At 38.3% G+C, this 144,179-nt stretch overlaps 6 protein-coding genes and 5 long non-coding RNA genes across 19 annotated transcripts in view; 4 read left to right on the top strand and 7 right to left on the bottom strand.

Annotated features, from left to right (window-relative positions):
- The window catches only part of LOC136244241 (sialoadhesin-like), an 11,263-nt gene extending 9,795 nt beyond the window's left edge, over positions 1 to 1,468 (bottom strand). The window contains exon 1 of the mRNA XM_066035796.1: positions 1,135 to 1,468. Within this exon, the coding sequence (XP_065891868.1) occupies positions 1,135 to 1,438 (304 nt within the window). The 5' untranslated portion in view covers positions 1,439 to 1,468. The remainder of the gene's footprint in view (positions 1 to 1,134) is intronic.
- A 5,276-nt stretch (positions 1,469 to 6,744) lies between these two features.
- On the top strand, positions 6,745 to 9,335 carry LOC136244243 (uncharacterized). 2 transcript variants are annotated; one of them, XR_010695117.1, is made up of 4 exons: positions 6,745 to 7,197; positions 8,063 to 8,128; positions 8,184 to 8,271; positions 9,193 to 9,335. It is a non-coding gene; the product is annotated as an uncharacterized lncRNA (long non-coding RNA). The 2 variants fall into 2 exon arrangements; XR_010695116.1 differs by having other exon boundaries at positions 8,184 to 9,335.
- Positions 9,336 to 14,099: 4,764 nt separating this feature from the next.
- LOC136244003 (uncharacterized) lies at positions 14,100 to 14,922 on the bottom strand. The gene is made up of 4 exons (XM_066035532.1): positions 14,845 to 14,922; positions 14,719 to 14,797; positions 14,514 to 14,651; positions 14,100 to 14,464 (listed from the first exon to the last, which is right to left on the bottom strand). Exons 1-4 carry the CDS (start codon positions 14,920 to 14,922, stop codon positions 14,100 to 14,102), a joined length of 660 nt encoding a protein of 219 aa, XP_065891604.1.
- Positions 14,923 to 72,739: 57,817 nt separating this feature from the next.
- LOC136244371 (uncharacterized) lies at positions 72,740 to 98,457 on the bottom strand. 5 transcript variants are annotated; one of them, XR_010695186.1, is made up of 9 exons: positions 95,942 to 98,451; positions 94,301 to 95,883; positions 94,160 to 94,256; positions 74,054 to 74,222; positions 73,682 to 74,001; positions 73,542 to 73,632; positions 73,380 to 73,485; positions 73,066 to 73,296; positions 72,740 to 73,013 (listed from the first exon to the last, which is right to left on the bottom strand). It is a non-coding gene; the product is annotated as an uncharacterized lncRNA (long non-coding RNA). The 5 variants fall into 5 exon arrangements; XR_010695185.1 differs by having other exon boundaries at positions 72,740 to 73,296; positions 94,301 to 94,419; positions 95,346 to 95,883; positions 95,942 to 98,444; XR_010695187.1 differs by having other exon boundaries at positions 72,740 to 73,296; positions 73,542 to 73,641; positions 95,942 to 98,457.
- LOC136244730 (uncharacterized) lies at positions 82,384 to 84,349 on the bottom strand. Its single transcript, XM_066036301.1, has 2 exons — positions 84,295 to 84,349; positions 82,384 to 83,678 (listed from the first exon to the last, which is right to left on the bottom strand). Exons 1-2 carry the CDS (start codon positions 84,334 to 84,336, stop codon positions 82,569 to 82,571), a joined length of 1,152 nt encoding a protein of 383 aa, XP_065892373.1. The 5' UTR covers positions 84,337 to 84,349; the 3' UTR covers positions 82,384 to 82,568.
- A 10,318-nt stretch (positions 98,458 to 108,775) lies between the features above and the next one.
- Positions 108,776 to 120,229, bottom strand: LOC136244370 (CD5 antigen-like). Its single transcript, XM_066035939.1, has 3 exons — positions 120,128 to 120,229; positions 119,117 to 119,450; positions 108,776 to 108,953 (listed from the first exon to the last, which is right to left on the bottom strand). The coding sequence occupies exons 1-3, from the start codon at positions 120,192 to 120,194 to the stop codon at positions 108,878 to 108,880; spliced, it is 477 nt and encodes a 158-aa protein (XP_065892011.1). The 5' UTR covers positions 120,195 to 120,229; the 3' UTR covers positions 108,776 to 108,877.
- Positions 120,230 to 124,588: 4,359 nt separating this feature from the next.
- LOC136244522 (uncharacterized) lies at positions 124,589 to 125,807 on the bottom strand. 2 transcript variants are annotated; one of them, XR_010695375.1, is made up of 5 exons: positions 125,771 to 125,807; positions 125,231 to 125,292; positions 125,082 to 125,173; positions 124,832 to 125,024; positions 124,589 to 124,782 (listed from the first exon to the last, which is right to left on the bottom strand). It is a non-coding gene; the product is annotated as an uncharacterized lncRNA (long non-coding RNA). The 2 variants fall into 2 exon arrangements; XR_010695376.1 differs by having other exon boundaries at positions 124,840 to 125,024.
- A 1,020-nt stretch (positions 125,808 to 126,827) lies between these two features.
- LOC136244568 (uncharacterized) lies at positions 126,828 to 131,181 on the bottom strand. Of its 2 annotated transcripts, none has more exons than XR_010695439.1 (4): positions 131,012 to 131,181; positions 127,645 to 127,731; positions 127,006 to 127,174; positions 126,828 to 126,942 (listed from the first exon to the last, which is right to left on the bottom strand). It is a non-coding gene; the product is annotated as an uncharacterized lncRNA (long non-coding RNA). The 2 variants fall into 2 exon arrangements; XR_010695440.1 differs by having other exon boundaries at positions 127,645 to 127,680.
- On the top strand, positions 128,950 to 133,613 carry LOC136244567 (uncharacterized). 2 transcript variants are annotated; one of them, XM_066036133.1, is made up of 3 exons: positions 128,950 to 129,618; positions 132,449 to 132,971; positions 133,067 to 133,613. In XM_066036133.1, exons 2-3 carry the CDS (start codon positions 132,494 to 132,496, stop codon positions 133,537 to 133,539), a joined length of 951 nt encoding a protein of 316 aa, XP_065892205.1. In that variant the 5' UTR covers positions 128,950 to 129,618; positions 132,449 to 132,493; the 3' UTR covers positions 133,540 to 133,613. The 2 variants fall into 2 exon arrangements, with proteins under 2 accessions (XP_065892205.1, XP_065892204.1); XM_066036132.1 differs by lacking the exon at positions 128,950 to 129,618 and adding an exon at positions 130,336 to 131,402.
- Positions 133,614 to 133,887: 274 nt separating this feature from the next.
- Positions 133,888 to 136,429, top strand: LOC136243888 (uncharacterized). The gene is made up of 3 exons (XR_010695009.1): positions 133,888 to 133,992; positions 136,085 to 136,179; positions 136,242 to 136,429. It is a non-coding gene; the product is annotated as an uncharacterized lncRNA (long non-coding RNA).
- A 938-nt stretch (positions 136,430 to 137,367) lies between these two features.
- LOC136244002 (uncharacterized) lies at positions 137,368 to 139,822 on the top strand. Its single transcript, XM_066035531.1, has 6 exons — positions 137,368 to 137,513; positions 138,233 to 138,317; positions 138,374 to 138,699; positions 138,842 to 138,989; positions 139,237 to 139,441; positions 139,500 to 139,822. The coding sequence occupies exons 1-6, from the start codon at positions 137,368 to 137,370 to the stop codon at positions 139,820 to 139,822; spliced, it is 1,233 nt and encodes a 410-aa protein (XP_065891603.1).
- The last annotated feature ends 4,357 nt before the right edge of the window (positions 139,823 to 144,179 follow it).

Raw genomic sequence — 144,179 nt, 5'->3', positions numbered from 1 at the left:
CATGCATGCATGATAGCTATACACAATGCATATTGCAATCAGTCTTAATTTAATTGAAAAGTAAAATTTGAATGATATAAGTATAATAAACTGAAATTCCATTATTTTCCACTGAAAACCTGCTAAAAATACTCTCAGATTCACCTTTAGAGGGCTTAAGTTTCAAAAATTTCCTGGGGGCATGCCCCCAAACCCCCCTAGGTTGGCATACTTCACATGCTAGTGTACTTTGCACACTAATGTAGTCATTATTCCAAATAGCTGATTTGATTGTGGATACTACATGAATCTTACAACTAGGGCTTTGTGAGAAGGCTTGGTATCTTCTAATGTCTGGTTAGTTATCTGTCCAGCTTAGCCCCCCTTTCAAAAAATCCTAGATCCGCCCCTGATCTTGAGCACAGTAGGGATATAACACTTCTTATTGTTTTACTGTGATTTTAATATCGTGCACTACTCCAGCTTGTTTCAGTACTTTTTATCGATGTGCTATGGTCCCTACTCTAGTTGAAAATTCCAAATTTTTCTTTGTACTTGTATATATATATAATATATGCATAGGCGGCGGAAAGGGGGGGGGGCTAGGGGGCTGAAGCCCCTCCTCAGAATGATATCACACCGAAATTATCTTTCTTGGAGTGGGGCTGAAAACCGTGATAAAGATCGAGATACTCTAATAGAGCAGTCACTCTAATAAAGTAGTCAGTGTGTAGCGAGCTATGTAAGGATTTTTATGTAGTTTATCAGCTAAAAATGGTAGCTGGTGAGGTGGAAAGCTCTTGTCTACCTATTTTTTTTTTTTTGGGGTCTCACCTTACCAAACTATAGAAATAAGTCTGGGTCAGCCCAGCCCCCCCTCATATCAACTACTTGCTACGCCGCTGAATATATGTGCACTAATATAGCTACAGGTGTCGGTATCCTCCCTTGTTTCATTATTTCATATTTCTACAACCTCTACTTGAATTAAACTTCTTAATTTTCCTGATGCTTGTCAAATAGTTTTATCTCTTATAGGAATTATCTTCATGACCGCCATTGCTTTCCATAAGTTTGACAGATAGTATGGTAATATTTACCATATTTCTTAATATATGATATTATTTACATGTTTAGCATTAATGAATTAATTACCGTTAACTAGCAATGACAGTATTTCTTCATCTTTTCCAGCCACATTGGCAGCAGTACACATGTAATCTCCACTATCAGCTGTTCTGCTATCTGATATCTGTAGTGTACTGGATGACACACACTGACTAAGAGAACTATCAATGGTGCAATCTTCCATGGCATTGTTAGTTATTATAACTGGAACACCTCCATCACTTAAAGTATAATGACTTATCAACTCCTTATTATGTCTGAACCACTTAATTGTAGTTAGTGGTTTTGCAGTTACATTACAGTTCATCCTGGCATTATCCAGCAGTAACATTTTCCACTTAGCTGTAGCATGAATAGTAGGGATTACTAGATTAGCATGAACAAAAATGATTAAGTGCAGGTATGTTTTGTAAGTACAAGTATCGATTATTTTGATTGGTTTTACAATTACACAAATATTGCATACATGCTGAAGAGTTTTTCTAACATTGTTCAAAAGACAGGACAGATTTGATGGGAATTAACTAGAGTGCTCAGTGAGTATTAATCAGACTCCTCCACACAAGTGCTACAGTCAACAGGTGCATTGGGTGTAAAGAGTAAGGAGACCACTCAGGTGATAAACGATTATGCCTAGAATGAGTAAAGAAAGAACTATAGAAATGCTTGTGCTGTGATGTCTGAATGGCAACTGGCCAACTACTACCAGACCCACAACATGATGACAAGAAGAGCAGGAAGAGGCAAGAATCATTCCACCAGTGCTGGAAAAGAATCACCTCGGACCACCAGATCTTACTATTTCTAAGGTGACTATCAATCTACATTATTCTAATAACTGTAAGCTCTATAGTGACTCACCTTTCAAAACTAAGAAGAACTTAAAGCCAACATCCTAAAGGTTGCCAAAATACTCCAGAAGGTGATGGCTTGAAGGAGGCCAGCTGAGATAACCTCCACCTTTTGAATACTCGTAGTTTTAAATATACATTATAATTTTATGGTGATTGCATGTGTATATTGTATCTGTAGCAAAACATGAAAGAGTGAGAAGGGAAGAGCTAATCTCTTCTAAGAATCAACAAGAGGGGATTAAAGGGGTAAAACTGCTAAAATGCTGCTGAACATTGAAACAAAAGACCAACAGAACATCCATTATTAAAGAACAAAAGACCAATTACCCTGAACTTCAACACTTTATAAACTCAAACCATATTGCAGCATTTATGCTGTGCCCTTTATATTAAAGCTGGTTACCACTGCTAGAAAATAATGATTTCACTTGGCTCACAATGCTTTTTCAATAAGGTTCAGTCAAAAACATTGCCAAATTCAATCTCAGAAGCAAAATATTCCTGTGAGGGAATGCCCCCAGATACTCTAGATAAAGCATACTTCTCATGCTGAGTGTGCTTATCACACTGCACTACTAGTTGTATCAACCAGTTGCCACATTTTTTAGCCCCCACTATAGATGCCCCTAGCTTAGAATCCCCCCTTGTAAATCCTAGATCTGTCTCTGGTAGTAGTACAATGTTGTGGGGATGCAAAATTCACAGTTAGATCATGGTATGCTGTGAAGCCATGTATGCCTACTAGCTTAAGCCACTGTCTAACCATGAGTTAATGTCTATGCTTTAAATTCGTAGCATCTTAAGGGCTAATCAATTATACCTCAACTGTTAGTAACATCTCAGCAAGTCTCATCAAACCTGCATGGTTTCAGCCAATAGTATAAAATAGGGGGAAACAGTGGATCCAGGTCAAAATAAAGATCAATCACCAACACAATTACGTGTTAACAAGTTTTGCGAGTTACTTCCACCTTGTCATACCAACCTAAAATAATTCTCCTTCTGCATTCCAGCTAATCTGGCTCTACTTGATTTTCCTTCACTTCTTGGCTTTAACTATTTCATCAACCTTTATCACTCATTTACCAGCATTATGCCACTTCTTGATTGAGTAATACACTCCACAAATGACATCCATTACTAATGCATGATCATGTTAATATGTTATTGCAAAAGCATTTAATACATTGTCCACTGGATATAGAACTGTGGCTGCGTAAACTCTTCCATAAGGCAAATATCTAACTACTTTTAATTTTGATTTTTCCACTCTATGTATATAATCTATATTACTAGATGAATTAAAAATAGGAAATTTTAAAATGGGAATAGGGATCGCTGAAAAAGCCACAAAACAAGAAGGGATCGCTGGGGTGGTAATGTAAACCACAAATCCCTATTTTGACTGTCATAAATCTTTAGTTACATGCTCTGTCATTTTGAAGTGAGTAGGGATTTGTGGTTTACATTACCACCGACAGAGAGTCAAAATAGGGATTTGTGGTTTACATTACCACCCCAGCGATCCCTTCTTGTTTTGTGGCTTTTTCAGCGATCCCTATTCCCATTTTAAAATTTCCAATTTTTAATTCATCTAGTTTGTGTACTTTTTAATTAATCCAGTAATGGATTATCCACCTCAAAAACACCTTCGCTGTAAAAAAAAAGTGTGTCCAAGAAACTACAAGTACCTGTAATCCAATGTACTTAAAAACAGCTCAGTTGTAAGGAAAGACTTCATAAAAGTAAAAATAACTGGTAACTTAAAGAGCTGATATCTGGAGCAGCCAAGAATCAATCTTTAATTTCTTTAATCCATGCAAGAATACCTTGCATTGGCTGTAAAAAAAGTACACCCATGAAAGTAATGGGCAATTGAAATAGCTGATATCTGAAGCGGCCAAGAATGAATGCTGATATACAACTAATTAGAATTAACAAAAAGTTTAACATTGAACCTTTATCTTTCAGCTGTGTTCTACATTCACTCTTGCTGCATCATAAATTGATTTCTTTTAACTCTAATTGGCTGGTAATTTGGCCAACTTTTTAATATTCAGTGAAAAAAGCAAAAAAAAGGCGGCCAAATTACCAGCCAATTAGAGTTAAACGAAACCAATTTATGATGCAGCAAGAGTGAATGTAGAACACAGCTGAAAGATAAAGGTTCAATGTTAAACTTTTTGTTAATTCCAATTAGTTGTATATCAGCATTCATTCTTGGCCGCTTCAGATATCAGCTATTTCAATTGCCCATTACTTTCATGGGTGTACTTTTTTACAGCCAATGCAAGGTATTCTTGCATGGATTAAAAAATTTAGTATGAGTAAGATTGATTCTTGGCCGCTCCAGATATCAGCTCTTTAAGTTACCAGTTATTTTTACTTTTATGAAGTCTTTCCTTACAACTGAGCTGTTTTTAAGTACATTGGATTACAGGTACTTGTAGTTTCTTGGATGCGCCTTTTTTTACAGCGAAGGTGTTTTTGAGGTGGATATCACTCATTTTTGTTATAGTGATAGTCTCACTGGGGGAACAACAAAACCGTTAAAAATTTAATGGTAACATTTAGATGACCGATATTGGGAAATTAGCAATAATATTATTATCTTGGAGAGTCAAACATGTGCACCTGTCATCTTGTTTGACAAAGGCATGCACATTACAGACTGTTCACACTGTAAATTTGGAAGTATGAATTTACAGTGTAGAATAGACAGACTGTTCTATAGATTTATGCTTACCCTGTGGCATTCATTTACTATTTACAACATCTCACATCTGTGGTAAATGCTTTAGATTATGCTCATAATTAGCAAGTGCCTAATTAGTTCACAATTACTACACAGCTAGCTATTGACTGTTCTATTAGAGTATGTTTATCTTTTTTATAACATTATTTACAAAATATATCTGTGGAATACTTCAGGAATCTTATGCTCAAACTTAGCTAAATGTTAACTGGGTGCGTAATAAATTACTACACAGCTAGCTATGCTTGACTGAATTCATAATACAGACAATTTATTGCATAAGCACTGATTGATGGTAATATGATGCAATGCTTACCAGCAGCTATAGTGATCTTACTTAGTTCACTGCAGCTATATACATGTAAGTCTCAGATTACATTTCAAGTGTTTTTGTGTTGTGGCACTGTAGGGAAACACTATGCATCTCCTCATCTCAATAACTGCATCATCATCATATTTAGATCAACTGTTGTAACTGGATTGACAAGGTGTACTGATTTTCTAGTCATACAAAATCAATAAAGAGGGATCAGTAACGAGGATGGAGGGAAACCGACAAGATATCAGATAATTTAACAAGAATTATAGGAGGAACAGTCAAAATGCACTTAAATAAAACATCTCAATTAATGTTCAAAACTCTTTGCTGATACAATAACTTTGAACTGTGCTCTGACAATTATCTTATCATTGCATTGAACATTATATAATTTGATTCTTAGTGTGGAGCTAGAGCCTTACATTTCCCAGGCCTCATAGTACATGGAATAGCAATTTATACCAGCAGATGAAAGAATATCTTGTATACGCAACCTGAAAGCTAAACCCTAGTGGGATAGCATTTAATAATATTAATAAATAAATACATATAGTCATTATTATCAAGAGTCCATGCAAGCATATAACAAGAGTTCATTTTAATATGGAACTCTAACTATCTTTTGGAAAATGTATATAGGGCATCAGAAGATACAACCAGTGCATTGAGATCTAAGCCTTTTTGACTGGAATTAAACAAACTTTCAAACTTGATGAAGCGAATTTGGTCACTGAAGGACTAGCTAAAAGTTGCAGTATACTTAGCTAAAATTTTCTGAAGGAGTATGTCCCAGAGGCCCAGACTATATAGACCAGTTGACTTAGCCTTAGCTACCACTTTCACCTTACTCTGGTGCCTCTGATGTATCAACAACATAATAATGCACCTATCAATGTATTGTCCCACCCCCCCCCCCCCTCGGGCGTAAGTGGGGCTTTACAGGGGGAATTGACAAGAAACTGCTGCCCCACTATGGGGCATTTGACGATCGTTCAGTAAGCACCCAAATATTTTTTGTTGTAACTTGCTTCGCTATGTCAAATCCCGAGTAAATCCCGCGTTGCAACTGGGGCCAACGGTGGGGATTTGACACGATAGGTTTGCCCTACTATGGGGCATTTGACATTCGGCTATGTCAAATCCCCACTATAGCCCCATATATGCCCGAGGGGGGTAGTGGGGCAATACATTGATAGGTGCATAATAGCTATAGAAAAAGCTAGTTATAGCTAGCTAGGGGCGGGCATTTGCCCTATCATCATGCATGCGTTCTTCTATGCGACCATACACTGTAAAAATTTAGTAGTGAATTGCTCTGCCACAATACTCACTACTTTTAAGTAGTGACGTTCACTACAAAAAGTAGTGAACGTCACTACTTTTTGTAGTGAACGTCACTACTTGGTGGTCAATGTAGTGACGTTCACTACAAAATTAGTAGTGAACGTCACTACACAAAAATAGTGAGTATTGTGGCAGACATTAGTAGTGACGTTCACTACATTTAGTAGTGACGTTCACTAGTTTGTTTTTACTGTGTATGCATCATTACACAAAAAATCCTATAGCTAGGCTATAGTACACACGTACCGCAATGCTGAGCCATGACTAAGGACAAGTACCACACAAGACTGACAATTATCACGTGATCTATTTAAGGGTTAGTCCCTTGGAATGTCCCTGCAACACCCCAAGTGGACACACGTGATACGCGGTTTTAATTAAAATTGAACAAATGTTTAAAATGGCAGTCCAAGAAGGAGAGTGAGAGTAACGAGACTGAGTAATCAACATTAATTCTTGTTGTAACTGGATTTCATTTAATGGTGAGGTGTACTTTAATGCAGAGGCCGTACACCTGTACACCGTTGTTGAAGTACGAATGAACCCGTGAAAGAATAAGAGTCAGGAGTGGAGGTTAACGAAACTGATTAGATCGAGGATTAGATCAACATCGACACACACCGATTAACCGCATTTGCAGTATTTAGAGTCCCACCAGGCGAAAACTCCTAGTAGCTCCACTAGCTCGTATTATCTCATGGCGAGATTGTAGTGACAAGGTGTATGGACCAATTACCAAAAAACCGTGGCTATCTTATCATTTGCCACTTACATCATCATCAGAAGTCTTGGGAACTTTGGCTGCAGATGAAAAGTCAGTAAGTGAATCTGTGTCAGATATCGATGTTTGTATGAAAAGGTATACCCATTCACATGCTCTGGTCTAAATTACTGAATTTATGTACAGTGAAACATATGAAGAAGTTTGCTGCATGGGATGGACATTATTTTATTTAGTTACGGAACACTGTAATTTTCACAAACTAACCTGCAAAACTAATTCACAGTGCTTTTGTTCAGTTGTAACAATAATGTAGTGAAGGTTAATAATGGCTGTCAAGACATCAAAATAGATCAGAGCGTTCCTTTCCAAATATCTGGCATTCAATTTGCCATAGAAAAAGTAAGTGATTTTCAACCTTAAAATGACGAGCTTAAATTTCCTGATTTCCTTCTGCTATAGCTCATTTAATCACTATTCACTGCTATTTCCAAATCTGGTTCGGAATCTGAGGTAGCTATCACGTGTCGTGGGTTATTACGCCTTTTATTGCACGACCTCAAAACGCTCAATACAAAATGTAAAGGGTATTTGCTACACCTGGTCAGTTTAGGCCATTTTGACAAGCCAAAATTTCCGTGAATTGGAGGCATCATTGTACTCGCAGAGAGTTGCTCTACATGTATCAAATTCAGAAAATTACTGAACAGACTTGAGGTAGATGGTACACGATAATTAATTTTTATTGATTTTTCAACTGATATGTATTGGACATGCTGTTCCAGCTGGCATTTTTGCCATGAACAAAAGTATAGCAAATGTCTACAAACTTCTTGATATGCCTGTCTATTCAGGTCTCTGTGTAACAATGTCAACTGTTTAAATGAATAAAATGTTTATTTTGTGTAAAAGTGATAAATTTAAGTGTATTGCATTTAATGCTCACCTATCTGTTTTTACAGGCAATATAGTCATAGTGATTCACCCACTAACAGTGGATGTGGTTGTGATACTTAACTCTGGACCAGGTAGGACCTTTATAAGTATTGTGAATTTCATACGATTAGTCTCTTGTGTTGTCAGATTACCAAGCAAGTTGTGTTTTGTGGTGACCACAAACCCAGCCCTAGTGATAATTGGCCAGTTGTCTGATTAGCAGTTTTGACTTAAGGTATGTACACAAGCTCACAGCATTTGCTTTATAAGTTGTACTTTTATGCACTAGTGTAACTTAATGTTATTTAAGATCAGGTATTGGTTGTAAAATGGGTTAAACAATATTGTCAGGTATTCGCTTAGCTTAAAAGTGGGAATTGGTACAACCCCGAATTTCCTGTTGTATAGCTAAGAAATATATTTACCATGTTGTACATTCTGTTTGGTGACCACTTGTTGTTTGTAGTGCTGTACACCTACAAAAATTTTGTCACTGGTTAATTGCCTACCAATAATTGGCAATAACCAGTTAATTGGTTTGTTTGTATATTGGCAGACATAACGCGAGTCAACAAGCCTGCTGGAAGGTTTAGGGTGTTACCAAAGTGACCATCAACATCCTGTCTAGCAATAACAGTTATTACAATCACATATTTACACATTCTTTGAGGTTATGTTATGATGTTAACACTTGTCAGCAGGGGTAATTTATTGGCTGATCTAGACAACACTGGAACACCGGTTAATTGGACACCAGTGTACAGCACTAGTTGTTTGACAGGTCTCATGTTTATGTACTTAGGCACCAAAACACATTTACGTTACCTCTGGTACACAGTGGCGGATCTAGAAATTTCAGAGGGGGTTTCAGATTCCACTCAACTTCAGCCTAGCAAAAAGTCAAAGACCAAAAAAAAAAGGTCACGACCTGCTGCAGAACGTCGTAATTGTGATTTCAATGGCTAAAGTATGAAGTTTTTCATTTTACACCCATGCGACGACTCGTCAATAAATTTTGGGCGTGCTATTTCCAGAGACGGTTTCAGCTGAAACCATTGCAACTCCCCTGTATCCGCCACTGGTACACCAGATTCACTTATAGTCTTAAATATAATTTTTAAAATGTTTAATTCAGTGCCTGCTTGTTCTTTTACAGGGCTCACTTAATGTTGTGTCATCATGCAGATATCCAAGAAAAATAATCACTTGATGTTTATTAAATTTTTGTTATGTGTTGTAATAGCATTGTTATATGTTTACTCTACCACAAGAAATTTTCATGAATTTTGCAGCCATCTTATCCACAATTAGAATAATTGCCTCATTTGTTCTGTCACGGCAGTTCACACTTCCACAAAACACCATCAGTTTAAGGTGGAGTGTAGTGGCTTTCATTATGTACGTAAGCTAATGTAGGGCAACAAAGTTTTGTCTGGAATGTGGTTCGTGGTTTGTGACTACATGAGTTTTCAGTGGTCATTCCACACAATTTACAAAATATTTCTTGTTAAACCAGGCGCACGCCCACAGCCGGCCGAAGGCCGGCTGTGGGCGTGCGCCTGGTTTACTGAAATTGTTTTCGTAAAAGTGTGTGTGTACCTATCTACCTATGTTTGTCCGTACGCACCCACGTGAGCAAAATCGTTTAATAACGGTAAAAGCAGCTTTTGTGTAAGAAGTAAAAGTGAAATGAAGTCTGTATTAAACTTCTGCACAGGTGAACTTTGCTCTGAGGTGGTTTCTTTTCGGCGGACTGAAATACGGGTGTGGTGACTTTCCTCAGACTACCTTCCCCTTGAGGTTTTCAGGCATTTAGCAACTGAAAAACAACGGTGCAGGCCTCGTACACTGCCAGGAATAGCCTATCGCTTCGAGTTGAAAGGGGGCGTATCCCTTACTTACGCGAACGAAAATGAAGAGCAGCTTTGAGGCTTTGTCGAAAGAATTTGTGGGGAAAAACACGTTAGTCACACTATAAAACAGTTTAAAAGATAGTTTTGTGCGTAATATGTTGGTAAAATCGGTTTATTTAACAAACGCTTCCTTAGCAGTGCATAGCAACGTAATTGAACGAATTACGAATATTTCATGAATTACGAAATACGAGAAATAGCTAATTATATTATTGCACAACCCAAACTACCCTATTGTAAAGTTGTAATACATAGTTGGTTAATTCATAGTAGTATATACTGTCTATAGTTATTCCAGATGAGTTAGCTAGCTGCATGGCGCCTGGTTTTTAGAAGTAGCACAACATCAACTTGTATCATAAGTCGTGCATGGCACTAAATGGAGTATTGACTAATGATTTATGGTGTCTGTACATTCTTCACGTTTTCACACCTTGTTTATAAGACATCTGCCGATTATAAACGCTCGAATGGGGCGTGGCACTAAATGGACTCTAAAAGATTTCTGCTCAAAACGCCTTCCCTAGGAATCTTACGGGTCTGCACGCTTTCACAACTTGTTTGTCAGACATTAGGGCTTGTGTCCACATCGTGTCTTTAAAAGTTATTGTAGGGATTACAGGTTTGAATGGAGAAAATACGCGTAGGGCCAACCAGAATTAGATAATTTTTTTAATTTAATAATCGCACTATGAATTTAAGTATGCACGTACATACCGAAAACTACAACATACTACTACTTATTACCTAACTATACTTATTACTACCTATACGTACTTAACTTAACCAATGTCAAAGTCAGGAAATTCGTCCTCAGCAGTAAGCGAATACTGGCGGAGTATCATTTTTGCATTGTACCTCCACAAAGTCGCAGACAGTCGCTGGAGAAGTTGGCGCCTAGCAAACTTTCGAGGTAAACCGTTTCTAACAGTTGTTCTGTCAGCTATGGATCCTAAAATTGATAGGGCATATGGTGACCAAACACCAAAGGTCTCACATACAAGAGGGATAAACTCTCCATTATCATTTACAATGTCCTGGTATTGGTTGTCCTTAGCTATCTCACCAACAGCAGCGGCCACCCCAGCCTGAGAAGAAGCAGAAGATATGACAGCTGACTGAGTGGTACTCCTGACGGAGAGATCAAAATAGGCAGGATGACCAAGATGAAAGTCAGGGTGGTATATGTCACCAGGACGAGATCGGTCAGATGGAATTCCTTGCTCCCTAAGAACACCAGGATGATCTTGGAGCAAGGCATGATGTACAACAGACACTAAAGCATTATGACGCTGGATCCTCAAGGGACCATGAAAGCACCCCAGCAGATGATCACCAAACTGGTCAATGACAGATAGACAAGTACAGAGTGGTAAAGAAGGGAACAAAGGAATGCCAAGCCACAAACGTAAAGCTATAGTAAAATCATGAGGAGGAATAGCTAGACCCAAAGCAGGCTGTGGAAGTGCTTTAAGCCAACCACTGCTGGTGCCAGAAGAATGTGATAAAGCACGCAGACGTGCTTGATCACGAATGGTGGAACTGCTTACAAGCTGTTTAAAAAGTGAATCATCTAAAATGGCTTGAAGGTCAGTTTGAGAGGAGTTTTGCAATGCAGAAACAGACATACCTTCAAAGAAAGTGAGGGAACAATCCTCTCCGGGAAATGGCATAAAAACATCAAAAGTTTCCACTAAACGTGACACTAAAATATGGGAAGAATTACAGGACCCCACAAATGCAGGAGCAGCAGAACGCTCAGATTCACGTAGGCCCAAGCCTCCTAACCTAAATGGCAAGGTGGCTTGTGTCCAACTACTATCAGAAATTCCACAACACAAGATTCTACTAAGGCATTCTCGCAACCTAAGGTCAAAATGTGAGGGAAAGGAACCCAAAGAGGAAGATGGCACACAACGTGAAAGGTGAGTGACCTTGCAAACGCTAAGACAGCTCCTAAGCAGATGCAACTCTACTTGAGGGTCCTCGAGGTCAACCAATTTATCCTGAATTGCAACTATTTTATCAAATTGAACAGATAAAAAGGCATTGTAAAACTGTGGAGGTCTCCAAATAGGAGATCCAAGAAGCTCCAAACCACTGTTCTTGGGGTTGATACGCTTGATGGCAGGATGAAAGTTAGGAAAAGAACTGTCACCAGAAGGCCAGTATAGTTCACACTTGGATAGATTGATGTAAAGACCAAAACTGGGACCCGACTCAGTAAAATGTGAAAGTAATGCGTGAAGACAAGATCTAGTACCTATAAATGTGCCATCATCTAAATACCACAGGTTAAGAAGACATGTTTCACTAAGAGATGGAACGAAGAAATTGCACCAACACCAAAGAAAAAAGTAAGGGACCAAGAGTATCTCCCTGTTGGACACCTGTGGAAGCAAGAATACGCCTGTGGCCAAACCTCAGCTCAGCAGGTTGACTGTAGCACCAATACACCCAGGGGGAAATCTCTGGAAACTCTTTACACACACCATCAAGAAAAGCTGAGCGATTGCATTCATTAAATGAATTAGATAATGTCAGGCCTAGATGGCCGGTACAAACACGGGTAAGATGACTGGTATAACGTGACGATACATGTAACACAAGGTAGAGAAATAAAGTGAAATATGTCTAAATACGGCTATATTTTTTTATTTTAGCAAGGTCGCAAGAAAACTACGACGACTAAAGATTTTTTTTATTACGTAACGTAATACAAATCCATTGAGAGATGTTGCGTAATCCAGGGCTAATATTGCGAAACCGACCCTACACGTAAATAACCCCCAGTAGGGATTCGCTAAGTTCACTCGATTGGATGCCCCGGTATGTAAGGGAGCTACTGGTAGCTAGCGCATGTGCTAGACTTTAAAGACGTGGAACCTTTCACACGCCCTCATCACGGTTAGATCACGTGATGGTCTAACACAGCGCCGCTCTAGCCTAATAGGCCGTTTATAAAAAGTTAGATGGTCCTTCTCACTCTTATATAAACGGACTTGCGATAATCGATTATGGTGTTTGGTGGACGACCTACTGACGTTCAGGAGTTATGGTTTTGAAGATGATTGTGGTAGCAAGTTTAGTTAACAGCTCTGCTGAATACTTGTGGATTGCACACCAACATATAAAGAGTTTACAGCATATAGCTGCACGCGAAGGATTGGTGAAGAATTTCTCTGACGTACTGTGACTAGTTGGAGCTAAGAAAGTAACAAGCGAGGTAACGAGTTACGAGTAATTGAACTTGATTATTAGACTGGAGCTCGAGATTTGTGAACATCAATGTTTAGTATGTTGAACTTATTATTGCTTTGTACATATGTAAAATATGAACTGTTGACAGAAGTTAATTCAAGTATCACAAACCATTCAATTGAGGTGTAACTAGAGGCACCACACTAGTCTCTGTGGACACAATCACATCACATCGTAAATGGAAAATGCTTGGTTAATTTTTGAACAAGCAAAGTTAGTAGCTGAATGGTTTCAAGGGTAAATAATTTCCCGATCTTCAGTGTCATTTGCATACAATAAAGTACTGGCATCTGAAAGAGTATAGCTTTCCCCTTGATGTAATGTGGGCATCAAATCAAGTGAACCTATTAAACCGCTAGCTGGGAGGGTGTGTGGCATAGTCTTCAGTATAGCTTCTAATGACCTCACTGACAGACTCTGTGGCTGTACTAATAAAGTGCAGCATAGTGCAAAGCAGTGATGCACCATTCGAAAAGTGTAAGTAGTAAATGTAGTAAATGGTGTTGTCTTTAGTTGACAAACAACTGCACCACCGGATCTCAAATGCAGTGTCAAGCATCCAGTCAGCTGGTTGAGCTAGTGCCCCCCTCCCTACATATACATATATATAGTTGTCAGGTAAAATGAGACACACACAATAAAACTATTACATTTTGCATACATTTTACACTAGTCAAGCATTACATACTCCTCAATACCAATTAATTTGTGGCTACAGACACTTAACCAGTTTCGCTGGATATAACTGCATCATAGTGCAAGTTACGAGTATAAAATAGTTCAAAGTGATTAATCTTTGACACAGCTTCAACAAATTCTGATGGAAGCTGAATGCTTCTGAGTTTGAGGGGATAAATTACCTCCCACTGGTAATTCTCTGTAGTGTCATTTAGAATGCAGTAGTACACTGGCACCTGAAATAATGTATAGCTGTTGCCTTTATCTCCAATTCAGTCGCCCATGTGCTAGATTTGGACATGGTCTGTAAGTGATCTTCAATAGTTGCAGCAGTGCCTTGAGGCATATGATAGGCAGTAAATAGTGGTTGGTTGAAAGAAATATGTTTCACAACAATATCACGAATGGTCATGTGTGAATCTTGGGTACCCAGTAATTCAAATGCAATACATCTGAAAAAGCAGTTCCCATCTCTACAAATTGGAAAAACTTCACGTTGAAGACTATTCAAATATTCTACCAGAAGTGTATCATCAATATGAACCTTCTTGGAGTCAGGTGGCACACTGTCTCTTGCTAAATAAACAAAAGAGCATTATGGTACTCACACAAATTAGCTACTTACCAATTGCAAAGCATTTTCTTTGTGAACAACATTGTTTTAATTTTCCTTCACCTCCATACTTCTTCATATCCAGACAGTTCGTGCACTTCTTACAATCTTCAGACAAACAACCACTGCATTCAAAACACCTTTTCCCCCCTATAGAGTGCAACACATGCAAAGCAATGTTTACTACAAAGGACACAAGTTACACTGTCTTACATACCTGATGCACTGGAGGTACATTGCTTGGCTGCTGTATCTGGCTTACTAACTGTACTCTTACGGTCACAACCATTACAACTCTGTGGGAGACATATTAACAAGGCTGTGGCTTTTGTGAAGATATTACCTCTCGAATTCTGTCTGCTTTGATACCAACACGTGACATCACTGATTTAGAAGATCTCTTTGGCTTGGTTTTAGGCATTGCAGAGCATTTTAGTAACACCTTTCTACGATGCTCTCTTCTCCGAATATTTTGCAGTGTGACTTGTAGACGAGGACGTATTACCAAGCCATCTTTGGTTGGTAAATGTTTGTAGAATTTCGTATAGAGCTCTTCTAATTGTTTGGCTAGGTCTTGTGCATCCTTGCGGTTGCATTCTTGGAAGTTGTATGTAAGAGTTTCCAAGTTCTTTATAGCAACTCTTGCTTTTGTAATAGATTTCTTCAGTGTAGGATTCTGTAAGAATAAACGTATAAAATTGCCTAACAATAATTTACATATGTTTTATATATTTTAGTGGAAGGGTCACCAATATTTATCTACCTGCAGGTATATTGTATGCTATCATATTTTGCAAGCCAAGAGAGTTGTCATAATAAATTCATTCTTAAACAATCTAGTATAATTGATATTATATGGACTTAATCACTTTCATTGTAGTTAAAAACTGACTTTTAATCCCCAAATAAATCTTCTCAATCAAGTCTAGCACAATACAGTGGAACCTCATGGACACGATTGGGGGAATTTACTATAGATACAAAGAGGTGTCCTTTGTTCAGGGGCTTATAGAGCGCTAGTACTATAGATTTAGGACTTAGACAGGTATACTATGTATAGAAGCTGTCTTCAATTCAGGGGTCACCTTTAAGAGGGGGTTCAACTATATAGCTACCATAATAACCGTGTCTTTGTGTGAGCACACAGTGTGGTCTGCAACCACAAAATGTTTGATAATTGCTTTTTATTTATAATTTCATACTAGGAAAATGGAAAAAATTTGGTGGGAAATACGAATCTTCATAATCTGTACTGAAATATTATGTGGTTAGACTCAGTGATTGTATAATCAAATACACATGCACTAAATGCAATTTTTGGTTACAAGCAGACACACCTTTTGGAAATGAGCAGACATACAATCTTCTGTAGTTTCATTCACTGGCATAATTTCACTGGATGATGATGGTGTTTCACTTGGCAGGTCATCACTATCTATTAAAGGGCTGGTCTCCACTGAGAGTGACTGCATGCCATCTTGTCCACTGCTACTGCCAAAGTATGACTCTAGTGCACCCTCGTCCCTGGAAAGATATGCACTTTCCAAGTAACATTTAGGAAGTGTAGACCAATCCCAATTATCAGGGTAAAAATTAAACACACAGAAAAAGTGCTTGCAAGGTATATGATGTCGCTTCCAGTCCTTGCAAGTACAGCTTGGTGAACCACTGTCACTACAGAAAGTAACCGTGTGATTTCCACCTTTGGGCTTTGTAACTTGGAAAACACCATCATCGACTTTAGTGACATCTTCTGTAGTGTACTTGTTAGCCTTAGCTTTCCTGTGTAGGCAGTGGGTAATGACGGAGTGTGGGCGTCCATGTAAATATGAAGGTACACTTGGACTGTAAGCTCGATACTCTCCAGACAATTTGTAATTTTGAAAAATATACTTTTGATACATGTCCGGAAGATAATTTTTTACCAACAGTGTTGCTATTCCTGATAAAGTGAGTGAGTTCTTCTTAGGTAGATAACCATATTTCAAAACTTTGTTTAAAGCTTCTACACCATTATTTGTGTCCACAGCTCCATAATACCTGCTGTCACGATATGCATGTTCCCATTTCTGTAAATGCAATAACATAGTAAATTCATCTACAAAGTATTACTAAATAAACCCTGCGTGCATGTGCCACTAAAATGTTAAATTACATTTCAAACATGATACATCAATGACAAATGTGACTGGCTCTGGGAAAACCGGTCTTATCACTCATTTAAAAGTATCAAGAAACGTTGGTTTTAAATATTCAGTGTTGTAGCTGGCCAGTGGTGGTAGCTACGCATACCAAATTTTCACACGTTTCACAGCAATTTCTTACCTCCAGATCATCCACTGATGAAGCAGCTAACAGCCAAGTTTCCCACCATTTTAGATAGTTTTTAAACCAAGGTTGTCTGTATCAGGCAAGCTCCAGAAGGGTGGGAGGTGGGGGCCCTGGAAGGCAGGTAAGATGGTGTTCAAAAACTGAAAAGGAACGTGTTGAGATATATTAGGGCAAATTATGGGCCATTCAGGGCTCAGAACAGGCTAAAATGAAAGGACATTTACAGCACAAGTCATTGTCCAACACCACGGAGCTGTACAGCCACACACAGCCATCTCCTGGTTGACCAGGGCTCCATCAAGACTACAGACCACTCGTACGGCTCGCCGTGCTTGAAAAAAGCGAGACCACTTTACTCTGGTCGACTGCATGTGACAATGAAATTTGAAAGTACATTCATTAAGCTTTGATTGTGTAAAAAAATCTAACTTCTTGTCTTGGGTGATAGGAACGGTTTTCGCAGATTCAGTCACAAATAATTTTTGTTTAATTAGTTGATGAATAACTTCAATATGAAGTGTGTAGATAAATATGTTTGCAGCTGTGTAGCTACTTCACACAGTGTAATGCATCATGTAATACACCGTGTAAAGTAGCTATTTAAACAATTAGAGGCCTTATACAGAACAAGTGATATAATTAATTTTGAGCTGTCACTTACAGTGGTCATGCAAATTTGCATATTGTATGCTATAATGGAAGCAAGAGCACACACTTCTGGCATGTACCATTAAGGCTCAGATTAAACACAGGTTACCTCAATGATTTGCCTTTCAAATATAGTTACAGTGTAACTCCTCTTAAAAGATACCCCTGAATTGTGAACAGCTCCTATACAAAGGGATACATGTCTAGGTCCCAAATCAATAGCACCAGTGCTATACAATATGAATCGAATCGATGTTAATTCTTGTGAATAATTAGAACTGCTAATTTGTTTATTGTTAGTTGTACATGATGATTTATAACCTTGGCCTTAGTGTGGGACTGTATAAATAAGCTGGAGCTGGCTACCAGCTTTCTCTTCTTCAGTTGTTGAGTTATATTGATCATAAGGCTATTACAGTTGATGTTAGTTACACGTGTACAGCTGTATTTTCTGTCGTTTGAATGTAATGAATTAGACAGAAAATAAACTCCCGCATGAATACTATTGGGGTCACGTGAGCCTTTCTCACGTGACAGGGTTTATATAATGTTAAGTGAGGTGTGGTAATTCATTCTATGCCACGTGTTTCGTACAAGTGGGCTACCTACCCACCCACCCTTCTAGTAATATGGTTTACATGATTTTCCTTAATTCTCTGTAGGTAGTGTTGCCAGATCAAGAGAATGACAGGACATAGACAATTTTAATTGTATTTTTAGGCGTTAAGATAAGCACAACATGAGTGGAGCTACTTTACGGTTTTTCCTGATAGGCAAAAAAAGCCTATCAGGTTTTTACCAGGCTGGACAACCCAAATTATGTTTTCCTTTATTATTATTTTGGCAAAGCCCCCACTCACCCATGTTGTAATTATTTGGCTGATTATGTGCAAATTGCTTGTATGTTTGTTGTGTAGTGTATGTTGGAAATCAATAACAATAGCCCACACTTGGTAGCGCACAACACAATGTATTTGTGTTGTGGGTGGTAAAGGTAGTGATAGTATGGTATGGGAGATATAAACTCCTGATATAAAGGACACCTCTATGTCAAGGACAAAAATAAATCTCCCAACAGTATCCTCTTAGAGGGGTCCCACTGTACCACAATACAATAAAAAAGGTGCCTAAAGATATTAAAATTGAAAATTCAAAACATTTTGTATATCTGGAGTGGAAGTGTCAATAGCGGATACTCACACATGTAATGTACACTTAACACTTATGATTACATTAATGTATCTACACATTGTAAACATACTGTACCTCTGGTATCTCAAGCCAATTTGAGCACAACCAAGCACGAACTTTTTGATGCTTTTTGAACACTTTAGAAGCCTTTAACTTGTTTTCTGCTTTCTTATAATTCAGATTGACAGATTGATCTTGATCTTCTATTTCTGGTGCAGATGCCCATGCACAATCTCGAAGAAGTGAAAAAAGTTCTTTGCCTTCTTCGTTGGTTAAGCCATGCTTACGGTCTCGTACCCACCTTGTCCAAGCTTGTTCCCAGTGAAAATCACACAAAAATACTGATGCTAAGGGAAATGCACTTTCAAATGCTGACATTTCAGCTTCAGAATAGTCACACATAAGCAAAGGTGGATTCCAAGATGGATTCCACTGTTTCAAAATTTCTATAGCTTCAAGAATGTGCTCTTTAGTTTCTGTTTGAACTACAAATTCTGCAACAGTTTGGTAGCCAACATTTGTTCTTACACACAAGAAAAACAGTGGCACATCATAACGAGTAGTCTTGTATGTGGCATCCATTAGCGTGATCACATTGCCGTACTTGGCTAATAGGTCTTGCTGCCAACTTTCCTGATGCACCCACAGCAGTGTTTGCTCAGACTCTGCATTATTGTTGAAAGGCCTAAAATGATGTTTAGAATTTTTGCTTCTTGACCATTCTTTAATTTTTAGCTCTAAATTCTCTTGATCAAGCTTGGAGTATTGTAATCCTTGTTTGGCCAGGTATATGTGATTACGTACATCCTCCACAGTTGGAAAGTAGGAACGATTTGACATATCTGGACAATTCTCTTTAAACTCTATTTTGACATATTCACGTAATACTTTCCGTACTTCTTGAGGGTTTGTCAAGCCCTCCTATACAATCTGAAATATCTTCTGTTTAAGCATTAGATGCACTCTTTGTGCCATTCCAGCAACTTCACCAACTGGATGACGACAATGAGCTTCATTGCAAGGTAGTGATACATGGTATACAGTGTCAACTTCAACTATGTGTTTCTCTTGCAGAGCTTTCCTAAGCTCTTGTAAACGGCATTCTTTCAGTTGTCTTAATCCTTTTTGTGACAATTCAATCTTTTCTTCATTCAGGATTTTAAATGATTTGAAGACTTGATATTCTCTGATGACTACTACAGCTGAGCAGTTTAGCTTTCTTGTACTCTGAACCAAGATCTTGTCTGTTTTGTGATCCTTACCCTTGTAGTACTGTGGCCCATGCTGACAATGAAGTTTTCGAATTTTGGATGGACGGAATGGTGTATCACAGAACGACAAGCCATCTTTCGACCAATATAACTTGCAATCCTATAAGTTCATTACTAGGTTAAAAATATTCCAAGTATTCAGCTATAAAATCTCACCATAACTTCCTTGGAGGTTGCTGTCGAAGTTCTAGTGCCCCAACTTGTAACTGTCTGCTGCTGAAACCTGTCTAACAAAGTGTCGACATCTTCCACTATCCCTTCATAACACAGTCCTTTCATCACCAATCCATTCATCCAAGAATCATCTGTAGCCTTCTTGTGCAGTTTAGAATCATCCATGGGCAGTCTACTATACTAACTCGAGCAATGCGACGTGACAAAAAATCTAACCCAACTAGAGCATTGCAACTTGACAAAAAATTCGCGCCAAAATTCAAATCTACATGTGCTTGTATGTATTATAGCACTGGTGCTTTTATCCCAGTACAGTGATGTAATGTGGCATCATAGATAATAGACAGGTGGCATGGAATCGAGTGAACTTAGTAAACCCCCTCACAGTAGTGGCCGCGTCTTTTAATTGGGCGTGCGCTTCGTAGTTTCTTGGCCGCGTGCCTCACTACCGTGAGTCTTGATGAGATTTCTTCTATTGATAATAAAGACTGTTGTGAATAGTGTAGTAACACTGTCAACATTTCAGTAAACACATGAAACTGATCAAATTGCAATGTGCATACAGACTGAGAGTCTCCTAATATGAGCTACAATTTACATTACTGGTGCCTTTAATAGCTGTCAAATTCAGTGCAAGGATTGTAGTTATACACTTGACTGCATTATTAGAGTATTTAAGTGACTGCTCTATTAGAGTATTTAATCTGGATAACCCGCCCACGTACAATAATCACGGAGCGAAAAAACCAACTTGCAACAAAGTCATCAGCCCAGATTAAGTTTCCTGGCCTATACTGAGTTTAATAAAGACGGATTCTATTAGCCACAAGTAGCGCGCACACCAAAAAACTTAATTCTGAGCGTGATCTTGTATGGCTTCTCGAGCGTAATGGCGTTTTGGCAAGAAGAAACGGCCAGGTTTGGGCTGTTTCCATTCGAAAACGAAATGAAAAATAGGTCATGGACACGCACAATGATTCATTCAACAAGCCTTACTACTTTTTATCCCAGGATACTCCTTGTAAACTTCGCTATGCCTGTGAAAGAAGAATAATCAAGACACACGGTAGTGTGTCGTGCGGCCCAAGTAGCCGGCGCGCCACACCGTGAGTATATTTACAGGAAGAAAGTAAACGCGGTTTTCACACCTTTGTAGCTCCGTGATCCCTTATCCTATTAAAACCAAAGTTGCTACAAAAATGCCGGCGAGGTAGGGGAGTCCACATACCAAATTTGAAGAAAATCGCTCCAGCCATTTCCGAGATACGAGCGGCCAAAGTTTGAGTTTTTTTTCTTCTTCTTCTACTTCTTCTTTTCGCACACTTTGCAAAATCCTCAATAAAACACGAATGCGTGCTTGGATCGGGCTGAAATTTGGCACACTTAAAGGGCTCATTAAGGCGAATCTCCGTACCAAGTTTGGTAGGAATCCGATGAACATTCACGGAGTTATGACCGATTATCTGCGTAAAATAAAGTCGAAGGTCTGTCACGCCCACAGGGTAAACCGCTTGAAGGAATGAGCTGAAAATTGCTATGTAGATGGAGTAACTATCGTAGGAGTGCCTTTTTGTGGTTTGAAAGGAATCCAGTTAAAGGCCATCGAGATATGACACAAAACCCAACCTATGTCACAATTACGCGATCGACTTTTATGAATAAAAAACTATTAGTTTTCACGCCTACCAGCCAAACCGCTTAGAACAGTGAGCTGAAAATCGGTGTGTAGCTGGAATAATTATCATAGAAAGTCCTTGCAGTAGTACAGAAGAATAGGATTACAAACCACTGAGTTATGATTCCAAAGCCAACTACGTGTAGCATATGCGAGATCGAGATACTCTAATAGAACAGCCACCCTAATAAAGCATTCAGCTACGTTTATAACTTACTCCATTATAGAATTTCTTTGGCACTGCAAGTTATTCTGTAGGGAGTTCAGCTACAAACAGTTAATCTTATAGACAATTCAGCTACAAGCAAGTCATCCTGTAGAGAGTTCAGCTACAAATATGTTGCTGTAGAGATTCAGAACATTATAAGTCACACTGAAGAGAATTCAACTATAAACAAGTCACCTTGTAGAGAGTTCAGCTACAACAAGTCACTCTGTAGAGAATTCAGCTACAAACAAGTCACTGCGTAAAGGGTTCAGCTACAAAAAAAAGCTACCTAGTAGAGAGTTCATCTAGATCAGCTACAAACAAGTTACTTTATGCAATGTTCAGCTACAAGTAAGTCACTCTGTAGAGAGTTCAGCTACAAACAAGTCACTCTGTAGTACAAACAAGTCACCGTGGAGAGAGAGTTCAGCAACCAATCAAAAAACCACCATGTAAAAGAGTTCAGCTATACAAACAAGATATAACTCTATAGAGAGATCAGGTAGAAACTTAACAGATCACACTGTAGAGAGTTCAGCTAGAAACAAGTCATCCAGACTGAGTAGAGAGATCAACTAGAAAACATCACCATGTAGAGAGTTCAAATCACCCTGCAGATAGTTCAGCTACAAACAAATCACCCTATAGAGAGATCAGCTAGAAGAAGTCACCTTGTAAAGAGTTTAGCTACAAAGAAACTACCATGTAGAGAATTCAGCTATGAACAGATCATCCTGTCGAGAGTTCAGCTAGAAACAAGTCATCCTGTAGAGAGATCAACTAGAAGAAGTTACCTTGTAGAGAGTTCAGCTAAAAAGAAACAACCATGTAGAAAGTTCAACTGCAAACAAATCAAACTGTACAGAGTTCAGCTACAAACAAATCACCCTGTAGAGAGATCAGCTAGAAACAAGTCACCCTGTAGAGAAATCAACTAGAAGAAGTTACCTTGTAGAGAGTTCAGCTGCAAACAAACCATCATGTAGAGACTTCAGCTGCAAACAAATCACCCTGTAGAGAGTTCAGCTAGAAACAAGTCATCCTGTAGAGAGATCAGCTAGAAACAAGTCATCCTGTAGAGAGATCAGCTAGAAGAAGCTACCTTGTAGAGAGTTCAGCTACAAAGAAACCACCATGTAGAGAGTTCAGCTGCAAACAAATCGAATTGTAGAGAGTTTAGCTACCAACAAATCACCATGTAGAGAGTTCAGCTAGAAACAAGTTATCCTGTAAAGAGATAAGCTAGAAGAGGTTACCTTGGAGTGTGTTCAGTTATGAACAAACCATCATGTAGAAAGTTCAGCTGCAAACGAATCACCCTGCAGAGAGTTCAGCTACGAGAAGATCACCCTATAGAGAGTTCAGCTAGAAGAAGTCACCTTGTAGAGAATTCAGCTGCAAAGAAACCACCATGTAGATAGTTCAGCTGTAAACAAATCATCCTGTAGAGAGTTCAGCTATGAACAGATCACCTGGTAGAGTTCAGCTAGAAACAAGTCACCCTGCAGAGAGACCAGCTTGAAACAAGTCATCCTGTAGAGAGACCAGCTAGAACAAGTCACTTTGTATGTAGAAAGTTCAGCTACAAAAAAAAATCACCCTGTAGAGAGTTCAGCTACAAAGAACCATCATGTAGAGAGTTCAGCTGCAAACAAATCACCTGTAGAGAGTTAAGCTACAAACAAATCTCCCTGTAGAGAGATCAGCTAGAAGAAGTTTCGTTCAGCTACAAACAAATCACCCTGTAGAAAGATCAGCTAGAAGATGTTACCTTGTGGAGAGTTCAGCTACAAAGAAACCATCATGTAGAGAGTTCAGCTTCAAACAAATCACCTGTAGAGAGTTCAGCTACAAACAAATCTCTCTGTAGAGAGATCAGCTAGAAGAAATTACCTTGTAGAGAGTTCAGCTACAAAGAAACCATCATGTAGAGAGTTCAGCTGCAAACAAATCACCTGTAGAGAGTTCAGCTACAAACAAATCTCCCTGTAGAAAGGTCAGCTAGAATAAGTCACCTTGTGGAGAGTTCAGCTAAAAAAAACCATCATGTAGAGAGTTCAGCTGCAAACAAATCTCCCTGTAGAGAGATCAGCTAGAAGAAGTTTCCTTGTAGAGAGTTCAGCTACAAACAAATCACCCTGTAGAAAGATCAGCTAGAAGAAGTTACCTTGTGGAGAGTTCAGCTACAAAGAAACCATCATGTAGAGAGTTCAGCTGCAAACAAATCACCTGTAGAGAGTTCAGCTACAAACAAATCTCCCTGTAGAGAGATCAGCTAGAAGAAGTTACCTTGTAGAGAGTTCAGCTACAAAGAAACCATCATGTAAAGAGTTCAGCTGCAAACAAATCACCTGTATAGAGTTCAGCTACAAACAAATCTCCCTGTAGAGAGATCAGCTAGAAGAAGTCACCTTGTAGAGAGTTCAGCTACAAAGAACCATCGTGTAGAGAGTTCAGCTGTAAACAAATCACCTGTAGAGAGTTCAGCTACAAACAAATCTCCCTGTAGAAAGGTCAGCTAGAAGAAGCCACCTTGTAGAGAGTTCAGCTACAAAGAACCATCATGTAGAGAGTTCAGCTGCAAACAAATCACCTGTATAGAGTTCAGCTACAAACAAATCTCCCTGTAGAGAGATCAGTTAGAAGAAGTTTCCTTGTAGAGAGTTCAACTACAAACAAATCACCCTGTAGAAAGATCAGCTAGAAGAAGTTACCTTGTGGAGAGTTCAGCTACAAAGAAACCATCATGTAGAGAGTTAAGGTGCAAACAAATCACCTGCAGAGAGTTCAGCTACAAACAAATCTCACTGTAGAGAGATCAGCTAGAAGAAGTTACCTTGTAGAGAGTTCAGCTACAAAGAAACCATCATGTAGAGAGTTCAGCTGCAAACAAATCACCTGTAGAGAGTTCAGCTACAAACAAATCTCCCTGTAGAAAGGTCAGCTAGAAGAAGTCACCTTGTAGAGAGTTCAGCTACAAAGAACCATCATGTAGAGAGTTCAGCTGCAAACAAATCACCTGTATAGAGTTCAGCTACAAACAAATCTCCCTGTAGAGAGATCAGCTAGAAGAAGTTTCCTTGTAGAGAGTTCAGCTACAACAAATCACCCTGTAGAAAGATCAGCTAGAAGAAGTTACCTTGTGGAGAGTTCAGCTACAAAGAAACCATCATGTAGAGAGTTCAGCTGCAAACAAATCACCTGTAGAGAGTTCAGCTACAAACAAATCTCCCTGTAGAGAGATCAGCTAGAAGAAATTACCTTGTAGAGAGTTCAGTTACAAAGAAACCACCATGTAGAGAGTTCAGCTGCAAAGAATTCACCCTGTAGAAAATTCAGCCACAAACAAATTGCCCTGTAGAAAGATCAGTTAGAAGAAGTTACCTTGTAGAGAGTTCAGCTACAAAGAAACCATTCTGTAAAGAGCTCAGCTGCAAACAAATCACCTGCACAGAATTCAGCTACAAACAAACCACCCTATAGAGAGATCAGCTAGAAGAAGTTACTTGTATATTGTTCAGCTACAAACAATTCACCCTATAGAGAGAGCAGCAAGAAGAAGTCACTTTGTAGAGTGTTCAGTTACAAAGAAACCACCATGGAGAGTTCTGTAATAAATATATGTATTATATATATAATTTGTACATTTACTGATAAAATCAGAAATATTTAAAGTACATCTGCTTCATCTTTTCTTCTTCCTGTGGAAAAGAAAAAAAGACAGGTTAAAAAAGTCCCAAAGCCGGCCTATGGCCGGATAGGCCGGCTTTGGGGTATACAAATACAAAAAGAAGTGAAATCTAATCCAAAACAGCCAGCTGTAAAAAAAAGTGTGCGGCCCTCAAAATGGCTATGGTGAAAAAAGATGTGAAATCCAAGGTGGCGGCCAAGAAATGGCTGTGATGGTAGGTTAATGGTAAAAATTTTAATAACGGCAATTTAGATGAATTTTTTGCCAAGACCAAGCGGCGCAAAAATTCACCTGAATTGTTGTTATTAAAATTTTTACCATTAACCTACCATCACAGCCATTTCTTGGCCGCCACCTTGGATTTCACATCTTTTTTCACCATAGCCATTTTGAGGGCCGCACACTTTTTTTACAGCTGGCTGTTTTGGATTAGATAATAATATTATGAATAACAATAATAATATGAACAAACGGGAATATTTCAGTTTTGTCTGAAATACACATACTGTTTCCTTTTCACTTGATACTTACTAGTGGACCTATACTCAATGCAAAGAACCACCAGAGGGTTGTTTTGAGTTGGAGGATACTTTCCAAGGTGGTTTTTAGGCGTGCGTTCTATTAGAGTTTTTGCAAAACATGGGCGATCCCTATTATGAACCTACTATCGTGGTTCATGATAATCTAGCTATATCTATATTATAAGGCTGAAAAACCGTCCGTATGTCTGCATTTCATTTGATGTCAGGCATGTACTCTTGAACCGCTGCACGTTTCGAAGCGTCTTTGTGTCTAAATAAGCGCTCATTATCCAGCTCTGCAATGACGGTTTCGAAAAGTTCGTGCAAGCTATCGTTTGTCCGTTACCGCTCTTTAAACGCGAAGGTGTAGAAGAAAAATGGCTTAAATTCTTTCTATAAACCGAAAGTACACACCTATCTCAGTCCATTTGTACAGGTCTTTATAAGACAAAAATAAAGGTTTAGCGTCGGGTGTAGGACAGGTAGGTGAATGGGTTAGACAGCCGCCTTACGTGTAGAAGTTGTGGGGGTGTCTATTTTACGGACCGGAAGTTTCTGCTTAGCAAGCTAGGTGTTTAGCAGGTCTATTTTACGGACCAGACCTGAAGAGTTATAATTAAGGCATGCGTGCACGTGTATCGATATTTCCATGATCGTGCGTGTTTTTTAAATTCCGTGTGCAAAGCTCTAAAGGCTGAAAGCTTGTGAGAGCTGATGTTCTCGCGGGTTTTCGGGCCTCATGGAGTTAGTGGAGTTCAGTAGCCATCTCAGCATAATGTAGTGTGTCATTGTTTCGAAGTGGACAAGAGAGAAGATTTAGCCGCACACGAAGTCGTAAGACTGGTTAATTTAAAGCTTTAGTGCAGGCGACTGCAGGTGATTCGGGGACAGAGATTTCAGATTAGCCATGTAGATTTAAGATTAGATAGCTACTGGAAAGTCAGCTCAGCTGGTTTTCCCAGGGGGTGAAAATCCCCAAAAGGTACAATCACATGCATATTGTACATTCTATTAAACTAATAATTAAGATTAATTAAGTAAGTGTGCTAGGCCATGTGTGACTTCTCTGGGGAGGCATGTTTTTTAAGCCTATAAGAGTTTAATCCACGAAAGTAAACTCCCACTGTAGTTATTTGTTGCTAGTTGTTGCCTAGCTATAGCTAGGTGTCACTGAGCTGCTGAGCAGTCTGAGCAAGAAATTTTTCGGAAGGATAGGACAGTTAATTATTGCTGCATGCCGGAGCCAAAACATTGTTTCAGTGTGTAACCAACGGCAGACTGATCCAGCATTGATTAAAACTTTTTTTTCTGATACAGATCAAGGAAAATTGGTCAGTAAAAAATAATAGCTATGGCCTTTTTATAATACTTGCAATTGTGTTTTACGTACGTAGCTATAGTATGTTAGCCTATAAAACACTGCTGTAATATTACACAGTAACCTATACAGTAACATTTTCATGTGACATTGATTTGTATAATTCTACACAGAGGACTGGAAATCTGACCATGCGGCATTGCATACTGGTATATCAAAATGAAACAAAAGAACTTTCTGGCAGAGCTCAAGATGGTTCACAATGTGTGTGTAACACCAAATGGAAAGGACATGTGTGCAAGTCCTTTAAATGTTTGACTTGTTAAATATTACCTAAGTCTGATTCATGCACAATACCACAGTGCAGATACATATAACATCATTAATAAGCATCAGCACGATTTCAGGCCTTCTCATTCCTGTCAAAGTCAGCTACTGCTACTAACTGATGACATTCTTTAAGCTATGGACGAAAAGAAACAAGTAGATCTGATCTTTTTAGATTTTTGCAAAGCCTTTCATAAAGTGCCACATAGACAGCTATTAAACAAACTAAAGTACTATGGAATTACTGGTAACCTTGTTAAATGGATAGAGCAATGGCTGACTAAAAGAAACCAACAAGTAACTCTAGAAAATCATGTGTCAAATAAACTACTCGTAAAGTCTGGAGTTCCACAAAGAACCGTATTGGGACCTCTCATGTTTTTGTTGTACATTAATGACATTGATGAAAATATTTCCTCAACTGTTTGGCTATTTGCTGATGATTGCATTATGTATAGGATAATTGATTCCTTAGAAGATTCACTGTGCCTTCAAAGAGACCTCAGTACCATTCTTAACTGGACTAAAAAGTGGCAGATGCAATTGAACATTGACAAATGTGTAGTATTAAGGTGTACAAGATCAACATCTCCCATTAATTATGACTATAATTTAAATGACGAAACTCTTCAAGTAACAGAACAACATCAATACCTGGGACTTATTTTTCATGAAAGCATGCATGCAATGGTCGCATCATATTCAAGCTATGTGCATTAAAGCAAACAGATCCCTAAATTTTCTTCGGCGCAACTTAAGTAAATGTAGTAGTAATGTCAAGCAAAATGCCTACATTACCATTATAAGACCATTGTTAGAGTATGCAGCTTGTGTCTGGGACCCTTATCATGAATACTTATTATTATAATAATATATGACATAGAAAAAATCCAACGACGTGCTGCAAGATGGGTCCTTTCTGATTTTAGTTGGTACAGTAGTGTGACAGATATGTTGAACTTCCTTGAATGGCCAACCCTACAAGAGAGAAGACATGTTAATAGGTTAAGCCAATTTCACAAAATTGTTCATCAGCTTACTCCTTCCATACAGCTACCATCTTATTTCTTACCAACTCAGTATCCAACTAGACAGCTTCATCAACATCGATTTATCATCCCAGTCAGTTCCACTGTATCGTATCAGAAAAGTTTCTTTCCGAATACTTTAAGAGAATGGAACACTTTACCTAACAACTTTATTGAAGAGCAATCCACAGAAATTTTTACCAATCACCTTGTCATCACACAATAAATAATTTTATGTATGCATGTATGTGTTAAATGTTTTCTTTTGTTTGTAATTGCCTGGGTAAATTATCAGCTATGCTGTCTCGACCCAGTATATAATCATAATCATAATCAGCAAAACCGCGTTTGCTGCTGCCAGGTAGCTAAGGGCATTAGCTAGCAAGATTGCTAAGATAACCGTCGTCTCTGATATGAACGAGCAAGCTTCACCCGTGAACAGCTGCTATCGAGGTTGCTATTTACTGTAAGCTACAGTTACTGTAGTTAAAATGGCTTTTGCAGGACTATAGCTAGCTAGATACGTACACCCAGCACGAGAGTGACCAGACCAATGCGAAGCTACAATCATCCGGGCACGACAGAGCTGGCAAAGTGCTCGTGGGCTGGCACACAGACTATTTCTAGTCTAGATCTGGTCCGTAAAATAGACTTGAACGTATTAAACACTTAGCTTGCTAAACATCCTGGTCTTCACACATATCTACCATAGCAGCCAAGGCGACAAAAACCCTCAACTTTTTGAAACGTAATCTTAATAGTTGCTCACAAAGAGTTAAGAAATCTGCATACATCACGATGGTGAGGCCACAAATGGAATATGCATCAGCTGTGTGGGATCCATACTACAATTTACAAATTCAGCAATTAGAGAAGGTACAACGTCGTGCAGCCAGATGGATTTATGGTGACTATAGTAGATTTAGCTCAGTTTCAGCAATGTTAAACGAATTATCCCTGCCATCTCTTGAGACTCGTCGCAGGATATCTAGATTACAAGTCCTGCACAAGGCACTCCATCACCAGCTTGCCATCTGCATACCATCATATTACTTACCATCAACGAGAGAAACTAGATCATACCATCCATTGCATCTCATAATTCCATCATCATCCACCAGATCATATCAGAGTAGCTACTTCTCAAGAACTGTTAAAGAATGGAACACCTTGCCTGTTAACATCATTGAAACATCTGATTCAGATTCGTTCACATCACTTTTACAATCATATTACCACACTAGTACCAGCTTGTAACTAGTTGAACAATTGGTTTACTGTATGTTAAGTTAGAACTGTTTTTTGTTGTTGTTGTTTTTTCCTGAGCATACCAGCAGGGCTGACTGCTCAGTACAAATAATAAATAAATAAATAACAGGAACTTCCGGTCCGACGGTCCGTAAAAAGACACTCCCAGAAGCTGTGGGTTCAATTCCAGTTGGTGATAACCTTTTTTTCGATTTGGGCACCTTTTCAGTACACTTTTTTTTTCATTCAGGTACCTTTTCAGTGCACCTTTTAGTCACTCTGGGTACCTTTTGAAATTTCAATCTGTACCCTGAGTTCGAATCCTCAGTGTACTGTATATGACTGTAAACACATGATCATACACGTAGATTAGATTAGATTGTCGATTTTTGTCAAAAGACAAGGGTCACACAAAAGGCAAAGCCTACAAACGTGCTCCCCTTACAAAGACATACATACATACATACATACAGTTACAAGTACAAAATAAAACATACAGCAAAAACATGACACACGACAACTACATACCTATACAAAAAGAAAACAAAGAGAAAATTACAAAATCAGGTTAGCTGAGCAGAAATCGACGTTACATTTGCCGAGACTGTAGACCTACACACGTGATATTGCAAATTCAAATTTCATTTGATGTGCTGTGTAAGCATGCCGCCTAAGCGAAAACGATCGTCTACCTTTTGTGCGTCTCAAGCAAAGAGACACAAGTAGAACCAAAGATTAGATCCAGCGAAGAGACAGGAAGAAGCAGAACGACAAAAACTGCGCCGCCAGGAGGCTTCAACTCGAGCTACCACCTCGACCAGTGCCAGGTGCGAGGGGTCCGCAACAAGGGCGAAATCCTGGAGGACTTCATTGAGATCCAAATTGAAATCCGAGATCCGAGATCTCGCTCATCATATTTCTCCGATTATTCCCGTATAACTCCTGAATTTTAGATCACGTGAACCAGCCTTGTGCTGCCACTTCGCGAGTGTAATTAGCTAATGGCTGATGACTCTAGGAAAACGGCGGTTTGCGATAGGCGAGATGACAGTGAAGAAGACCAGCACAACGAGAATCAAGATGACGAGGACGAAGTGGAAAGTCTCGCAGTAGATGAAGTTAAGACCCTGCAAAGAAGCCGAATCGGAGCCTCAATCGGAGCTCATAGTGGAGATAATAGCAGAGACGAAGTGTACGTGTCTATCATATACCATGCCGGTGGGTATGGGAAGGGGTGCGAGGTGTATACCGTTGTCCATAATATCGTGCTAGTTTCCTAGGACTATCATCCCTTGTTGCAAAATATTTTGCCTTCAATACCATGCAGACATACTCGAGTTTATGAGCTACATACAGGAGGTGTATAGGGATAACCAACCGAGAAAACAATTAGCTATATATACTAGCCAGTTAGTATCTTTTTTTATTTATACAATGGGATGTTGAGAATTCTTTGATATTATTCAGCCACAAACTTAACAAACAAATTGCATGGGCTCCAAACAACATTCCAACTACACAACAAATATTATGACATGCATTGCTGGGATTCTTCAGTAGATAGAGCCTCAGGAATGACATCATTCCTAAGGGATTGTTTATCCCACTATTGTAGCACTGCATGTCTTACCTATACTAGTAGTAGTATCTATATACAGCTTTCAGGTTAGCTGGCTCTTGTTTCTATCGGCCACTATACCTTGCTTTCTCAATTTGGGTAGTCGGAACATGATCACCATGTACCACAGCAGTTTACCCAGTTCTGGTATGGTTACCAAATTCCTTGCCATTTACTGTTTTTATTAGTATTGTGTTAGTATAATAATATTGCTACAAAAAAATGGCCAGCATTTTCCACATCATACACTTTGTGGATATACATAAGCAATGCAACAATGAATTGAGATGGTAAAAAAGATGTTGCCTAGTAGACCAGGGAAGTTTTCCTGGCCAAATATGCATGCATGTATGCTTGTATGCTTGAAATTAATGTATTTATGCATTGTATAGCTATGTTGATGAATTGAAGTCGAGTCCGGATACCAACAGTACAATAGGACTAATGAAGAAAATGCTGCCAGAATACGCTGTGAACTGTTTTTTGTCTGCAGGGTATGATGAAATGAGTGTTCTTTGCAACTTTGACATAAGTAATAATCCCAATAATGGAATAGCAAAGGTAGAAGATTTCATTAACAGACGATTTTCAAGCAACCCTAACCATAATCCAAGATTGTTAGTACCATTTGAATTCCCCCCTGGTCACAGAGAAAAGATTTGCAATTTCGTTCAAGAGCTGAAATGTTTAGAGAAACGCACTGGTAAGAAGAGATCCAATCTGTACACTGAATCCTCCACAGCAATCAAAAGATCCAAGGTTAACACCTATGATTGTAGTGGTAGCGTTATACCAAAACCCGATGTGACCATTGAATCTGTCTATAAACAAATTAGACATAGATTAAATGAATGGAAAAAGGAACTGGAAGAAGATGAAAGTCATTTAAAGCTTCTGAAAGAAGAAGAACATTATTCGATACAAGTCATTCCGCAAATGTCGTCAGGTTTTTTCAAAGTATTAATGAGGTGCCACAATTCCATGAAATGCAGCAGTAAAGGCGTCAAGTTGCACCAAAAAAATCCGCAAGTCAGTTCATCACCATTTTCTATTTCTAACTGGACTAAACATGTAAGGTCATGCTTTGATAAGAAGTCAGTTGAACATCACAATGACCAGCCTCAGTTAAAGAAGTGCTTTTCCAGTCGTAATGACAAAGGCCCTACTGTGTCCAGTGACACTGTAATTAACTTGATGGATAGTAGTAACAATAGTAGTGGTAAACCTTTCAATGTTATTCCTGTAAATGTTGAAAATGTATCAAAGGGTGTTGAATAATATATAGAGTCTAGAGAAATGCATTCCAGTCCACAGATAAATGTTGTCAATTATAACCATTCACAGTCCCAGAATTCAATGGACAATAGAACTAAGTTTTTATCATGGTCCAATCGAAAGAAGCGATCACTTGTCAAAGCAGCGTCTGATCCATCACAAACCCGTATAACAGATTACCTTACAATGCTGGACAGTATTGAGAAGTTAACGGCTGAAAACAAACGACTATCCATGTTGCTCAGCCAATTAGAGTTGACAGAAAATGGTTCCAAACATACGTCATCACCAGCATCATTCACTAACATCTTAAGACAAATTTTTAGTAATGCTGAAAAAAATTCTGGTCAATATCCAACACATCGCAGGCATCTACCGATCTTAAAAAAGTTTTCCACAGTTCTGTTTATATTAGCTGGCCCACTGGCATATGAATTAATTCAGCAAAATATGCCAGAAGCTTTGCCCTGTATCAGAACTGTGCAAAGTGCAATTCACTCAGAGTATGAAACAATTGATGAAGGAGTATTTAGATTTAATGAACTGAGACAGCATCTTGATCAGTACGATGTTCCACTGTGCGTTTCCATAGCAGAAGATGCCACAAGAGTTGTTGGACGAGTGGATTATGATGCAGAAACTGATCGCTGTGTGGGCTTTGTTTTACCTTTAAATGAAAAGGGCTTACCTATAGTTGATTCATTTATAGCTATTTCATTTCCAGCAATTCAGAAAATGTTTATTGACAATGTTGTTTCAAAATATGCATATGTGTACATGGCTCAGCCATTGTGTGGCAGTGCACCTCCTATGTTGTTAGCTTGTCTTGGAACAGACAATAAATTTAAAGCTAAAGAAGTAATGCTTAGGTGGAAATATATTATTGAACAGTGTGCTGAACGACACATAAAGGTGTTGAGTTTTGGAAGTGATGGGGACAGTAGATTGATGAAGAGCATGAAAGTGTCTACATCTTTCAAGACTCCTCAGTCTGAACCATTGATTGCCCATCTTCCATCAAATGCCTTGCTACATGCTCCAACTATTCCTCCCAACTGGCTAGATTGGTACCACATTGAAGCTAATGGAATATGCTATGTTCAAGACATTGTACACACTGCAGTTAAATTAAAAGGTAGACTGCTTAAACCACAGATTCTATTACCTATGGGGAAATATTTTGTTAGCAGTAGTCATTTGCATGCAGTGAAGCTCACCTTTCAAAAAGACAAACATGGACTACGCCAAAGAGACATAGATCACAAAGACAAACAAAACTTTCAAGCTGTAATGAACATAACATCTGCAGGACATCTGCTAGCAGAAATACCACAAGCAAATGCTACAAAATGTTACGTTGACCTTATTAGAAATGTTATTGACAGTTACCTGGATAAAAGCTTGGATCCACTGGAGAGACTAGAGAAGCTATGGTATGTGGTCTTTTTCTTGAGATATTGGAGGAAATGGATAACTTTGAACAAAAGTTACACTTTAGGCAACAATTTTATCACTTCAAATGCTTACAATTGTATCGAGCTTAATGCTCATACACTGATCAACTATATTATAGCCATCAGAGATGATGTTAAGGAAATCAAATGCTTTGTTCCCTGGCTTCTAGGCTCACAATGCTGTGAAGTAACATTTAGGGCAGCCCGAAGTATGAGCAGTATTTATTCAACAGTTATCAACTTTGGTATGCTTGGGCTGTTACGAAGATTGCATAGGTTGCAAATTCAACTTGCTATCCAAGCTGAGACCCAAGCAGATATAGTTTACCCAAGATTATTAAAACACCAGCACAAAGTTGGCAAAAATGCAGAGAAAGATAGTATTACTCTCTTAATGGCTTCTAATGAGCAGATACTTGGCACAGTGCAAAGAGGTCAAACCAGAGCAAAAGCAATGATAGAAGAGCTTGGAATGAGTGATCTGTATATTAAACATTCCTTGTGGGATTCAAATATAAGAATAAAAGGTATTGATGGAGGCATAGATAGGGGTAGTGAGAATAATGATGACGATGATAATGATGACAGTGATGAGGATAATGAAGAATGCAGTGTTAAAAAGGAAGTTATACCACTAGGCGAAGAAACACACGATGTACTGCTTGCACAGGAAGAATGCAGTGTTAGTGATGTAGAACAAATTGCCTATGACTTAGATAGTATATCCAAGTGCAATCTTCTTGATCCCAGTGTCAAGGAGCATTTCAAAGAGTGCCACAAGTCGTTCAAGCGTTTACCATCTACTACCATACCAATGTATGAGCGTGCAGAAAATCAGAATAAAAAGGTTAGGAAATCCACAAAGCCATTTTCTACATTTTTAGAAATAAAAGCGCCAAATAATGAAACTGTTTTCATTCGAAAATCAACCGCTGTCTGGCTACTTCAAGAAGGGGAACGTGTTTCCACTGATCGTTTATTCAGAGTTAGGCATAAACAACCTTATAATTCTGAGATTCAACCGAAAGGAACAATCCCTGCTACTGCTGCAGTGTCTTTTACTGCTAAGCTTGATCAGATCAAAATAATAAACAGTCCTTCGCCCAAGAAACAAAACACTTTAGATACTGTAAAAGGCACAACTGATACAGCAGTAATTGATATAACTGATCTACCATCTGAATCTGATGAAGAGATTGATAATGATGTCTGGGTTAAAGTTGAAGGTAAAAAATTAAGGAATGTGGACAAGGAAGTAATATTAAATGGAAAGTGGCTTTGGGGGACACATCTAACAGTAGTGCAGCTGCTGTTGAAGAAGAGATACACTGACATTAATGGATTGATAGATGCTTCAGTATTTGTGCACAAAGATCAAACAATCTCAACTGGTAGTGTGCAAATACTGCATGTGAATGGTAATCACTGGATTACCATATCTACAATGCAGTGCAGTGATTCCAATTTTTGTGATGTGGTTGTGTATGATTCCTTGCACTTTCATTTGAGCCAGGCAACTAAGGTATTATTAGCACGACTAATCAAAACTTCAAGGAAAGAGCTAATAATTAAAATAGCAAACACTCATAAGCAAGCAGGCTCTGATGACTGTGGTTTGTTTTCAGCTGCATATTGCACTTCCTTAGTTAATCACCAGGACCCTTCTTTGCTTGTGTATAATCAAGATGCTATGAGAGCACACTTGGTTCGCTGCTTGGAGAGTAAGGCAATGGAATGTTTTCCTGTAATCAGAAACAGACGAAGTGGCACTGCACGATATGACAAGATAGCCGTATTCTGTTATTGTAGATGTCCTGATGATGGCTCCAAAATGATCCAGTGTGATGGGAAAAAATGTAAAGAATGGTTCCATCAAAGCTGCATTTATACAAACATAAGTAAAGGGAAAAAATGGTATTGTTCGAAATGTTCATAAACATGTATTTGTTTGCATGTTTTATTGTGAGCAATGTATCATTTACAGTATAGATTTTATGTCAATTCCTGTCCTGATTATGCATAATCACTATAATTGTATTATCTTTGTTACTAGTTGCTGCTATCAATGAATGTACAGCTCCAGAGTTTTATTTGAATAAGAAAAAGTAGATATATACTATCATGCGCTTTTTACTGTAACAATGTATAATGTTCTGAAAAAATAATCATACATAACTTTTGATGGTATTTGAAGTCTGGTAACGTGAAATCCTGAAATCCAACCCTAATGATATAATAATTAAGCCTGTCAAAATAGATATCTTGAAAGCACAGTGATCTTTTAAAACCTCACTGATCATCATGACCAGCTGCAGATTTTGAAATTCCATCAAGATCTTGAAATCCCATTGAGATCTTGAAATCCCATTGAGATCTTGAAATCCTATTGAGATCTTGAAATCCCATCGAGATCTTGAAATCACATTGGGATCTCGAAATCCCAATGAAATCTTGAGATCCCAGTGAAATCCGAGATCCTGGAGGGAAATTTGCTCTGTTGCTGACCCTCGGCCAGGTGTGAAGTTTTTTTTTGTTTTGTTTTCCTCCGGCCCTAATGGCACCAGGTGTGAAGTCGACTCACAACATAGACGAAGACAACGTGACGCAGAAGCCCATCGTGTGGCCCGCCAGGACGAAGAAAGAAGATCACAAGAACGGATCCGCGATGCATCTGACCTTCGACTGGCTCGTGAGGACCCAGCTACAAGGAGGGAGGAGCAACAACAAAATACAGCTGCTCATCAAGAATCTCGGGCTGATCCACGTTACAGAGCTCAGGAGCAGCAGGCTAACACCACACGCAGCAACAGGTACGTGCAAGCACACACCCAAGCTTTAGGGGGTTTAACTATCAGCCACACAACTTCTTCAACACTACAGATGTAGGCGCACTTAGTGTAGAATGCACACACTGTGGCGCATTAAAATTTCCCGAGGAGACGGAATCCCTTTGTTGCTTGAAGGGAAATGTCCAGTTAGAGGCATTTCCATAGCCTCAGTCATTCTTAAGACACCTGTGTGAAGGTACGGACTCGGCAGGTAGACATTTTCTACATAACATACGTAAGTACAATAGTGCATTTCAAATGACGAGCTTCGGCTGTAATGAGATAACTATGGCTGGCTTCAATCCTTCTTTTAGAGTACAGGGTCAGGTCTATCATCGTATAGGTAGTTTAGCTCCATCAGCAGGTGAGTCTCCTAAATTTTCCCAAATTTATTTTATTGACAATCAGCAAACTGAATTAGCTACTAGATGTGGAGTAGTTGATGGGTTAAGGCTTGACATAGTTAGGGGCATTAATGAGCTTTTGCATGACAATAATCACTATGTTCAGCTTATTAAAGTAGCTAAAGAAATATTTGAGCAGCATGATGAGCCAGCGAATGTTAGGGTAGTGATTAACGAGAACAAACAGCCCGTAGGAGAGCATGCTAGGAGGTATAATAGCAGAATCATTGTAGTGCAGATTACAGTAATTCATGGTGTCTTTGGATGATAGAATTCGAGCGATGCAATGAATATCTGAAGTCACAAAATATTCCAATACTATAAGTGCATACCTCAAACAATATCATTAACCCCAGCCTCTGTTAATTATGAAATGATTAATAATGCCTCAATCAATTTATATTAGAATATTATGTATCAATCAACTAGCTATTAATCAGTAGCTAAACATGTTAATCAGTCACTTGCGGTGAACATAGTAAATGACACCATTGCTGAACTTCATGTCAAAAGGATCCACCTTGATCAGTGCCTTTTTAGTGATCTTCTCCATTGGCAATTCAGCAATTTTCATTACTATGTCATCAAAAGCACTCAGACAAAGTCTATCATTTTCGCCCTTGATCCTCAGTTGAGCAAAGATGGCTTGCTTGGATTCCACAGCATCCTGCATAGTTCCACTCTTGGAACATTCACCTATCCCATCTTCTTCAACAGCCAGCCTTCCATTGCATTTCACACAGCTGGTGCCTTCCATTGCATTTCACACAGCTGGTGTACATCTCCAATTTTTCAACAGCAAAGACACGAGCATTGTTTACTCGAGATACCTGCAACTGTTGTGTGTTATCAAAAGTAGCACCAATATCATCAACTGCATCAATAGTACAGTTATCCTTGGATGTGGATACACATTTCTTCCATAAAATTCCTTTACCATAAGACCTTTGAATTCATAGCAATGCCCTTCTTCAACTTTACCAACATGTTCTCCCCAAATGTTCAGTGTAACATGTCCAGTACCATCAGCAATGACAACCTCCTGCACTCTTTCACCACTGCGTGTATTGCATATCTGCTCTGTGTGCATAACTTTAGCTCGGACAGTTACACGTTGGTATTGAGGTAGCTCTGACAACTTCTCCAAACAGGTTACTGGTTTGCCCTCCTTTGTTGCATTGAAACACCTTGCTGATTTCGAAATTTCGGTGCTGTTCTTTACAATGATTTCCAGGTGATCATGCCTGGCCTTCTTTACCTCGCAACCATCAAGCTTCACAGCTTCACCACTGTCATACATCTCTTCTAATTTTCGGCGGACACCTGCATTAAACCCACAAAACCTCATACTTGAAACATCATCTGTTATCTCACCATCATAGTAGCTACAGTCAGTTCTACCACGTGCACTCTTCATTGGGGATAAGGCAGTGATCACTCCTTCTACCTTAGCATGAGAGCTTGGCTCAACACAAGCTAAATTTGCATCTAAGGTACTGCTTTTCTTTGCCATTACCAACAATTATGTATAGCTAGCAACAAGTCACCGTTTCACTGCAATTCACCATACAGTCAACTACAACTACTACAGAGCAACCACTTATTTTATGTAATCAATTTATCCAATCAGATTCATCATACAGTCACTAAGGAAGTTGTTGCTAAGTATCTTATGTTGAATTTAACCAATCAAATTCACTGTACAATCACAAAGAAGTTGTTGCTAAGTAGATATTGACCAGGCCCCCTCCAACATAGCATAGTACCTTATATAGGTGTAAAAACTTAATGTGTTGTTTATCATCCTGCTAATGAAATAGCTCAGCTATACATGCCTAACAGCAAAACTATGGGATTATGTAGTCAACAACAATGCCTATCCCATGCAATAGAATGGACATGGCTGTCACCAATGGCAACAGGCATAGCTACCCTCACAGTTCCTTACACTGAGATGCTGGACAAACTGCCATCTATCATGTTGCACTATATACATAGTAGGCTATCTTGCACAATCCCACTGTATAGCTACCAAGTGAATTCATATCTATATGATTCAATAACCCTATCACTTACAGTATATACAAATACAGTAACCAAATCCTTAATTCTATGGTATGCAGTGTCTACAAAACCCTATGCCTGGAATGACATTCTTACAGTGCCTCATTTATCATTACTGAATTATCACCTGTCCATTACTGATGTAAACAAATAAACTAATTTCATTTAATTTCTATATGTATACCACCCTGCACGATAGGACAGGTACTACAGCTAGTATTAAGATAAATGGCTAATAGTGATAAATGGCTAATAGCGACCTAGTGCTCCAAACAGTATTAGAGTATATATGTATTTGAAAGGTAACGAAACACATAATACACATACTTACCATTGACTATGAGGGTTCCTACATTCGTGTCATTTCCAGCCAAATTGGCAGCAACACAAGTGTATTGGCCACCATCGGTTGCTGTGGCATTGGATATCTGTAGTGTACTGGATGACACACACTGACTAGGAGGATCAGTGATGGTACAATTTCCCATTATACTGTTAGTTATTATAACTGGAATACCTCCATCACTTAAACTGTTGTTACTTATCACTTCATTATTATTTCTTAACCAGCTAATGACAGCTCATGGTTTACCAGTAGTAGTACAAGTAAATCTGGAGTTCTCACTTGACTTGACAGTTTTATTTCCTGGTGGCTGCATAATAGTAGGAACCACTATATTGATAGAATTGAATAGAATAAATCCAGTCATGTATAGTGAATCTGCTAGTCTGTGTTGAGCTGTTTATGAATGTACTTGGTTGTAGTTAGGTGGGCAGAGGGTTTGAGATGCTTTATACTACATAATTCCCATTCTTTAATGTCACAAGCAGCAAATAGATCAATTATTGTGTGCCTATTATGGATTCTTCTAAAGATTTGAATGTATAATACGTACAGTTGGTGCAATTTTTCAAACTTATCAACACTGCTGCACTGTACATTACAATGTCATCTGTCACAAGCCAACTTCAGGGGCGTAGGCAGGATTTCCAAAAGGGGGGTTCTGCCCTAAGTATAGAATCTCCACAGCGGGGGTCTGGGGCCGTGTACACGTGCAGGGGCGGATCTAGGATTTATAAAAGGGGGGGGGGCTAACTCAAGGTACTAATCTGTTGGGTAGAGGTGTGCAAAGCATGCTGGAACTAGGGGGGTCTGGGGGCATGCCCCCCCAGGAAATCTTTGAAAAAATAGATGCTAAAATACTGCAATTTGGAAACATTTCCACATAAAATTCATAATATTTTCTGCCTGTAGATATTTCATATACTGCCTTTAGATTATAGGTATGGCTTTCTAAAGCATTTTGCTAATCAAAATGTTTGGGTAGGTACAGACAACCAAGTACATGATGCACCCCTCTCACAATTGCACAACACCGAGTAGGTGCATGTTAGAGTAATATAATGTTGAACGTGGAAAATTTTGAAATTTGAACAATACAAGATTGAATCTGAGCATTTTCAATGAAAATTGTGTACCTGAATTAAGTATTGCCATATATATTAACTACACAAGTGGATGAATGAAGCCCTTTAAACAAACCAATGCACTTCATTGCATATATGTATAGGTGCAGGCAGATTTGGAAAAATTCCTTAACAGAACCAACTACATGTTTCCAGTGAATGTTCTATTAGAGTAGTTAGCTGACTGCTCTATTAGAGTATATCGATCTTGTACACCTCCAATGCTGATCCGGGTCCTTGTTACATAAACTTTAGCATAAATCCACTGATAATACCTTGGAAAGATGTTTATAAGGTGGTTTTATGAGTATTTGTATTATTAGTGATCATATAATTATGCTAAGACAAAATTTCATTATAATACTCAGCATATTGATCACGTAAAGCCTAAATATGAAGGGGGGGCTTCAGCCCCCAAAGCCCCCCCCCGGATCCGCCCCTGACGTGTACACGTGTAAACATGTGTATTCTTATAAATTCATTCGCAATAGCGAGTAGAGGTACTTGAATTCCTCTGCCTGAAGACCTGTAGCTACCCATTTCAGTGGATTTGTGTAAGTTAATTCAGTTCTAGTTAACCAGTATCACGATTTAAAACACTTAACTCTGAAAAGGGGGTTCGTCCGAACCCTTTGAACCCCCCCTGGCTACGCCCCTGAACTTAACATGCAGTCATACAGATAACTTACCATTTATAATTAAGTTTCCTTCATTTGTAACATTTCCAGCTTCATTAGTGGCAAAACAACTATAAACTCCACTATCAACTGCTCTAGTGTTCAATATCTGTAGCCTACTGGATGACACACACTGACTAGGAGGATCAGTGATGGTGCAGTTTCCCATTATACTGTTAGTTATTATAACTGGAACACCTCCATCACTTAAACTGTTGTTACTTATCACTTCATTATTATTTCTTAACCAGCTAATGACAGCTCGCGGTTTACCAGTAGCAGTACAAGTAAAATTGACATCATCACCTGATGTGATATTTCTGTCTACTGGTGGTTGAGTGATAACAGGAACAACTGAATGAGGAAATATTAGCAGAGCAATCTGCACTTATATTATAATGAATACAAATAATTATCATAAAAAGAATACATATACTTGTTATATCATTTTGATAATAATTTACTGTGTGTATATGAAGAAATTATCCCAACGTATATATAGCCCACTCATATATACATGTGTAATTAACACAGTAGCTGTAACAGAGGTAGTGGAGCACACTCAAGAGTGTGGAGTCAATTTTTGCAAAGAATGTTATATGGCATATATAATAGACATGAATGCCATTCTGGGGTCTGAAGGCAATTTGTATTTCAGACTATTTTTATTATAACTATTCAGATAATTCTAACAACTATATTGATATAAGCTATAAAAGTGTGACTGTTCTAATAGATTGGTAGACAGTTCTTTAGAGTATCTTAAATTTTCTTACAAGTAACCGCAATGACCATTAAAGGTGGGGGAAGGGGTGGACAGACCCCCAAGCTTCCCTGTTTTTACTACCTATGAGCTCTGGTAGCCAAAGATTAAAATATTTACGTATATGAACTCTTGCTGGTAAGTAATGTCCATTGTATATATTTTGTTCATAAACCCATGCAGCAGCAGGACTGGCTATTCTATGTTCACATGGGTACACCATGCACTTAAACAATATGTTCTTACCATTAACTATTAAGTTGACAGTGAATGTATCATTTCCAGCCACATTGGCTGCAACACAAGTGTACTCTCCACTATTAATCGGCATTGAGTTGAACAATTGCAATGTACTGTATGATGTACAATGACTGGGAAGATCTGTTATAGTACAATTTCCACTTGTACTGTTAGTTATTATAACTCCATCACTTAAACTGTTGTTACTCAGAATAGTACCATTCCTAATCCACGTAATGACAGCTCGTGGCTTAGCTGCAGCATTGCAGGAGAAATTGACACTTTCACTTGACTGTATGGTTACATCTTCTGGTGACTCAGTGATGATAGGAATAACTAAATATGTAGAACAATAAATAAATAGTGATTAGACATGCATATTACATGCAAAAGTAAGACACAAAGGGCATATTAAAAAAATGGAAGCTCTAAGTTTACATTCACACCTTGCTTTAAAATAAAGATAAGATGCATATTAATAATGTGTAAAACCTCTATCAATGCTCAAGAGTGAAGTGATGCACTTTTGAGGGTGTACATTTACACAGATCTAGTGTATGTACTGTAGCTGCTGCATTTGATTAGGCCTGTAGCATTAACCATATTCAAGATATGCTTGGCTGAAGGCATCAGTTAGATAATTAGTTAGTAGCATTCAGCTAAATTGGTATTTTTAAAATTTCATAAACATTTGTTGGAAGGGTTTAGGTTGTTCTGAAGGCATTTTTAGGCTTGGTTATGCCTAATCAATACTGTCAAGTTGCTATGAAGGGAAAGTGAGGCAGGTTTTGGGGGTTTTGTACAAGTAAGCACATGGAAATTCCTGGACCGTTCTGTACATACATTTGATGGAAGGAGATAATTTATGCATGCTTGTGTAGTAATATATGTATTAATTTTCAGCTAAGTATTTAAAGGCTAGGTACCATATATGTAGAACATCTGTATCATAGCACTAGAGGTTATTCAATCACCATCCCATTTACACTACTAGTGCATAATTATGTAGAGAAGTGCTACTAAAAATTTGGTGATGATACCTGCAACTATACAAGAGTTATAAGGTTATAAAGCAAGGAGTGTAATTGTTTGGTTAAAGGAATTTGGGAAACGAAGGGTTAAAGGCTAGATACCATATATGTTGAACACCTGTATCATAGCATTAGAGGTTTTTAGCACAAGTCTAGTATCTATGGTAGCACAGAACAGTAGGTATTCATTGGAAATGTATGTACAGGAAAATATTGTGTGTAATATGGGCTGCAACAACCATGTGACAGCAGAATAAAAGTCAGTCCCCTCTTAAATTCTGCCTCTAGGAATAGGAGACTACACTAAATGAGCATATACAAACCAATTACGTTGTTATAAGAATGATAATAAAATTAAATAATAAATGAATAAACAATAACAACAACAATAGATAAATTTACAGCATGGGATTATGGGATTAATGCACAGATGGACTCTTGTGTGGCAGACTTGAGTCCAGTTTTTCCCCATTCCAATAGTAACAGCGCTTCCATCCCAAGATTACATTAAGGTGTGATAGTGTGGGATTTCATTAGAATTGCTAGGGTGGCCTTAAAAATACCTGTGGCTTCAAAGTTGAAAACCCCCAGATATTTCATCTCATGCAATTGGGAGCTCGCCGATTATATTTATTGCATAATCATATAGGAGAACCATGAAACACTACACAACAACCTAAACAACCACCATCATTAGACAGCTGTTGACAAGCAAACAATCAGGTAGTTCTATAATTTAATGACTGACATAAATTAGAAGAATACTGGCATTAATTAAGCTTAAACATGTGACTTAATTTTCATAATTTAGGTAGTACAGACACTTAATGTACTAATGGACATTGAGTCCCTAATTCACTATAGACTGAATTAGGGATTAAATGTTCACTAGTATATCTGCAGGTGTATGTGACCTCCCTTGTTTCCCTACTTTTATATGATTCTTTAAAATTCCTACCTTTTCCTTGTATTTGATTGTTAACTTTTAAAAAACATAATAATGACTGATATGACCACACATTATGTAATAATTTAAATGACCATGCACACACATCGCATCAAAATATAGAATGGCTTTTTAAAAAAGAACAGTACAAGAAATATCTCTGCAATCAATCCAGTCACTATGGAAAATACAGAGAATAGCTGGCCATAGTGCGCTAGCATGAGTTGACACCTTGTACTGTTGGTAAAAAGAAATGGGACACAAAGGAGCTTGAGGACAAAGGTAAGTCTATAATGCATGCACTGAGTGTACTGTGTTATTCCAAAAGGCATAGTTAGCAGTGAAAAACATCAAGTCCATGGTCTTAGCTGTTGTGTATTATTAATTAAGCAAGTACGTTAGTCAGTTAGCAGAAATTTTTGCTTTAAAAAGTTTTGTAGCAACTTATTGAAAGTTAAGTGTTTTGGATCACACTGAAGTAACATTGAACTTAGTTATATCTTACCAATACTGCCAAAGGCACTGTGAGGCTGAAATATTTTTGTGAGAAGGTGCAAACCCTCCATGATCCCTATTATACAGTACTACTGTACCCAACAGATTGCAGGAGCCAAAGAATGAAGATCTGAAGAACATGGCACTTAAGTATATGAGTGGTAGTGTAACTAAACATTAACTATTATTGACATAATAGGGACAATAATTGGCTACCACTAAAAATGGTAATAAATTGAACATAATTTCACTGTCATTACCATTCACTACTAAACTAGCTTGCTTTGAGTCATTTCCAAATGCATTGGTAGCTAAACAAGTGTAATTCCCACTATCACCAACTCTTGTATCAAATATATTGTTAGTGTACTGGATGACACACACTGGATAGGAGGATCATTAATGCCGCAATGTTCAGTGCTACTGTTTGTTACTATAACAACTGGAACACCTCCATCACTTAAACTGTTGTTACTCAAAATCTTGCCATTACTTAACCAGTCAATTAAAGGTTGTGGTTTATTAGCAGCTGTACAAGCGAAGCTAACATTATCACTTGATGTAATGTACTTGTACAACTGGAGGCTTGATAATATCAGGTTGTTCTGTAAAAATGCAATGGAGTAGTATATAACGAAGTATGTAATGCAGATGTATTAGTTTCACATAATTAGATCACATATAAGTCATATAAGACCTTACCAACATAGGCGGATCTGAGGGGGCCAGGGAATGCTGTGCCCCCCTCCCTCCCCCCAGGCCCTTCTCCTGCCCCCTTTGGACTTACAGTACTATATTGATACCAGAAACTGGAATCATGCATTCACACTGTACATGTACTCAGAAGTATAGAAAGCCAATGGGTGAATACAAGGAAACAGTTGTAAATGTACTTTAGTTGTACTGTACACTGTAAAGAAATATAAAGTGAGGCAAATAAGTTTGAATTTTTGTGCCAAGATTGAGATAATAGAGCAGCCACTACTCTAATAGAACAGTCGCAATTCTAATGCCATCAATTTATAACTATAACAATACTAGCTACACCTTATTTTGATTTAGTACACTTTACCATCAAGCAGGTTTATCTCAGATATGCTTATGCATTGCAAAGCATGGCTAAATGCTGTTAAAAATGCTCCCAAATTCAAACCTAGGCAGTCTAATTTTTAAAATTTTTCTCCAACTACAGTCAGCTTAAAAACAGTATGTCTTCATTCATCCACCTATACTGAATCAGTGATGGGCAAGTTACTTTTTAAAAGTAACTAGTTACATATTACATATTACTTGCAGCTGAACTATTTAGTTACAGTTACATATTACCCATAAAATAAAGTAACTGTAATAATATTACATATTATATTACTTTGTGTCCACAGCCTTAAGCTGTCACGTGTGAAACTACCACCTTATCACGTGACACGATTGAGTTGTTGGACAATGTGAAAATCTTGATTATAAGTAAGAAGCTGGTGAATAAGCCTCATTCAGTAGGCTTCATTACTGTGTTGTGGCTAGGCGTTACTCAGTGGATTACTAACGCGAGATTTGTAACTTCGTTACTTATAGTAATAATATTATCTAATCCAAAACAGCCAAGCTGTAAAAAAAGTGTGCGGCCCTCAGAAAGGCTATGGTGAAAAAAGATGTGAAATCCAAGGTGGCGGCCAAGAAATGGCTGTGATGGTAGGTTAGTGGTAAAAATTTTAATAATGACAATTCAGGTGAATTTTTGTGCCGCTTCACAAAAATTCACCTGAATTGTCGTTATTAAAATTTTTACCACTAACCTACCATCACAGCCATTTCTTGGCCGCCACCTTGGATTTCACATCTTTTTTCACCATAGCCTTTCTGAGGGCCGCACACTTTTTTTACAGCTTGGCTGTTTTGGATTAGATTTCATTTCTTTTTGTATTTGTATACCCCAAAGCCGGCCTATGGCCAGCTTTGGGACTTTTTTAACCTATGTTTTTTTCTTTACTACAGGAAGAAGAAAAGATGAAGTAGATGTACTTTAAATATTTTATCAGTAAATGTACAAATTATATATACTGTATAATACATATGTGACCGGATTTGCGAAAAGGGGTCCAATTTGCCAACTTTGACAATTGATAACTTCAGATTGGAAAGAGCTATTGCCTTGATATTTGGGCAGTGGTGAGCACCACTATAGCTGAATACATGGTGAAATGTTCAGGTTAATATGTTACTTGAACACTGAGTTATGGTCTCCAACATTTACGGAATTGGATGTGTGTGGAAGACCCCTTTTCGCAAATCCGGTCACATATATTGATTACAGAAATCTCCATGGTGGTTTCTTTGTAACTGAACACTCTACAAGGTGACTTCTTCTAATTGCTCTCTCTACAGGGTGAATTGTTTGTAGCTGAACGATCTACAAGGTAACTTCTTCTAGCTGATCTCTCTACAGGGTGATGTGTTTGTAGCTGAATTTTGTATAGGTGATTTGTTTGCAGCTGAGCTCTTTACAGAATGGTTTCTTTGTAGCTGAACTCTCTAAAAGGTAACTTCTTCTAACTGATCTTTCTACAGGGCAATTTGTTTCTGGCAGAATTTTCTACAGGGTGATTTCTTTGCAGCTGAACTCTCTACATGGTGGTTTCTTTGTAGCTGAACTCTCTACAAGGTAATTTCTTCTAGCTGATCTCTCTACAGGGAGGTTTGTTTGTAGCTGAACTATCTACAAGGTAACTTCTTATAGCTGATCTCTACAGGGTGATTTGTTCGTAGTTGAATTCTGTACAGGTGATTTGTTTGCAGCTGAGCTCTTTACAAAATGGTTTCTTTGTAGCTGAACTTTCTCCAAGGTAACTTCTTCTAACTGATCTTTCTACAGGGTGATTTGTTTGTAGCTGAACTATCTACAAGGTAATTTCTTCTAGCTGATCTCTCTACAGGGCGATTTGTTTGTAGCTGAATTCTGTACAAGTGATTTGTTTGCAGCTGAGCTCTTTACAGAATAGTTTCTTTGTAGCTGAACTCTCTACAGGGTGATTTGTTTGTAGCTGAAATCCCTACAAGGTAACTTCTTCTAGCTGATCTCTCTACAGGGTGATTTGTTTGTAGCTGAACTCTCTACAGGTGATTTGTTTGTAGCTGAACTCTACAAGGCGATACTTCTAGGTGATCTCTCTACAGGATTCCTTGTTTCTAACTGAACTCTCAACAGGGTGATCTGTTCATAGCTGAACTTTCTACTGGGTGATTTGTTTGCAGCTGAACTCTCTAAATGGTGGTTTCTTTGTAGCTGAACTCTCTACAATGTGACTTCTTCTAGCTGAACTCTCTACAGGGTGACTTGTTTCTAGCTGAACTCTCTACAGGTGATTTGTTTGTAGCTGAACTCTCTACATGGTGGTTTCATTGTAGCTGAACTCTCTACAAGGTAACTTCTTCTAGCTGATCTTTTTCACTGCATATTTGTTTGTAGCTGAGTTCTCTACAGGGTGATTTGTTTGCAGCTGAACTCTCTACATGGGAGTTTCATTGTAGCTGAACTCTCTACAATGTGACTTCTTCTAGCTGAACTCTCTACAGGGTGACTTGTTTCTAGCTGAACTCTCTACAGGTGATTTGTTTGCAGCTGAACTCTCTACATGGTGGTTTCTTTGTAGCTGAACTCTCTACAAGGTAACTTCTTCTAGCCGATCTTTCTACAAGGTAATTGAGTTTTTTGCAGTTGAACTCTTTACATGGTGGTTGCTTTGTAGCTGAACTCTCTAAAAGGTGACTTCTTCTAGCTGAACTCTCTACAGGATGATTTGTTTGCAGCTGGATTCTCTACGTGGTAGTTTCTTTGTAGCTGAACTCTCTACAATGTGACTTCTTCTAGCTGAACTCTCTACAGGATGATTTGTTTGCAGCTGGATTCTCTACGTGGTAGTTTCTTTGTAGCTGAACTCTCCACAATGTGACTTCTTCTAGCTGAACTCTCTACAGGGTGACTTGTTTTTAGCTGATCTCTCTACAGGGTGACTTGTTTCTAGCTGAACTCTCTACAGGTGATTTGTTTGCAGCTGAACTCTCTACATGGTGGTTTCTTTGTAGCTGAACTCTCTACAAGGTAACTTCTTCTAGCTGATCTTTCTACAGGGTGATTTGTTTGTAGCTGAATTCTCTACAGGGTGATTTATTTGCAGCTTAACTCTCTACAAGGTGACTTCTTCTAGCTGAACTCTCTACAGAGTGATTGATTTTTTTTGCAGCTGAACTCTCTACATGGTGGTTTCTTTGTAACTTAACTCTCTACAGGGTGATTTGTTTGTAGCTGAACTCTCTACAGGGTGATCTGTTCATAGCTGAACTCCCTATAAGGTAACTTCTTCTAGCTAATCTTTCTACAGGGCGATTTGTTTGTAGCTGAGTTCTCTACAGGGTGATTTGTTTGCAGCTGAACTCTACATGGTAGCTTCTTTGTAGCTCTACAATGTTACTTCTTCTAGCTGAACTCTCTACAAGGTGACTTGTTTCTAGCTGAACTCTCTACAGGTGATTTGTTTGCAGCTGAACTCTCTACATGATTGTTTCTTTGTAGCTGAACTCTCTACAAGGTAATTTCTTCTAGCTGATCTCTCTACAGGCCGATTTGTTTGTAGCTGAACTCTCTACATGATGGTTTCTTTGTAGCTGAACTCTCTACAAGGTGATTTCTTCTATAGCTGATCTTTCTACAGGGTGATTTGTTTGTAGTTAAACTCTCTACACGATAGATTCTTTGTAGCTGAACTCTCTACAAGGTGATTTCTTCTATAGCTGATCTTTCTACAGGGTGATTTGTTTGTACCTGAACTATCTACATGATGGTTTCTTTGTAGCTGAACTCTCTACAAGGTAACTTCTTCTAGCTGATCTCTCTACAGGACAATTTGTTTGTACCTGAACTCTCACATGATTGTTTCTTTGAAGCTGAACTCTCTACGAGGGGATTTCTTCTAGCTGATCTTTCTACAGGGTGATTTGTTTGTAGCAGAACTCTCTACAAGGAAACTTCTTCTAGCTGATCTCTCTACAGGGAGATTTGTTTGTAGCTGAACTCTCTATACATGATTTGTTTGCGGCTGAATTCTCTACATGATGGTTTCTTTGTAGCTGAACTCTCTACAAGGTAACTTCTTCTAGCTGATCTCTTAACAGGGTGAATTGTTTGTAGCAGAACGATCTACAAGGTAACTTCTTCTTACTTATCTCTCTACAGGGTGATTTGTTTGTAGCTGAACTTTTTACAAGGAAACCTCTTTTAACTGAGCTCTGTACAGGGTGAATTGTTTGTAGCTGAACTATCTACAAGGTAACTTCTTCTAGCTGATCTCTCTACAGGATGATTTGTTTGTAGCTGAACTATCTACAAGGTAACTTCTTCTAGCTGATCTCTCTACAGGGTGATTTGTTTGTAGCTGAATTCTGTATAGGTGATTTGTTTGCAGCTGAGCTCTTTACAGAATGGTTTCTTTGTAGCTGAACTCTCTACAAGGTAACTTCTTCTAGCTGATGTATCTACAGGGTCACTAGTTTGTAGCTGAATTCTCTACATGGTGGTTTCTTTGTAACTGAAGTATCTACAAGGTGACATCTTCTAGCTGATCTTTCAACAGGGTGATTTGTTTGTATCTGAACTCTCTACAAGAAATCTTCTTCTAACTGATGTTTTAACAGGGTGAATTGTTTGTAGCTGAACTCTCTACAGGGTGATTTGTTTGTAGCTGATCTCTATACAGGTTACTTATTTCTAACTGATCTCTTGAATTCTGTTCAGGGTGACTGCTCTATTAGGATGACTGCTCTATTAGAGTATCTCGATCTCGCACTTGCTACACCAAGTTGGATTTCGTGTTATAACTCCGTGGCTTTAAGTCTGATTCTTCTACACCATTGAAGAGCCTTTCTAAGATGATAACTCCATCTGTACAGCGATTTTGAAAGCATTACCCCAAGCGGTTTACCTGGTAGGCGTGGCAAGCATAATAATAATAATAATAATAAAATAAAAAAATTAAAAATTAGCTAATCTCGATTGCGTAATTGTTACACACTGTTGATTTTTTCGCTGTATCTTCCTGGTTTTTAGCTCGATTTCTTTCAAACCACAAAAGGTTCGAGGTTCAATAGTTAACCTATTCACCCACCGATTTTCAGCTTCTTCCCATACGCGGTTTACCCTGTAGGCGTGACAACATATTGGTGTTATTTTTCGTGCGTAATTGCTCATAACTCTTTGTCTGTTTATGGTATTCCAGCCAAAGTTGGTACCGAGATGCGCCTTTATACCCCCCTTCTGTGTGCCAAATTTCAAGGCAATCGGATAACGCGTTCGAGTTTTATAGCAGTTTTTGTAAGTGTGCGACAAGAAAAAGAAAAATAAGAAGAAGAAGAAGAAGAAGAAGAAGAAAAAAAAAACGAAGAAACTCAGCCAATTTTTGAAGTCGCATATCTCGGGAACGCGCGAAGCGATTTCGCTCCAATTTGGAATGTAGAGTGCTGCAGTTGGGGGGCATGTCCACAGCAAAACTCGTCTTGTTTCATCAAGGAAGCACAGAGCTACGGAGGTGCGAAAATTGCGTTTTCTTTCTTCCTGTCAATATACTCACGGGTGTTACGCGCCGGCTTCTTGGGCCGCACGACACACTACCGTGTGTCTTGATGTAATATTAGATTCGTTACAGTAACTATGTTACTTAGGTAACGCGTTACATTTGTAAATAAAGTTACTTGAGTTATATTACCTGTTTTTATAGCGTATTTCGTTATATTACTTAGTTACCACAAAAGTAATAACATTACGTAATGCGTTACTCCCAACACCGACTGAATAAAGTTATGCAAATGAATATAATATAGAGTTCCATTCTTATCCTCTTAGTGGAATAAATACTGTACAGTCAAACACTAAAATTTCTTGCCCCCTCTTGGCCCCCTGTCTCCTAGATCCGCCTATGCTTACCGATCTGCACATAATCATAAAATAAAATAATACATAATGATTGTTGTTGTTTGACAATGCATATTTGTTAGGTTTTCTCATAGAAAATTATAATGTGAGGTTAATTCAATTGGCACAATTTAATTACTTGACATATACTGAAGACAGCTTTGTTGAATGGTTTGCTCATGTGTTGTTATATTAAGGATTATTGAATCATGTTTGGTTAATGGTGACTTAAGCTGCATCTGCACATTATTATACCAACACAATAAATACATTACACAAGCAATAATTATTACCACTGACAAATATGAAAGCCGTGTAATTATCAGCTCCAAATTCATTACTGGCAACACAAGTATACCCTCCACCATCACTTATTGCAACATTAAATATCTGCAGTGTACTGGTTGATGCACATTGACTAGGAGGATCAGTGATGGTGCAACTTCCAATTGTGCTGCTGGTTATTATCACTGGAACACCTCCATCACTTTCACTATTGTTACTTAGCAATCTATTATTTCTAATCCAGTAAATGGCACATCTTGGTTTAGCGCCTGCAGTACAGGTAAATTTGACATGCATATGTACTGTGGCCAAGAGGTCTGCAGGTGCCTCAATAATAGCCGGTATAACTGTAAAAAAATGTAGAATGTTAAATACATGGAAATACATCTAGAAACAAGCTTTTATATAAACACCAAATAAACACTATACCATTTATTATCAGTTTGGCAGTCTTTTCATCACTCCCAACTTTGTTGGTAGCAATGCAAGTGTACTCTCCACTATAAACAGCTGCAGCATCAGTTATTTGGAGTGTACTGGATGACAAACACTGACTCAGGGGATCATCAATTGTACAATTTATCACTATACTGTTAATTATAATACCAGGAATATCTTTATTATATATATTGTTAGTAATGGTGGTGGTGTTTCTGGACCAAGTAATGGTAGCTCGTGGTTTGCCAATAGCAATGCAAGTAAAGTTGACATCTCCACTTGATAAAATATTTGTGTCCAGTGGTGTTTTAGTAATTGTAGGAATGACTGTAACACAAGGAAAAATAAATGCAATAGCTTTCACGAAACAATTTATGTGCACTATTGCAGCAGCAAATTGATTTGAACAAAGGAAGCTCCTACAGCCGTTGGCTGTAGGCTGACCTGTATAGCCACATTTCCTGAAATTATTCCAATATAATTATGCATCTATCTATCTGTGTACCAGTACCCATTTGTGTTTCATGATTGTATTCTATGAATAAGCTATTCATGGGCTGTAGTAAACTAGGTGATTTTCTCAAAAATCTTTTATGTGTTAAACATAAAGAAGTGCGACTTTTCTGGAAAACAGGACTTTTCTGCTGCTGCATTAGTATTTTTAAAGCAAACACTTGCTACTGGCTTTGTATAATACCAGAAAAAATGAATAAATTTGGCTTCAATGATGCGCATCACCCATCCTATTGTATATTTGACAACAATAACATGATAGTACTTATGTGTAGGTAAACAGTTTGTAAAACTGCTGCATGTAATATTGAATCAAAGTGTACCCTACCATCTACTGTTAAATTCACAGGTGTTGTTACACTTTCAATTTTGTTTATAGCAACACAAGTATACTCTCCACCATCAGTTGCTGTTGTGTTGAATATCTGTAGTGTACTGGACGAGTTACATACACTAGGTTGATCTTTATCATCACACACACTTCCTACAGTTGAGTATGCCACATTAATCTGTTTCCTTGATAACTGCACTCCATGTCTTAGCCATTGAAAAGTTGCTATTGGTTTTCCAGTTGCATTACAGCAAAACTCAGCTGTGCGGTTTGATATCACTTCTTGATTTGTAGATATTTTTATTATCTGGGGCATTGCTATGTAAAGTTCAAATAATAACATGCTTCATAAAGTACACTACTAAACACAGATGTGTGTATGGCAGTATTGGCGCAGGCTGTTTCACAGTGAAAATCATTATGAAAACTTTAGGGGCAGAGAAATAGGGGTGGGAGGGTGCAGAGGTGGTAACTCCCACTTTGAAGAGTGGAAAAGCAATACATGCTTAAACTTTAGTCAAAGGTAAAAGAAACTAGCTGTAATTCTTTTACTCATTTGCCATCTGATTTAGCAGCAGTGTCATTCAGATTTTGGGGTGGGTCAAGGGAGGCTCTTGACCCCCCTCCAAAAAGTTTTAGTATATACATATGTCAATTGTGCTCTATATGCTATGAAAATCTCATCTAGTGATGTTTTATATTTGTGGTGTAAATAGTTGTCACCAGTCTCTATCATACTTGCAAGACTCTCATTGGCCAGCTTACATGCCAATTAAATTACACAATTAAATATATTTCATGTTGTATAAAAGCAGATACACAGTTAGCTGTGCATACATGAATGGCATTTATAATCAAATTAAATTTCTGTAACACAAACAGTACCTTTCTTTTGATTTTTGTCTAAATACCTATAGCTGTATACACTAAAATGTGTTAATATATGAACCTTTCAATATTCAGCATTTTCAAGGGAGCTGATTTGAGTGCATTCTCCAATCTTCCCTGTCTAGCAACTACACCATTGTATTTGAGTGCATATAGGTGTGTACTGTGCAGAGCTGCTGTACAGGCTGTTATAAAATAGTTCAGCAGGAAGGTAGCTGGAAACCCTGGCTCATATTGTACACTATATAAACATCAAAATCAAAGTATTATGCTAATAGAGCAGTCACCTCTAATACAACAGTCAAATAAGAAGCCATGCTGAAATTGTTCTCAGATTCAATCTCAAAGGGAAATTTCATGGGGAGAGAGCCCCAGACCCCCCTAGGTTGGTTAAGGTGTCCTTTTTACTTTTACCCTCCTTTCTAAAAGTCTAGATCCACCCTTGTTTAACACGATTGTGCTATGTACAGGTCATACAACAATGGAATAATTACCTGAATTAGTGTTGGGAGTATACACTCTAAAATACATGCTTTGCAAATTTGTCTGCATTTAAAAAATGTTTTTATACATTACATATACATGATCAAGTGTATTCAAAAGCCTTTATTTGTTGATGGTGCATCTATATTAGTGCATAAACAGGTGATTGAGAAATTGAATGTTTGAATTTTAAAAAATCACAATTAGTTCAGACAATTAAAACCCAAACGTACATTGGAAGTTTTAAATTTATGGCATCTAAGGAATACAGACATAATTTCATGAGACTTCTATGCACTAAACTATTTGTTGAAATGCATATACAGTAAAGTGAGTGTAAACAATAGCAAGTAGCCATATCACATCCTGTAGTGCTTCTAACTGCACTTGCATAAACATTGAGTGCCTGCTAACAGAACTCAAATGCTTTAATTCAGAATTCCTGTTCTATATTAAGCCCTGTTTTATTGCAAGTGAAGGTTCACTAGTTTAGTTCACTAGTTTAAAGACTGATTTTAATAAATAAGCAGCTACCTACTGATGATAGGTACTAAGAATACATACCACAGGATGTGCTTCCATGCACAGGCAACAACTTCAGATGAATTTCCAACACAAGGTTCTCCATTGTTCTGAGGAGTTGGGTTATCACAAATTCTTGTTCTCACTTGTTTTCGACCAAAGCAAGTATGGCTGTATTGTGAATAGCTCCATTTTGACCATCCTCCTTGTACAGGAATTGCATTGCAAAATAATTAAAAGCAGTGGTAAACAACTATCCATTTGCTTTGTTATGGATAATTTACTAATTATGCTACGCACACACACACATACACACAAAGTAAAAATGACAAAGCCTACGGCAGTTGTGCAAACACAGTTATTGTCACCCAGTACTTCAGCACTGGGATGACTGTACACTGTTCAGGTGCTTGAGCCTTGTGCAGGAAAATCCTCCTGAGGCAGGGTTAGTAACCTGCAGGAGGACTATCCAGGTCTCAATGAGAGAGACCGTAAAAACCAAAGTTCTACAATGACTCCAACAGATAACATCAGTTGGGCATTTTCTTCCCCTGCAAACACCAGGTACCCATTTATGTTACAGATGGGTGGACTGCTTCCCCAGATGACACCAGGTCACAGGTTTCCAATATACATCTGAATAAAGTTTCTTGCTCAAGGAAACAACAGCACCAAATTGGCATATGTGGGCATTGAACATGGAACTTTTCAATTACCAGGCCAATACTCTAGCCGCTTGGCTCTGCTGCCTCACCCCCCCCCCCCCCCCCCCACACACACACACACATGCACATGCACACACACATACTAAAGCAAGTCCTTCGGCTGCTGCGCTAGATATGTTTCAGGTGTTAAAAGTCAGTGCAGAGGTTAATCCTCCTGGGACAAGACTATACTTTGTCACAAGTGGAGGTGTAGACACCCACCTGGACTTTCACCCACTGTGTATAATTAGTGAAAGTTACAACTGGGTGGTGATGTTACAGCTGCGTGGTATGCTGTTCCGGTCCAGTTGAAATCAAGCCACCATGTCCCCATTTAAACAGCTGGGTAGAGTACCTGAGCATAACTGGGCATCAAACCTGGAATCTCTTGTTTACTGCTTTAGCCACTTGATTATGCTGCCTCCAAAAACACACACATGCACCACATCACACCCACACACACAAACATACAATGTCTCAAAGCAAAGCAAAGTCTCTGGCACCCATTCAAAATGCAACTATTGCTACCTGATAAGCCAGCACTGAGATGCCTGTGCACCACTCAGGCACTTGAATCTTGTGCAGACAAATCCTCCTGGAGCAAGACTAGTAACCCACAGGAGGACTGTCCAGGTCTCCCAGGTCTCATGGAGAGAAGTTGTGGAATCCAAAGTTCAAAGTACGACACCAACATTGTTAAGCAAGACAAAAACTCCTGGGAATTTACACCTGGTACCCATTGATGTTAGAACTGGGTAGGCTGCTTTCCCAGGTGACACCAGGCTACCAGGTTCCTAATATACAGTTGGGCAGACTGGAGCAATGTGAGTAAAGTTTCTTACTCAAGGAAACAACAACACAGAATTGGCATAACTGGGTATCGAACATGGAATCATTAAATTACCAGGCCACACACACACACACACACACACACACACACACACACACACACACACACACACACACACACACACACACACACACACACACACACACACACACACACACACACACACACACACACACACACACACACACACACACACACACACACACACACACGCACGCATACACACACACACACACACACACACATACACACACACACACACACTACATACATACACGGAATACTACTGTACACACTCACACTACTTGGTCGCACTACAGTGTCAAGATATGGTGCTTCAGCAGTTGTCTTCACTGATAGGAATAACCAGCTAGTTCTATTTATAGCTGGTGGCTTCAAGGGAGAGAAAGACCCTTGTAGTGTAATAGAAAAGCTGTCCATAGTTATTGCAGATGATGAGATGAGGGGAAAGAAGAGAAGTATAGGAGGGATAATACTACCATCCCTTTCCCACAAAGCAAACAAAAAAGCAAAGCAGTGAAGTTTACATTTTGTGCTTCGTGCAGATACACTTTTATATATCAGTATCTTTGTAAAAATAACGCCTTTTATTTCTTTTTGTACAGTGATGTTATTTTGCAAGGTCTTAAAGATGACAAGTGGCATCTCCAGTTTGTATAATTAACTTTGCCAACCAGACTGGTGGTGTGCAATATGTTATTGTGAAGTTAAGGATCCATGTCAATGTATTTATCAGCATTGAAAGTCATCCATTTATCAGTCCATTCTATATATTTGTGATAAATCCTACAAAATATAGTGGTCATCTATAGTTTGAATTGGTCTATACATGTTCTGTAGTCTTGTTAATTTACAATTTAACCAACTACTTGGTACATTTCAGTAACGTAACTTCAACTATCACTAAAATTCAGTTATACGTGACACATCAAAATACAGCTTTTTCTAGAAAAGTACCCCCTCAAAAACAGCAAAGAAGTACCTAAATTAACTATTTTAGTATTAGTATATGTAATAGGACAGATGGTTAGGATTAATAGTGCAAGCATTGTAAACAGGAAGAAGTAAAATAGCTAGTGCAAGGCTAATATCTCCTTTCTGTGAGAACTATTAATCCTGAATACCACAGCCATATAATTACAAATTAATCTGAGAACCATAACCATAGGAACTGTTACTAAGCAACAATAAAAGACTAATGGTCCCAAAGTGATAGTTACCTAGCAACCATTGCTAAGCAACATTGCTATGCTATGGGGCATCTATCACTATACCAGTTGTCAAATCAGACACATGCTTTCAATAGAAGACACCACACTACTTTAAGCAATTAGATTAGTATTGCAGATTTTGATTGAGAGAACTTAACAAGTTAATTGTAATGGTTAATCTCTCGATGTATTTCTAATTAACAATGTCAAGGTGCTATTGATCATGAGAGTATTACATTGTTATTATGCGGTGTACATCATTACTGTGTGTTGTGCTCTGTCAGTAAAAAATCTGTCCTAGTAATCATCATTACCATAATCACCATCATCATCATCATCATCATGATACATATGAAAATCAACATCATCGTCATCATCATAAAAATTATGGATCATTGTTTTCATAATCACCATAATATCTTGTCTTTGATGCTGCACATGATTTCTTTCAGCCTGAATTAAAAGACATATGTAACAACACACGTATACAAACAGTATCACTCCATTATGCTTTAAAAGATTTTTCTGGCATGACATTATAATTATGTGTTTGATGAGTGTATCGTATGGAACAGACAGACAGACAGACAGACAGACAGACAGACAGACACACACACACACACACACACACACACACACACACACATGCACATACACATACACACACACATACACACAACACACACAGAGGTCCCATTCTGGGATAACTAAATCTTTCATGTATTATTACAGGTTTATGACATAACCAAGTAAAAGTTTTCTTATTATAATATATAATAGGGCTGTTTGTTTAAATGATAGTCATGTGCTGAATACAGATAGTTTGGATAAACTAAGATGGCCAAAGATGACAGATAGTGGTTTCTATAGAAGTACTGTTTTAATAGTGTGTGTATACATCTGCATGAAACTAATAAACCAGCCATAAAGACAATTGCTTGTAGTAAGTACCAATCTAAAAGTACTGGTATACACTTTACTTTTGATACTTTATTTTATACATGTACCTCTTGTTTTTGTTATTTTATTTCTGGTCGACTACTTTTAAAACCATATTTTGTGATTTTGTTCATGTTTTCCCTTGTTGTGTCATTTACATTAGCTAACATAAACAACCTAGTTAAGATATGCCATGGCATTTATAAAAGCATAGGAAAGTAGCAACCAAGTCTATGTGGTTCGGCATACGTTATTCCACGGACTGGACTGGACTGGACTCGCGGACTGAGCTGGAAACAGCTTTTAAACAATAATCCAGTCTCTTGCAACACTGGAGACACCACTATCGAGCTACAACTGTGCTGCTGCTGGCTCTTCCTTGCAAGTTGTGACACTAGCGCATGCACTAATTAATTAGAATACACTTATGATACATGTGTACTAGCAGTGATACAGCATGATCTAGGCTATTCTTGTAATGTAGATGTTTTCCTTTGTTGCTTTAGCACTAGTGTTACAGCTGTAGAGATGAGCCAGTAATTATTCTTAGCAGGTAGCCAGGTGGCACCACCAGGCAAGGTGATGGGGCTATGCAAATAATCTGGCTCATCACTACAACCCTAACGCTAGTATTAAGTACTCTGAAACGGAAACAACAAAGGAAAACATGTACGCTACAACAATAGCTTCTTGTCACTGCGAGTGCACGTGTATCGTAAGTGTATTCTAATTGATTAGTGCATTCGCTAGTGTCATCTGACTTGTAAGGAAGAGCAGTACCAGCAGTTATAGCTCGATAGTGGTGTCTCCAGTGATACAAGAGATGGATAATGCCTGGATTATTGTTTAAAGCTGTTTCCAGCTCAGTCCACGAGTCCAGTCCGTGTATGCGCTAGTGTCATGACTTAATAGTAAGGAAGAGCCAGCAGCAGCAGCACAGTTGTAGCTCGATAGTGGTGTCTCCAGTGTTGCAAGAGATGAATAATTCCTGGATTATTGTTTAAAAGCTTTTTCCAGCTCAGTCCGCGAGTCCAGTCCAGTCCAGTCCGTGGAATAAAGTAGGCCATATTGAAGCCTGCAGCTTACCATTGCTGAAACTGCCCTTACAAGTTATCGGCGGACCTCCAGCGGGTGATCAAACCATACACTGATAGAAACAATTAAAAGAACTGATTGTGGGTTCTTGTTAATTAGTTGTCTAGCAACGAAGTACTTATTGTGGGATTAGCTGTCCGTGATTGTTCTCCTCCAGGGGCGTACGGAGGAGGTTCCAAGGGGTTCAGGAACCTTTAGACTTCTGCAAGCAGGACCCTAACCATAGATGGCTATGCCTATAATCTATGCCTTAACACACCATTTAGTGTAGCAGGACAAAATGTGTGAGTAATATAGTGTAATGGCACAGCACAACAATTGATAAGCTTGCATTCATCTCTCAGGGGAGGATTTACAGAGGTAACACGATTCCTCTTCAAAACTTCAAGTGTTAAAAAGATCGATATACTCTAATAGAACAGTCAGGTATATATTCTAATAGAACAGTCACAGGTATATACTCTAATAGAGCAGTCAGGCATACTCTAATAGAACATGTATGTAAATATCCATATCCATATGAAGCTTTTCAGACATTATAGCATTAATGCAAAACTGAGCATGACGTTATATCAAGACACACGGTAGTGTGTCGTGCGGCCCAAGAAGCTGGCGCGCAACCCCGTGAGTATATTGACAGGAAGAAAGAAAACGCAATTTTCGCACCTCCGTAGCTCTGTGCTGCCTTGATGAAACAAGACAAATTTTGCTGTGTACATTCCCTCCAACTTCAGTACTCCACATTCCAAATTTGAGCGAAATCGCTTCAGGCATTCCTGAGATATGCGACTTCAAAAATTGGCTTAGTTTCTTCGTTTTTTTTCTTCTTATTTTTCTTCCTCTTTTCGCACACTTACAAAAACTGCTATAAAACGCGAACGCGTTATCCGATTGCCTTGAAATTTGGCACACAGAAGGGGGTATAAAGGCGCATCTCGGTACCAACTTTGGCTGGAATACCATAAACAGGCAAAGAGTTATGAGCGATTATGCACGAAAAATAACACCAATATGTTGTCACGCCTACAGGGTAAACCGCGTATGGGAAGAAGCTGAAAATCGGAGGGTGAATAGGTTAACTATTGAACCTCAAACCTTTTGTGGTTTGAAAGAAATCGAGCTAAAAACCAGGAAGATACAACAACAAAACCAACAGTGTGTAACAATTACGCAACCGAGATTAGCTAATAAAAAACGAATACTTGCCACGCCTACCAGATAAACCGCTTGGGGTAATGCTTTGAAATTCACTGTACAGATGGAGTAATCATCTTAGAAAGGCTCTTCAATGGTGTAGAAGAATCAGACTTAAAGCCACGGAGTTATAACACGAAATCCAACTTGGTGTAGCAAGTGCGAGATCAAGATACTCTAATAGAGCAGTCATCCTAATAGAGCAGTCACCCTGAACAGAATTCAAGAGATCAGTTAGAAATAAGTAACCTGTATAGAGATCAGCTACAAACAAGTTACCCTGTAGAGAGTTCAGCTACAAACAATTCACCCTGTTCAGACATCAGTTAGAAGAAGTTTTCTTGTAGAGAGTTCAGTTACAAACAAATCACCCTGTTGAAAGATCAGCTAGAAGATGTCACCTTGTAGATAGTTCAGTTACAAAGAAACCACCATGTAGAGAATTCAGCTACAAACTAGTGACCCTGTAGATACATCAGCTAGAAGAAGTTACCTTGTAGAGAGTTCAGCTACAAAGAAACCATTCAGTAAAGAGCTCAGCTGCAAACAAATCACCTATACAGAATTCAGCTACAAACAAATCACCCTGTAGAGAGATCAGCTAGAAGAAGTTACCTTGTAGATAGTTCAGCTACAAACAAATCATCCTGTAGAGAGATCAGCTAGAAGAAGTTACCTTGTAGATAGTTCAGCTACAAACAATTCACCCTGTACAGAGCTCAGTTAAAAGAGGTTTCCTTGTAGAAAGTTCAGCTACAAACAAATCACCCTGTAGAGAGATCAGTTAGAAGAAGTTACCTTGTAGATCGTTCAGCTACAAACAATTCACCCTGTAAAGAGATCAGCTAGAAGAAGTTACCTTGTAGAGAGTTCAGCTACAAAGAAACCATCATGTAGAGAATTCATCCGCAAACAAATCACATGTACAGAGTTCAGCTACAAACAAATCTCCCTGTAGAGAGATCAGCTAGAAGAAGTTACCTTGTAGAGAGTTCAGCTACAAACAAATCACCCTGTAGAAAGATCAGCTATAGAAGAAATCACCTTGTAGAGAGTTCAGCTACAAAGAAACCATCATGTAGAGAGTTCAGCTACAAACAAATCGTCCTGTAGAGAGATCAGCTAGAAGAAGTCACCTTGCAGGGAGTTCAGTTACAAAGAAACCACCATGTAGAGAGTTCAGCTGCAAACAAATCACCTGTAGAGAGTTCAGCTAGAAACAAGTCACTCTATAGAGAGATCAGCTAGAAACAAGTCACCTTGTAGAGAGTTCAGCTAGAAGAAGTCACATTGTAGAGAGTTCACAGCTACAAAGAAACTACCATGTAGAGAGTTCAGCTGCAAACAAATCACCCTGTAGAGAACTGAACTACAAACAAATCGCCTTGTAGAAAGATTAGCTAGAAGAAGTTACCTTATAGGGAGTTCAGCTACGAACAGATCACCCTGTAGAGAGTTCAGTTACAAAGAAACCACCATGTAGAGAGTTCAGCTGCAAAAAAATCACCCTGTAGAGAATTCAGCTACAAACAAATCATCCTGTAGAAAGATCAGCTAGAAGAAGTTACCTTGTAGAGAGTTCAGCTACAAAGAAACCACCATGTAGAGAGTTCAGCTGCAAACAATCACCTGTAGAGAGTTCAGCTAGAAACAAGTCACCCTGTAGAGAGATCAGCTAAAAACAAGTCACCCTGTAGAGAATTCAGCTAGAAGAAGTCACATTGTAGAGAGTTCAGCTACAAAGAAACTACCACGTAGAGAGTTCAGCTGCAAACAAATCACCCTGTAGAGAACTCAGCTACAAACAAATCGCCCTGTAGAAAGATCAGCTAGAAGAAGTTACCTTGTAGGGATTTCAGCTACAAACAAATCACCCTGTAGAGAGTTCAGCTACAAAGAAATCATCATGTAGAGAGTTCAGCTGCAAACAAATCGTCCTGTAGAGAGTTCAGCTAGAGGAAGTCACCTTTTAGAGAGTTCAGCTACAAAGCAACCACCATGTAAAGAGTTCAGCTGCAAAAAAATCAATCACCCTGTAGAAAGATCAGCTAGAAGAAGTTACCTTGTAGAGAGTTCAGCTACAAAGAAACCACCATGTAGAGAGTTCAGCTGCAAACAAATCACCTGTAGAGAGTTCAGCTAGAAACAAATCACCCTGTAGAGAGTTCAGCTAGAAGAAGTCACATTGTAGAGAGTTCAGCTACAATGAAACCCCATGTAGAGAGTTCAGCTTCAAACAAATCACCCTGTAGAGAACTCAGCTACAAACAAATATGCAGTGTAAAAAGATCAGCTAGAAGAAGTTACCTTGTAGAGAGTTCAGCTACAACGAAACCACCATGTAGAGAGTTCAGCTACAAACAAATCACCTGTAGAGAGTTCAGCTACAAACAAGTCACCCTGTAGAGAGATCAGCTAGAAACAAGTCACCTTGTAGAGAGTTCAGCTAGAAGAAGTCACATTGTAGAGAGTTCAGCTACAAAGAAACTACCATGTAGAGAGTTCAGCTGCAAACAAATCACCCTGTAGAAAGTTCAGCTATGAACAGATCACCCTGTAGAGAGATCAGCTAGAAACAAGTCACCCTGTAGAGAGTTCAGCTAGAAGAAATTACCTTGTAGAGAGTTCAGCTCCAAAGAAACCACCATTTAGAGAGTGCAGCTGCAAACTAATCACCCAGTAGAAAGTTCAGCTATGAACAGATCACCCTGTTGAGAGTTCAGTTAGAAACAAGGAATCCTGTAGAGAGATCACCTAGAAGTATCGCCTTGTAGAGAGTTCAGTTACAAACAAATCACCTGTAGAGAGTTCAGCTACAAACAAATCACCCTGTAGAGAGATCAGCTAGAAGAAGTCACCTTGTAGAGCTATAAAGAAACCACCATGTAGAGAATTCAGCTGCAAACAAGCACCCTGTAGAGAACTCAGTTACAAACAAATCACCCTGTAGAAAGATCAGCTAGAAGAAGTTACCTTGTAGGGATTTCAGCTACAAACAAATCACCCTGCAGAAAGATCAGTTAGAAGAAGTTACCTTGGAGAGAGTTCAGCTACAAAGAAACCATTTTGTAAAGAGTCAGCTGCAAACAAATCACCAGTACAGAATTCAGCTACGAACAAATCACCATGTAGAGAGATCATCTATAAGAAGTTACCTTGTAGATAGTTCAGCTACAAACAAATCTCCCTGTAGAGAGATCAGCTAGAAGAAATTACCTTGTAGAGAGTTCAGCTACAAAGAAACCACCATGTAGAGAGTTCAGCTGCAAAGAAATCACCCTGTAGAAACTTCTGCCAGAAACAAATAGCCCTGTAGAAAGATCAGTTAGAAGAAATTACCTTTTAGAGAGTTCAGCTACAAAGAAACCATTCTGTAAAGAGCTCAGCTGCAAACAAATCACCTGTACAGAATTCAACTACAAACACATCACCCTGTAGAGAGATCAGCTAGAAGAAGTTACTTTGTAGATTGTTCAGCTACAAACAATTCACCCTGTAGAGAGAGCATCTAGAAGAAGTCACCTTGTAGAGTGTTCAGTTACAAAGAAACCACGATGGAGATTTCTGTAATCAATATATGTGACCGAATTTGCGAAAAGGGGTCTTCCACACACATCCAATTCCATAAACATTGGAGACCATAACTCAGTGTTCAAGTAACATATTAACCTGAAACGTTCACCATGTATTCAGCTATAGTGGTGCTCACCACTGTCCAAATTTCAAGGCAATAGCTCTTTCCAATCTGAAGTTATCAATTGTCAAAGTTGGCAAATTGGATGTGAGTGGAAGACCCCTTTTCGCAAATCCGGTCACATATGTATGATATATATATAATTTGTACATTTACTGATAAAATATTTAAAGTACATCTACTTCATCTTTTCTTCTTCCTGTAGTAAAGAAAAAAAAACATAGGTTATAAAAAAGTCCCAAAGCTGGCCATAGGCCGGCTTTGGGGTATACAAATACAAAAAGAAATGAAATCTAATCCAAAACAGCCAAGCTGTAAAAAAAGTGTGCGGCCCTCAGAAAGGCTATGGTAAAAAAAGATGTGAAATCCAAGGTGGCGACCAAGAAATGGCTGTGATGGTAGGTTAATGGTAAAAATTTTAATAATGACAATTTAGGTAAATTTTGTGAAGCACAAAAATTCACCTGAATTGTCGTTATTAAAATTTTTACCATTAACCTACCATCACAGCCATTTCTTGGCCGCCACCTTGGATTTCACATCTTTTTTCACCATAGCCTTTCTGAGGGCCGCACACTTTTTTTACAGCTTGGCTGTTTTGGATTAGATACTATTATGATTAAAGTACCTGGTAAAGGCAGAGCCTGTATACCAGAAGGCCTTGTAAAGGCCTAAGATGTTTATATTAACTGCACTAAGTATGTTTGAAAAGTAAGAGAAAGAAGAAAAAATCCACGACTGGACCTGGGCAGCCTCGAACCTGTAGCCATCCGATTAATGCTCGAACGCTTACAGGAGTCTGCCAGGTGGTCAGGATATTTTCTCTTACTATTTTCATGTATTTGTATCCATAGGAACCCTAGAGAGTGACTTATTATCTTTAAGTACCCCAAGTGGAACCAAATGGACTGCTGTAGCTTTGGTGTGCAGTGTTTAAAGATATAGAACTCCAGTAAGTTATCACTTGTGTTATGCAAAATGAATTCATGCTATGCATATTTGTATAGTTATAATGTTTTGATAGTAGGTCATGACATTTGTATCTGGATTTATGGTTCCTATACCAGTGAGATAACTATCACAGATTGTTATATGTGTCTGTATGTGTTATGCTGTCTGTTTCCACTAGGTAGCTTTATCTAGTACTAGCTTCATCCCAGGGTACTTATATGCATTATTATTAACATAATTTTTGCATAAAATATAGCAATTTGCTGAGTTTTGATTTATTAAAATATTGAAAGTCTCTCAGTGGCTGGGGGCTGTACAGACCCCTGCTTTGTAACTCAATACTGCTGTTTGAGTCCCCCTTCAAAACAATCCTGGCTACACCCCTGTCCTCCCTGATATACCAAGCAGTGCTCTTCAATTCATTTATTACATGACCAAGGTGAGTTTGTACTGTAATATACAACTGTTTCTGCTGATATTGACAAGCTATTAAGATATTTAGAAGGCCAATCAATTTCATCAGTTTCAGAGCACAATCACAGTAAAATGTCCACAAAGAAGTTATCTCCAAGAAACCAGAAAGACACTAATGACAGGAAAAGGCTAGTTGATCACAACTTTATTAAGTAGCATAATAGCTACGTGGTTGAATGAGTGAGGTATCACTTTTAGAATGTTCAGACCACCAATGTGAAGATTGATGAGATGCATGGATTCATTGAATTTTAGTTGCAATGCACTAGAATTTTAATGGTGAGCTGGATTTTTCTCTCAGTACAAGGAAAATCTTACTGAGTTTTTAACCACAAAAATTCTAGCCTTAGGCCACTCCAAATAAATTCTCTATTTCTCGTCCACCGCCTGCATCTGGTTACTGCCAGCTCTAAATATTTCATTATTCTGCAATCTTCCATTATTTTCTGGTTATTCTTGCATACTGACAGGCTCACTATAAAAGGAACAAGCTTAAGCATACTTTTATGTAGCTATTTATGGTTGTGTCAGACAAATAATGGCTTCAAAAGATAATTAAATAAAGGAAATGGACCCCCACTACATGTGAATATGCCTGAGTCCAGGACAGGAAACAGAGAATTTATTTGGAGTGGCCTTATGTACGTAATTATAATTATGTACTAATTAATATATGTGCTACCTATTTATCATAAAGTATGTACTAACATACACTTGAGTTTGATAATCTTGTTGGTTTTTCAATATTCTCTTTCCTAGTATAACCAGGAATCTTTTAAACAGCACTGTCAAAGATGATTTTTTTAATGTGTGAGCCTGGGTTGCGAGACATTATCCAAAAGCAAACTGACTGTACATGTCATAATTTCTTAATTCACTCTTTTTATTTTCTCAAATTTTGAGCCTGTATATATAGAACCGATTAATTTTTCTCAGTCAATGGAAATCCTAGATGGGAGTCTTACAAGAGTAAATTATATTTCTATTTACAGTACCGATATTACAACTTTACAAATGAAGAAAAACATAGACAAATTAATAAAATACTACAATTACAAAACAAATTGAGAGTCTTTGGCTAGGTATGTAGTTAGAAAGCGAAATCGTAGATGGAAAAAATGAAGGACTGACATGAGCCGGGTCTTGGATGATGGTAGAAATTGGAGATTAAAAGGGTGGTGATTTCTTGTGCTTGAATATGATGCAAAGTGGATGTACAAATCAAATATGATATCAATTTCATCATGTTGTGTATACAACATAGATAATCTAATTGTTGTGTACAACATACACAATCTTAAATTTATATTTGAGTAATTCCCAGACAGGCTGGTCCAGTGGGATCACAAGTTTATATATTTGGTATATACAAAGTGTGCTACTTTGCGTTGGATCTGCTGTAATTGAGATTTCAAGGTAGACTGCTAGGGTACCCACACAGGCCACACTGTTGTAGCATATTCAAGTTGGGGACAAATGAATACAGTACATGCTATACTCTTATGTATTGTATGAAGAGAAGCATGCACGTGAAATGTTACGCTAAAGAAATCCTAGGGTGCTGTTGGCTGTAGATATGTAATTAATCCAAGCATTCCATTTCAGGTCTGACTGGATAAATTTACATCATGCATATACATCTTGGTCCAAATCAGGGTATGGTGGCTATGAGCATGTTACATGCATGGGAGGCTTAGGAGATCTGGTTGATCTTGTGGTCTGAAGTATTGATTAAAGGCTAGCAGTCAAAAGACTCAGCAAGCTCTTTAATTTGTACAACAAAAAAATTCAACTCATTTCTGGCATTAGTCCACTGCATTGTTAATGAATCTATGCACTTTATTGATGTTCTCAGAATATAGCCTCCTTGTGGTGCAAGGCCCAGCCTGCCAGGATGTTTGCTCCTCACATACTGCACAAAATTCCTTAAATTTTTGACTGAGTTAATTCGCCTGGCTCTTTCTTGTCACCATTGTCTTCCTACTTGCTTTCTTTGTAGTATAGCTACATTCAGTGTACTGATTTATGATTGAAACACCAACCACTGTATTCAAAAGTCAAAGTAAGCATAAACAACTCACATAGACTACTATTAGCTTCAGTGAAAATAAGCATTAAGTACCTTTCTTGATAAATCCAGAGATAAACATCACTGAGACAGCTAATCCCACAATAAATACTTTGTTACTAATGACAACCAACAAGAATCCACAATCATTCCTTTAGTTGTTTCTATCTTTCTTGAGGGTATGCTTAATCACCTGATGGAGGAACTTGTATAACAGTTTCAGCAATGGCTTCAATTTGAGAAAGCATTCCATTCCGTAGTTTAGTCCGTAGTTTACCCTCCTTATTTGACATACTCTGAAAGACTCCAAGAACTTAATCTACCCAACTTACTCTACCGTTGAACCAGAATGGATCTGATTATGTCTTACAAAATCCTAGTATCTGTGGACAAAGACTATTTTTTTTTACTTTTAATACCAACCCCACCCAATCAAATGGACTCAAATTTTACAAAATCACTTCAACACTGCTATTAGAGGTCATAGTTTTTCACAGAGAATCGTCAATGATTGGAACACCTTACCCCACGAAATTGTATCTGCACCTAATGTACTGATCTTTAAGACTAAATTAGATGTATTTTTGTATGACCGCCAATTTGATTTTATTTAGATGTATTTGAGATTGGTTTTATAAGACTTTGTCTTTCCTTGTAATTTCCTTTCTTTGTCTTCCCAATAATAACTCCGTAGAATAGACCCCACCAAATAATTTTTTTTCGAATAGATTTTTGATATTAATACAGGGTGTATATAAAGTAAGCAATCAAAATAACTCAAATTACAAGTAAAATGGTGACTATATATGTACAAAACTCTACTACTACAATTACAGTACCACCACTACAACTACCACTACTACTAACTAAGGGTAAAGGGGATTGTCATCATCAGATCCCTATCTAAGGATCATTCTTGCATTGTAAGTCCATAATACAACAGACAGTTGTTGGAGGAGATTCTTTCTTGCCAACTTGGGAGGAACGACACTACGGGTGTGGTTCGTTCAGCAATGATGTTTAAGGATTGCAAAGCAAACGGGGTCCAGACTCCAAAAGTTTCCACTACTAAGGGAATAAAATCAGCTTCCACCTTCATTACAGCTGCCAGGTGTTTCTCATCCTTGGCCAACTCTCCAGCTGTAGCAGCCACCCCAGCACAAGAAGTAGATGAGGAAATATAAGCAGGCTGAGTAGTACTGCATATGGAGACATCAAAATAGGCAGAGCAACCATGCTGGAAGTCAGGGTGGAAGATATCACCTGGGCGTAAGCCATCATCATAAGAAGCACGCTGCTCCCTCCTTAAGAATACCAAGGTGATCTTGTGATAGAGCATTATAAAGGATGTCGACCAGGGCATCATGATGATGGATTCTCATTGGACCATGAGAACATTCTAACAGAAATGATCACTAAAGCAATCTATAGGAGAGAGGCAAGTACACATGTAGTGGAGAATGAGGAAATAGAGCAACTCCTAGCCACAGACGTAGGCCCACACAAATTCAGGTCCAGGGATGACTAATCCAAGATAGGCTCGAGGAATAGCCTTAAGCTAACCCCTACTGGTACCAGAGGAATGTGCCAGCTAGGCAGTCAAACGAGTCTGATCCCTAATACTGAAAGATGCATACAAATCACCAAAATTAATGTTTACCCAAAAATGCTTGCAAATCTTGCTGAGATGTTGATGAGATGGAACAATCACTTGGAAAGTCAATAAAAACAGTGGCAGCAGCCCCTTCATCAGGAAAACTAAGCTGGTCTGCATCAATGGAAAGAAGGGTTCAGTAACTGACTAGGCAAACCTAACCTGGAAAACAGTGTTCTCAAAACATTTATGGTGTGTTCGGCAGTTGTATTGCTGTTCATCTTGATCACTTCTGGCCATTTACTTGTTGCATCTATCACTATAAACCACATAGAACCCTCAAAAGGACCAGCAAAGTCAATGTGGAGTCAACTCCATGGCTTCCTAACCTTCCTTGGGATTTCCCATGTATGTATTGGAGCTTTCACTGGTTCCCTGGGGTTCTGCTGACATGGAATACATTGGTAAGCATGATCTTGTATATGTTTGTCAATACATGGCCACCAGATGTGCATTCTTGCCAGAGCCATCATTTGCACAACACCCATGTGACCATCATGGATTTCTGTCAAAACCTGTGGTTGTAAACTAGTAGGTATAACAACTCTATGACCACACCTAATACAACCATTATAAACAGTTAATTGAAACTTACGATCAAAGTATGGGTGGAGGTCTTTGTTGAGACTCGACGTTTCTTGGTATTTGACCATCCAAACTTTATCTTGTGTAACACTTGTGAGAGGATTGAGTCCTTCTCTGTTTCAGTTTTGACACTGTTAGCTGACAGTGGCAAGTAATTTATCTGCTCTTCTTGAATCAGATTTACAACAGGTTCAATTGCTTGAAAGTGTTCAAATTCAGAGTCAGTTCCTAATGGTAGTCGTGACAGACAGTCAGCATTTCTATGTTCTTTTGTTGGCTTATAAGAGATAGGTAAGGGTAAGCTGATAAGATGATAGCCCATCGTTGGAGTCTACTGGCAACCATTGTAGGAATTCCCTTTTTGTGTCCAAAAATGGTCAGTAGAGGCTTGTGGTTGGTAAGCAGTGAAAAATTTCTTCCATATAGAAACTTATGAAACTTTTTGACGCTGAATATGATACTGAGGGCTTCTCGTTCAATTTGTGAATAGTGCTGTTCAGTTGAGGTAAGACTTTTTGAAGTGTAAGCAATGGGACGCTCTGAGCCATCTGGGTAAGAGTGAAGCAAAACTGCACCAATTCTTATTGAACTAGCATCACAGGCAAGGCCCAAAGGTAACTTCGGATCAAAATGAGCTAAAACATCTGCTGAGGTAAGGACTTCTTTTATTTTGTCAAAGTTTCTCTGGCATTCATCAGTCCAATCCCATGTTATACCCTTTCTCAGCAATTTGTTCAGAGGGGCACAAAGGTCAGTTAAATTCTTGATAAACTTTCCATAATGGTTTACCATCCCCAGAAAGGAACGCAACTTTGAAACATCTGTAGGGGATGTACATTAGCAATGGCAGAAACCTTTCGTGGAGAAGTACTAATACCTTTGCTTACTGACAATGTGACCCAGATATTCGACAGATTCTTGAAAACATTTACACTTGGATTGTTTGATTCTAAGGCCATTCTGTTTGATGCTTTCGAACACAGCTGTAAGATTCTGTAAATGTCCTTCCTCTGTAGCGGCAGTTATTAGAATGTCATCCATGTAGCATACAACTTTAGGCAACTTTGGAAGAATCTGTTCCATGATCTGTTGGAATATTGCTGGAGCTGAGGCAACTCCGTATGGCAATCTGTTGAAACGAAGAAGTCCCTTGTGAGTGTTTATCACCAGGTACTTCTGTGACTCAGCATCTAATTCAACTTGTAAATATTCCTCGGACAAATCTAGTTTAGTAAAATGTTGACCATTGTTGAGAGTGGAAAAGAGTTCTTCTGATTGTGGGAGAGGATACTGATTTACATTACGATAAGAGTTAATAGTCACCTTGCAGTGTACAATATAAGGGAAAATTATTGCTCAGACAGAATGGCCAATCAAAAGTAAATTTGATTGGCCATTTCTGAAATTGCATGGCCATAAGATAGAGGTGTACTATCCTAGTGTGCGAAGCACACCCCACAGTGCGAAGCACAAGCCTTCTAGGGGGTGTGGGGGCATTCTCCCCAGGAAATTTTTGAAAAAGGATCACTCTGAGATTGAATCTGAGACCACTTTCAGCTACTTATCACTGAACTTTATGCACATGCATTTTACAGAGAATTAATTGTTTATTAGTAATACATGTACAAAATTTGTGTTGCTGCATACATATTTTACAAAAAAAAACTATGAATCAATGTATTGTACAGCCAGTTTGTAGACTTAGCTAGGCTAAATGCTTTGTTACAAGTGGTGTTGAGTCAGCACAGATTGAATTATCAACTAGCTATTGTTAAAGTTTCTCTTGTGAACAGCAATAGATCAAAACTTATACTCTCGAACTTTCCGTGTGCAGAACACTTTTATCACGTGACTTTCATTCCACTTTCTCCAGCCACTGCATCTCTACAGATTATAACCACGTAATGGCCATCTTATACTTAATATATGTCCAGTATTCAAGAAAGGTAACCACAGTAGTGTTAGTAATTATCACCCCATATCTTTGACCTCCATTTGTGCAAAGGTTATGGAACACATTATATATCATTCCATCATCAACCATCTAAACGAAAACAGCATATTAATTGAAAATCAACATGGGTTCAGATCTAATCATTCATGCATAACTCAACTAATTACTCTTACAGAAGACATATCCTTTGCTCTAGACCATCAGAAACAAATAGATATCATCCTATTGGATTTTTCTAAAGCATTCGATGCAGTACCACACCAACGCTTAATGACCAAACTAAGATATTATGGAATTAATGGCAGTACTTATAACTGGATCCAAACTTGGCTTACCCAACGTACTCAGTGTGTTGTTTTAAATAGTGAATCCTCTAGTCCAGTGTTGGTAATGTCTGGGGTACCACAAGGCACAGTTCTTGGACCTCTAATGTTCCTATTGTATATAAATGACATAACTAAAGACATCAACTCACCACTCCGCCTGTTCGCTGATGATTGCTTGCTTTATAGAGTTATCAATAGTGTAGAAGACATCAACAGACTTCAAGAAGATTTAAATAAACTGTCAGAATGGGCCGATACTTGGCAACTTAAGTTCAATATTAGTAAATGTACAGTTATACGTTGCACGAGATCCTTATCACCACTCACTTACGACTACACACTTCACAGTCACATACTAGATATATCTGATCAACATAATTATGTACCTAGGAGTCTTAATTCAAAAATCACTGTCTTGGTCACCTCACATATCAAATGTTGTCAATAAAGCATCTAGAACACTCAATTTCTTAAAATGCAATCTAAACAAATGTTCAAAACAAGTTAAAGAATCAACTTACCTAACAATGGTGAGACCACAACTAGAGTATGCATCTGCTGTCTGGGATCCCTACCACGTTGGAGATATTTCAGAGTTAGAGAAAGTACAACGAAGAGCAGCGCACTGGGTGTTGAATGACTATGGCAGATTCAGTTCAGTTTCTCTAATGTTGGATCAGCTGAAATGGCCTACATTACAAATTCGTCGGAAATTATCTAGGTTACAAATATTGCATAAGATACACTACCAACAGTTATCACTCCAAATTTCTCATTATTACTTACCAAAAACATGACCAACAAGACAATACCACCATCTTCACTATATTTTACCTACCTCATCCACCACGGCATACCAAAACAGCTATTTCTCAAGAACAATAAACGAGTGGAACATACTAACAACTGATACAATTGAAATTGCAGATACTGATCTATTTACAGCTAGACTCCAGTCATATTATTGTACCTAATGTATTTGTTTATGTGATTCCTGAGTACACCAGCAGGGCTGACTGCTCAGTAAACAATAATAATAATAATAATAATATCGTACCTCCACTTCGCAAATATTACTTTCTTTTATTCTCTTGGAAGGTGCCACTCGTGTAGTCAGTGTAGTGATCGCTTCTTCACAACATCGACAGTAACCCACAATCGATAATTTGGGTAAATACGAGGTGCAGTGCTCTAGCTTACGCATGCGCATCGAGTCGATGCTTCGACGGGATCGAGACTTCACGTAGTGATTAAATAGCTTCGGTAAGGAAAGTTAACGATACGACAATAATAATAACTATAATATTACATGTTATAAAGACTAATAATAAAGAATTATAGTTGTAAAAAATTTGATCGGCACAAATGGCCGACAAAAGGCTACATTGATCGGTCAACAGCATCACTTGGACGGAAAATGGCCGAGGGCCGACCGTCACGGTTATATTGTACTCTGAAGTTAGTATCTGATAATTATTATTATTATTATTTGTTAATTGGTTTAAGGAAGACAAAGTCTTATAAAAACCAATCTCAAGTACATCTAAATAAAATCAAACCGGCGGTCATATAAAAATACATCTAATTTAGTCTTAAAGATCAGTACTTTACTCATTAGGTGCAGATACAATTTCATGGGGTAAGGTGTTCCAATCATTGACGATTCTCTGTGAAAAACTATGACCTCTAATAGCAGTGTTGAAGCGATTTTTTGTAAAGTTTGAGTCCATTAGATCGGGTGGGGTTGGTATTAACAGTAAAAAAATAGTCTTTGTCCACAGATACTAAATTGTTCAGGATTTTGTAAGTCATAATCAGATCCATTCTGGTTCGACGGTAAAGTAAGCTGGGTAGATTAAGTTCTTGGAGTCTTTCAGAGTATGTCAAATTATAGAAGGAGGGTATAAGTTTTGTGGCTCTTCTTTGAACTGCTTCTAATTTACGGATGTTTTTCATAAGATGAGGGTTCCAGATGATGATAAGATGATAATGGACCTCAATTCACCAGTGAGGCTCCACAGCTCCATACCATCCGAGATCAAATGGTGAGGCAGAACGTTTTGTTCAAACCTTCAAGAACGCTATAAGACAGGGAAAGCATGGTGGTTTGTGGGGTCCCATTTTCTGCGGATCATGCTATGATTTGCAGACATGGAGGCCTCATATTTGTTCGCCACAATGCTTTGCGAAACATCACTGCAGAGTGGCTTTCCAAGACATGTCATGGTGTGGCCCTTGAACCGGTGGGGTCTATTCTACGGAACGGAACGGAACGGAATGATGGACTAAACTGCGGAACGGAATACTTTCTCAGATTGAAGCTTGCAGCTTACTATTGCTGTACAAGTTATCAGTGGCACTTCCAGCAGGTAATCAAACGTACCCCAAGAAAGATAAAACGAATTTAAGGATCGATTGTGGGTTCTTGTTGGTTGTCATTAGTAACGAAGTACTAATTGTGGGAATAGCTGACTCAGTGTGTTTATCTTCGGATATATCAAGTAGGGAACTTAATGCATGACTTGTTTTTACTAGTATGTGAGTTATTTTTACTTACTTGACTTTAGAATGTACAGTCTGAGGCCCAGCCTTTCTAATCGGCATAAATCAGTATGTGTTTAGCTACACTACAAAGGAAACAAGTATGGTGACAAGCTGAATCAACTCAGTCTAAGCAGAATCTAAAGGAATTTTGTGCAGTGTGTGAGGAGCAAACATTCAGATACCTCAAGGAGGCTATATTGTGTGAACTAACATCAATGATTCATTAACAGAGTAGTGGACTATTGTCAGATATCTCAGCCTGAGTACTGAGTTGAATTCTGGATGGGGTCTATTTTACAGAATGGAATGCTTTCTGAATCAACTTGCAGCTTAGATAGCTGCTATCATTGCTGAAATGGCATTTTATCAGTGGAACCTCCAGGAAAATGGAATAGGATAATTATAAAACATTAATTAAGTGATTGTTTAGGTAATCATGACTATTCAGTCTAATAAACAGAATATGTGGTTGATTGAGTGAGGTATCACTTTCAGAATGTTCAGACGACCAGTGATGAGATGCATGGATTCATCAAATTTTTGTTGTGGTTGGAGACATTAAATATCCAAAAGCAAACTGACTGTATAATATTAATTCACTTTCTTTATATTTTCTCAATTTTGAGCCTGTATACAAATAATTGAATTTTCCTTGTCAATAGAAATCTTAGAATAAGATGGGAGAGAAACTTATCTTTGTTTACCTATACTGTACAACCAAGAGTTCGTAATACTGACTTGTAAGGGGGAGAGTGTCTAACTCTCAGTATGGCCTGTACAAACACCCTGCGTAAAGTTCACCTTTCATCAAATCAACACCTTTACTGGGGGATAGAAAACTGTTGATTAGTGTTGCTGAAGAAGGTAAAGCCTTTGTTCTGAAATAAGGCCGAGGTGTTACTTTAAGCAGGGTGTTTGGTGAATGCATTCAAGTTAGACACTCTCCACCTTACTATGAACTCTTGATACAACTTCAAAGGAAAATGAAGAAAACATACAGATGAATCAATAAAATCACTACAGTAAGGTGAATTACAGACTAGTGAGATCTTGGTTAATTAATGACAGTGGTTGGAGATTAAGTGTGGTAGCTTCTTGTTCTTGAATATGTTGCAAAGTGGAAGTACAAATCAAAATGGGATATCAATTTCATTATGAAAAATTTGTATACATAAATAATCTAGCAGTACTATTTCATTTGTCCTCCACTTAAACATGCTACAACAGTACTAGTGTCAGTACATTGGCAGTGAGTCTACCTTGAAATTTCAACTCTAGAGTAGATCCAACACAGGATAGCCCGCACTGTAACAAATACATGTGATCCCATTGTAATTTCATGGACCAGCTGGACTGGGAATCACTTGAAAATAGACGAATGAATTTAATCTGTTTTGTTTGAAGTGAAGCATGTGAAATGTTACACTTAAGAAATCCTAGGATTCTTTGGTGGTATGTAATTACTGTGAGTGTTCCATTTCAGGTCTGACTAGATACATTGAAATTACACACACATCCTGGCCCAAATCACGTTTGCCTGGTGGCTACGGGCATGGTTTCACATGCGGCTTATAATAGAGATTTGGCTGATCTTGGAGTTTTGGCATTTAGCCTGATTCAAGGCTAGCAGTCAGACACATCCTTGAATTGTGCAACAGATAAAATCAGCTCACTATTGAATATGGCATTAGTCCACTGCACCAGCTGTTAATATATCCATGCATACACTTCAGTGATGTTTGCAGAATATACCCTCCTTGCGGTCTGCCAAAATATTTGCTCCTCACACACTGCACAAAATTCTTCAAGTTTTAATTCAGCTGGCTCTTTCCTGTTACCAGTATCTTCCTGCTTGCTTTATTTATACACTGACTTATGACTTGAAAGACCGGCCCAGACTGTTTTCTAAAGTCTAAATAAGAAAAACAGCTCACATAAAGTTCCCTTCCGTATGGATGAACATCACTGATACAGCTCATCCCACAATAATACTTCGTTACTAATGACAACCAACAAAAACCCACAATCGATCCATTAATTCTTTTTATCTTATGTTTAATCACCCACTGGAGATGCCACTGCTAACTTATAAGGGAAGTTTCAGCAATGGTAAGTTGCAAGCTTCAATTTGAGAAAGCGTTCCGTTCCGTGGTTTAGTCCATCATTCCGTTCCGTTCCGTTCCGTAGAATAGTCCCCACCCCTTGAACCACCTTTATAGCCACTTACTGGGGAGATCATTGAACCTAAGACTGCCAACCGTCAGGATGAGGCTAGGGAGACATACATGCTAGGGGATTCTGGGGGCAACGGCAAAGTGCCTTTTTTGACGTAAGGGTGTTTCATCCTAATGCACCGAGCTACTGCAACACCAGTGTCCCCTCTTTGTATCGACGTCACGAGGCACAGAAGAAACGTGAGTATGGTGACCGTGTCAGAGAGATTGAGCAGGCCTCCTTCACTCCCCTTGTGTTTGCGACCACTGGAGGTATGCGGGGAATAGTCTCGCGTGGCCAGACCGCTTTTTTCCGTATATTGGGTGGGGGAAAAAGGGTCTGGTGCAACTCCAATAGCTGTTTACTTCTATATAATAATAATAATAATAAACTTTACAGTGTACATATACCTACATACATACAAGTTGCAGATGTTGGTATGATACAATTGGGACATATGGCAGCACACTGATGGTCCACTGACATCCTGTGTCAGTGGCCGGAAGCTAAATTGTAGCAGTGATTAGCTACAAAGTTTACTTACTAGTCTAAGATTACTTAAAAGGGGGGGAAGTTAACAGTTAAAGGGAGTTGAAGTTAGGTTGGTGAGGGATCTTTGAACACTGAGCATGGACATAGAAATGAAAAAGAGCAGGTGTTGTTGGAGGTGAAATTGGCAGTGAAATGATTCCACAGATAATCTAAAAGTTTGGCCTTTATCTTGAGTGGATTGTCCTGGTAGTTGATAATGGGAAGGGCATTCCAGATGCGAGGAAGCCGGTTAAAATAAAAGATACTAGTGGAATTGTCAGGTGATCTTGTTTGGAGTAGCTTGTTTCCAGAAGCTAGACGTGTGTGACCAGTTGCAAATTTAATGAAATTATTGATGTCAAATCCATTGTGGGGGTTGTGGAGATTTTTAAGAAAGAACATCACATCATTTACATCAAGAATGTACATCAGGGGTAGCATATGGAGATTAATAAGACGAGACTTGTAGTCAGTAGAGTAATCATTTAGAATGTATTTAGTTGCACGCCTCTGAACACGTTCGAGTTGCTGAATGTGCTTAATTAGGTGGGGTTTCCAGATGACCGAGCAGTAGAAAAATTGGGATCTAACAAGAGAGGTATATAGTCGAGATTTGGCTTGGACATAATTTTGTAGGGAGAAAGATCTTCTTAGAAGTCCAAGTACCTGATAGGATTTGGAGATAATGTGGTTATAGTGAGCATCCCATGACAGGTCGCTTGATAACATAATTCCTAGATCTTTGTATGTATCAACACAAGAAATCTTCTGAGCCGTCCCCACATTCCGGGGACGCTAATTGAATAACATTGGTCACAAAGGAGGTGCCATGACGTCAGTAAGTTAACTAGAGATCTGTTTATCCTTTAAACGAATCTTAATTTGCTCCGATGTCTCTTTTATAGCGTCTTGAAAGTTAATCCTCATCGTGTAACAAGACTCACAACCGGAGCAGTAGTGTAGGAATACTTCATAGTTTTACTGACGTCATGGCACCTCCTTTGTGACCAATGTTATTCAATTAGCGTCCCCGGAATGTGGGGACGGCTCAGAAGTAAACAGCTATTGGAGTTGCACCAGACCCTTTTTTCCCCACCCAATATACGGAAAAAAGCGGTCTGGCCACGCGAGACTATGCGGGGAAGGGAGGCAATAGTTTTCTACCGTCGTTTGGCTGACCATCTATCTCGCCGCGGCTCTACTAGTTACAGTCAGACTCTGGCTTTTATCCGATGCGCATTGTCTTCTTCTTTACTTCGGTCAGCTACAATGTGCATACGTGGCCATCTCGCATCGCTCCTCTGATGCCTCTCCTGAGATGGGCCGCATTGATGAGCACAGGGACTTTTAAACTTTCAGCAATCTGGTCCTTTTTATTCAGTTGTCCAGCACGTGCTTTCTTTGTGCTGGGGGTGGTAGGCAAGGGCAGTCCATCCAGCCCGGGGAAAAAAATTGATAAAGCTTGTGTCAATTTTTACTGAGATACAGAACAACCCCTCATCCTAGCACAGGACAAACGCCATCAAGATTAATGTTTGGAAGAGAACTACAGACACGGTTAACATTGCTTCAACCTGATGAATTGGAAAGGCTAGAAAACTCAACAAAAGGCAAAGATGGCACTAGAAGTTTTGAACCTGATGATCCAGTGTGGTTGAGAAATTACTCAGGAAATCCTAAATGAATAGCTGGAACTATTGTTACAAAAACTGGACCAGTCAGTTACAGGGTCAAGTCAAGTGATCAGGTTTACAAGCGACATGTCGATCAGATTAAGAAGAGATCAGTGAATGTTGATGAGAAAGATTCCTCAAAGTCAGTTGACGAATTCCTTTCAATTCCCTCACCACCAATGAACATTGATGTTTCAGTAACTGAACAGAGACGTTATCCTCAGAGAGAAAACAGACAACTCCCACAACAGTATTGAACTTAAGACAGGGGGAGTGTTATGTATGCTATGTAATATATAATGATGTAAGAAACGTACACGTGACACTCTCTTGATTAGGCCTGTATGAGTTGTACTTGTTTTGTGTGCTGCTAGCAAAATTGTAACAAATGTTGTATTGATCTATGTGATTAAACAATAAAGTGATTACAATAGAAAATATAACAGTGCCCATCAGTTCAATGAACATTTTAAATGTGTCGCTATCAATGACAATCTTTTCATTTTCAATGTAAACAAAATGGGCAAGATAGAAACTGTTACCAGTTGAAATTGAGCAAATCATTTGTTCCTTGCCATCATTACATGTGATCAGAAATTCTTGTAAAAATAAACACTGTAACATCAATAATGTTGGGTGTTTAGCAGAGTTGCAGGCTGAAGCATCTAGTAGTGAAAAAATTAAGCTAGCTGTTTATTATGCTTGTATGAAGTAGTCAGCAGAAATTCTACTATAATAATAATAATAATAATAATACTAGTAATGATAAAGATTAGCAACTTAGATATTGGAAGGATTTTGGGTCCACTGAAGACACATTTTGGCTTGGTTATACCCAGTGAGGCTGCAATTGGGTTCTGGTCAATATATAACCATATTGTACGATAACATGTCTGGCTGGGACCATTCTTTCCTTTGATCATGATGTATTGGTTTACCTGTCATAATCAAATTATGCAATAAAAAACAAGTGTGTATGGAAAAATTACGTGCGTAGATAGAAATGAAACAAGGTCATCTAGTTACATCCATGACTATACTACTGGACAATCTCTACTTTGTTCACGTCTATGACTGGAATGTCCACTTATGGTATAGATGACCTCCTTTGTTTCATGACCTGTACTCATGGCCCAGTGAGAATTCATTGCCATGATGTCTATTTAACATCACATTATATACAATGCTCTTTCACAAGATCATCCAGGTGTACTTGAACTTCATGATAATTATGATGATGGGCTATGTCCTGGTGATGTTTTTATCCTGACTTCCATCTTGCTTATTTTGATATCTCCATATGTAGCACCACTCAGCCTGTATTTTTTCCTCCTCTGCTTCCTGTGCTGGGATCTGCATTTCATTCCCATAGTGATGTAATGTTTTGGAATCTGGACCTCTTTTGCTTTAAAAATTTACACACAATTTCTGACTGTATAGTAGTATTCCTCCTAAACTTACAAGAAAGAACCTTCTCCAGTAACTTCCTGTTGCATTAAGGATGAACAATGCCAGAATGATCCTGAGGTATTAGGTATTCAGGGAGTACTGATGTTGATGACAATCCCCTCTTCTCTTAATTATAGTGGTATTCCCCTGTTAGTAGCAGTAGTTATGTAGTAATTTATAGTGCAAGTAGATCATGTTTTTGTCTGTTTTATTATTTGTGATATCTTGCATGTTTAAGGTTGCTGCTGAAGTGCATGTACTTCTTACTGCTTAGCTACCCTTCTAAATGCTAAACATGCCAAAAGGTACAACATTATGAAAACTAAATAATTGCATAAGTTTGTTATTTGCTTTCCAAATAACCAAATGCAAACCAACCAGAAAGATTAGAGTAACAAGTAAGACCGTACGCTGGAGGCACTTGACCATACCTTGTAAATTTCAAATGCAATCGTACATGTAGACCTGAAAGTCTTTTAACAGAGACAAATAAGTGAATAACAATATACAGCATAATTATAGCTACACAAAAGAAAAGCTAATGTGTAATGTGATATTAATACTATATGCAAAGCAAAATCATATTACAGGTCAAGTAATCAGTTTATGACTTTCATAAAGTACATTAATCAAGTGCTGCCTCTGTAACATTCCTTTTCTTTCCTCTAATTTTGCTGTCTTCAGTAATTATAGGTACCTGTTCTATAACACTACATGGCATGTCTTCACCTTTAAAGCCACCAGCTATAAATACAGCTTGTTGATTATTCTTGTCAGTGACAACAACTGCTGATGCACCGTATCGTGATACAGTGGAGCGGCCAACAAATTTCCATTCTTGTCTCTCAGGTACAAATTGGTATATCTCAGAAAATGGTTCACTGTCTTCATCGCAACCACCCACAATAAACAAGGTTTCCTTAATAACAAATGGTGTACTGTTAATACGAGGAACGTCTATATGAAAATCAATAATCATGGTTGGCTTTGTTGGTGGGTCAGTTGGAGAAAGTAGTGGCTTAACATTTTGAATTTTAGCCATTTTGTTTCCATTGACAATGAAGATATCGTCGTTGATGATAACACATTTCACGTGTTTGCTAAACTTATTAACTAAAAATGAGCATGACATGGACTCATCATTGTTATCAATAATGAGTAGGATGTTCTCGTAGCAATAGACATCATATTTGCAACAATGTTGGATAGCTATCAAAGGGGCATGACGGTAGGCAGATTTATGTGACTTGTCTTCTGACCAATGGGTGCACTGGGAAGGGCCTGCAGTCAAAGTTATAGTCCAACATTTTTCATTAGTGCAGAGCCTGCGTGTATATAGATTCTTTACAGATCTCAATTTAACAGACTTATCTAGTTCACCAAACATCTTAATCTTCTCTTTACTGGCATACCCACCGTAAATGTGTAAATCTGCATCATGTGGTTTTTGTGGAAATTGCCAAATGTCCGGCACTTCACAAAGTTGAGGTATGGTGGACCAAATGTAAGAATGCTCTGAAGCCACACCATCAACAAAGGTAGCAGAACAGCCATGACCATGCATTGAGTACCTGCTCTCATCTTTGTTCTGAATAACCGTGGTTGTGCCTTCGGTCGTGCCACTGCTTGCAGCTGCGCCAAAATATACGAAACTTTGTTTGTACTGGGTGGCAAAGAAGCAATCACATTTAACGGAAGTGTTCCATCGTTTGACATCGTTCAATTTCAGTTCAACCTGCAAAACAAAATTGGTAACTAATTAAATTTTGGCAGGTTATATAGAGCCGGCACTGGTTACACTATTTTGCCGGCAGTAGAGGGTATACTTAGAATGTTAAAAAAACTTGCACAATAAACCTAAGAAAGCGAAAAAAAAGTTGTCTAAGCGAGGGCTCGAACCCGGGCATCCGTACTCATAAGCAATGTTTGTAACGATTATACCACCGGTGCTGCAGCTACTCATCTCCTTTAGTTTCTACCTTATAAACATCCGACTGAAGTGACTTCTATATAGACTATAACAAGAGTGAAGAAGAAACCAAAGCTGAACCCTAGCCTACCCATAACGCTAAGGAACTACTTTTCGCGTCCCCTAAAGTTGAATGCTCGGGGCAACCTACTAGACGCGTGCCCTAAAGTTGAATGCTCGGGGAAACCTACTAGACGCGTGCCCTAAAGTCGAATGCTCGGGGAATATTGGACGCGTACCAACTCTAGCTCGCCTAGACACAACTGGTTTGTTTGATAATCCAGCAAATGATGGACTTGTGCCGGTAAAATAGCCGTTCACGTTCGTAACCGGTGCCGGTACTATATCCACTTTGTTAAATTTATATGAATTTTATGCAAACCTTTATTCGCTCTAGATCTGTTTCAGACGACTCCTCCGCCATTCTAGAATTGTCATTTCCGGGTACATCAAATATTCGGAAAAGTTAATTCTGTTAATTACCGTATACGTAAAAAGTTTCGAGGTAAAAAACTCAGTTTCGTAGACAGGGGCGTAGCTACCCTATAAATCCCCTGGCCCTGATGCTATCTCTGGACATTTAGTAAAACAAACTGCTGCTGAAATTACTCCGATGCTGACCCATCTCTTTCAACAATCTTTGTCCGCTGGTGTGGTCCCTAGATAATGGAAACTAGCACATGTCACTCCCATTTTCAAATCTGGCAAAAGATCTGTCCCACAAAACTACCGACCAGTATCTCTGACATCAATCATTTGCAAAGCAATTGAACATATACTCACAAGTCAAATTATGAAACACTTGGAAGCTCATGATATCTTAGTCCCCTGTCAATTCGGCTTTAGATCAAGGCATTCCTGTGAATCGCAGTTGCTTACTGTTACTGATGACTTTGCAAAAGCGTTGAATAATAAACTCCAAGTAGATGTTGGTATACTAGACCTGTCCAAAGCATTTGATAAAGTTCCACATAAAAGACTGCTAAGCAAAATTGAATTCTATGGTATTAGAGGCAAGATTTTACAATGGCTAGAGTCTTTCTTGAGCAATCGCTACCAACAAGTTGTCGTAGATGGTTCCTTTTCTAATTATTGTAAAGTCACATCGGGAGTACCACAAGGCTCAGTTTTGGGTCCTACCTTGTTCTTACTGTACATAAATGATATAACTGAGGGTATTAGTAGCCAAATGAAACTCTTTGCAGATGATTGCTTAATATACAACAGTTCAACAGACCATCAAACACTCCAACAAGACTTGACAATACTTTCAAAGTAGGCTGATAAATGGCAAATGGCTTTTAACATCAGCAAATGTAAGATAATGCAAATTTCTAATCACCATAACAAAAGTTTATTTTCGTATGTAATGAATGGCACCTCACTGGCAGTTACAGAACAACATTTGTATCTTGGAGTAAAGTTACATCACAGACTTTCATGGAAGCCACATATAGATTACATCTGCAATAAGGCAAACAGAGCTGTTGGTTTTTTGCGACGAAATCTTCAGCATTGTCCTAGCCATCTACGTGAGCTAGCATATAAACAATTTGTCTTGCCTATTTTAGAGTATTGTTCCCCAATATGGGATCCATATCACCAAACCAACATACATCAAGTAGAGATGGTCCAACATAGAGCTGCTCGTTTTGTCACAGGTCAACCATGGAGACGAAATAATAGAGACAGCATCACTAACATCCTTGAAAACTTGCAATGGCCTACACTACAAGAACGTCGCAAATCAGCTAGACTACTTTTACTATATAAAGTACTACATGATTTATTAATTATACCGAACTGTTATCTCCCATTTAAATCTACTGTATTACGGACCCGACACTCACACAACTTTAAACTAGTACCTTACCAACCAAGAATTGATGTATATAAATATTCCTTCCTCCCAAGAACTGTACCAGAATGGAATAGATTAGATGATGAGATTATTGAGACTGACTGTGTTGAAGAATTTAAGCAAAAATTAGCCCCTTCTATGTATATAGTTAACAGGGCCGCCCACAGGGGGGGGGGGCAACTGGGGCATTTTGCCCCGGGCCCCAGCCTGAAAGGGGCCCCAGGAGGCCCCATGAAGGCCCCCTGAATACCTGTATAAAAGATCGATATACTCTAATAGAGCAGTCAGATCTAAATACTCTAATAGAGCAGTCACAGTATTCTTCAGAGGAGCAGTGTAGCAAGCTTATAGATAAGGAGATATGGTTGGTGATGGGTAGTTATTGTCATTGCCAGCAGGTTGTGACCTTTTTTTTTTTTTTTTTTTTTGGTCTTCACCTTACAACTTGGGTCAAGGGCCCCACTTTAACTCTTTGCCCTGGGCCCCTTAATTTCTCTGGGCGGCCCTGATAGTTAAGTAACTTATCGTAATTGTATATATTTTTATAGTTTATTATTGTAATTGTACATATGTATATAATTAAGTAACTTGTCGTAATTGTACATACTTATATAGTTAAGTAACTATAAATGGAAATTGTACACATGTAATTGCACATCAGCATTATACCCCTGGAGGGTCCTGCTGATTAACAATAAATAAATAAATAATAGCCAGACGATGGTGGGGGGCTATGGGGTGCCATTTGTCTCAAAACCCCAAAATTTGAGATCTAAACTAAATATCGACGACATTTAGCTAAACATCGACGACATTTGCTAAACATCGATGATATTTACTAAACATCGACTATATTTACTAAACATCGACGATATTTACTAAACATTGATGACATTTGCTAAACATCGACGATATTTAACAATTCACCTGCTTTTGCGTTTTAATTTTCTGCGAATCCTTCAGTATAATAATATTATAGGCGCTTATACTTGTAAATACTAATTGCTGATTGGCTGCTTGTGACTGTAGATGAGCGGGGAGATGAACGGGTAGATGAACCATCTGTGGTGCTATGCGTGACTCATTAGGCTTGTTTTCATTCGGATGAGTCCATGACCTTCAATGGAAATAATTGCTGCGCGTTTATTAAGATCAATGTTGCTGTCATCGGTGATGAGAGGAACTGATCTCATCTGTAACTAAGGATGTGAGGTATGGAGTTAGCTTTTCAGTTCTAAATGTGACAACTTGTAAACTGCACGTGTTTCACTTTTCATCCCTGGGTGCCAATACTCTCAGTGACAGCATATATTATTGAATATAATGCTGTCCGCTGTCACTGGGAGTATAATTCGGCTGAGTATAATTATTTAGTTGCATGAATCAAGTTTTGTTTCATTTAGTTATTTATTAATACTTTACAGGACTGTAATGCTAGTCTCGCGTGGCCAGACCGCTTTTTTCTCTTTGTCATTGGGGTAGGGAGAAAAAAGGGTCTGGAACAGTTCGAATCCCACACTCATCTTGGCACTCCCCGGTTAATTTGGAGGTGTTAACCAAAGAAACGTGATGCGTTTTCAAATAGTAGCCGCTTGCGTCAATCAATTACAAGCGCGTATTTATAAACCTATCAGCATCTAAAGCTGTCTTTGAGGCGATAATATATTGAATTGATTGTTAGTTGTTTAGGTAAGCTAAGTCTTTGTTTATTGTTATGCTGTGGCATTCTTGTTACAATGGAGTTTAAGTGCATGGGTTGCATTCCTGTGACGTAGCCTCGTGACATGTCAAGACGATTGTGGGATTCGAACTGTTCCAGACTCTTTTTTCTCCCTACCCAATGACAAAGATAAAAAAGCGGTCTGGCCATGCAAGACTACTGTAATGTACCTATCAATGTAATGCCCAACTACCACTGATACGGGCTGAGGGTAGGGGATGGTGGGGGAATTGATCGCTAAATTTCTCCGACATAGTGGGGATCTGTCTTCACTAAAGAAATTCACTCAGACAGCAAAGGTGTGTGCTTTCAGTTTAATTAGGAAGGAGTGTCTCGGGTGCTAGCTACTACGTTCGTACTAGAATCCACTCGAACTAACTCATTTCTAGACTAATGCCACACAACCGTACAAATCCCCACCTAGCCCCAGTATTCCCGGGGGTTACAAGTCGAGACTTGGTCATGGTTTGCATTGCCATGCAGTTCGTCCCCAATAGGTGGGGAATTGTAATTTTCAGTGATGCAAATCCCCACCTTCCCCCACCTCAGCCCGTATTAGTGGTAGTCGGGATTACATTGATAGATGCATAACAGATCAATACACAAAATTAAACTAATAAAATAGCTTGTTGTAATATTCATATGAATCTCAGCAGGCCACAATTTGAGTACTCTTGCCAGACCAGTACTTTTTATTTAGTCAAATTTCCCAACCAAACTATATAATATGGACTTGCCTGCAAAGACGAAATTCTGAGATCATTTCAACTTGTCAACTAGCTACACACAAGGGTAGTTCTAGAAATTTGCTGCCTGGACTCCCAACTCAAAGGTAGAGCAACTCGTTAAGCTTGATTGTCAGTTTGGAATTATTGGTTGCATCCTTTTAATTCACCCTCAAGGAATTTTAATATTGGTAACTTAGATCAAGATACTCTAGTAGAGCAGTCAATATTAAATTACTCTGATAGAATCATCAACATTATAAATAGGCAACAGGGATAATTGAAGAATTTTATTTGCTATAGAGTCATCCATGTAATTTATTTTATAGCAGGTACAGTGGAACCTCTCTTATCCAGGTAGTCTGTTATACTGTCCTTGTCTCAGAAATATCCGTAACTAGCTAATATAGTAAAGCTAACTGTTCTGCAATGTTACTATTGCTACTATACATTTTAGTGGGCAGAAGGGGAAGTCACTACAGAGCATTCGTGGTCACTCCCCTGGGTTGTAATTTTTTTTTATCACCTAGCAACCAAGTGGTAGTTAGAATCAACAAGCCAACTAACACGTAAACATCTTATTGTCAATAGACTACAGGCCACATGCATGTGACTAATTTGGACTGTCTGGGCCTGGATAAAAGAGGTCCAGATAAGGGAGATTTCAAAGTTATTTCACAGGTCCTTTAGTCCTGTAGAGCAATGTGTAAGTCAGAGGCTGTACAGTTGAATTACAAAGTGCAAAATGATTCCAGTTTGTGTCAATGAACGCCTATCTACTGTATCAGTGTGAAAAGTTTAAAGTAAATGAGAAATTTTGTAGCTATATACAGTAGTTTGAGGCAGGAAAGTTGTAGTAGCAACACTGGTAAGTCAGTTGTACCTCGCTCTCACAGAGGCTCCAACTCTCATGCCTTATATTTAGGTGTGATTCTCACAATTTGGCCTTCAATCATGCCCAACATTCTCATGCTTAAAATTGATGCTCACTCCCAGAATTTTCTATTGCTGATTATGTTTCACTGAAGGCTCCCTGAGGCTAAAAAAGGTTGCGGCATGTGCAAGGATTTCAGCAGTCACGTGGTGATCTCTTGTTAAAACTTTAGTTTGGTGGTCATGCAGAGTTCTCAATGGCGGTTGACTGGTTCCACAACTGAGGAGAGTTGTATAAGGACAGCAAACAGTATACTGGAACTTTGAAAGGTCACTGAGAACCCAGGTGGTTTGTTGCTACAAGATAGCTACAACCTGTGTGGACATGGTTAGAAGCTAGATAGTTGAGCTGGCAAGACATCTTGTAGAAGTGTGTACTCCAGTGGATCACATGATCGTCATGGTTGTCATAGAAATTGTAATGAATTGCCACAGTTGTAATGTACAGTAGCACACACACGCGCGCACACACACACGCACACACACCAGCTATTAATATTTTACACTTTTAGCTAGTAATACAAAGCTTCTCAATGATGTAACTATGTGCAAACACTTTCAAATATAACTAGTACAAGGAGGCCATGCTATTATGTCATGAAATCCTGAAGTGCTGGTTATAATATAACTTTGTTCAATTGCATGCTTGGACTACATCTCCATTGTTCACCTTTATGAAAAATCTCACTCCCAAGAAAGATCCAAGGTTGGAGCCTCTGCTCTCATTCAGCTATCATGTTATTCTGCTGCATGATACTGCAAAAAAATGTAGACTCTACATTTCTGGGGCATATTGATACTGTGTGTTAAATTTTATTTTGGCCTGTGGAAGCATTTTTGGCATGTTTTTCCCAGTAATGAAGATACAAGCCTTCATATAGCTTGTTTCACTCAAAGAAAGTAATAATGGTCCAATAAAACATCTTCACAAATATTAACTTTAAAAAGAAGACTTATTTTCATTCTGTAGTTACTTGTGTTGAAATTATAAGAATTCAGCTTCAGTAATTTGTGAGTCTGGCTGAGGAGTATTTTGGGAAATCATCACTATTGTGGACCACAGTACCACACTCCCAAGAACAGATGTTGTTTTGCAGTGTTGTATTACTACCACGACATAGTTGTTGAAACTCTACAACACATTTTGTAATTTTTTACTCCCATACATTACAAATATACACCATAACCTTAACTGGTATACGGAAAATAGCTGTGTGTGGTTACTAAGCACAGCTATGTATAATTTCAGTCTTGGAATATGGTGGTGGACCTGGACCATGTTGTCCAAGTGGACCAACTAGCTATGCAAATACAAATTGCTTAACTTTTGCAACAACAAAAATTAATGTGACCTTAGTCATCTATCATTTGCACATTTACAAGGTTTTATATAGGGGGGTAGTGCATCAGCAAGAGTAATAATCTGAGATTATGTCTAATCATTTTCGGGTACCTGAGAATGCACCAGAAGCAGTTTGTCAAACATTTTCTTGAGACGTATACCCACACAGATCTGCAGAGGAGGTATGACACTCTTTAAGTGTCTTCAATAAGAATTTGTATTAATTGCATAATTATTTTTGACTTTTAAACTGCTGCTGCTTAGCTTAGGTTTACTGGATTGTGGAGACCTTGAATACAATTGCTTTCTTCACCTTTTCAAACATACTTTCTTTAAACAGGTTGGTAGGATCAGGAATCCTATAGACCTTCAGTACTTGTATTGTAAAGCTTTAGTAAATAAAATTGACAGTGCTGATCTCTTCCATTTGTTGCCATTTCATGCAGTAAGCTCTTTATCACTTGATGACGTCTCCAATTTCCTAGGGTTCAGCGAGGTCAACCAGTTTTTATTGAAACCCTTCTAAAGTAGCTTTATTACTCTGTACAAATCCTATGAGCTCACATGAGTGTGTTGTACCTCCTCTGGTTCACTTATATGTCAATGAAAGTATGTGAAATTTTTATAAACAGTTCATATTTAATTAATACTTGGAAAGTACTGCTTTTACCTTTTGCTACCCTGTCAGTACTCACTGCTGCTACAGTTTTCAAAGTCAATGGCAATAAATCATCACAGTTTTTTCCCAGTTTTAAGAGTCAACAATTTGCAAACACCTCAGAACATGAGACATATTGTGTGTAAATCAACAGCTGTAATTTCAAACAGCTATAGTGCAGTTTTTTACATCTGTACAGCAATCTGAAAAACACACATGTGCATTGTGTGATGTCACTAAAGTCTAACCTCACTACATTATGTTTTTTGTTTTCTTTCCTTTTTAGTTGTCTCCTGGTATACACTCACAAACTTGATGTGGACATTCTGACAAATCACAAAAGAAACCCAAAACAGTACATTTCTGAGCTCTGACTGTGGATCATCCATAGCGAGTTGATGAGCAACTGCATACTAGGTAGACCTACATACGAAGCAAATACAGTGGAGTAGAATCTTACACTGACACTGCACCATTTAGTAATATGCTTAATTCTTTGTTCCACTACTTGAGAAACTTTGGCAATGGTGAAATTGATTGTCACCAAAGATCTGCTGTAGTGATTTCAATGGTTGCATACTTCATGCTATTTAATTAATAAAAGGTTAAACATGTTAATGTTTAATGTCAGTACAAAATACATAAGTACTGTACCATGTGTAACTCAGTAGTTGCCAAGCACAGATAAGATGTGCTTTATTACAAAAGGCCATCTAAGAATAGATGTAGGGGTGCTCGAACACTTTCTTTTTATTGTGTAGTAACTACAATAGGAAGGTACTGCTATAGAAGCTACAGGTGCACTTGTATTTTATGTCTTTTAAAAATTAATGTGCTTGTGCCAATTATGTTGGCATGATTGTATAATAACAGGCTAGCGAAAGCATCAAGTATTATGCCAGCAAATAATACAAGATTTTAAAGCAATGTGAATGTAAGAAATACGTGCAGCAAAACATGAACACACTATGCATAATGCTGCATTTGATATCAAATGCACAGTACTCTTATTTTTGCAGTTTTTGGCTGATTTGATATACTCTAATAGAGCAGTCGCTTACTCTAATACAACAGTCACAAAATATATTCTAATAAAACAGTCAGCTCTTAAGCACATTACTTAATTGCATGTGATGGGGTATTTAGAATGTAACAATATCCTCTCAACCAATCAGTTTGGTTTCCACCAAAAACATTCTGCTGATCTTCAACTACTATTAACTGTCCATGACTTAGCATCCAGTTTAAATGACAAAGCACAAACTGATTGCATACTGCTGGATTTCAGCAAGGCATTCAACAAGGTTTCCCATAAACTCTTACTGTTAAGGTACTATGGAATTACCAGAGAGACAATTAACTATACTTGGTCTTTTTTAACCAACCGTAAATAGTAAGTTTTTTGTGATGGTTCTATTCAGAAGCTGTCAACGTTACCGGTGGAGTACCTCAGTGCTCTGTATTGGGCCCCTTACTGTTCTTGTTTTTATAAATGACTTTCCCAGCTGTATTAAATCTACTTGTTGCCTAATTTGCAGATGACTGTCTGTTGTATCATATTAAGACACGTACAGATAGGTATCTTTGGAATAAGAAGGCCAATAGCTAGCTAGCACTCACGGTACATTAGTCACCTTGCATACCGTACGCAAGGAAATTTTGACAATAGAAAAATTTAACAAAATTGACAAATCAATTAAATTCATCAAACTTAAGTTCGTCAAATGTCTTTAAAAATACAGGTTTTGTATACAATTTTTTGATTTCATCAACATTATATTCATCAAATCTGCTGAAATGTGAATTCATCAAATTTTTCTTGCGTCAAAATTTCCTTGCGCATGGTACAGCAGTGTAGGTAAAGTATACGAAGTAATGCATACACATTTTTAAAAGTCGGCATATAAAAGTGTAAAAACAAAATACAAGAATGGGGTATGGTATCAATGAGACAGCAACTCATTTGCAGCCATATACATATAGTGCATTTTTGAGCTAGGTTTTGAAAATATGTTAGGTGGTTATTCACCTGGGACAGTCAAGCCTATACTTAAATTGCCATGTAATAACAGTACATGTAAATGGGTAGTGTCAAGACCAGTATAAACCAAGATTTGAACTGTACTAGATCCCTTCTTCTCCCTACCCAATTGGTCTGGCCACACAAGGAAACCTAACATACACCACGCATGCACAAATTAAAGTATGTAGCTAGCTGTCATTGTACAGAGTTCACGTGAGAGTCTGTCTCTGCCAGACTGAGTTCTGTCACTGGAACATTGAAAAGCGAAAAACGTGCAGTGTACATGCTGTCACATTTTACAGCTTTAGAGACTAACCCCATACCTCGTATTCTCACAGATGAGTTCCTTCCTCTCAATCCACCTCGTCGCCAATACAGCAACATTAACCTTAATAGATGCGCAGCATTAAAGGAGGTCCGAATTCCTAATGAGTCACGTAGTACCACAAATGATTCATCTACAGTCGCAAGCAGTTAATCAGCAATTATTAGTATTGTACGCGCCTATAATATTATAGTAAAGGATCCGCAGAAAAATTAAAACGCGAAAGCAGCTGAGTTGCTGAATATCGTCGATGTTTAGCAAATGTCATCAATGTTTAGCAAATGTCGTCGATGTTTAGTACATTTCGTCGATGTTTAGTAAATGTCATCGATGTTTAGCAAATGTCGTCGATGTTTAGTAAATGTCGTCGATATTTAGCTAAATGTCGTCGATGTTTAGTCAATGTCATCGATGTTTAGCAAATGTCGTCGATGTTTAGTAAATGTCGTCGATGTTTAGTAAATATCGACGATATTTAGTTTAGATCTCAATTTTTGGGTTTTTGAGACAAATGGCACCCCATAGGGGGCAGGTATCCCCCACAAAACACTCGACATTGTTCATAATTGCACAAAAGGCTAATGACCCAATGATGGACCAGCCAACATACGGTGTTGTATTATTACAGCTTATGTAACTAGCTACATAACTACTTCATACCAGTTATCACTTATCAATGGAAATATCTTCGTCAAGCATCGTCGCACGTGCCACAACTGTACTCCAACAAATTCGCCCGCAGTCCAGTAGAACTATACTGTGAATATTTTAGTACAAATACAATGTGTCACAGTTACTTACGTCAGCCACAGTCTGTATTGCAGTCCTAGCACACTGGCATAGTATGACGAGCTCACTCACTTCAGCCGGGGAAATTGAAATGCCATGTATTGGCACGGAATCCCAACTCTATACCGTTCCTGTTAGCAGAATTTGTAAGCTTGTGACAGATCATCTGACTGACTGACTGACAAAGTGAAAAAACATTTAACTGGCATGCTGGGCCACTACACTGTACGAAAATCCAGTGTGATTAAGTCACAGCATTTCAGTAAGTAATATTGACAACCTATGTATCAAATCTGATCACTATCATGCTATCACTTTTGAATTATCATTTGTTCAACCTCAGCCAACTGAAAATATTTCTCAACATGTTTATGATTTCTACATATCCAAATCTATGATCGTCAACTGTTTGTTCCTATCTGATGTTGAAGCTACATGGGATATGATTAGGTCTATTATTCACGAAGCCATGATGTTATTTATTCCCAAAATACAAATCCGTTCTAAACAATACCCCAAGTGGTTTAGCAGAGATCTACAACATCAATTGAAGTGTTTGCATACCCTGAGAAGAAAGCACAAGTGTTCACCTTCTGAACACAATGCAAGTCGACTAAATCATGCTGAAGAAATGTTCCAACAAAGTGCAGCTGCTGCTAAGTCCAACTACGAAACTACACTCGTTACCAACTATGCCAACACTGTTAAAAATAGGGTGTAATCCAATCACCTTTGGGGGAGTTCTAACTGCTGTGTAAATTAAACTCCTTTGAAGGGAGTTGTAGTACTCCCCAGGGGTGCTCTAGGAGCAACTAAAAGGTGTTACAAGGGCATTGCAACACTCCCTAAGGGTGTTCTAGGAATAGCTATAAAGGTGTCACGGTACACTTTAAAGATGTTCTAGTGCTCTCCATGGTGGCATTTTGTTGAAAAGAAATGTAGGCTTGCTATAGCATTCCAGTAACCTTCATGTTGATTTCAATTTATACTCAATGACTACCAACAACAAAGCACATTAGCAGTACGCAATAATATATTTGCAACACCTTATACTTACCACATAGTTGTTTCCAAGTCACTCTTGTAGAAGTTAGCAAACTGTACTTATAACCTAATTTTCAATAGAAGCATCCAATTGTTGGTTTCAATATACCTAGGTGTAGGCAAACACCCTTACAGTGGCTTAGCTATTATTGGGGAGTAAAATGACATTTGTGGTGTTCAACAACATCCCAAGTGCTACAATACTCCCCTAGGGTGTTGTAAATACCATGGGTGTACATGAACACCTTTACAATGGGTGTACCTGTAACACCTCGTTTTAACAGTGAATTCTTCTAATCCTGCAATATACCATTACATAAGAAGTTTTACAAAGTCAGCCACAATCCCACCCACCATCCACCTTGATGCTACCTCAGCTAACAGCAACATCTCTAGAGTAAATCTTTTAAATCAATATTTCTATTCGGTTTTTACTCCACCTTCTACAACTCCACATTATGCGAATGCAACTTCACATTCTAATGAAATGAACTCACTGGCCTTTACTGAAGAAGTGTATTCAGTTTTAAGTCAGCTTGATCCCAACAAAGCTACAGGAATTGACTCTATTAGCCCCAAAATTCTCAAATATTGTGCTCCATCACTCACCCATCCATTATGCCACCTGTTCAACTTAAGTTTGGCATTTGGTGTTATCCCCCAAGAATGGAAAGTTCATCTAGTGGTACCAGTCTACAAATCAGCTGATCGATCATCCGTAAAGAATTACAGACCTATTTCCCTTCTATGTAACACATCAAAAGTTTTAGAAACTCTTATCTACAACAAAATCATTGATCATGTACTTAATAATGTTACTACCTGTCAGTTTGGATTCTTGCCTGGTAGGTCCACCACCCAACAACTTTTGCTATATTTGAACAATATTTTCAAAGCTACTTCCCAAGGTCACCAAATTGACTCTATTTATCTAGATTTTTGTAAGGCTTTTGATAGTGTATCCCACAGCAAGCTCTTAGTTAAACTATCAAATTATGGAATAACTGGAAACCTCTGGAACTGGTTTAATAACTACCTACGTAATCGCTTTCAACATGTTAAAGTCTGCAATGTTATTTCTGATCCATTGCCAGTATTATCTGGTGTTCCCCAGGGCAGCATTCTTGGCCCCCTGCTGTTTCTAATGTATATAAATGATCTAACACTAGCTACACAGTTTTCTAATCTATTTTTGTTTGCTGATGACACCAAGCTTTATAAAATAATTCTTCACCCCCCTGATCATACTGATTTACAACAGGATCTAGACCAGCTATATATCTGGAGCATCGACTCTGACTTATTTTTTGGCATCAGTAAATGTATCTACTTGAGTTTTAACAACAAGACACCTACTTCCTATTCACTTGATGGTAACACACTTCCTCGGCTGCACAGTCATCGTGATTTGGGTATACAAATTTCTGACAACCTCTCCTGGGAGACATATAACTTCCAAGGCTTATAGATATCTCGGCCTCCTAAGGCGTGCTTTTAGTAACTGTCACTCTGTTAAAGCCAAACACTCTATACATAACTCTTGTTCGATCTCAGTTAACTTATTGCTCTCAGCTGTGGAATCCATACTTGATCAAGGACACTATTACCCTAGAAAAGATTCAGCGACACGCAACTAAATTCATCCTTAAAGACTATGAATCTAACTATCAGACTCGTCTCCTCAAACTAGATCTATTGCCTTTAATGTATACACTGGATTTCTATGACATCATGTTTCTCATCAAAGCTCTAAAGCAGCCTTCCAACCATTTTAATATATATGATCATGTTTCTTTTAGCACTGCAAACACCAGATCATCCTCTAATAATAAACTCAACCATGTCTACACTTCTAACAATTACTCCAGGAACTTCTATTTCAACAGAATATCAAGACTGTGGAATAAATTACCATACATCGATCTAAGCCAGCCACTATCAGTCATTAAAGTCAACATCTACAAGTATCTACATCAACACTTCACACTTCATTTTTCAGCTGACAATCCTTGTACGTATCATTTTTGTTGCAGATGTAGTAATTGTTATAACGTAGGTTTATCTAGCAATTTCTCGGTACTTTAGTTTTGTAATTAAGTAAATTAAGTTTTAACTTTTTAGGGCTGCCAACACGGGTTGTTGGTTGACCCTCAATACGTTTACTGTATTGTAAAGAATTAATAAAAGTCGGGAAAATAAAGTTGGTCCATTTAACACTTTATCACCTCGTAGGTTTGTAGCATCATTGCATATCACTTGTCACTTCTGAGTTGCGACTCTTGCGAAGTCACTTTTAGCGGGTCATCTGTATTCAGATTTGAAAAATGCAATATCACATGAGTAGTGTAGGCTAAATATAGAATTGGATCTAATATTTTCGTTCGGTGAAGGCCTAGTGCCTATACGGGGGAACCCCTGTGGATTCGGGCATACCTTATTTTAGCGCATCGTTTTATTAATTGCTTGTAACGCGCAAGAAATCATAGTATTATTGTTCTATACTAGGGTCCGCAACGTGAAATTTCGACCTCCGAGAATCAACTACCAAACCACCCACAAATGCTAGGCTAGGTACCACTTAGAAAACGCCAGATTGGTGTTATTTTTCATTAACGTCTTGTCGTGCAAATCGGCGAATATGCTTACAAATTACGAGATTTTTTGCTATATCTTCAAGTAAATGTCTTTTAAAGCTATAATATGCACTCTCAACCTTTCTTACTAACTGTACTCTAAACTAAAACCATCAGTGGCTGCATTGTCTGGAGCGATTTCCAGCCGCAGCATCGCAAAAATGAAATTTCGGACTCGAAAAAAGTTTCGATGCCACTGAAGCACACAGTAGCGATGCCAAAGTAACCCTCCCAGGTCAAACTGGTCTGGCATGGGTCCAACTACTACCACACCAAATATCATGGAATTCCAAAATTGTTTGCCATCTGGCTGAGCTCGACGGATGTCAAAAATTCGTCAAAAATGCCGATTTTATTCACTGACGGGAACCTTTGCTAGCCAGATGTGCTAGTTTACTTCTCAAAAGCTTACTAGACCCATAGCCAGTAGCTTTCACTCATAGGGTTGGTCTGGCAGCTCTTCTAGCGACCTCAAAAACCAACAAATGCCGATATCCACGAATTTTGCCGATATCGACCAATTTACAATGCGTTAAAGAAATCTTGCACATCAAACGTGATGCTTTGCCTCTCTAAAGTCATACTGCATCCTTGTTTAGTTATATTCGTCCATAGGGTGGCACTGGCGGCTCTCTTATCAAGGCCAAAATCCATCAAAATGCCCATCTCACCATTTGTCATCAGTTTTAGGAAGTTTTAGCTACAAATCAAACATGCTGGTTTGCCTCTCTAAATCTTTACTGGACATTTCAATCACCTTCTTCTGTGTAGGCACCTTTCTTCAGTTTCTTGAAAACGTCAGAGCACGCCAATTGGGCGCAACCATCAACACCACTTACTGCTTATTTTGTTTCAGTGATTTCACGAAAATCCAGCAGAAATATTACATAACCAAACTGGAATTAGCCTAGTTTAAAATATCCACCCTTCGGAACTCTACACGAATGGAAATTTCGAGTGTGCTTTTTTGATAATCGGAATTTTCATTTCGGTAATCATTTGTATAAACCTGTAGAGTACAATATTTAGAGCTAGACTAACTCCATTTTCGCTCTATTACATTTCTGCTGGTTTTCCTGTCATTTTTGCGTGGAACCAATGAAACAAAATAAGCATTAACTGGTATTGGTGGTTGCGCCAAATTGGTGTGCTCTGACGTTTTCAAGAGGCTGAAGAAAGGTGCCTACACAGACGAAGGTGATTGAATGGTCCAGTAAAGATTTAGAGAGGCAAACCAGCATGTTTGACTTGTAGCTAAAACTTCCTAAAACTGATGACAAATGGTGAGATGGGCATTTTGATGGATTTTGGCCTTGATAAGAGAGCTGCCAGTGCCACCCTATGGACGAATATAACTAAACAAGGATGCAGCATGACTTTAGAGAGGCAAAGCATCACGTTTGATGTGCAAGATTTCTTTAACGCATTGTAAATTGGTCGATATCGGCAAAATTCGTGGATATCGGCATTTGTTGGTTTTTGAGGTCGCTAGAAGAGCTGCCAGACCAACCCTATGAGTGAAAGCTACTGGCTATGGGTCTAGTAAGCTTTTGAGAAGTAAACTAGCACATCTGGCTAGCAAAGGTTCCCGTCAGTGAATAAAATCGGCATTTTTGACGAATTTTTGACATCCGTCGAGCTCAGCCAGATGGCAAACAATTTTGGAATTCCATGATATTTGGTGTGGTAGTAGTTGGACCCATGCCAGACCAGTTTGACCTGGGAGGGTTACTTTGGCATCGCTACTGTGTGCTTCAGTGGCATCGAAACTTTTTTCGAGTCCGAAATTTCATTTTTGCGATGCTGCGGCTGGAAATCGCTCCAGACAATGCAGCCACTGATGGTTTTAGTTTAGAGTACAGTTAGTAAGAAAGGTTGAGAGTGCATATTATAGCTTTAAAAGACATTTACTTGAAGATATAGCAAAAAATCTCGTAATTTGTAAGCATATTCGCCGATTTGCACGACAAGACGTTAATGAAAAATAACACCAATCTGGCGTTTTCTAAGTGGTACCTAGCCTAGCATTTGTGGGTGGTTTGGTAGTTGATTCTCGGAGGTCGAAATTTCACGTTGCGGACCCTATCTATACCATATGCGTATTTTGTACCATACGCGTATGGTACATACCATATGCGTATACGCGTATGGTACAACCATACGCGTATGGTACGGAAAATCGTACCATCTGAGTATAGCTAACCTGGTATGCGTATAATATCAAGCAGAAGGTTTTTGCACTGCCGTACCTATTGACTACGCCTGATGGCACTCTGTTTTCATTTCTGTTCGGGGAAGAGGGAGGGGGGAGGAACTAGTCTTTCTGTTCAGTGAAGATCGAGATACAGCAAGGTTTGTGATGAATAACTATAATAGAACAGCTAGTGTGACAGAAATGTTGAACAGTTTACAATGGCACACATTGGAGAAGCGAAGAAATAATTTGAGAGCCGCACTTATGTATAAAATAATTAATGACATGGTAGATATTAATGTGCACCAACAGTTTAGACCAAGCAACACCACAACTAGAGTTCACCATCAAAGATTTCTGCAGTTGCCAACAAGGGTAGATGCTTATATGAACTCCTTCTTTCCTTTTACAATAAAATTATGGAACCAACTAGATTATCATATTATCCAAGCTCCATCTCTTGATTTATTTAACAATTATATAAATTTGTAAATAAGTAGCTAACTACATATGTACGAATATACTCATGATTGAGTTTGTACATTAACAAATAATGTATGTATATACTCTAATAGAGCAATCATTATTATTATATAATTGCAAGACCTCGCACAGCGAGTATAAATGCAATATACAAATCAAAATATATAGCTACAGCTAACTAATTACAATTTTACAGTTCATTTATAAGAAGGTTGTTAAACACGGTGATATAGATGAAGCTTCAAAAGTCTCTGGTTGCAAGTTGTTCCATATAGCAGTGGAAGGAAAGAAGCTGAATTTATATGTGTCAATTCTAGTGAATGGCAGGGTAAGTTGATCTGATTATAGCTATTCTATTCTCTAGAGCTAAGATCAATTTAGCTTTACTGCGATTAAGATATAATTTACTTTACTGCATGATGCAAACCTATTTAAAATAAAGCATTCCTTAAAAGAATAACATGATATCTCGCATGACTATATATAAGTGGTGAAACTGACATCTTGATTTAGGACAATATATGATAAAAACAATCATGAATTCATCACACTGTTGGCAGATCCAGTCTTGAATTGTGTTAAGTCCTGCTGATCTGGTAGGATCTGATGAAATTCTACATTGTCAAAACTAATAAAGTTCAATCATCTGGGTTGGAAGCTTTACGAAAAACATGATAACACCTAGCTGCATACAGTATAAGTCTGAAAAGTATAAATCAAAGGAAGGGGATTAAATATAATATGTCTTGATTTATACGTAGTCATTGGTGTATATCTAGCTATAACAATGTATCTCGTTGTCTGTTTAACATTTCATTTCATCAAAGCATCTGACAGTTCCACAAAATACATGCAATAGAGCCATCACCCATATAATTATGATGGTTTATGTAGGCACCTGTGGATTATTTTCTTGATGTCTTCTGACTTTTGTACATATTGATTTATTGCCTTGTCCTGCTGTCTACTGCCTTATTTGTCATGGATTTCCATCTTGCATTTTTACAATAAATGACTTCATTTATCCACAGTGTAATTGATTTGAAAGTACACAAGCTGGTATACTGTATACGTTCTTTAGAATAGTTGAGGTAAAATGACCAGATTTGTGAAAAGGTACCTTTTCCACACATTTTACATACCAGCAAACAAAATGGTGTAACACTTGACTCCTTACACTGATAAACTTGCTCTTAGTATCAAAATGCAGATAGATACTAGTAGCTACTGTACACTCATGGATAATTGCATGCAGGCAATTATAAGGTATATGTTCAAAAACTTACGAAACCTCGAATTTCAAAATATGCATGGGTCAAATTTTGTCTGTTAAAAAGGTACCTTTTTGCAAATCTGGTCACAAATTATCTAGTTGTTGCATAGCAACTGCACACACTGACAACGTATGGTAAATTTTAATTTTTGTTTCTTCTTCCACACAGTACATTGTGGCTGCAATTGCTACACATATATTGCTTCTTATTGGATTCATGATCCATTGTTGATACAATGAAAATTCAAAAACTATAGGCCATTATTACAAATGCTACTCCTCCTTCATTAGGCATATATATATTATTTCATTAAATATTTTATTCTATTGTTGCTATACGCATAATCTATTGTTTACCTTTAATTTGTTAGTACACTAGCTTCCACTTAAAATGGATATTTATGCCTGGTGGCACTGAAGGTGTGTCACAGTTGAGCAGACAATTTCAATCAGATGAGCTCGAGAAGTACAATGTATAATGATTGCTCAAACAGAGGAAGACCTGGAGAATGCTGATACAATAACATTGAGGGAGGTAGCAAAGAGATATAACTGTAGAGAAAGTAATGTTTTTAGGTTGCAAATTAATGTAAATGTGCATGGCTGTAGCTTATAGCAATATTAGACATGCTATACTCTAAGACTGATGTGCATAGTAATTAATTGTGCAATAATTTTTTTTAAAACTGTAGTTCTGTTCGCTGAATCTTTGCTATTGAATGAGGCATGTGCATTGCCTGCTGAGATGAAGTAGGAAAACATAACATGGCAGAGATTTTATGGTGAGTTTATGAGTTCTAATGTATAGTTCAGTAATGAATGTATATTAAGTAGCATTGTTTTATTATTGTTAAGTGCGTTGTATAGCTACTCGCTACTTACTGTCATGCTTGTGGATGGGAAGACAATGTGTTTAGCTACTCTTACCTGAATGTATACTCCTTAAAGTTAACAACATCCACATTAATTTTTGCTGTAGGTCCAGTGTGATGAATATACTATTTACAGTATGTTTAAACAAGAAAAGTACGTAAACAAGAAATTGGATCTTCAAAAGAAGAAGAGTGTACATAGTATATAAAAATGCAAATACAGTGAGGAACCATGTTGCACAACTGATGACACTTACGAAGTTCATTTTTCCAGTTATTAGCTTTGCACAAGCAGTATAATTATGTATAATTCAGTTAGAACTTACTAGCTACCATGCATGTTGTAATTGCTCTCCTTGCTTATTTACCCAATTCTGTTGTAAATTGTCACACTTATAATTGAGTATATTATAAGACCATCTGCATGCTTCTGATAGCTACTGTATAAAGTAGCATACATGCACAGTACCATTTATGTAAAGTTCTGCGGACAAAGTGAGATCATGTACATAAGATTTAGGTACATTAGTATAGGACTATAGTGGGTATTGCATGGGCATGGCAAGGATAAAATGCATGTGTGTGCTGATGAATAAATTTAGTTACAGCTCAGTAGTAAACAGATTATTGTGTTGTGTTCTAAGGCCACTACAATGAGATAACTTGTTTCTCATCAACCGCCCGCACCAAAATTTTCTTTTGCCCATGCAAACTCATTATTGCACGAGATTGCAGCATGGCTTTTTTTGAGTGTAGTGTTAGTGGATTTAATTATCACATAGAAAAGCACTATTTCTATGGAAAACTGCAATCCCATTGAGATACAGACACTATTTTTGAGGCTTTTTTTTACTTCTGTGTTGATTAGAGTGCTTTCTGGAGCATCAACAACCACCAAGGAATCAACAGTGAGTGCTACAGTGTATATACACTAGCATTGGTACTGTGACCTGCATGTCCTATGTGTAGGAGGGCCATCATATCTTACTGAAGAGTCATAGTAGCTTTAGTGTTGCTACTTCTGCCACAAGCTTGCACAGCCCCTCCCCCTAATAAAACTGACTAGCCTACACGTGCTAACACCGCTGCTGTACTGGGGTATGATACATGACCCCAAGACTGGTGGAAGTCTCGTAAAGGACATGAAAGCTTTGTTACTGAAGTTGAAGTTTATGTGAACTCAGTCGGAGTTTTACCCTTAGTGTGCACCAGTGCTTGGTGTGCACCCAGCCAATAACCTAAAATAAAGGATTATTATACTGGTTTTGTACAAATATATACATCCTGCAATTTATAGCTATGGCTTGTGCAATAATGAGATAACCCGCCCGCCCGCATGTGTTACTCTATGAGAAGTTGATGAGAAACAAGTTATCTCATTGTAGTGGCCTAAGTTTGCTCAGCTAGAAATGCTTGTAAAGACAGCCCATTGTAGCTAGGTGATGGCAAGGCTAGAAGATACTGAGAAAATGCATAATACGCATATGGTACGTACCATACGCGTATGTCTATACCGTACGCGTATGGTACGGAAAATCGTACCGTACGCGTATGGTACATACCATACGCGTACGGTACAAAATACGCATATGGTATAGAACATTATTATCACCATTCACAAACGAGTTGAATGTTGTGTGCACTCGCGTAGTAGCGCACAAACAATAATTTGGGATGCGTGTCAGTTACTGGAAAGCTTGTGACGGAAGTTTAAAAAAACATCACTTAGTGACGGGGGGGGCAAATGCCTCCCCTTGCCCCCCTTGGCTACACCACTGTTCGTAGATGGGGGAATTTTCGTACGTAGCTGAGCTAATTATTTGGTGGTAGACTACTTGTCTTAGTCGTATCATGCAGTGTAGTCATTCCGATCACTCTCGGAGTCTCGGTGCCAAGCCACTCTGCCTTTTCGCTTAGGTGGGTTAGGTTTATGCGAATCTGTTCTTTCTGCTTCGGCTGCTTTTGTAGGCTCTTGTGACAGCATAGGCGGCGGAAAGGGGGGGCTAGGGGGTTGAAGCCCCCTCTGGGTCCTTAGCCCCCCCTAAGAATGATATCATGCCGAAATTATCCTTGGAGTAGGGCTGAAAATCGTGGTAAAAGATCGAGATACTCTAATAGAGCAGTCACTCTAACAAAGCAGTCACAGTCTTAGAGCAGTGTGTAGCGAACTATGTAAGGATTTTATGTGTTTATCAGCTATAGTCAGCTGGTTGTGACCTTTTTCTTTTTTTGGTCTCACCTTACCAAACCAAAGACAATGTAGATCATTTCATTAAGTCTGGGTCAGCCCAGCCCCTCCTCATATCAACTACTTCCTCCACCCTTGTGTGACAGTACCCGTGATTTAGCTTCAACGTAATCTCCACAAAGTCGTACTGAACCATTTGGCTTTTTCACTGAAACTGTAGGTGTAGCCCATTCTGAGGTCTCTACTTGGGTAATGACTCCAGAATTTGTCAATCTACTGAGTTCTTCTTCTATCTTTTCTTTCATTGCCAGTGGTATAGGCCTTGGTCAATAAAATTTTGGAGATGCTTCAGGTTTGACATGGAGCTTTGTCTGGAGCTTGCAGTGACCCAACTCTTCGCGAAGTATTTCTTCATATTCATCAAGTAATTTGTCAAGTTTTATCTGATAGGTAGGTTTTGAGATGTTGTTAATTATGATTATGATTATGATGTGATTTGGGTTGAGGCTTAGAAGCCTGTACACTCATTCAATTACATACATATACATACATAAATTAGATGCAATGAACAAAAATTAACTATGAATATAATTATTACATTAACATAAATCTATATAATGTTTGCTACTTCTGTCCAATCCAATCTGATTGATTCTAACCAGTTCCGTCCTAGAAGTGAAATTCCATCACCTTCAACCACTACTAATGGCAACTGTCTAGTCTGTCCATGTATGGAGACTTCAACCATGCAGGAATCCAGTACTGTCAGGGATCTATTTGGGTAACTCTGTAATGCCAGTTCACAGTTTTGGAGTTCTGGTTTATTTAGTTTATCAGCCCATGTTTTCTCACTAACAATGGTAATTCCTGCCCCTGTGTCTAGTTCCATGGTAACTGGAATGTTGTTAATTGTTGTCAAAACTTTGTAACTCTTTGGAATGTGAGGTGATGCTGTGTCAACATGTACTATGTCAGCAGGTTCAGACTGGGATGAAGGACTTTCTTTGACAGTTTGTTGGAGCTTTTGTCTTCTGACTATGACTTTTCTGACTTAATGGTTTTGGTGGCTGCTTGATTTGTTTGGTGGATTCTCGTCTGACATGCTTTAGCGATATGGCCTGTCTTATCAGTGACATTTATTCGAGGGGTCACCAACTGCTTCGAAATCTCGTACACCTTCAGTGAAATCCTGCCTGAAATACGAAATCTTATGTTGTTATCGTGATTCTGATTCTATACTCGTTCTGGTACCGTAGCTTACACTTAACTGCTCCTGAACAAAAAGTAAGAATGAAATCCGATGTTCCGCTCCGCTTCAGATTTGTATAATCAAAGTTGTGGAATCCGCACAAAACCAGGAGCTGTGGGAAAGAAGCCGCACAAACCAGGAGAGAATCCATGCAAACTGTTCAAAAGTAAGGCCCCTATTTGGTGATTATTAGTTTCTCATCCACCGCCCGCATCCTTCTTAAGCTCCCGCATGGTAAGCCATTATTTACTCTGCGCATGCTCAGAAGAACACGTGATACCAAACTGTTATAATTTTTGTTGATGAACATTACAATGCGCTATATATCACCAGGAGAACTGTTGTTTTCCTTAGCAAATTGCTGCAGTGCCAGTTGCAATCGTGCTCTATCGACTTCATCAAAGCAGGCTTTCAGTTGACTGTCGAGAAACAGTTGGCGATCACGAAAAGTAGAATCAGCTGGTGAAGGAAATGTTTGTAGTAAGAAAGACAATTTGGACAAGGTCTGTACATCAGTGTGTTAATATTATAAAATAATGGTAGGGTCCGCAACGTGAAATTTCGACCTCCGAAAATCAACTACAAAACCACCCACAAATGCTAGGCTAGGTACCACTTAGAAAATGCCAGATTGGAGTTATTTTTCATTAACGTCTTGTCGTGCAAATCGGCGAATATGCTTACAAATTACGAGATTTTTTGCTATATCTTCAAGGAAATATCTTTTAAAGCTACGATACGCACTCTCAACCTTTCTTATTAACTGTACTCTAAACTAAAACCATCAGTGGCCGCATTGTCAGGAGCAATTTCCAGCCGCAACATCGCGAAAATGAAATTTCGGACTCGAAAAAAGTTTCGATGCCACTGGAGCACACAGTAGCGATGCCAAAGTAATCCTCCCAAGTCAAACTGGTCTGGCATGGGTCCAACTACTACCACACCAAATATCATCGAATTCCAAAATTGTTTGCCATCTGGCTGAGCTCGACGGCAGTCAAAAATTCATCAAAAATGTCGATTTTATTCACTGACGGGAACTTTTACTAGCCAGATGTGCTAGTTTACTTCTCAAAAGCTTGCTATACCCACAGCCAGTAGCTTTCATTCATAGGGTTGGTCTGGCAGCTCTTCTAGCGGCCTCAAATTCCGCCAAATGTCCATATCCATAATTTCTTCCGATATCGACCACTTTACAACCCGTTAAAGAAATCTTGCACAGCAAACGTGATGCTTTTTCTCTCTAAAGTCATGCTGCATCCTTGTTTAGTTATATTCGTCCATAGGGTGGCACTGGCAGCTCTCTTATTGAGGCCAAAATCCATCGAAATGCCCATCTCACCATTTGTCATCAGCTTTCGGAAGTTTTACAAGTCAAACATGCTGGTTTACCTCTCTACATCCTTGCTGGACCATTCAATATCACCTTCGTCTGTCTAGGCAGCTTTCTTCAGTCCCTTGAAAACGTCAGAGCACGCCAATTGAGCGCAACCATCAATACCAGTTAATGCTTATTTTGTTTCATTGGCTCCACGCAAGAATGACAGGAAAACCAGCAGAAATGTAATAGAGCGCAAATAGAGTTAGTCTAACTCTAAATATTGTACTCTAAAAAAACTCTACATGTTCGTTATACAAATGATTACCGAAATGCAAATGCCGATTATCAAAAACCACAATCGAATTTCCATTCGTGTAGAGTTCCGAAGGTGGATATTTAGAACTAGACTAACTCCATGCAGTTGGGTTATGTAATATTTCTGCTGGATTTTCGTGGAATCAATGAAACAAAATAAGCAGTAAGTGATGTAGATGGTTGCGCCCAATTGGCGTGCTCTGACATTTTCAAGAGACTGAAGAAAGGTGTCTACACAGACGAAGGTGATTGAAACGTCCAGTAAAGATGTAGAGAGGAAAACAAGCATGTTTGACTAATGTAAAACGTCCTAAAACTGATGACAAATGGTGAGATGGGAATTTCGATGGATTTATGCCTCGATAAGAGAGCCGCTGTCACAGTGATATATGTTTCCCCGGGGAACGTGTTTCCCGCACACATATCCCTAGGGATCCGTGTTTCCCCGCACACATATCACTAACTCGCTAGCGACCTACAAGTCACAGTGATATGTGTTTCCCCGGGTAATATGTTTCCCCTTTATAAAGTCATGTGCAACGCACGTAGTGTTAGCATAGGCGCGCATGCACTTTTAATAATCATAGCTAGCCATACCTATACAACTAGATAAATACTATAAGTATACTTGTTGATGGAGGAAATCAAGCCATTCACTGGTATTCAACTATAACTGCTAAACTGTGTTGTGATTTGGCTATGTAGCTATAGCATCAGTTTAATAAAACAGTAGCTACAAGTACATGTATACAATAAAATACTATCTCTAGCTATATAGAGTAAATCATGTGGTTGCAGCTATGTATAACTAATCAATGTAGCTACAGCTTTGGCATGCAGTCAGTCATTATCTACCCCCTTGCCGGTTCTATCTGGGGTTCCCCAAGGGAGTATTTTGGGACCCCTATACACTTCATTATTTACATGAATGATTTACCATCTTGTGTTACCATCAGTAAAACTTTACTATTCATTGACAACACCAAGATTTATAATACTGTTAGATATTTCACTGTTTCAAAATGATTTAGACTCAGCAACTTTGTGGAGTACGAGATATAATATGTTCTTTAATCCAAAAAAGAGTGTCCACCTATATTAATGCAAAAGTCATCACTATAATTACAAAATAGCTGACACACAGGTTTTAACAAATAGTTCACATAAAAATCTCGGTATTATAATATCATCAGACCTATCTTGGGATCAACACTACAAAAACATAATCCCTAAGACCTACAGAATGCTAGGACTGCTCCATCGCAGCTTTAGCAAGCATCAAACAGTGACAGCCAAGAGAACTTGGTATATTTCCTTAGCCCCCCCTTCATATTTAGGCTTTACTTGATCAATATGCTGAAAATTATAATGAAATTTTGTCTTAGCATAATTATATGATCACTAATAATACAAATACTCATAAAACCACCTTATAATCATCTTTCCAAGGTATTATCAGTGGATTTATACTAAACTTTATGCGACAAGGACCTGGATCAGCATTGGAAGTGTACAAGATCGAGATACTCTAATAGAGCAGTCAGCTAACTACTCTAATAGAACATTCACTGGAAACATGTAGTTGGTTCTGTTATGAAATTTTTCCAAATCTTCCTGCACCTATATACATACAATGAAGTGCATTTGTCTGTTTAAAGGGCTTCCGATTCATCCACTTGTGTAGTTAATATGTGAGGCAATACTTAATTCAGGTACACAATTTCCATTGAAAATGCTGCAGATTCAATCTTGTATTGTTCAAATTTCAAAATTTTCCACTTTCAACATTATTCTAACATGCACCTATTCAGTGTTGTGCAATTGTGGGAGGGGTGCATCATGTACTTGGTTGTCTGTACCTACCCAAACTTTTCCATTAGCAAAATACTTCAGAGAGCCATAGCTATAATCTAAAGGCAGTATATATAATCTACAGGCAGAAAATATTATGAATTTTATGTGGGAATGTCTCCAAATTGCAGTATTTTAGCATCTATTTTTCATTTCCTGGGGGGGCATGCCCCCAGACCCCCTAGTTCCAGCATGCTTTGCACACCTCTACCCAAGAGATTAGTACCTTGAGTTAGTCCCCCCTTTTATAAATCCTATATCCGCCCCTGTCAAGGACATCACACTTATTGAGCAGGTCCAGACAAGAGCAACAAAGTTTATACTATAGTTCTGATTATTAGTATAGCTAGCTAGTATAATTATTGTATTAGCTTATATAGTAGCTATATAGCTAGTTAGCTAACTATAGCTAAATACATGCAATATGCATGGGTGTCTATTAACTAGATAGCAATATATCTACTGAATGGTTGGATCGCGTACTGTTTGCAACTAGCCATATAGACCTTGGAGTTACTGCACGATGGTTATATCTGAGTGGGAAACACGCATCCCTGGCGATATATGTGCGGGGAAACACGAATCCCTAGGGATATGTGTGTGCGGTGAAATATAACAAAAAATCGCTACGGGAAACACATATCACTGACAGCTTTTGGTGGGAAACACGGATCCCTAGTGATATGTGTGCGGGGAAACACGAATCCCTAGGGATATGTGTGCGGGAAACACGTTACCCGGGGAAACATATATCACTGTGACACCGCCATTGCCACTCTAAGGACGAATATAACTAAACAAGGATGCAGCATGACTTTATAGAGGCAAAGCATCACGTTTGCTGTACAAGATTTCTTGAACGGGTTGTAAATTAATCGATATCGGAAAAATTCGTGGATATCGGCATTTGGCGAATTTTGAGGTCGCTAGAAGAGCTGCCAGACCAATCCTATGAATGAAAGCTACTAGCTATGGGTCTTGCTAGCTTTTGAGAAGTAAACTAGTACATCTGGCTAGTAAAAGTTCCTGTCAGTGAATAAAATTGGCATTTTTGACGAATTTTTGACAGCCGTCGAGCTCAGCCAGATGGCAAACAATTTTGGAATTCGATGATATTTGGTGTGGTAGTAGTTGGACCCATGCCAGACCAGTTTTACCTGGGAGGGTTACTTTGGCATCGCTACTGTGTGCTCCAGTGGCATCAAAACTTTTTTCGAGTCCGAAATTTCATTTTCGCAATGCTGCGGCTGGAAATTGCTCCAGACAATGCGGCCACTGATGGCTTTAGTTTAGAGTACAGTTAATAAGAAAGGTTGAGAGTGCGTATTGTAGCTTGAAAATACATTTTCTTAAAGATATAGCAAAAAATCTCGTAATTTGTAAGCATATTCGCCGATTTGCACGACAAGACGTTAATGAAAAATAACGCCAATCTGGCATTTTCTAAGTGGTACCAAGCCTAGCATTTGTGGGTGGTTTGGTAGTTGATTCTCGGAGGTCGAAATTTCACGTTGCGGACCCTAAATTAATGGCATAATGGTAATACCCTCCCGCCCGCATCATAATAATTAGAAAGGCTGGATGAGAAACTAATAATCACCGAATAGGGGCCTAAGAATGAAATCCGATGTTCCGCTCCGTTTCGGATTGTATTAAGCGAGTTGTGGAAGCCAAACAAAACCAGAAGTTGTGGGAAAGAAGCCACACAAACCAGGGGAATCCATGCAAACTGTTCAAAAGTAAGAATAAAATCTGATGTTCCGCTCCGTTTCGGATTTGTATTACGCGAGTTGTGGAAGCCAAACAAAACCAGAAGCTGTGGGAGAGAAGCCATACAAAACCAGGAGAATCCATGCAAACTGCTGCATAAACGTAAGAATGAAATCCGATGTTCCACTCCGCTTCGAGTTTGTATTAAGCGAGTTGTGGAAGCCAAACAAAACCTGGATCTGTGGGAAAGAAGCCATACAAAACCAGGAGAATCCATGCAAACTGCTCCTGCACAAGCGTAAGAATGAAATCCGATGTTCCACTCCGCTTCGGATTTACTTAGCAAACTACAAACTTAGCAGCACAAACTTTCATAAACTTAGCAACACACCAACTACAAAAGCAACTTAAGTATACAGATGCTCCTGGTTTTGATGGGTTTCACACCAGATAGAGCTTTGACAGTTGCTCCTGGGTTTTGTAGGGTTTCATTTAATAGTTATGCCTAGACTTTACTCCTGGATTTATATGGCTTCGCAATTGCTCTCAATTTCGTGAGGCTTAGCTCCTGCATGCCTGCTAAACTTCTGTTTCTTTCTCCCACTATTTTTTGGTGATTTCAGAACTTATCACTCTACACAAACCTGTAATTTAAAATCAGATTTTGCAGCTCTCGTTCAATTTTGTAAAATCTTTTGAAATCCGTAAAATCTTGAGAAATTTGTTCAAGATTTTGAAATCCGTAGCTCTTTTTCGTGAGTTGGTGACCCCTCGCATTTATTACATTTTGCTGATTTGAAATGGCAATCTGTAGGTGCATGACCTGTTCCCAAACATCTGTAGCATTGCTTCTTTGGTACCACAGAGTAGGTGCCTTCTCTTGGAAGTGTGACATTGTTACCACATGGGGACTGAATGTCTCTGGAGTCCTTCTGTGCTCTCTCCATAGACTGTGCCAGGATCTTTGTGAAGTTCAGGTCAGCTTCGGCTAGAAGTCTGTGCTGAGTGGCTTCATCACGGATGCCACACACAAGCAGTCACAGAGGGCTTCATCAAGGAAGTTCCCAAATTCACAATTGACTGCCAATCTTCTCAGCTCTGCCACATAATCTGTGACATGTTCACCTTGTTGTTGGTTTCTCTTGTAAAAACGAAAATGTTCAGCTATTTTCAATAGTTTTGGCTTGAGAGAGAAGACCATCATGATTATGATGAATGTGTACAACAGAAAAGAGACAATTATGTGAATCCTCAGACTAACATGCGACCACAGATCTGATCTACACAGTAGTCAGTTGTGGGCATGGCAAGGAAAGAAAAGTGTAACTACATGCATACATACATATACATACATACATACAACAAGAAAAAGCCCTATAAGGCAACTGCAAAATCTAGTTCAATCAGTCTGGGTCGATAGTCCATTCTTTACAGTTCCTCCCAAAAAAGATCCTCTATAAGATGCAGAAATTGATGCCCCAGCCATTTCATTCATAACAGCTCAAACACTGGCTTTTGAAAATAATAAATCTTGATCCATGAAAAAACTACATCTTTAAGTGCATTGACTGAATCAGGAAGGTAGTGACCCAAGACACTAACTTCCACAGTACTGTAATAATTAGCGATATTCAAATGGTCCAACTCTGCAAGCAGCTGCAAACATTCAGGCTTTTGTTGCTTTCGACAGTGAGCAGACTCAAGGTGCTGTCATGAGTCAAGAGGGCAGGCGTTAATTCAATAATACCCATCAAAGAAGAATGGGAATTATAGAGAATGAGGATAAATTGTGATCAATACTGTTGAAGGAATGATTTCCTGTGGCGATTCATTAAAGCGAAATCCGTTTAAGTCAGCATACACCCTGACATCCTGGTGATCAGCAAAAAGGGTTGTCAACTCGGAGACTAAAATATGCAAAACTTGATTGTGACGATAAGTGTACCTCTGTTGAGATAGTGCCACTGGGCAGCCACCTAGATTATGGGCTGTAGTTGGCCGGATCGAGTCATACAAGGTACATTTGGAATTACTCTGTATTAGGGGTGGGCGGTATCTAGGTTATATCGTGAAACCGCGATATTCTGATGAAACGATACCAGTATCGTTAAAAATTCTTCAGTGGAAACGATATTATCGCGTTATCCTGATTACCTCGATGTTCTTCAATAATATCCGTATTAGCTAACCACTGTAAACATGGCAGGACGTCACACTGCTACTGTTTTAGCTCCAGGACTGAAGGGAAGGATCCAGGAAAGGTCCAGATTGTAGATCCTGGGTATTAAAGATCGAGATACTCTAATAGAGCAGTCACCTATATACTCTAATAGAGCAGTCAAGTAACTCTAATAGAGCATTCATGCGAATATGAAAGTAGCTATTAAGGCCACATAAACTTAATTATTAGTTTCTCATCCTCGCCCGCATCGCCGTTTTTCTTACCTCATCAAGGATTTTTGCATCACTACTGAGTGGCTAAGGGAAGCCAATTAGCACCTCTTATAGTTGGTACTTTATTAGAGCTGTCTAAGAAAATTGCATTTTTAGTCATTTTAGCTAGCTAATTCAGCTATCTAGTTATTATTATTATTGCTTTATGGTGTAAACACACCAAAGGTCTGTTGGTAACATGTACCAACAGTTAGTAAAAATAAAATAGAAATCCGCCCTCCCGCACTGCTATTTTGAGTACAGGAGGATGAGAAACTAATAATTAAGTTTATGCGCCCTAAAGGAATTTTTATTATTTGGAGTTTTATTGAGGAAATAATAATTCTACATGGATATAAATGTGCATGGGTGATTCAAAACTCAGTATGAGCTTCTATTGCTATAGTTAGTAGGCTTTTTAGTCATGCATGGGAATCTACAGAACTCCTGAATTTATGTGAAGCACTTAGGTGTACAAGACACATCCTCACTACACTTAATTGTAGGTCTACACCTGATGTCTATATCTCCATATGTGACTGAATTTGACAAAACAAGGCTTCGACGCACAAAGCTTTGTTAGGAGATATGGCGATTTTAAGGAATCATTGTGTAATAACTTCCCAGTGCCTACAGCTGTGCAAACAAAATTTGCACCAATTGTTCATCTGTTCACTAGCTATCACTGAGTGGGTGTATACATTTCTGATACCCAAAATTTGCCCTGTTTTGAGCAGCTTTTTTCGAGCGGGTAATAATATCACAGATGGTAGTAATAGGGTGGGAGAGTGGGGGTAGTAATAGGGTGGGAGGGTGGGGGTGGACGGTGGTCTTAATATACGGGTATAAAATGGAGTAAGAAGACGATTGGAATCCAAAGGCCAAATTTGGGCTCTCCATGGCCCTCCATGGCCCTCAAATTACTCCAAATTGACTGAGAACACTATTGGCGAGCTCTCTGTGAAGTCCCAGCTCACTACACACCATTATCACAAAGCCATGGCCGTTTAATGGTGCCAATCTCACACTCGTGGCTTTGATAGGGTCGGAAGAAAGCTGCTACAGAAACCAGACTTGTCAGTGCTGAAGGAAGTACAGTGTGAAATATGATAGTGTATTAGACCAGCAATCCATTTCTGGTAAAATTGTAAGTTTGATTTTGTGTGTGTGGAAGCCTGGTTTTGTGAAATCCGGTCACATATATAGCTCAATATTTGAATGGTATGTACATGCCATGCATATGTAATTTTGCACAACGATATCCATTCATGTTGCTGCAGGTTATGTCACTTGTGTAGGCAGATGTGGTTTCATAGTAGAGCATCTGTCAAAATAAAATTATGAAAAATATCGTGATAATTAGTAATATCGTGATATTTCTCCCATGATATATCGTGATAGTAAAATTATACCTCCCAGCCCTACTCTGTATGTGCCAACGACGTAAGTTGACTGCAGTGGGCAGTGTGTCAAAGGAAGCCCTCAACAAAAAGGAAAGCTGTCCAGGGTGAAACCCACTTAAGAACTTGTTCCATGTTCTGCAAGAAGTCTCCAATCTAGAAATTTACATTGTACACTGAGATGATTAAGGTGAGTTTCACAATCTGAAGTAACTGTCTTGGCTAACTGAGCTTTGGCTGTTTTATATAAGGACCGAGCCAATGGCATGGAAGAGAGATGACTTCGTACAGCAGACAGGATGGAATAGTCTTGTGACTGGAACTGTAGAAGAACATTGCCAAGATGGAGATGCAAGCCCAGTTCCTGCAGTCTGGAATCAGAAACAGATGAAAGCAAACTAAGCTTTGCTTCCCTAGATACATGGGAAACACTAGGGCAGCAAATACCAGGGTAATACAAAATCACCCTAGTGGCATTCCTTGGGAGCTGTAACCACTTCTTAAGGTAACGTGTAACTGTAGATTCAAGTTTTTTGATTGTGTGATTGGTGATGGCGTCCACACATAAGCGAAATCTCAATAATGAAATGATGTAATTCCTATAGATCCACAATTTGTATTCTCCACGAATTGGGAGAGAGTCTGTAGCAGATAATAATTCAGTTAAGAAGGAAAAAACCTTTCTATTTGCAACTGTCTTAGTTGCTGACAAGGACGCATCCACAAGTTTCCCCAGAATTTTGTCTTACCTTCTGATATTAATCTAGTTGTTCCTTTGGACAAATAGTCAGGTTCACTATGTACTTTTGTTCAAATTTTATGGGGATTAGCAAACCTATACATTTTTGGAAAGCTTAGAACATGAGGAATCTGAAAATCAATGTTTACATTTGCACATATTTCTGCAAGGTCAGCATTTTAAAATTTCAAAACGGTAGTAATAAAGTAAAATTCCTGGTATATCAATTTTAATTTAAAATAAAAGTTCATTAATGAACTCAACAGATTCTCTGGTGACATTTTTCACATCCCTATTCATTAGAGGTGATAGTTAATCATGAATAATTAGAATTTTTTACAAACAGAATAGAAGAGCATGCAATATGCTGCAATAACTCAGGAATAATTTTTAGCAAAAAGAATTGAGGAATATTCCAGATTAAATGGATGAGATCTATGTATAACTGGTGCAAAGTATGAGTTTGTATTTCACTGAAACAGTTCAAGCCTAAAAACAGCACAAAATATTGAGTTACTCTAATAGAGCAGTCACATATTCCAATAAAGCAGTCAACTTTGAGTCCGTATTTCTAATGTAGCAGTCACTTTTGTGAAAATCCTAGCTAGTGTGCTTATGTTAGGCATAAATTTCAGGAGATTAGCTAATACTAGGTTTGAAAGAAAAATTGTAGTTTGCATAAAACATGCTCCTTTAAAAGGTAACTTTGAAAATTAGCAATTGGCAACTATGATTTCACCCTGACTAGATCCAAGAGTACTTTTGCACCAGTTGGTGGCATGCATGACACAGTTAATTATGTCAAAGATAACTTTGCTCAAAATTTATCGGTCTACATAACTATTATTAGAAAGCTGAGAGCATGGAGATCAGTGAAAATCAATGCTTACATTTATACAGATACCTACATGTTAGTCAATTAGCAGTTTGCATATGTCAGCCTCTTATTAGCAACAAACACTATTTCTATGTTCTCACACCCATATAGAATGCATTGATAGCCTCTAAAGTGATAAGAAACCTAATTTGGCAGATAGTTATTGCATGAAACAAAGTGAATTATTAACATTGATATGTAGGGTGTAGCTACATATAAAAACATCACTGCTATGTATCTACATACATATACGTATATGTATTAAAATATAATACAGTTAATTCAAAGATATGAGCCTAACAATCATCAGCACTATTCACTGCTTGAAGTTTCTTGGTTTACTAGGGTGGTATATCCCCAGTATATGGAACAGTTAATTGTTTGGTATTTTAGTAGTTTTTCAGTAAAACTGCATTCACTGATGTTTTACTGAGAGTTTAAAACTTAGTAAAACAATTATGTTCCATATACTTTCAGTTACTGACATTTTACTATCAGCACAACTACAGTAAAGCAGCTTAACAAATTAGTAAACTAAGAACCTTCAAGCAGTGATTACTGTTGTCATTTTCGATGTATTATACAGTGCGATAGTACTATATATATATTAGGGATCGTGCAGGAGCTTTCCAGTTCAAAGTATCACCCTAAAACCAGTCTCAATGTTCCTTCATCAGAGCTTAGCAGCATTGGTTAGGCACAGTCAAGGTCAAAAATGTTTTCAGACTAACCCCAAACTCGTTCTATAGCATTTTAAAAATTTTCTATTCAATAGAATTTTATGCTGACTGACTGACTGACTGACTGACTGACTGACTGACTGACTGACTGACTGACTGACTGACTGACTGACTGACAGCCAAGTATAACTTGACATACGCACTTGATTTTGCCATCTGCAGACATACAATACATGCATCATGGGCTTGCCTTTGTCTTTGTGGTCCAGTTTTCTTTGCTGACAATTCAAGGTGTCAATTCACACTATATAGCATGATACGGCTTAACTGTGCCTGTGTAAGCTTATCGCCAGTATTTCCATAGCAATATGATTGATAGTTGAGATGCTTCTCATGCTGTTCTTTGTTTACAACACTGTGTAATGGAAAAGCATATCTGAACATGAAGTGTAATGGCTACCTCCATTTTTGCTTCATAATTGATAGTTGGGGCACGTGACCAGACATATATGTGACCCAGTCTGAGAAGGGAATTAGTAAAACGCGAAATATGGAATAACGGAATTGCGGAATAACAAAATATATCTTTTGCAGATTGTACAAATAGTTACATGCTCTATAGCAATCATACTTTATTTACACCTTGCAACAGCTCTGCATGGCACGCCACAGCGATGGATAGCTAAACAACAGCTGGGCGAGCATAAAATGGTACGAGTGAGCACACAACCAATCACCCTAGAATGATCTACCTTCGCTAAACTTACTTATCTGTACTCCTTAGTTGATATATAGCTACAAAATGCCAAGACCTAGTTCTATTCTTAGTAGCGATTTCCAACCTACCAATTTTTCACACATATTTTTGCTACTTAAATTATACACTTTCAATAAACGTTTCACAAACTGCCGTTCCAGTAAATGGTAGCCAATGCTTCGTACTTTGTAATGCACTTTACTGGATTAAAATCCATGTGGTATTTATTGAAATACAGCAAATCAAAGTTTGATAAATAAAAATTCCCATAGGGAGCACATACAAATAATTGCGTACGTAATTCTAATTGGAAGAATGTGGCACCTGTGATAGCCGAAGTTTCCGAGCGTTTCCGCGTGAATCTGCTGTTGATGAGGACGAAGAAAGTGGTTCTGGGCAAACCGTATATGCTGATTTCGATTTTTCCATGTGTTTTTTGATTGGAGGACGATTGATGTTAGATTACGATGAAAATATGGCCCTTTTAAAGGTAAATCGCCATCTAGCACTGCTCAGAATTCAGCATTACAATCACCCTGGGCTTTAAGGCATCCCCCTGCATCGATGCAAGTATAGTTTGAAGGTGAGCAGTTTGTTATCTTTCGCGGAATTGCAAAATAAGGTTCAAGGCGTTGAGCATAATCTTTTCAAAAGTGCATGGAGACTGGCATGTGATACCAACCTTACATGGCTTCACACTTACCTGTTGTTATATTACATGTTACAGTGGTGCATTTGTAATCTCTGCTAACATGTGTACTTTCTGTTCTTGTTATATATAAAAGGTTTATATTTACAAAATTAATCACCTGTACAAATAATCCCCATGCACATCATCATCATGATGGGTGCAACTGGTATTTCCCCATCCATCATGTTTACAGTCCATTATTGATGCCTCATTTCCATTACACTGAACATTTTCTAGCCAGATAACACCACCAGCTGGACCACTTTTAAATGACTGCACACGATATGCTCCTGTATACCCCAACTGACGACACACAACACTTGCTGCAGCATTATTGAAATTATTATTACAAACAGTCCTCCATTCTGGTCCTCCTTCTCCAGTGTGTCTGATCTCTAGTCTACCTCTGTATGAACCATCACCATCCACCAAACGAATATCTGGTGTTGATTCTATAAAAACAACAAATGTATGATTCTTGCAACACATAAATTGAAATCAGTATAATTCACATATCACTTTCGTATAACACCAATAATATACCAAATACTGAAATTATTCATTGTATTAAGTAGCTGCTTTGCCAGTTAAAGAAATTATTTTTATGCCTATGTTAAAAAATTGTTGAGCAATGCAAATAGTTCACCATAGATATGGGGATGCTTACATTCTCTGTAGCCACGTGTACTTTTAGCTGATAAGTTTCTTGCTAATTTGTAGCTTCATCAAGAATCTGATATTAGTTTCGGACAATACCAGTGCATGTAGCCATATTGATCCAAATATCTTTTGGACCAGCAGATATATACACACACTGCAGAGCTTAACTTGAAGAGTAAGATTTGCCATAGTCAATCAATTTCTCTAGCACATGCAATGTCAAGTGGATGCAGAGTGGTAATGAAACATTCCTGCTCTCCCAAAACACTGAAACATGTGACACTTTGGGACTAGCATGTGTTCTACAGCTGATCCTCTATGTGTACACTGAATATTGTAAGGCTTATACTGCTAAAGAAAATTTTTTCAACCAAGTATTACTCTATAAATATCAGTCTAATAGTGATATCTTTCTCAAATATTTTCTTTCTATGCATGCATACATCACAATTTAATAGCTACCAGATACCTTGACAACAGGATAAACAACAACACAGTATGACAATAATAACAGTTGAGGTTCCACTGGCAGGCATCTCTACAAAACTAGGCGATACCACTCAGTTTTAATAAATCACGTAAATGAGCATTACCAACAGAAATGAATCATATATATTTGTTAAAAGGATTCATAATCAGAAGCCTCATAATTACCAAATACTTTTCAGCAACGCAAATATTTATTTGTAGAAGCCTTTAAAATGAATAAAGTGCATGACTGACTGCAGTAAATACCCTGACATCAAGAGGATTATACAACTTAGTGTGGCCAAAATAGAGAATGCATTGAATTATCTGACAAAACAGATTAGCGTCACATATTTATTATCATGATGTTTATCGTATGTAATCACAAATCATTTCAATTGTATCAAGTGTGTATGTTCAGTTGTTGATGTGTAATCATGCAGGTACTATAACATAATTATTTTACATATTATAGATAAAATGTCAATTTCCTTCAACTTATATATAGCTATCACATTTTATTTATTATTTGCTTTACAGCATACATACAAGATATGTACAGTGTTATAATCATTAGTAGTCGTTAAATTTAGTGTATGCTGAAGGTCCACTGGCATCCAGTGCCAGTGGCCAGGAGTAAGTAGTTTCCACGGCTTATAATATCTGCCATATTAGTAAAAAAAGGTAGTGAAAACTGTGGTAAATAGCGAATGTCACTGGAAATTCTTAGTGACAGTCACTATAATGTACAGTGACATTTACCATTTTCCACAGTATTCACACATATATTTTACTGCGTTGACTTCACTCTTAAGTAGTGATGGATATAGTTGTAGTTGCTTCTGTTGCTAACTAATAATCACAACTAATAGTAAGGTATCAAGTGGTAATATATTCACTGGACTCAACACTGAACTTAATTGTTTGTCTTTAAAACACTGTAACTACTACATGTTTGGTTGGTTATGAAAGATTAAGATTGTAAAATGATTGTTTATGTTTACATACTGTGCTTGTCATGCTGCCAACAACAATATCATCTTGGGTTTTCCCAGCTGTAGAAAATAAAGGCCACTCTAGTGCAAAACAAAATACAGTTATAACCTATGGCACTGTAGCCATGAAGAGATACACTGCGTACATGGTCTGCTCTGGCATGATTATATACGGTGCAAATATTAGTGCATGATTCCTATAGGCCTGCATGGTGTTGATATCAATCTTTCGTCATGCTATGTAAGTGCTACAAGACATTGATGAAAAACTGCATGTGGCTGTTGCTGCTGCAATAAAAACAAAGAAATAATGGCTATACATTACCTAAAGTGCATAAAGCTCAGCAATACTCATGATGCTATATGGTGCTGGATATTGCATGAATTTATCTGTATGCACTGATGCAGCAGTCCACTACATACTTTAAGTATAACCAACATAATTATTGCATGATGCTCCTATTAGATTTCTTTTTGCCCAATGGAACAATTAGGTATTTTTTGAAATATACTCTGAGACCATTATGACTTATACATTCTCTGGTCACCACCCAGAAATTTAAATTACATTGCAACAAAGATGGGCATTTTTTACTTAGCTAGTTGCACTGTCAGATTTAATCATTTGAAATATAACCAGCTCCATACCATTAACCACATAGAGATAGAGTCTAATGTCAACTTTTATTGTTGACATTTAGTGAGTCAATTAGCTGTATCGGTTGCCAGTACAGTAAGTAGGCATGCCAAGTTTGTGGCATGCAGTACTTACTTCATAACTAGAAAGTATCTCAACAAGCCGGGTGCATGAACATGGTGACTCTGAATTGTTTAGTAGCAGATTCATATCAGTCTAGTGCTAAGGGCGGTGGCAAGGGATGCTGGATACCCCGGGGAAAAAAAAAGATCCATTTCAGTCAATATAGCTCCTCAGTGACATCACTGAGGTAGCTAATCACTTGTGTTGTTAGCTGCTAAACTCAAGTCATCATGATTAACTAGTAGTTAGCTGATACTTTATGGTTTGGGATTCTGTATTTCTTGTTCTAACTTCATGCTGCAAAAGCTTTTCTTAAAAGGTACCTAGTGAGAGGTGTTTTCAAGGCACACTTGTGTGCTAATTTCTCGACTAATTCCACAAGATTGCTATGCCAAAAGCTGAGTCAGTGCGGTATCAATATTCTAATATTTTCATACAAGCGCAAGTGCAACCACAACTGCAACATGAGCTCTGAACTGAGACATCCTAGTGTAGCAAAAACTGGTACACATTTCTCTTCAGTTTCATTGATCTTACTAGAGGTATAACAGTCTCTATGCATGATTGATGTCTGTTTATGCATGATTGATGTCTGTTTATGCATAGAACGTATTGCTAGCTATGTGGTCAGAATGTGTATCTTTTGGATTCTGCACATTAATGGTACTTCTCTCTGATGAAAACTCGACATTTTACAGACTAGCTATAACACTGACTATCACTGAAACATAATAATATATATTATATATGTGACCTAATTTTAGAAAACCGTTGATATCCGCACAATTTTCAAAATGCATTTTGTGTTCTTTGTTTTCTACAGGGACAGAGGAATGGACTAGCCAAGTTTCAGCTTCCTAAGTTAAGCAGCGTTGGAAATACAGCACTAGACAGCCGGATGAGTAAATAATTTGATATGTCACAGTACAGACAATCATTCATTTCTCCCACATTCAATTCGACTTTGGAACTCACTACCTATATACTAACTTAACTACTGCACCTGACTTAAACACATTTTGTCACGCACTTCATCTTTATAGAGAACAGTTATTTTAAGTTCACATCTTTTCACATGCACACAACACTCAATTATGAGGTATGTGCATTAAACAAATTAAATTAAATTAAATTACAGAAGCTATATCGAGAAAAGAATCTACAGGCGCTTACATAAACCATCATAACTTACTGATACAACGACGTACGGAATTGAATCGTGGCTCATTGTGTTCGCCATGAATTTGTGCATCCACCAAGGTATAGTTTATCCCCCAGGCATGCTTCTTCGTTCAAGAAGGAAGGAAAGTTCACTGAAAAGCGATCGTCGGTAAATTCTTTCGTAACCGCAACGTAAACAAACGTCTGTAACTTTGGAATATTTTCGTGTATGGAACGATTATTGTACTCCCTATGGACAGGCGAACACGATGATGCCTAGGAGTTATCCATTGGCGGCTTAATTTGCCCACCAGCGAGGCGATAAAATCTTGCGTAATTTTTTTCTGGAGCTTGCGTTTTTACCCATAGTTTTTAAAAATTTTTATTACAAACGTACTGTTGTGCGTAGCTATATCGACGGTTTTCCAAAATTCGGTCACATAATTTATAATAGATGCAGGGATCACTCCGCCATCCAAATACTATATCTATGCAAAGCATAAAACTTTAGCGCTTGGCGCGCGCAGCGCGCCAAGCGCTAAAGTTTTATGCTTTGCATAGATATAGTATTTGGAAGTTGGAATTAATGAATTCCAATTTGCAAAGTTTATATTTTTAAGTGCTTCCAGCTTTTAATGCGATGGTTACGGTGGTTGCTGTGGCTTATAGGCGATAATTGAAGCCATTGTATACAGACCTTACTGTAAGATTTTCTAGGTTTTCTGTGTGGGTATTGTTTAAAGGAAGCATGCTAAATGCATTATCTACATTACACAGCTACAAAATACAGGCTTTGAGCTGCAGCACTAGCTCCTGCTAAACGTCGAACTATCCTAATAGAACAGTCAGTACAATTATTCATAAAAATGAAGTCATTGTGATTAATGATTTGGCTATAGCTATAACCACAAAATAATATGTTTGGAAGCATGATCATGAAGGCTTGCAATTGCAAGATGTGAAGACAGAGACTAGTCATCTAATCAGCGCTACATTGCTTGCAGTAGCCCAACACTTGCAGCTTCCTGTCAGGATAACTATGCAATTTAAGCGAGGTGGTTTTCAGTGTACATGTAGGACTGTTCAATTTATTGGACCATGTCTTCTCACTGACCAAAGATATATACTGCTGCTCCTGTGTCAAGTTCCATCACTAGGTGATTGCCATTCAGTTATTAAACAGGCACTTTGTAGCTTTCAGGAACTGTTGATGAGACTGAATGTACGTGGATTATGTCGGCAGTGGAATCTTCATCTGAAGGCTCAGTGTTCAGCTGTCGGAGGTCATCATTGTTAATGTGATCCACTCCATCCATTGCATTTGCCAGACTTTGTTTCTGAGGACTCTTTCTTATGACTGTTGTGACTCTGCTGTGTCCTCCTCTTTCCAGGAGCTTTGCTTCTGCCAGCTTTAGCAATGTGGTCTGTGCGAAAGCGCTTGCAATTGTTGCAAACCAACTAAACTACTCCTCGCCATTTGTTACATTTTAAGTTAACGAACAAGATGTATGAATAGATAGTTAACACAGAGCCATAACATGTACAAATTCTAAATATTATAATTATTACAAGCACACATACAGAATATATTGTAAATCAGTTACACACACTTACATCAATAGAAGATTACATCATATGCAATTACAACATTTAAATGTATACAATCACATTGACTATCCTAATGTGTGTGTTACTTTAATTTTAGTTGTCAGTGAAAATCTGGTTTTCCATCTTTTAAACCTAAACGTTAAGATCAGAATACACATAAAACTTGTTTTATGTTGCTTACCCACATACCAGTTGGTCAGATGTAAGGCATAACTACTTGTGGTGTCTCTTCTTCATTGACCTCTCCTTCTCTTATTGACCCCTGCCTCGCACTTGCCTTTTATTTGTCACTTGACATACTAGCAGAGAGTTGATGACGAATAGCGGGCATGTCATCCTACAAATGTTTCAGCAGAGTGACTTTGACTGTTCGTCTAGAGTATTTATGATAGCAAGTGTTTCACAAAATTAATAGTCACTGTATGTGTTACCTCCTTTTTATCCATACTGCTGTCCTGAGATCGACACCATAACCATGAAAATCTTGTTTGAACTTTCTTTGGGAATAAGGTTCTTGTACAAACTAAATGCAGGAAAGACATTACCACAAAGTGCATACTGACACACTGCTATAACATACCGATGGAAGTGGTTGTTGAAATAGTAAAATAGATTGGTGTAGCCAAATGCCAACTGTAATACCTAACACGAAACAGAATTTTTCATACTGTATGTGGCAAGATGTTATACAGACATAATATAAAGAACTTCGTGTGGGAGGATCATGCTCATGCACATTACGGGATACTAAGTATTGCAAGATCTAGAGGCTCCCTGCTATCAGACATCCAGAATGTACCCAGGTATCTTGGGATACTAAGTATTATAGGATCTAGAAGCTTTCCACTATCAGACATCCTGGGATGTACTCAGGTATCTCGGCATACTTAGTATTGTAGGATCTAGTGGATCCATGCTATGAGACGTCCTGGGATATACTCAGGTATCTCGGGATACTAAGTATAATGACTTCAGACACACTGATATGAATATTTAAAGTATCCTTTTAGAACTTCATGAGGTGACAAAGTTGCACTAGTTCAAAAGCAGCTCTCAAGATGCATGCTCAACCTCCTCTGGTCCCAGGTCATTGACCATCCCTTCATATTCCCATGCTCACCTGAGCGGTGACCTTCAACTCCTTCACTTTAGTTTAAAAGTATTAGTGTAACTCCTTCACAAAAGTGCACTCTTGTAAGATAGGGTATAGCTACTGTAGATAATGTATATAGGTTTCATCACTTTTGCAGGATTTTATCACTAAAAGCTTGATATATCGGTCATTATGTGATGTATAAGGGTCATTTGTCAATTTAAATATAATGTACCTTGAATAACACCTTCTATGAAATTTTTGAGCCTGGTGGGTGGGTCCTCGCGAAAATAGGTTTTACGTCAATTTTTACAGTAATTCCCCTTTGAAGCATTGTTTTCATGTTTAAATGGTGTGAGATGTCGTAAATGTCACAAAGGAGCTTTAAAATGTGTAACAGAACATGTGGGTGTGTCTTGTGGTCAGAATATGGACTTGAAATTGGGAGCAGATTTCACAGCTATTATTTCCGACTGGATATCAGTTCTGATGTTTGAAACTTATTTAATGGGTAAAGGTACTGTGTGTCTACGTATGCGTGAAAAATTGTGGTCAAGGAGGAGTTTCATTTTGAGATATCGATTTCCGTAAAAATTGCTAGATCTTCCATTCTATCAAGTTACCTTTCAATAGAACACTCCCACAACACATCAAATATGTACACCATACACCGACCAACTACCTGACAACATGTTACTATGTGGTTCTGGTCACAAAACGTAACCATCGGCATTTCCAAGTACTGCAAGTAGTGATGTTCTATTTGGTTATGAGCAGAGCAGAACTTGGTCTCCTGTCCACCTTATTTGGATGCTATGGGAAGCCATATGAGGCAACTACACAATTTTTTTACAACTTTCACATATATATACAGAAACGAATGTTGTGTGGTGCACTTAATGATAGCTTAATTTACCCAAGCATATTGTATGTTACAAAGGTATGTTTCTTATGTGAAGCCATATAGTTTCATTTGATTAACCATCGTGATTATTATATATACAAGTAGATCGATCACTATTAAGTATTATAATGCACATCATACTGTTTTTTTTAAATCACTTAATATTATAAGAAGTATGTACGAATGTATTATGCATCACTACACTATTATGTCACAATATTGATAATGAACAGATCTGGTGATGACAAACTTGGCACGACCACTGCATCAATACACCTCCATCGAAGAGACACTACTTCAAAGTTATTTAGTGTGCAATGGATTAGGTAAAACAAGTAAGTGTAAAAGAGGGACTCACTATGTACGATAGCACATCCACTCAATAGCACACTCAATCATTGTGTCATGGAGAAGTGGTAGATACAAAAAAGGCTTGGTTGATACCAACATTTCGTTGCTACGTATATGGAATACGTTCAGAAGCAACGACATGCTTGTAACAAGCAACCCTAAGTGATGAATCTCATCTGTAAGTAAAAGAGATATAAATAATATAGTCCACTGGAGTGTATGCATGTGTGTGTTGTGTGTGTGTAGATATGTGTGCGCATGTGTGTAGTGTGTGTGTGCATGCATGAATGTAGTGTGGTATGTGTAGTGCATGTGTGTGTGTGTGTGTATGTGTGTGTATGTGTGTGTGTGTATGTGTGTGTGTGTGTGTGTGTAGTGTGTATGTGTACATGTACATGTATAGTGTGCGTGTGTGTAATATGTGTGTCTTTCTAGTTGGGTGTGTGTTATGTGCGTGTGATGTGGTGTGGTGTGGTGTGTGTTGGGTCATGTAAGTGTGTATACAGTATGTATGCATGAATTTGTGTCTGTAGTATGTGTACATGCAAGTGTCTCTAGATATTAATGTGTACCAAAAATTAAATTTTACAATAGCTCATACACTGTATTCTAACATGTATGTTATATGTTACAATAATATATGTACCTTTCAATATAGTTGCTGCTTGAAATCATTGTAGCACTGTCAGACATACACATATTTATCAGATAATTTTTTTTTACAGCAATGAATCTGTAATAAGGAGTGACAAAGCCACGTGAAATCCTGACACACAATAACACAATAGTGTGATATAGTGAGGGGAAGGGCATCACGACACACAATAACATAGTGAGGGTAGGGGCATCACAACACACAATATTACAATAGTGTAACATAGTAAGGGGAGGGGCATCACAACACACAGTAATACAGTAGTGTAACATAGTGAGGGTAGGGGCATCACAACACATAATAATACAATATTGTAACATAGTGAGGGTAGGGGCATCACGACACACAATAATACAATAGTGTAACATAGTGAGGGTAGGGGCATCACGACAGACAATAATACAATAGAGTAACATAGTGAGGGTAGGGGCATCACAACAGACAATAATACAATAGAGTAACATAGTGAGGGTAGGGGCATCACAAAACACAATAATACAATAGTGTAACATAGTGAGGGTAGGGGCATCATGACACACAATAATATAATAGTGTAACATAGTGAGGGTAGGGGCATCACGACACACAGTAATACAATAGACAATAATACAATAGTGTATCACAACACACAATAATACAATAGTGTAACATAGTGAGGGCAAGGGCATCACAACACAAAATAATACAATAGTGTAACATAGTGAGGGTAGGGGCATTACGACAGACAATAATACAATAGTGTAACATAGTGAGGGGAGGGGCATCACAACACACAAAAATACAATAGCGTAACATAGTGAGGGGAGGGGCATCACGACGCACAATAATACAATAGCGTAACATAGTGAGGGGAGGGGCATCACGACGCACAATAATACAATAGCGTAACATAGTGAGGGGAGGGGTATCATAGCTTCACAACTTAGGGGTGGGAGACATATACACAAAATCATATGGTACTACTGTGTTTTATTGAGTACTTTATGGTTGCATGCATGTCCACTAGGCCAAGCCGTAGAAAATTTCTATGATGTATTATGTGGCCATTGCAAAGTGGCATTAATTTAGTGCAGTGTGAAACGTGTCTATTTTAACTAGTAGTGTTACATAAAAAATCTGACTGGTTATTGGCAAACCATATATCGTCCGCATTTTTGCATATCGCTATCAGATCGTCACCAAAACAGACATGTTTAAGTGCAACAAATAATGTTTGCAAATGCATTTTCTGCAATGCAATTATCTTTGGCTGATTGCAAAATTCTAGCTTCACTTTGATTTTTGCCTTGACCAAGGATGAACACTAGAGTACAGGATATATTGGAGTGCCACCTTGATATAGGCCTGTCAAGGCTAAAATTAATTTATTGCTAAAGCTATAGAACTTTGTTACGATCAAGGGTGTAGGCAGTGGGGGGTTCGGATGAACCCCCCTTTCAGAAGCAGAATTTCTTAAAAATTAAAAATCACACCAAATCTTACAGCCCTGTAGCTCTCCGGTAGCTATTTGCCCACTGGTGCTCCTTTGTACTACTCTTGAGGGTCACATCACATTAATGCTGAACCATATCTATTGCATCACATGATCAATTGTGTACGTGATGCATGGTTGAAATGGCGTTAGTGAAATGGCGAAGGACTGTTCTATGGTTTATTACAAGGCAGAACTTGAGTGGTCGTGTTATACATGTGTCAGGTTAGCACAAACTGTGAATTGTTGATGTATATTTACCTGATGAATGATTTGTTTATTTGGTAAATGTTGTGGGCACATGATGTCTCCAACATACTGGAGTACAAGCCATGTCTGAAGTTATTGACCATCAACAGCTGGATCAGCTGAGAGCTGAGAATAATGTTTAGCTGGAAAAAAGTATTGCCAACTAAGGGACTCGAGTGTGGAGGGCTTCCGTGCACTAGGAAATTGAAGTTGGCTGTCAGTATGCTGTCTGGAAGTAAAGATAAGTTAGTTTTACAATAGGCTTATAGTTTCTATAGCTGCATAAACAGCAGTGTGTAGGTTTTAGCTAGTTAGATGCACAAACAGCACCTTTTAATCTTACTGCCTAAGGGCATATTTTGTGTATGCACTATTTTAGTAACATGGTCTAGGGGAAGCACCCAGGCCTTCCTCTTAAGACATTCCACTTTAAATCCGAACCTCCTTCAAAAAAATCCTGGCTACGCCCCTGATGATGCTTACAATAAAACCTAACAGTACACATTTAAACAGTATGCTTAGTAAGGACAAGCTCTCAGCTCAAAAGTTATATACAATTATTGATACATTTAGAACAATTTAAATGTACTTTACAAAAATGTACTAAATTCAAGAGTCAAGTGCAACTTTTAGTGAAAGTCAGAAGTCAAAGCATATTTTTTGAGGTTGACCACTTTGACTGAGGATGAACATAGGAGTACAGGATATGTTGGTGTGGCACCCCCTCACTGTTTATATATATATAACTAGGCACTAAGGTGTTTTAGTATTACGAAAACACTCTCCAACAAATCTGTGTGACACTATCTTTCAAGTTAAGCGCAAGAGTGCTGTCTTAAAACATCATATTGCATCTTAGCTACCTGTCACTTGATGCAGTGGTTATTCAAACATTTATAAGTATTCTCCACTAATTTGCAGTGGTGTTTTAGTAGATCAAAATATCAAGGTAGTATTACTTGTAATATTGTAGAATGAATAGACCGTATTCCAAATGATGTCACACGGATTTTCTATTTGGGGGATTCTTATATTTTCGAGTATTATCACCAATGGCGATCGAGATTTCAAAGATTGATATAGAAGCTAACAAACTAGATATCGAGGCGAAATTACCAGGTTTGGTTATTACAGCAAAGAAACAATAGTTTTTCTTCTAAACTTTGAAAACCAGCTGAAAATTTTTAACCTGGCATTAGAGAATAGATTTTATACCCTTATAATTGTACCTGTTAGTTTTAGGTCAATATCTTCTTCCAGGGTTGAATAGCGATTTGAATATTATTAAGCCCCATTGGAACTCTCACTCGAAATTGTTAGAATACCCCAAATAGCCACAGCCATTTTATTTTGTGACGTCATTTGGAATACGGTCTATTGTGGCACTGTTCAAGTGTGATGGTACAGCATTTAATCAAGAAAAAATTTCCTGACCTTATACTTTATGTATAATTGACACATTTAATTCAGCAGGTGGCTACATTAGGCAGGTCACAATTGACATTCTTCATAAGAATGGTCAGCTAGACATATTCTGGGACCATCACATAGTGTTATGTGCCATCCCTCCCCATTGTTAAATAGACTACCGACTACCCAGCTTGCCAGTGCTAGGACAGCCGTGTATCATCCCCATACCTTTCGCGTTCCAGTCAAAATGTAGCACGCGCTTCTTTTCTCCCGTTAGCGTACGCAAATACATGTCTTATCACCATTCGCCACTATATACTCCTCTGACAGCAACCTCTCGTCCACTGTTGTCACAAAGTACACCCCAATGTAAGCGCCTGGCATGAAAAAAGGGCGGATTGTCGTTTGATAAAACATTTTAAATCGATCGATGGAACAAAAATAAGATGGCGTTGAGAGAATGCTGAAACTTTACTAAGGGAAAGCCAGTCGTGTTTCATTGTCAGCTGAAAGTAAATCACCGATAAACACCTCTGCTGTGATAATGATTTGTTTAAACCCAGACTCGAATAGATTTGACGTCACCAGGTGGATCTACCAGCAACTTCAAGCCAAAATGGTATGTTTTTTTTAAAATTCATAGCCAGGTGTTAACCCCTCGTAATCGCTACACTTTATGCAGAAGTATGGTATATACGGTGTGCTTTAGGTCCTACACCCGGACCCAAAGGTGTAACCCTCGCGTATGGAAAGTTCCCCAATGGGTGCCTATACTTTGGCCATCGATTTTTTTAAATAGCTCATGACCTAGGATTTCCGGTAACGCCCTCTGCAGGGTAATTCGATCGGATTCAGTAGCCCTATCAGCCATATGGTTAAGCAAATGCAGTTTATCTGATGCCTGTCACAGCACGTAGGCTATTTATACCTTGTGTGCAGTAGCTAATAGACCTCTACTAGACCTCAAACCATACTTTCAAATACAATACACATTATGCTCCTTCTTTGTTCAACCTGTAACATTCTTTGTTAGTTACTGGATTTGACACTTAAGTATGCTTAGCTATATATTCCGGCACAGTATAGAAACTTGTGGTTAGTGGGTACTAGAAGAAAGAACTAAACTGGCAAGCAGCCATATAGTTCTTAATTACCTAGCTAAACCTCTATGTCAGAGTAGCTAGCTAACTACGTGTCAAATCTAGTATCTAATAAAGAATGCTACAGGTCGAACAAAGAAGGAGCATAATGTGTATTGTATTTGAAAGTATGGTTTGAGGTCTAGTAGAGGTAGCTAGTAGCTACTGCACACAAGGTATAAATAGCCTACGTGCTGTGACAGGCATCAGATAAACTGCATTTGCGTAACCATATGGCTGATAGGGCTACTCAATCCGATCGAATTACCCTGCAGAAGGGAGAACAGCAAGCTGATGTGTTCATGCATCAAGTGACTACTGAAAATCTCCGCCGCTTGTTTCAGGTTAGCTATAGCTAGCTAACAGAGGGACGTGGATCTACCTTGCAGGATTGCTATGGCTAGCTATATCATAGCTATACGTACAGTGTATAATGGTGTTTTTTATTTTTTATATATATTTTTTTGTTTTAAACTAGCTATAGCTAAGTACTTCATAGATTGCATTTTTTTCCTTTCACATACAGGTTGACCCTTCAGTCGTCTTCTTGAAGGACAGTATTGATGAATCGATGTATTTTCCAAGTGAGAATGGGACCTTTAACCTGTCTCAAGAAGGTGTGATGCCCTTTTCAACTCTACTGGTGGAAGGCAGGAACTTGACAGAGGGCCGTACCAGGACCCCAACTGGGACCCCATCTTCCCATGTCCAGTCTTTAAACAGCAGCAACAGCAGTATACCCGGGACCAATCCACCTGTACATGTACTTGCATCGTCCACTCCCTACCAGGGGTCATCTAACTCTATGTTCAGATCAGTGGTGGCAAGGCGTCCTCCACCATCTTCCACTGTGAAACTGGTGCAAGCCAAGCTAACAAAGAACGGCAGGACAATAAGGTTTCATGATAAAGCCCAGATATTTGTGAATATCACAGAATCTACAGCTCACACTGAGTTTATATTGGCTGCGATACAACAAAAGTGGGGATCGGATCACGTTATTGTGACAAATAATGGCCTAAAATTTGAAAATTCATCTGCCACTCAAGGTAGCTAGCTGTATGTAAAAGCAATGTGCATATACTGTACACAGTAACAATACAGGACTTGTGGTTTACCGTATGTATAACTTTATCATTTTCAGGGTTAGCTTTCTGGAAGGCACCCAGAAGGAAATTATATGCCATGACACAGAGGGATCTCAATATGATTCAAGATGATGCTGACGATGACATTGACGAAGAGCTGGCACCTCGTGCTGCCAAAAGGATCAAAAATGAACTGAGGGATATGAGGGATGAGTTTAGAGGCTTAAGATCAATCATTGAAAGGACATTGCCAATCTCATTAAGGGACAAATTGAAAGATATATTAAAATGTTGTATATGTCAGGTGGTCCCGATAAGGCCACCGATGGTTGTATCAATGTGCTGCAAGTCAATCGTAGGATGTGAACAATGTGTTCAGCAGTTGCTGGCAACCAGTCATTCAGCAAATTGCCCGCTGTGCAGGGACACGGACTTTGAGACTGTCAAAGTTCTCGGTCTTGATGGCTTGATTACTGCTGTAAGCAGTTACTTAGAAGATGAGACTGACACTGCTGGAGATGAGAGTTGACCAAAGTTAAACTGTATAGCTAGCTAGTAGTTTGTTGTAACCTTCTTCATTATTATAATTACAGGTATATTTCACTTGAATTAATATTTGTTATTGTAGTCATTGTAGCTATCTAGCTACATTGCTCATATTATTTATTATTGTATTGTAAGTGATCACATGCAATCTTTAAATTGACATTAAATTTAAAACAAACAAGTTGAAAGTCAAGGAGAGGATGGGGATGGGGTTTAGAGAAACTAAAATAAAACTAGATGATATCTGGCTGTATATGACTGTTGACATGAAAGTGCTTATAATACAGGTTACGTAGCAACGCGCATGATCAACCAAGTCTCACGATCACGTGACAAATTCAAAATTATAGCGGTTTTCACGAGTGATCCGGCATGACTGGAGAAGAAGCAGTGAAGATTTGCAACAGACATGGACCATGGGCTATGAAATACACTAGTAAGTGTTCCGTATTCTACAGTATATGCATATACATGCACGCATGTTCCCAAGCTACGTAACTAGCTAACCAACCAGGACTGAAGGCTGCAGAGCTCAGTTGCCGTGTCATGTGTATCTATAGCTAGCTAGCTAAGTACAAATGTGAATTTATTTGTCAAATCCCCTAGTGTCAAGGGAGAAAGGCTACGTAAAGTAAAAAACAAGTGGAAAAAAAATTTTAGATGGAAGACATTCAAAACAATTAGACCAGACCTCAAACAATGGAAGTGACCAGTGCTAATTATAACCAGTGCTACCACATTGGCTTCTAAAATAAATTGCCAGAACAACAACAACAACAACAAAAAACCACTCCTTTTTCTATTATGCAATCCATGTGGTACATAAATATAACTTCTATTGTTCAACCAACCATTGTACCATTTAACCAGTGTGGTTTTGTTTCATTTGGGATTACCATATGTGTGCATCGAACCACTGGACTGAACTATACTATGACCACCCTTCTATTTCCATTCTGCAATCCATGTGGTACATATATATTTTATTTAATTTCGATTGTTTAACAATTGCAGTGTGATTGTGCCATGTATCATGTGTGTGTGTGTGTGTGTGTGTGTGTGTGTGTGTGTGTGTGTGTGTGTGTGTGTGTGTGTGTGTGTGTGTGTGTGTGTGTGTGTGTGTGTGTGTGTGTGTGTGTGTGTGTGTGTGTGTGTGTGTGTGTGTGTGTGCAAGTACGGCAAACATGTGGAGAGTGTGTGAAAAAGGGGGGGGGAATCATAACTAGCACAAGTAAAGTACCGGTGGAGGAGAGGATATATAGTTTGTGCAGTACATCAAAAGGTGCATACAACCACTTTATGGCTATAATTATATGATCGTTTTACAATCATATCGCTTCATACGTCCAAACAATTTCAAATCTAGCCAGGCTTGTAGTCAGTGTAGCTATACGGCCAGACCATATGACAATTATATGATATTTTTATTAATTAATTTAAAAATAATTTTCCTTTGTCTTCCCCAGCATATCATCTGCTATATAGTTATTAGCCAGTTGATTTATTTTTGTTTATTCATTTTTTTGTTTAAAAAAAATTATCGATTTGACAGTTATGGTACAGCTACAAGCTAACAATACATGCAGTTGATATATAGATGGCTAGATTGTGGTGTAGATGAAATGTACAAGTCGTGCATGTTGTCTCAGTCGAAATTAAAGCAGGCAGGATACTTTTTTTTTTTTAGATGGAAGACATGCAAAACAATTAGACCAAGCCTCAAACAATGGAAGTGACCAGTGCTAATTATAACCATTGCTACCACATTGGCTTCTAAATTAAACAGCCAGACACACACACAAAAAAAAACCACTCCTTTTTCTATTATGCAATCCATGTGGTACATAAATATAACTTCTATTGTTCAACCAACCATTGTACCATTTAACCAGTGTGGTTTTGTTTCATTTGGGATTACCATATGTGTGCATCGAACCACTGGACTGAACTATACTATGACCACCCTTCTATTTTCATTCTGCAATCCATGTGGTACATATATATTTTATTTAATTTCGATTGTTTAACAATTGCAGTGTGATTGTGCCATGTATCATGTGTGTGTGTGTGTGTGTGTGTGCGTGCGTGCGTGTGTGTGTATGTGTGTGTGTGTGTGTGTGTGTGTGTGTGTGTGTGTGTGTGTGTGTGCATGTGTGTGTGTGTGTGTGTGCATGTGTGTGTGTGTGTGTGTGTGTGTGTGTGTGTGTGTGTGTGTGTGTGTGCGCGTGTGTGTGTGTGTGTGTGTGTGTGTGTGTGTGTGTGTGTGTGATGATCATGTAGCTGCTAGACAAATAATAGGGGCACATGACACCTCATTAGCCAATATGACTATAACCCTGGGCATTGGGGAGGAGGCATTGGTAGTTTATGTAACATGACCCAGGCACTCAGTATTCCCAGAGTGCCTTTGCACTGATACTCTATAGCACCATGTAACTATAGATTCCCTGTAGACATAATTAAACATTACATTATATTTGTTTTATTCTTCTAGATGAATTAACAATATTACTTTATTTTTTTTATAGATAGCTAATTAACCATAAGATTACAACCTGCTCATGGATTGCTTTACATTGTATCAAGAGAAAATTAAAGTGTAGCTGTACAGAAGGAGACCAAAGTGAGTAGTAGTGATTAGCATACGGGCTGTGTTTTATTTGCTTATGCTTGCTGTTGTTACAGGCTACTGGCCTAAAACACATGGATACAATTAACTCACATGGATGCAATTAACTGTAGTTATAATTATATATAGCTAATGATGTTAAAAATATTACCATTTTTTTGTTGTGTGTGTATGTGTGTGTATGTGTACATATGTGTGTGTACAGATGTATACAGTTTCACTGTAGCTACATAAGAAGCTAATTGAAGTGTATTTTTTGTTGCACCTATAAATGTCAAGCCCCACCCCCAGTAGGGTGGATATAGTGGGGATTTGATGAAGTGGAAAGTCAAATTCCCCTACCTAGCTGGGACGAATTATATAATTATTAGGTCAAATCCCACATATAGTCCCATGCACCATGTGACGAAGGGGATTTGACACAAAAAAGTACTTGTGCTGCCCAACCCCCACATATCCCGTACTGGCTTGGTGGGAGTGGGGTTGACATTGATAGGTCAGTGCATGATTACGTGATTCAGTACTGATGTAGCAAGTATTGAAATGCTCAGTGCAGGCCTCCAGTAGCAATATAATTATACTAACTGCAATTAGCTACTTAGCTCTATTGTTATGTGAAGATTAGATCTTATCTAGCTAGCTATCATTGCTTGTTAATTAATCTCAACTAGAGGGGATGCGCTAATTATAATGTACAGATAGTTAGGCCAATGAAACTTGATTACTAGTTTCTCGCTCAGATTTTTGAAATTTTGATGCGGGCGGGCGGTTTTTATTCATTATTCATTATTGCCTACTCAGGGTGTGCTGAGATCAGAAACCTTCATATTGTCACTAAAGTGTTGTAAAATTGCATGGATAACACTTCTCATTTGAATAAAAAGAATATTAGTACTCCTGGCATGCCTATAATAAAGTGACTTCTTTATTAGAGTAAAAGTGACTGCTCTATTAGAGTATTTCGATCTAAATTGCCAATAATGAAATTCCATGCGGGTGCTATAGTGAAGGGATGTGGGCGGTGACGCGAAACTGCTAATCAAGTTTCATTGGCCTTAGTTAGCCTCAGGGCCAGCCGCTTACACTCATTGTATAGACGCGAGAGGCGCAGTTCAACAATAGCTAATTGGTTGGCACCATGCAAATAAGTAGCTACAGGTATATAGCCTCGAATATATAGCCATGGCTGGGATACGCTTGCTGGATGAGTTGGAAGAGTTCATAAGGGAGAAAATAGAGAAGGAGCGATGGACCCACAAACGTATGAGTCTTCACCTGCAATACAAATATCCTAGCAGGAAAGGACTGAGTGTTCGCTCATTGGAGAGGTTTGTATACATATAGCTAGCTAAGTAGCTTGGTACATGAACCTACTGTATATAGCTACAAACAGCTGCAAGCCCGTTGCAGAGTCAGAACTGTATTATATATATAGTTACTTACAGTTGCAAAAAGAGCTCACTAGTGCTGCATACGTAGGTAATAGCTATGGGTATATAACTATAGATAATATAACTAGCTATATAAAGGGTCCGTGCATTCAGTTTTCAACAATAATTAATTGCATCATGTTTGATTGAGACGGGCTAACAAGCTAGATTACCGCGTAAGTAGCTAGTACTTTTTTTTTTACCTACTTGTCCACATGTGTTTGTGTAGCTTGTATGTATACATGCATGCATGCTCTACAGTGAATATCACCAGTCTAGTCCCACATTGAAGCGCAAACATTAGGTACTATATTGTATACCAGACCAGACGATCACCATTATTATGATCATGAATAGTCTAACTAATACATGCACTGATTCCAATTATTACTGGCTAAGTAATTTAAGACTGAGAATCATATATGTGTAGTAATTCACTACCAGTTTATTTAATAGTATAGCTACATTGCTATATAATGCATGGCAAAATTTTAGAGACCCAAATGTAGGCTTCATTCAATGTACACTGTAGCTATATATAGGGTTTGCATATATGTTTATGAATAATCAGCATACAAAAGTAATATAGTCCTTAGATTGGTTCATCCTATATATAGGTTCTGCCGTGAAAGGAACATTCACAAAACAAGCCGGCTGACAAAACCTGAGTTAGATGAGGTCGTAGCCGCTGCTGTCAGTGAGGTACAACATGATATAACCATTTATTTAAAACCATACTATGTGTTATATACATATAGGTGGGTCCTGTGTATGGACGCAGAACATTTACAGGGGTATTGGCATCAAGGGGAATCAGAACAGGAGAAAAGAGAGTTGGCGAATCATTGAGATATGTCTCACCTGTGTACTGCCGTGCCCGTACAAACTCCACTGCCAGGATGACAAATCCTACAACATACAGGGCAGATTATTTTGGTCACAAACTACACATCGACCAAAATGAAAAAAATGTTATGTTTGGTGTGACCCACATATGTGCAGTGGATGGCTTTAACCGGAAAATTGTGGCATTTAGCACTATGCCTATTAAAAACAACAGTGTGATTTATGATACAGTGTACAGGTACTTCATTACTTGTAGCAACTACACTAGCACTGCATTACTACCCACACATTCATCCATAACGTTAACAGTGATTATTAAAATTCTATGAAGTATTGTTAGAATCACATTTCTTTTAATTATTAGCATTTGAATTGTTTAGGCAAACCATATGCCAGTATGGTATGTGGGATCAGATCAGGGTTGACCATGGAAGGGAGTGGTATCTTATGTTGTACATCCAAGAACACCTGGCAGGATATAGACGAAACCCTTCTGGACCACCTCACCTGCAGACATCCTCTACTCAAGTGAGATTGTATTTGTCACATTATCATGATGTAACAAGAATAACCTATAGTGGACTACTGATGTTTAGCAGCAGCTATTGTAGTTGGATAAGCAGGGTAAACCCCCAAATTAAAAAAAAACAACAATATATTAATGCTGACTAGATGACATTCTAAAACAATGATATAAGAGTGGGACACACATACAACAACTGTTGTTTCATTTCATGTGATGTTCATACTGATTTGCTTTGGTGTCTTGTAATAGAATCATGTGATCAAAAGGATATGGGTAGAGGTCAACGGAAGGGTCAACTACCCCATAAAGGCCGCTCTAATAGAAATGCAAGAAAATGGTGATTTCAAACTGGAAGACGATCACATTAAACATTGCGTCTCCTGGTACACTTTACACGTCAGCCAAGTTGGGACTACAATGTTTGTGACAGCCTGGAACGAGCATCGCATATCAGGTATATTTCACTATAGATAGCTAGCTACTTTATGAAATTTTTATCACCGTTACTTTAGGTACAAACAAAGGCATCCCGAATGTGATGATGGCACGAAATAATCAGACCAAGCAAATTGATAACACTCTGGTTCCAGCAGCAGATGAAGCTGTTAGAATGTACGAAGAAAACGGAGGACATATAACTATATTCAATGAGTTTGGACAAGACCCTTTAAGAGGAAGACAAGAGTTACTAACCATTAGAAAGGAACGATTTGCTGAGCAATGGCCAAGCTTTGGCAATATTTTTCATTCACTTGTAAATGGTGACAATACAATGTTCCATGATGGACTGCTATGTTTTATTAATATAAGCATGCAACTAACAGCACAGCTGTGAGAGAGTTTTACATGCAATTGTATTTTATTGTTAACTTTATTTACTTCATTTCTATTTATCTGTTGCTAAGATATATCATGTTATGGTTATTGACACTTGTATTTTGCATGTTTGATGCTTGCATAAATGGTTCCATCTCTGTATAGTAGGCTAGTTATCAGGTTTTTTTTTGCATAAAAAAAACACTTGAAGTGATATACCAATATTCTGTTGTAGGGATTAAACCTCAAAATAATGTTAGTGAAGAGCATAACAAAGTTTCCACAATAAATCCTATTACTTCTGGGTTCCCAACTATACAACATTATGGTGTATAATTTCATTTATATAATGAGAAGTTACTGTACAAGACTTAGAATTGAGCATAAAAGTACAAATTTAATTTAATTATCGCTTAAACTGTTCTTATAAATGGGAGGGATGTTTATGATACAGTATTGCCGCTTGATTTGGTAACTGGCTATTCCACGTAAGAATGGTTGAAAGAGAGAATCAATATTAATATTTGTATCAGTCTATAGCCTGGTAGCTGGCTAAATGAATCTGCATGAATGGTGTCGAGAGATGTTATTATGGTTTAATGGTAAATTGTGCTGACTATATGCAAGTATATGGATGATTCTGTACAACATTATCAGTTTCATCTTATCTCTTCTTCAATATAAAATGGGCCAAATGCAATCTAGCTGTTGTAAGATGCTTGTAACACACTCGTATATCTAGTAGCAGTTAACAGTAAACCTAGTTGATCTTCTCTGGATATTATTTAGATAGTCTGGTGACCAGACAGTGCTGGTGTACTCTAAAGTCTGTTGTGGGAGTGGGTGGAGGGTGTGTACTGATTTTAAGCAATATGAGATGAGCTATTGTCACAGTTACATTTAAATGTGTTGTGAATTGATTGACGGTTGATAGCTAACTGCTAAAGCATAACCCCTGCTGTGAACTCACCAACATTGACAAAATAACAAATTGTATATACAGTGTAGAACGCGACAAAATAAATATTGTATTGGAATGATTTTATTGGAGTGGTTGGAGGCATATTAAATAAAGGTATAGGCACATATATATGGGATATTTTGTTATAGTGTGTGCCCCCTTTTTTTATTACATGAACATCAGACCATCCATCTGTGCACGTCTGTCACTCTGTTATGTAATGTGTTTATCTTCACTATTAAGGGGGAGGCTATAGCTAGTGATTTGAAATGACAAATCCTTGGATATCAAACTCTAGTTTAGATCTAGAAGAGCTAAAGTGAAAACTACCTTCGTGAATGTGAGAATATGTATTTATGCATAATATTGCCTATACACTATAGGGAATATTGTTGCTAATGGGGTATGCAAAACTTGTCCAACATTAACGTACAGTAGTATGTTAAAGCAGCATGCCATGACTATACATGAATTTTAAAGAACAGTATACACAGGCATATAATTAATTTTTTTTTGGAAAGTTTGGGGTTTTAACAGCTTGACCACAAACCACACCAACATAACATACATAAAGTGGAATGCAGAGGGTAATGATGATACACTCAATAACACATGCAGCTAATGGATTTGCCAGTAAAGTGTGGGAATTAATTCAGCTAGGGTGACATGAGTGATGTGATTCATAATCTGATCAACAAGCCTCCATGCAATTCCTCACTGCATGCAGTCTGCAGTTACAAGGACGTATTAAGACACTTGGTACTTGGTAGCTGCCCGCTGTACAGTGCACTGCTATAGCAGAGTTCTATGATTCCTCCTGAAGCAGTGACAAATTGGTAGCTCCACAAAAGTTGCGATGTCTACTCTTCCTCCACAAACTGCGACCACAAGGACGTATTAAGACACACTCACACACACACACACACATGCACATACTGATTGTTACCGAACGAATGTCACAGAAATTAACATCTAGTGATAATTGTATTAAAAGTGGCATCATCTGTAAGAATGTTGTATTAGAGAGTATATACCTGTATTTACCTTAATGGAGTATACGTATATGTGGAGTACCAAACTAACGTATGTATATAACGTATAGTGAACATAACGTATAGTGAACATAACGTATAGTGAAATACTATAATTGTGATGGTGACAGCCCACAGCCTTAATAGTAATGCCTGCAGGAGTGATCTTAATTGAAACTGTACGTGTGCTTTATAATGACATGAATATGGTTATGCAGGGCTGTGTGATTAATACATACATATGTACAATACAATAGTGATATTGACGTTATTCACACCTTTAAAAACTTTAGATAAATATTGACCCCCTGTACATGTGATTTAATAAATTTGACGTCCGCCATATATGGGGTTTTAAGGAGGGAATCATGAACTGCCAACATCCAACTGCAAGGTGTACATGCATAATTCAAAGACGATTGCTGGTCCAATATCACAACAATGTCATTTTATTAAGTTCTGTGATTACAAGTGTATGAACGACATTACCCTGCTTGCAGCATCATGTAAGAACGACACAGAGCATATCAATGAATCATGTGAAAGTACATACAATATGAATACGTTTACAAATGTGTGTGCATCTATGATTTTCATTGTTCATGTTCTAATTACAGAGTTCCTACAACTAGTATTGCAAATGTTGAGTGTAGTTTGGTTACATTGTGCATACTATTACATGGAGCTTGTAAAGTTTAACACGGTTTGTATATACATGGTGGGCCGGAAAAAAAATTGCATAAAAGTGCTGATATCTACATTCTTGTAAACATTAAATGGCATTCTAAATTATCACCTGTTGTTAGAACTATTTAGAAATCAATGCTTCTTATCAAACTGCATGCATGGTTCCATTCATACTTAAACAACACACCCCAGTGTGTTTCTATGGACTATACGCGTCTGCCTTTAATTCTGGTGTACTATATATATGGAAGCATATAATGGACGGTAATGATTTACCATCTGTCATTACCTTACAATTGCATCTAATTGCAGAAGATACAGAGTACTTCAGACAAATTAATTCTCTGGGCCCGGGTGCATGGTGTGGAGATTTGGTTGGTTTTTTTACACTCCTTCTGAGATATTTGTCCCTTTTCACTTAAAGTGATTTAGCTCTAAGATTTTCACTTAGGCGCCTGGGCTATGGGTAAATACTTCGTACAGGCTCTACCTTCTGTGTACTCCCTCCAGAAAACAAAATTTGTTTGTTGGTATACTTTACATTGGCCAGGACTGAAGGTCTGACTGCAAAATATTCTACATCCTTAGCTACATAACGTAACCTAAACTGTACTTGGGACACTGAACTACTTTTAGACCGAAAATAACTGGGAAAACAATGGACGATTGGTATTATAAAAATAACAATAGAACACTGTGCACTTGGGGCCCACTACTCAGGGGATTAGGTTATAAAAAAAGAATAATTTTAGAAATGCATTTAATCTTTGCATCTTTATTAGAATTTAGTAGGCCTAACAGGCTTCGAATCCATATCTCATCATCTCAAAAGTAGCCGTGACCCATACTTATACAGAGCCTAGTTCAATTATTGTAGACAAAATAATAGAATAGAGAGAGTTGGATTAGCAAGTATTTGTCATCATTAGCACTTCGGCAGGGGTTCTGTACTGTCCATTCAGCTATCTCTTCAAGTCCTCTTATCATTGCCACATTCATAGATACAATTTTGCCTTCTATAGTGATTTAAGGATGTTCAGGATGTTCGTATGGTCCATGGATTATACCAACAGCTGGTCATACAATGTGATAATTACATCCGTGAATAGTTTATAAAAAGTCATAGTCCCTAACTTATACATGTAGCTACTTTAATATAATAATATATGTTAAAAAATGAATGACCTGTTGGATTGTTCTTGGTCTCCATTGTACGATATGGAAGTCAAGCTGGTCTTCATCCCAGAATTCAGAATGAATAAGTTACTGTGTTCAAATGAGGTGACGGACTTGTCTTGGTCCAAGGAATGTCCCAAGAATATCACTTGCTTTTACTAGAAACTTTTATCACTTGTATCCTACATACTACCAAAATACTACTTCAATTTCTTTATTTTCTTTATATAGCTATATGGTGAGTGTTCTATTAGGATACTATGCATGCTTGACTGTTGCAATTGGGTAAATAGGGTGACTGATTGTCAGTGTATTTCAAGTGGACCTTACACAACTGATCTGTACATCATTACATGGAGTGGGGTTTCTCTGTGTCTCTTTATTCTTACCAGTCACCAATGCCAAGGAGATGAGGTCAACTTGTGATTGTGCTGCGTAAGCATTAATTGATTATCAAAAGATGTGGTCATCTTGCTCCTAGCTGGTTGATACAAGATTCACAAGTTCTGAGGCATACTGCG

The sequence above is a fragment of the Dysidea avara genome, chromosome 14 (genome assembly GCF_963678975.1).
Source record: "Dysidea avara chromosome 14, odDysAvar1.4, whole genome shotgun sequence".
Taxonomy (NCBI): Eukaryota; Metazoa; Porifera; class Demospongiae; order Dictyoceratida; family Dysideidae; genus Dysidea; species Dysidea avara.
Note: the sequence above shows the minus strand (reverse complement) of the source record. Positions and strands in the feature narration are given on the sequence as shown.

Bases quoted from the DNA above. Each gene is read 5' to 3' on its own strand.
- LOC136244003 (XM_066035532.1), bottom strand. From the start codon at position 14,922: ATGCCTAAAACCAAGCCAAAGAGATCTTCTAAATCAGTGATGTCACGT. The intron at 14,798-14,844 runs GTAATATCTTCA...TGTCTCCCACAG, and splicing joins AAGCAGACAGAATTCGAGAG to AGTTGTAATGGTTGTGACCG. The intron at 14,465-14,513 runs GTAAGTAGCTAA...TTGTTTATTTAG, and splicing joins AAGAAAATGCTTTGCAATTG to CAAGAGACAGTGTGCCACCT.
- LOC136244370 (XM_066035939.1), bottom strand. From the start codon at position 120,194: ATGCCTGCCAGTGGAACCTCAACTGTTATTATTGTCATACTGTGTTGT. The intron at 119,451-120,127 runs GTATCTGGTAGC...TTGTTTTTATAG, and splicing joins TTGTTTATCCTGTTGTCAAG to AATCAACACCAGATATTCGT. The intron at 108,954-119,116 runs GTGATTAATTTT...GCATTAATATAG, and splicing joins CATGGGGATTATTTGTACAG to GTGGACACTCTTTTTTGGAT.
- LOC136244567 (XM_066036132.1), top strand. From the start codon at position 131,328: ATGATTTGTTTAAACCCAGACTCGAATAGATTTGACGTCACCAGGTGG. The intron at 131,403-132,448 runs GTATGTTTTTTT...TTTCACATACAG, and splicing joins AGCAACTTCAAGCCAAAATG to GTTGACCCTTCAGTCGTCTT. The intron at 132,972-133,066 runs GTAGCTAGCTGT...TATCATTTTCAG, and splicing joins AAATTCATCTGCCACTCAAG to GGTTAGCTTTCTGGAAGGCA.
- LOC136244730 (XM_066036301.1), bottom strand. From the start codon at position 84,336: ATGGCGGAGGAGTCGTCTGAAACAGATCTAGAGCGAATAAAG. The intron at 83,679-84,294 runs GTTTGCATAAAA...TTTGTTTTGCAG, and splicing joins CAGATCTAGAGCGAATAAAG to GTTGAACTGAAATTGAACGA.
- LOC136244002 (XM_066035531.1), top strand. From the start codon at position 137,368: ATGGCTGGGATACGCTTGCTGGATGAGTTGGAAGAGTTCATAAGGGAG. The intron at 138,700-138,841 runs GTACTTCATTAC...TGAATTGTTTAG, and splicing joins ATTTATGATACAGTGTACAG to GCAAACCATATGCCAGTATG. The intron at 139,442-139,499 runs GTATATTTCACT...CCGTTACTTTAG, and splicing joins GAACGAGCATCGCATATCAG to GTACAAACAAAGGCATCCCG.